Below are 143,673 nucleotides of genomic sequence, written 5' to 3'. Positions count from 1 at the left end.
AGGAAACCCCATACCATTTCAGGCATATGCTTGTCTCTTCTGAAAAGCCTTCAGTGATGGAGCACTCACAGCTTCTGGAGGCAGCTCATTCCACTGACTAGAACAATTGATCAACCTACCTCCAGAGGTTGTGGGTACTCCAAAACTGGAGGTTAATCAATAATCAAGACTTTTTTCAGGGTTCATGAAACAGCAAGTTTCAGCCTCCGCCTTTACTGCTTGGCTGCCATGGTAATGGGGGCAGGGGGAGCTAGCATGGGGAAGAGTGTGCTGGAGAGAAACAAAAGTGAGACTTAAGCTACTGGGCTGCATCTTTGAAGCTGCTATCAGCTCAACAGTCGTGGCATTCCTGATTGATGATGCTGCCAGACGTTTGCTCCCACCTGACCTCTGGGAGACCTTTGGATTGGATGATTTACGATGGACAGTGGTAGGGAATGCTTTCTATCTGTAATTTTTGCGCTTTTGCCTCAGATTCTGCTTTTCCTTGGTTGCGATCATTCCAATTTTCATTAAAAGTACCTTTTTCTATAAACCATGGAGTTAGGGTCATTCTTTCTTGAACTTTAAAGGAAGCACACCTGACAGCAAGGGCTGATAGGACTCCCCCAATATTGAGAGAGGCTCAAGAAAAGGATGGTCTCATATTTCAGTTATCATACATCAAAGAAAGGCAGGAGAGGCTAATGCATAAGCAACAGACAAGATAAGCACAGATATTCATAGGGAAAGGATCTCAAGTTACTGTAAGTAATGGAGCTCAGCCTATTTCCTGTGCAGATTTTCCTTCGGAAACCAAAAAGGAGGAATAAAGCAATAAATAGGACAGTGGGGGGAAACCTCTGTCATAAATCAAGAGAAGGAGCCAGAATGCCAGACACCAAAAGAGAAAAAATTAATTTTTAATGTTATAAACCATCCGGAGTCACCAATATGTAAATTGGATAGCAATATAACTATGTTTCATAAATAAATAATAAAATCAGAGACTCTTGTGCCTCATTATATTCTCTCTACAATTCAGATTGGGCCTAAATAAAATAATGTAACATTTGGGGAAAAAGATACAGGCCAAGAGACCAGTCCCAGAGGCCAAAATGGAGAAGATCTCCACGGCCATCATGGACTTCCCTTTGGTGCTCAGGTAGGTGGGGAGGAATGAGATCCAAACACTGCAAAAGACCAGCATGCTAAAAGTGATGAACTTGGCTTCATTAAAGCTGTCTGGCAATTTTCTAGCTGAAAAAGCCACTGTAAAACTGATGAGAGCCAGGAAACCCAGATAGGCAAGGACAACATAAAACATCGAAGTTGAGCCTTCATTACATTCCAAGATGGCCTCTCCTACCAAGGAATGGAAGTCCAAGTTGGGAAATGGGGGAGAGGTTACCAGCCAGGTGGCACAAAGAAGTGCTTGGACCAGGGGACAGGCTAAGACAATGGAATTGGTCAGTGGTTTTCCTAAGAGTTTCTTAGTCCTGTTCCCTGGCTTGGTGGCCATGAAGGCCAGAACCACCATGACAGTTTTTGCCAAGACAGAGGAAATTGCAAGGGAAAAGAGAATGGCAAAGGCAGTTTGTCGGAAGAGACAGGTGAGCTTCCTGGGTTGACCAATGAAAAGAAAGGAGCAGAGGAAGCAGAGCAGGAGGGAGACCAGGAGGATGTAGGTGAGATCTCGGTTGTTGGCCTTGACAATCGGTGTATCATGATGCGTAAGGAAAATCACCAGAACTGCAGATGTGGTCACAGAGAGAAAAAGAATGAGAGATGTTAAGGAGTAGCCCAGGGGGTCTTGATAGGAAAGGAAGTGGATCTTCTTGGCAATGCAGTGGTCCTTGTCCTTGTTGGGATATTGGTCTTCTGGGCAAGGATCACAGAGAGCTGCATCTGAAATCAAGAGTCGGTGTGAATTTCATGGTGAATCAACAAAGGCAAATCATCCATCCATATTGACGATGCTGGGAATAAATTAGCCAGAAAAACAGATCTGTTCTCTGGCTCAACTTCTCTGCTTTATTCTTCAAATCCAGTCATTCAATCTTTTTCTTTAGTAGGAAACCTATAAATTTTGCCGTGAAAAAACCTGATAATAAATTGTTGAAGAGCAAGAAAAGTGGCCTTTGGGGTAGCACAGCTTAGATTCATGAATTGAGAGGGTCTGGTGAAAACTACGAATATATTGAATCATATTGTGGTGTACCAACTTCCACAATTCCTGGAGGAAACGGATTACCTAGACCCATACCAATCGGGTTTCAGGCGCGGCCACAGCACGGAAACGGCATTGGCTGCCCTGGTGAATGTTCTCTGGTGGGCCCGGGATGGAGGTTGTTCCTCCATTCTGGTGCTACTTGACCTCTCAGCAGCTTTTGATACCATCGACCATGGTATCCTACTGCGGCGGCTCTGGGGGTTGGGAGTGGGGGGCACTGTTTTACAATGGTTCTCCTCCTACCTCTCGGGCTGTATGCAGTTTGTGTGGGCGGGAGGGGTCAGAGATCCTCCCCAAGACCCCTCACTTGTGGGGTTCCACAGGGGTCGGTTCTCTCCCCCCTGCTCTTTAACATCTATAGGAAGCCGCTGGGTGAGATCATTCATAGTTTCGGGGTGAGGTATCATCAGTATGCTGATGATACCCAATTATATATCTCCCCCCGGACTAGCCCAGGGATGCCCTTTCTGTGATGTGTAAGTGCCTGGAGGCAGTGCGGGTCTGGATGGGTAGAAACAGGCACAGACTCAACCCCTCCAAGACCGAGTGGCTGTGGATTCCGGCATCTCCTGCTCTAGCTACCCCATCACTTTTGATGGGAGGGGAGTTGCTTTCTCCCTCGGAAAGGGCACGCAATCTTGGCATCCTCCTTGATTCACGGCTGTCCTTGGTGGATCATCTGATGGCCGTAACAAGGGGGGCTTTTCCACAGTTGCGACCTTTTCTAGACAGGGATGCCCTCCGTACAGTCACTCAAGCTCTCATTATCTCTTGGTTGGATTACTGCAATGCCCTCTACATGGGGCTGCCCTTGGGGTGCACCCGGAGGCTCCAGCTGGTCCAGAATGCGGCCGCGCAGGTTGTCATGGGAGCTTCTCGTTACTCCCGGGTAACACCTCTCATGTGCGAGCTGCACTGGCTGCCGGTGGCCTTCTGGATCCGTTTCAAGGTGCTGGTTCTTACTTATAAAGCCCTTCATGGCATGGGCCCGGGGTACATGCAGGACCACCTCCTACCAGCCTCCCACCGCCCAGTGCATTCACATAGAGCTGCCCTCCTCCAGGTGCCGCCGGCCAGACAATGTCGGCTGGTGACCCCCAGGATGAGGGCGTTTCCTGTGGCCGCACCGACCCTCTGGAATGGGTTACCCACCGAGCTCCGGACGGCTCCCGATCTCCGCACTTTCCACACTGGTCTGAAGACATGGCTTTTTCAGCAAATTCCCTGATCGGTTACGAGGCTTTTAATTTTGGGGATTTTAATTGGATTGGTTTTAGTATTTATTGACGATTGATGTTGTTTTTATTGTGTGAGCCACCCCGAATCCCACGGGAGAAGGACGGCATATAAATTCTAAAAATAAATAAATAAATAAATAAATAAATAAATAAATAAATAAATAAATAAATAAATAAATATAAAGCCTCCTACCAAAACTGATGCCAAAATTAATATTTTCCCATTGAATGACTTCCTTGAAGATCTACACTTGACGTGTGCTGTACCTGTCTGATTAGAAATGGTCCCTTCTGGACAAGGGTCACATTGGTAGCAGCAAACTTCCTTGCCTTCTGGAACGCTCTTCCTCTCTCCTGCATGGCACCTCTTCATGCCACACCTGGCAAAGGGCACCTTCTGGAAGAGAAATATTTGAGATGACCTAAGTAATAAACATGCTTCATTTGTCTATTTCTGCATTTCTGTCTCCATCTTTAGAGTGTCTTCAAAAGAAACGGTTTACCAGGGCCTACGAGAGGGATAAGCTCCAGGGGGAGTCAGGCCAGTGGCAATCCTGACCCTCCAGAATGGATGCTGGAGATTGGAACTGAGACCTCAAAATGAAAGGAAGGCTTATGACATGGAGCTACAGCTTTTCTAAAAGAAAGAATTGTGGGGATCCAACTGAATGGTCCATGGAAATCTTTTTTGCTTTAATGGGCTCCTGGGTTCCAAGCAGGAGTTCTTCCCAATCTTACCCCATCTTGGACTTTTCAGAAGTCAAACTGTAAATGTGTTAAACTCAAAAGCAGGTTTTTCATCAAATTCCTGAATTTTTTTCTGACTGAATAGACCCATTTCCCAATTAAAAGGAGGTTATGCTTCTCCTGGAGTGAATTAATCCTTTGCTGAATTTATAACATTTCCTTCCAACTCACCTTTGTGGCCCAGATGATCGCATCAGACTTAATGGTGAAATCTTGTCCTGGGGAAGCCGTGGAATCTATTTGTCCAACTTTCGTGGGGACAAAAGATTGATTGGGGAGGAAAAGCCAGTTGAGAAGATCAAAACGAGAAGAAACCAATCCACTTTCTGAGAAGGAGACTTCCTCTCCAGCACTGTTGTTGAACTTGATGTTCCTCAGATAGGGAAGAAGCTGAAAGGAAAGACAGCCGGATTAATTGGCTGAACACCACACATGAGACACCCTGGTTTCTATCATAATGTGATGGCCATCAGCCTAGGAGATGGGTCTATACCTGAGAAGCTAAATGAGTTCCCTTGATTTGAGATCTAAGCAATCAGAAGTAACATCAGATATTCAACTCCCTCCTTAAAATGATGACACATTCTCTTTATCATTGGACATTTGTATCATGGCTTCTTCAATTCCAATCTTACAAGGATGAGAGCTACAGACAAATATTCCAAATTACATTGTGTAGTTTTTCCTCTGTGATACTTGGCAAGCTACGTTTTTAATTTTATTTGGCCCCCCATTCTTGTAAATGACAAATGCATTTTAAGAATGATTAATTATTTGTCCTTGGTTCTCTCTGAGCCTCGTTGTTTTCTTGCAGATGTTTCATGACCTAAACTACATATATATATGTAGGTCTTTGGTTACGTAGGGAAAACCTGGCTAGAAGAAAAACACACATAAACCCTACGAAAAAGTAAGAAAATTGATACTGTACCTTTACAGGGAGGATACATAAGATATGGGTGTGGCCTACTGATGAAAACAATCGAGCTAGAAATGGATCTATTTAGGTCTCCCACCTAGCAGTTAGAGCTTGCTAGCTGTTAGAAAGGAAAAAAGCCCAGTCATTGTAAATAAGTTGGTTAAAATATTTAAAATTCTGGTTAAAATCTCAGCTTAAAATCTTCCAAAAATCCTTACAGAGCACTCTGCAAGGTCTTTAAAACCTCAGCTAAAATCCTACCAGTGACTTTAAAAGTTTTTCTTATAGCAACGTTTCGACAGGCTCACAACCCTGTCATCTTCAGGCTCTTGTTTCATTTAGAAGCGAAGGGATCTCTGTTGCGAGGTCGGAGCTGTCGCTTATCTATAGTTGCTGCTGCTGACGTATGCTGGTTAGCCTGTAACTCTGTGTGGACAGCAGTTTTTCTTCCTGCTTCCTCATCCTAGCTGTTTGGCTGCGTGTTACCGGCCCAGTTTTCTCAGATTCTCTATTATTATCTGTCTGCTGTAGAGGAGAAAGGATTCTGGTAGGCATCACAGCACCCTTGATTGTTAGTTGAGATCTCAGCCTGTCTTCTTGCTCGATCCTCTCTCTCTCCTTATTGCTAGCTACCCTCTGCAGAGCGGGAAGAATTCTGGCAGGCCTTGCAACACTGGCTGCTGGTTGCTTGTTGGAATCTCTGCCTCTCTTCTGATGTTAACACATCGAATTTCTCTCAGTGCAGGTCCCCAAATACTTGATAACCTAGAGGCGTCGTCTCATCTGTTCATATTCTGCGGCCTCTTTTCAATTTCGATGGCCTCCCTGATTATTCTTTTGTTGGGATGTTCCTCTTTCGCCACTGTTCTGATTTTATTAAAATCAATATTGTGTCCCGTGGCTTTCATGTGTTCTACCAAAGAAGAAGTTTGCTCTTCTTTCCTCACTGCATTTTTATGTTCTTCTAAACGCACACTTATTGGTCTATTTGTCTGTCCAATATAAGATTAACTGTACACACATATATACCCATGAAAATATATATATATATATATTCAGTGAGAGACTTACTAGGCAGCATAGGGCAGCATAGGGCCTGCTGGCTGCCAGAAGAAAAAAGCCCAGAATCGAGTGGATGTGACTCCACTGAGCTAGGGCTGTAGAAAGAAAAATCTTGGTTACGTAGGAGAAACCTGGCTAAAAGAAAAATATATATATATATATATATATATATATATATATATATATATATGTTTTCTGAGGTTTTCGCGGGTGTTTGTATGTAGGCCTTTGGTTATTCGGGTTTTCTCCCACGTAAGATTGGAGGTGTCTTGGCAACGTTTCGACGAAGTCTCATTCGTCATCTTCAGGCTGGTGTTTTCGGCTTCGTGCTTCTAGGAGCAATGCAATGACTTCGTCAAAACGTTGCCAAGACACCTCCAATCTTACGCGGGAGAAAACCCGAATAACCAAAGACCTACACACACACACACACACACACACACACACACACACACACACACACACATATATATATATATATGTCTTCTTAAGTTTTCGCGGGTGTGCATATGCAAAAAATTAAAATCTCGGGTGTTTTCCCGCATCATTATAAATAAGTTGGTTAAAATATTTAAAATCCTGGTTAAAATCCCAGCTTAAAATCTTCTAAATCTTCTTAAAGCAAGTGTCGAAACCTTGCTTTAAGAAAAACTTTTAAAGTCACTGGTAGGATTTTAGCTGAGGTTTTAAAGGACCTTGCAGAGTGCTCTGTAAGGAATTTTAGAAGATTTTAAGCTGGGATTTTAACCAGGATTTTAAATATTTTAACCAACTTATTTATAATGACGTGGGAAAACACCCGAGATTTTAATTTTTTGCATATATATATATATATATATGCATATTCTTTCTAGCCAGGTTTTACCTACGTAAGCTAAGTTGTTCTACAGCCCTGGTTCTGTGAAATCTCATTCACAAATTTCTGGGCCTTTTTTCTGCTGACAAACAGCAATTCTGTGTTGCTCTCTGGGAGACTCAGATAGCTATTTCTGCCTTTTAAGGCGTCATCAGTGAGCCACACCCTCTTCTCAGATATCCTCCCTGTAAAGGTACAATGTGTCTTTTTCTTTTTTGTAGGCTTTTATGTGCATATTCTTTCTAGCCAGGTTTTACCTACGTAAACTAAGTTGTTCTACAGCCCTGGTTCTGTGAAATCTCATTCACAAGTTTCTGGGCCTTTTTTCTGCTGACAAACAGCAACTCTGTGTTGCTCTCTGGGAGACTCAGATAGCTATTTCTGCCTTTTAAGGCGTCATCAGTGAGCCACACCCTCTTCTCAGATATCCTCCCTGTAAAGGTACAATGTATCCATCATTGGATGTTGGCAATCATGTTGGCAATCCAATTTTCATCAACAGCCACATGAAAAAGTGCTGCGGAGTTTTGCCCAAACTGGTCCCTTAGATTTTGAAGCCATGATGTTCTTCTTCTGCCAGGACCTCATTTGCCTTCAATCTTTCCTTGGCAGATTAAGTGAAGGATGCTGTATTTTTCTGGGTGTTGCATCACATGTCCAAAATATTCTAACTTTCGCTTTTTTAGGGTTTTGATGATTTCCCTTGGCTTTCCCAGGTGCCTTATCACCTCCTCGTTTTGTAAATTGTAAATATAAAAGACAATCATTGCTTAAAACCATTATACACTAATAATAGAGTCCCTGAGTCTGTTGTGATGAGACCAACCAATGCAGCTCAGCAAGCAAAGCGATAATGTGCCTTACCAGAAACATTCATAACTTTTCTTGCTACTACAATTTGCACCAGTTGTTTCTCGATACTCTTCAAGGGAAGGTCTCTACACGGGGCTTCCCTTGAGGAGCACCCGGAGGCTCCAACTGGTGCAGAATGCGGCCGCGTGGGGGATTATGGGAGCGAGGGGGCGCTCCCATGTGACACCTCTCCTGCGTGAGCTGCATTGGCTTCCAGTGGTCTTCTGGGTGTGCTTCAAGGTGTTGGTCACCACCTTTAAAGCGCTCCATGGCATAGGACCTGGGTATTTGTGGGACCGCCTTCTGCCGCCGATAGCCTCCCACCGACCAGTACGCTCCCACAGAGAGGGACTCCTCAGGGTGCCGTCAGCCAGGCAATGTCGGCTGGCAGCCCCCAGGGGGAGGGCCTTCTCTGTGGCAGCTCCTGCCCTCTGAAACGATTTGCCCCTGGAGATACGAAGGATATTGGATCTCCGGGTTTTTTGCCATGCCCTAAAAACTTTTCTTTTCCATCAAGCAGGGCTGGCTTGACCCCCCCTCCCTTTTAAGCCTTTTTTAGCCTTTTAAATTGTCAATTGGGTTTTAGTTTGAATGTTTTAAATTTTGGGCCACGGTTATATAATTCTTTTAAAAATTTTAATTTTTTGTATTGGTATGTGTTTTAGTTCCGGCTGTGCACCACCCTGAGTCCACTAGGAGAAGGGCGGGATATAAATTGAATAAAATAAATAAATAAATAAATAAATAAATAAATAAATAAATAAATAAATAAATAAATAAATAAATAAATATGGAACATATTGCAATAGTCCAACCAGGAGGTCTTTTGCCCAGGTATGGGTACAACTCGCACATAATCAAAGTTGTGAAAAGGCCATTCTAGCCATAACTGCCCCTGGATCTTCAAGCAGGAGTTGTGAACCCAGGAGGACCCCAAATTTCTCACAGGGTCTGTTTGGGGCAATGCAGCCGAACCCAGCACCATAGATGGTGTAGTCCTTGAACTTGAGGACTCCAAAACCCTAAGCCACTCAGCCTTGCTGGGGTTCAATTGAAATCTGATTTTCCCCATGCAGACAATCATAGCCTCCAGGCAGGAGGACATATGTTTAATATGTTATTCTAATTACTTAACCATATCACATCACAATACTGAGAAGTATGGAGAAATATTTTAATACTTTAAATTGTATTGCACCAAATCTGAAATGCAAATAGAAGGACTTTCAAACATGAACTAAAAATGATATGTCTTTGGACAGAGATGATTATAAAATAGCAATAGGAATACCACTTAGACTTATATACCACTTCACAGTGCTTTGCAGCCCTTTTTAAGCAGTTTACATAGTCAGCCTATTGCCTTGAGCCACTGAGGATCAAACCCTGGCAATCAGCAGAATTAGTTTATAACACTGTATTCTAACACTGCACCACTAAATATTTCCATGATTTCCAACTATTTGAAGGACAAGCCACTCTCTTATTTCATCATTGTTAAGAAAAACATCAAATTAAAAGAGGGGCCAAAGCCAAAATAAATGTTACTACTTTACATATAAATCAGAGATTTTTGTGTCCCATTATACTTTTTCTCTGATTCAGATTGGGCCTAAATAAAATAATGTAGCATTTGGGGAAAAAGATACAAGCCAAGAGACCAGCCCCAGAGGCCAAGATGGAGAAGATCTCCACGGCCACCATGGACTTCCCTTTGGTGCTCAGGTAGGTGGGGAGGAAGCTGATCCAAACACTGCAAAAGACCAGCATGCTAAAAGTGATGAACTTGGCTTCATTAAAGCTGTCAGGCAATTTCCTAGCCAGAAAGGCCACCGTGAAAGTGACAAAGGCCAGGAAACCCAAGTAGGCGAGGACAGCATAAAACATGGAAGCTGAGCCTTCATTACATTCCAAGATTGTCTCTCCTACCAAGGAGTGGAAGTCCAAGTTGGGAAATGGGGGAGAGGTTACCAGCCATGTGGCACAAAGAATTGCTTGGACCAAGGGACAAGCTAAGACAATGGAGTTAGTGAGTGGTTTTCCTAAGAATTTCCTTGCCCTGTTCCCAGGCTTGGTAGCCATGAAGGCCAGAACCACCATGACAGTTTTTGCCAACACAGAGGAAACTGCAAGGGAAAAGAGAATGGCAAAGGCAGTTTGTCGGAAGAGACAGGTGAACTTCCCAGGTCGACCAATGAAGAGGAAGGAGCAGAGGAAGCAGAGCAGGAGGGAGACCAGGAGGATGTAGGTGAGATCTCGGTTGTTGGCCTTGACAATCGGTGTGTCATGATGCTTACGGAAAATCACCAGGATAGCAGTTGTGAGCAGAGAAAAGAAAAGACCTAAAGAGGATAAAGCATATCCCAGGATGTCTTGATAGGAGAGGAAGTGGATCTTCTTGGCAATGCAGTGGTCCTTGTCCTTGTTGGGGTATTGGTCTTCTGGGCAGGGATCACAGAGGGCTGCGTCTGAAATCAAATCTTTGCCTGAGGAGTCCAGGGACATCTGCCATAAGCCTTATTCCCCCTTCATTATTCCTCCATCCCTCTGCTGTGGCATGAGTTCCCCTTTCTGCTATGGCCAGTCCACAAAGGAAGTGATGGAATGACCCTTTGTAAATTTCATGGTGGAGGAAACAAGTTCATTCTTTGTGTATTATTGATGATGGTTTGGCTAAATTGGTCTCAGACAAGGAGGTCTTCAGTTCCAGCTGATCTGGTTTGTTTGCTCTTTAAGAAAAGGCTGTCTCCAGTCACTGGCTTCTTCCATGACTATTGTGGCTTCAAGTGGGAGAGAGGTTGCCATTTCTTCCCTGCTTTTTACTGGAATCGCAAAAAGACTGAGAGATCTGTAGCTAGAAATCCTACTCTTTTGAGTGTTCCTGCATTATTTTTTGTGTTTGTGCTGAAGAGATCTTAACTGCAACTGCAAGGGAAGGTCATGAAAATATCTACTTAACTTTGGGAGAGGGAAAGGTCTCTTTTCCTGATCCAAAATGGTTTATGGAGAAATTGATTACAAGAGGGAAAAAAGGAAAGTTTGATTCAGAAGCACCACAGCACTGAGAATTCTTTGGCTCAGGTTCTCCACTATATATTTAAAATATATTGGTTTGTATTTTTTATTGTTGTTGCAGCTGAGTGTTAGCAGACATGGATAGCTGTATCTCCTCTTCCTCTGACATGTCTATCAACTGATCCTGGAAGATCTGCTTTCGACATTTGCTCTACCTGTCTGATTAGAGATGGTCCCTTCTGGACAAGGGACACATTGGTAGCAGCAGACCTCCTCGCCCTCTGGAACTCTTCTCCTCTCTCCTGCCTGGCACCTCTTCATGCCACACTTGGAAAAGGGCACCTTCTAAAAGAGAAAAGAGAAATGTTTGAGATGGCATAAGCAAAGACTCGGGTTAATGTCAGAGTTCCAGAAAAATCCCAACTCCAAGTAACAACTCTGAAGCAAGCATTTTTCCAAAGTTCTGTTTACTAGAATAGGCAAACTGGCACACCTAGGAAAACTCAAATCTGAGAGGTCCAGGTTTTCCCTCAGTAAATCAAATCCCCCAAAACCATCCCCTCACTCTTATTATTATTATTATTATTATTATTATTATTATTATTATTATTATTATTATTATTATTATTATTATTATTATTATTATTATTATTATTATTAGATTTCTATACCGCCTTTCTCCCGAAGGACTCAGGGCGGTGAACAGCCAAAGGATAAAACACAAGAATACAAAAATTTAAAATAAATTAAAACAGATTAAACAATTTGGCTCAATTTTAAAAATATCCCATAATTAAACAAATTAAAATTAGTATTTAAAATTTAAATTTTAAAATTTTAAAAAGGAGAAGTTGATCACATGCTCCAATCACCACCCATCCCATTTCGAGACAGCACTCCTACCACTCCTTCTCCAGATGCAGGATCACCCTGACCTTGACTGACAGAAAGAATGCTATTATGTCTACAGACAATCCCTCTACTAAATCCCCCCTCCTACTTCCCCACCCATGAGAAGAAGGTGGCAGCATGGAAGCTTCCGGCCTAATGGCTTCCAATGCTTCATTTATTCTTCTCCACATTCCTATTTCAATTGAAAGAAAGTCTTCAAAAGAAATGGTTCCCCTGGGCTTCACAGAAACCAAAAACACCTCCTAGGTGAATCAGGCAAGCACCATTCCTGTCCCTTCAATGGATGCTGGAAATGGGAGCTGGGACCTTGGCATTCAAAGGAGGGCTGGTGACATTGAGCTACAGCTTTGATGAAACAGTAAATGATGAGGATTCAACTGAAGAGGTTGGGAGGGAAGGAGTTCTTGGAGGAGTGGGAGGAGGTGAGCAAAGTAGAAACAGGAGAAATGGGTTCTAATTCTAAGGCAATTATTCTTTCTTGAGGTTAGTAACAGTAGAAACAGAGAGAGGTATCTTGAAGCTTGCTAATTATGAATATCCATGGTTACATCATCAATGACCTATGTATACATATGGTATGAATTAAGTGTAGTGTTTGATTGAAAAGGGGGCAGATGGGGAAAATAGAAATAAATCTATTTAAATAAAGCAGCCATCCTTAAGATCCATAGGGGAAACATTTTCATAGAAGGTTCCTAAAGATCTTCAATGGTTGCCTGAGTTTCAGGAGGTGACCATCTCATGGAGGAGGAATCAGTCTAGAGCAAGATGACAATCTGGGTTTGTTTGACTGTATCACTTTCTTCCCCTTTCCTGAAATATATGACTTGGTTCCTTTTGTCTGTAAGAATCCTTCCCATTGTTTACTTTAGTGCATACTGATAAATCCTGCATGAGATTTAATTCTTGGTTTTGGGGTCCTTCATTTGATTCCACAGTGGGAATAGTCCATAGAATTCACTGTTGCCCACCCAAATGGCATCCCGGCCTTCAAGAAGTTCTTCCCAATCTCAACCCTTTCTAGACCTGCCAAAATCAGACCTGAAAAGTGTTAAATGCAAACCAGGTTTTGCACCAAATAGCTGCCATATTTTATGATTCAACAGACCGTTTTTCCAATTCTGAATTAATCTTTCCCTGAATTTACATCAGTGCCTTTCAACTCACCTCTGTGGGCCAGATGATTGCATCAGAGTTAATGGTGAAATCCTGACCTGGGGGAGCCCCGGGATCGATTTGCCCGACTTCCACAAGGACAATTGATTCATTGAGGAGGAAAACCCAGTTCAGAAGATCATAACGAACAGATCTCAGTCTATTTTCTGAGAAGGAGATTTCATCTCCAGCACTGTTGTTGAACTTGACATTCCTCAAATAGGGAAGAATCTGAGAAAAAAAAAGACTTTCAAAATTGGAGCAATTGGATGAAAGCCAGAAACGAGACATCATGGCTCCTTCCATTCTATCATGGAACTCATTGTAGGAGACCAGTTTATGTCTGAGAAGTTCTACAGCACCACTGGTGGAGATTTGAGCAATCAGGGATAACACCAAGCGCTACTTCCCCAGCACAACAAAATGTTGCCTTTGTGCCTGGGCATTTGTATCATGGCTTCTTCAACTCTAGTTTTAACAAATAATACCTACATATAAAGATTTTAATGCCGCATTCAAAATATCAATGTTTCATTTTCTCATGCTTTATGTGGCTACATACATTTAAAAATCTTTACCTGTAAATTTGTCTTGTAAATGGCAAATGCATCATTGAAACAGTTACACAATTTCTTTCAAAATGGTGTACAATTCCACTGACTTTCTTTAGCTGATAGACAAAGAGAGCAGAAGGCAGGAACCAGCTGTGGCTAAGTGGGGCCATACAGAAGGAAGTGCCTGCCCAGTGTTGTCCCTTCAGTGTCCACAGAGGTCCAACATTTATCCTTTGATGCAGAAAATCTGGATGAATTTTAGACCAGGAACAACTTGGATTCAGGCTACATACAGAGAGAAACTGAGGTGGTTCTGGAAATGTTCCCACAAGGACATCAACTGCCCAATTGAAACACACCCAGATTGTCATCTTATTCTTGGGCTGACACCTGCTCTATGAAACGGTCACCTCCTGAAATTCAGGCAACCGTTGAAGATCTTTCAGGACTTTCTATCAAGATGTTTCCTGTATGGACTTTATGGAAAACTGATTTGGTTTATTTCTGTTCCCCCCTTCCTTTTTCAATTAAACACTACAGTTAAGTCATGTCACTGATTATAATAATTGCTGTTTTAACCTGTTCTGGTATTCACTGATATTTCATGAGTAATTCAAGAAATACATAGAGAAACTTCCTCTCTAAATGATCTGTGAACTGAAGAAAAAGCCACAGAGATTACCTGCCACGACTGGACATTTGAGATCCTCCTTCCAAGCCTTATCATGGCTGGTCGTCCTCCAGATCCATTCATTGCATGTAAAACATGTGCCAGAGCATGAATGGCATTGTAGATGTTGAAACCTTCACCAGTCATTCTTCTTTCAAACAAGGAAGATGAGACATCTTGTAATTTTTCCTTCCCTGTACAGTTTTTCATCCCTGTTGGATGAAATTTTCCTGGTTTGCGGAACCGGCAATCAAATACCTGTTCCCACCAGGACAGGAGAAACATATCGCCTTGTGGGTTCAAAGGGTCCAAAGACCGGAGGAAGTGGCTGAATTCTGAGATATCAACACTGTGGTCCCTCAAATGCAAAGCCCCATGCAAGGGCATAAGAGCTTCCCAGATATCTATACGATACATTACAGTAAGTTTCCAAGAGGAAGTTAGGATCCAAACATTCTGAAGTGATCCAGTTTTATAATTTACATACAAATAAAGACCCAACTGAAGAGCTGCAACAGTTCCAATGTCTCCAAAGAAAACAATGATGTCAGCTTTAAGCCAAATTTTGGAATGTAAAAGCAACTGGACCATATTATGTACAGAATCATCTTTCACCATTTCAGTTAAGGCCACACAGATCTCCTTCTCCTGGAGCATTGGCCTCAGAGTTGAGATGAAATGTTCCCCACTGTCACTTCCAGTGGCCAGAAGCCCAACCCAGTTCCACTGGAAATACAGGAGCAGCTGGACTAAAGCCACAAACTGAGCAGATTCCTTGGGATTAATCCGGAAGAAGGAAGGATAAACTCTTCTGTCTCCCTGAGTGACCTCAAAGCCAACACTGAGCAGGAGAAAGTGAAAATCTTCTTTAAAAGATAAAGCAAAATTGGATGGTCCCCATTGTGTGGTTTAGTGATCCCATCAGTCAAGTTGAATCATTCTAAGATATAAGTTTCTTCCTTTCTTAGGAAGAACCACCAATTAACATATTTGCAGAGTTGGGACATGTCAGAATCCAAGGGAAGAAACCATCAACCAATGACTTATATCATATGAAACGTATCACTGAGCTGTGGTGATGCAGTGGTTAAAGTGCAGTACTGAAGGCTGTAAAGCACTGTAAAGCAGTACATAACTCTAAGTGCTATTTCTATTGCTATCTTTACACATAAAATATTTAAATGAATCCCCTCCCCAGAACCTTTGGGGTAATCTTGCGCTTCTGTGAGTTTGTCTGTTGTTTGTCTATCCCGTCACTGTATCTCAAGGAGCCCCCTTACCTGTGGGACCTTGTAGATGCTGAAGATGGAGGCCATCAGCCTTGAGGATTTCGCATTGTCACCCCCAATGACAGAGAGCAGAGGGTCCTGCCTGTCACATTTATAACCTGGAATCATTCGGTCACGTGTGGAGAGCAGCATGAGACTGATTGAAGAAATATACCATTCCCACTGGCTATGGTCATACATGTGGAAGCCCAGGGAGATGTTGGGCAGGAGAACCGGATCCTTGTTGATCTCTGTCACTGCAAACACCAAGGCCTGGAACTGGTGGAAGTTGTTGGGTGTGGGTCTATAGCGACAGAAAGATTGTGAGGTATTTAGTGAAAGTTTTGTGTGCTGGTGGAGTTTGCTTTGTCTTTGATCGTGGTGGGGTTTTCTTTGGAGCAGGATGTCCCAAATATTAATAGGTTTTTTTAAAAAATATTTTTTATCAACCTTGGTAGATTTGTGAGAAAGGAGAAGTAGGTTTGTGTCCCTATCACACACCATTTTATACCCTTCTATCCTCCCTCCCTTCTTCACTTTTCTCCAGTGTTTTTAATCCTACTCAATTTCTCCTCTAGAACCCTAATCAATTTTATTCTCTCTTGTTCTCTCTTCTTCAGTCTGGTGACCGTTGTTGAATGTTCCTTCTTGACTTTCCAAATTAACAATCTTGCAAGTCATCTGCTTAACTAGGGCACTAAGATTCCTAATAAGTTGTCCCTCATCCCTCTGTACGTGGTTTATCATCTCCCTGATGAAGAATTCTGGAAAGATTGGGAATTTAGCCTGTTGTAGGAGCTTGGCTCTTTATTGAGAAAAACACAGAGAGTGGAACTACACTAGAACACTGAAACATCATTACAAGGAATAGTTTTGAGCAAACAACGCAGACAATCATGTAAATCTTCCTCCTCCAGATGAAACTTACACAAGTTTGAAAGAAAAGTCTAATGGATCTCTTTTAAAGTGGTCGATGGCACCGCCATAATAGGTGCCAAGGGGCAAATTCCCACCAATAATGAGATCACCAGGCCTGTAATAATATTCCTGAATACTGAAACGTTTTGGCAGAAGACATCTGGTTTGCATCCTCCGAGCAGATGTTGGAGATGTTGGAGGAAGGAGCCAGAAGAGCAGCAGCAGCAGGGGAGGCAACCCGGTCATTCTTGTCACCTTCCCTCCTGCGTAAAAAATAAAAATCAAGGTTTGTGCAGAAGCTGATTTACAGGTATCGCTTGAAATCTCCACAGAGTCTTAGCCCATAGTCTGCTCATTCCACCTGGATGGCCACAATGCAAATTTATATGAAACGTTTTTCCCCTTACCTGTGTTTGGGCTGCAGCCAAAGAGAAAATGGATTCAGCTGAGTCTCATCAGAGCTAGAAGTTGGATCTTTGCAAGATACAAAAAGGTCTCCCTCCCTCAACTAGGAAGAGTCATAGAATATTTGCAAGAAGAAGAGGAATATTCAGGTTTTATCTTGGAAGGTTTTCGTAGGTGGAAATTCATAGGGGATACATTCAAAATTACTGTTCTTCTGGTAATTGCAAGGAAAAGCAATTGTCCTACCCACTTGGCACTAGACTTTGTTTGTGCACCAGAAAAGGAGAAACATGTTTATGTCTCTTGTTGCTATTCCACAGGGCAGATGGACTTGAGAGTCAAGAGAAAGTTGGGTGTTTGACTACATGAAGCATCTCATGGAAACAAGATGGAGTTTGACTTTTGCCATAGCTTGTTCAGATAGGATGAGTGCTAATGGGACAGAGTGGCACATGGCAATCAGTTATACACTAATAACTGTGAGCATTAATACCAATGCAGGTTGCAATAACTGATTTATTGATACTCAAGAGGAATGGGGCAATTCTTCTCCCATAGATCTTTAACATAGGCAAATTGTCAGGCTAATTTAAACTCTACAGCAGGTTGTCTAAGAACTTGTTGGAGCCATAAATGTTGTCTGCTGTATTTGTCTTATGACGTAGGTCATCTGAATCCTCAGCTGGGGTGGAAAGGTTACCACCATTCATAGTCCATGTCTGGACCAGCTGGGGTAGTAAGAATGGGTCCATGGTGTTATGTGACTCTCCCCTTTCTCTGAAGCTGGTTCCAGCCAGTGTTGGTTGGAGGGGAGACATTCAGCTCAACCCCTTACCTTCAAGTTGTTTCAGTGAGGTCTTCTCAGTTCAAGGTCAGGTATCATCCATATGATGGAGATATTCAATTCCACAAGCAGTGAAGGACCAAACAATGTCATCAAGGTTTTCTCCTGGTTCTTTACAGCTGTTGGATGGGAAGGAAGAGTCTCAGTTTTAGTGCTACCCAAATTGAGCAGCCATGGATGATTGGAACCCCCCCTCCAACATTGGGTCCTGCATGGCATTGCTCTGCCATGTTTGGGACTCTTGTACAATCTTGGGGTGGACACTCCTCTCCTGCGCAAAGAACAGATCATAGCTGTAGCCAGGAAGGTCTTTGTAAAGCTTCATTTTGTGAAACACAAGGATCTTGAACTTTGGTGAATCTGAACATCCACAAGAGGGACAGAGCAATGGCCTTCACCATATCCTGGGTGGATTATTTAGGCCTCTTTCAGTCAAGATTCAGACCTGGGTTATGGGACAGAAAAGGCATTGGTTGAACTTCCAGATAAGTTTGATAGCAATGGGATGGTGGTAGCACATCCATCCTTGCTCTTCTTGACCTCTTGGTGGCCTTCAACATCAGCTCCTATATCAGGTCCTTGTTAGGGAGTGGGCAAGACTGCATTTTGCAAGTTCTTTTCACTTCTACAGGACAGATATCAGTCTGTGTTGATCGAGAGTGAAGGTCCCACAACTGACTATGTGGGTGCCGTAGTGTTTGGTGCTTTCTCCTCTCCTCTTTAAAATATACATGAAGATACTGGGTGAGGTCATCCATCTATGTAGGGTGAGGTATTATCAGTGTGCTGAAAATGCTCTACTCTACATCTCTGGCCCTGGTGACCCAAGCAGCGCTATTGATATCCTGACTGAGGATTTAGTGGCTTTGGGATTCTGGAGGGGAGAATCTGGCTTCAACGCAATCCTGGAAAAATTAAGTGGATTTGGGTTTTAAGCTCTACTGGATATGAGATTTTACCACCTTTGCCCCAAACAGGCCCAGTGCATAATCCGAGGTCCTTCATAACTCCTGACTCCTGCCCAAAGTGTGAAGTTTCAGAAAGATGCCCTAATTAATTCATGAGCCATGAGCCAAACTTCAAAAGAAATACAATCATTTATTAGGAGCACCATTTTGGCAATATTCGGATACCAGTTAGAACTAATCCCACGTAGATTTACATTCCCCTATGACCCTGTCTCTCCCCTCCTCCCTGGCCATGTCATAAATCACATTCTCCAATTAACCACTTTGGCTGGCTGTGAAACCCAACACCCTCCTACTGATTGCGGTAAGAAAGCATCTATGGAATGTAGCTTCAATTAGGGAAATCAATCAGCTCCATCAGTTCTCCCTCCTTCCTGCTCATGGCAACTTGAAAGCTTTGCAAGTTGACACAAAGAGTAGTTGGCAGTAGTAGCTAGCAGAGCCTTTGCAGAGGTGTGTTTTGTGTGCCAGTTGCACCCGTTCCTGGTTCATGATGGTCTGTTCACAGCTATTCATCCCCTGGTCACCTTCTGAATGGACTGTTGTAAGGCATATTCTACATGTGACTGACCTTGAACAATATTTAGATGTTTGAATTTGTGCAAAATGCAGCACTGTGGGAAGCTATGTTTGCTCCCAGAACAGGACATCATACTTCTGCCTTATGAAGTGCATAAACTACTGGATTTTGTCCAGATGGAATTAAAGATACAGTTTTGACCTTTAAGGTCCTATATGGATGGGACCAGGTTCTTTGGAGGGACCTCCTCTCTCTGGTTTCATCTACCTGCCCCATCAGGTCAGCAGGAGGGGAAATGACAGGTCCCATCTGCCAAAGAACTTCCATCTGTTGAGGCCCAGGAGACAGGACACTTCTGCTATGGAACCCACCCGTTGGAACCTTTATTTGATTGATGAAATGCTAAATAGCCCTTCTCACTCACAGAGGGACTCTGGGTGGTATACAAATCAAACATTAAAAACGTACTTTTTCTGCTGATGTGGATTGGGAGATGTTAATGTCATGGGATGAAGATGGTTCCATAGGTAACCTGGACCAATGCCATGTAGGACTTTAAAGGTCATAACCGACACCTTGAATTGGACCCTGAAGCAGATTGGCACTCAGTGAAGCTTGTGCCGCAGAGGTGTCACATGTGCCATTCATCCGCTGCCCAAAATTGCCAGACGGCTGCATTCGGTACCAGCTGAAGCTTCCAGATACTCTCTAAGGGTAGCCCCATGTGGAATATTCCAAACAGAAGATGACCACCGCATGAGTGATTGAGTGCAGAGCCTCATCCAGGAAGGGACAAAACTGGTTAACTCTATCAAGTTGAGCAAAGGCCCTCTTAGCCATGGCTGCTGTGATTCTGGGAGGACCCCCTGATTTCGCACTGGGTCTGCCTTGGGTAGGGCAACCCAATTATGCCCCCCTTAGATGAGATTAGCCCTGACCCTATGGGCCGTTATTTTATTCATTTAAAACTTTTATATTGCTGGACCTCTGGTGAACATGGCTGACTAACCACTCTAGGGGGAGTTTCCTCTGGACAGAAGCTTCTTCAACCCAACAAGGAACTTTTTATGACTTTCCTGGGTTAGGGAGGGTCCCAGAATCACCCCAGGAGATCCTCTGAAGGGCAGTGGTCTGCAGAGCTGTGCTTTGGAGTGAGCTGGGGAGCCATTCAGCTGGAGGTGGGGCTGCCATCACTTCGCTGTTGAAAAAGCAGCCATTTTGGAATCCATTTTTCAAACAGACAATAAATCAGGCCTTTTGTTTTTTAACCACCTTATGGGATTATTATTAGCTAAAAGAGACTTTTTTTAGTCACAGCCTGTTATATTTTTGAAGAACTGCGACATTTTTGAGATTCCTTTATCGTTAAATGACAAAGAAGGAAGAGGGTTGCTGGAGGCAAGCTAAAATAAGGAAATGTGGAGTGTCTTTGATGGTGAAATATAAGGACAGAAAGTTGTGGCTCTATTTTATTACTTTTAAGGAATCTATAGCTTTGGATTGTTTTGTTGTGGGTGGTTGAAACTTTCTGATTTTTATGAATTCTCATTGGCCAGGAAGCATTCACTGATTGATTTAAAAAATCTACTGTTTCTTCATAAGAGGGAGCCAAGAAGATGGAGACTGAGGGATGCCTTTGTTTTGCAAAAGAGCTTCTGGAGAGATATCCAAGTAAATCTATTCAGTTCATAGATCAATTAACTTCCAAAGATGTTATGAAAACTACTCCAATAATTGGAAGAAAGATGTATAATTCAGAGATGCAATTATGTTTAGAAAGTTATCAAATCACTGAGGCAATTTCACAGGTATCTGACAATGCAAAGGAATTAGCTGCAATTTTGGTATATAAATCTGGCCCCAACCTTTATGACGATGACTGTTTAAATATAAACCTCCCAGCGCAATTGAAACAAGATTTCCAAGTTAATTTTCAGCTCTTAAAGAGGATAAATTTGGGACCTTTTCTTCATGGATACTAAAAAGGTGGAGAATTCTTTGAGAAAAAGAGAACTTTATATTTATTTAATAGACATTCCAGAGAGGAAAAAGATTTTATTCTGTGTGGATAAATTGGAGGGAGTGACTTAAATTTAATGAGGCAATTGGAGTTAGGTGGATTTTTATTGGTCTGATAGATGTAATTGAAAGAAAGCTTTAATATAGTTTTTGCTGTTTGTAAAGTGGGTTTGAAAATGGGTTTTTCTCTTTCAATATAATGCTTGAATAATTTTTTAAGTTTGTAAAATATAATTGAAAATGACTCTTAAAATATATTTTAAGAGGAAGTTTAAGATGTACTAGAACTTATTGATTATAGAAATGCTTTTAAAGAAAAGTTTCGTGTTTTAAAATGAATGTAAAAAAAATGTTTGTTCCCTTTAAGGTTAAAAAATCTGAAGTAATAGCATGAATTTTGTTAACATGAATGTCAAAAATCGACAAAGATTAATAAGTGGAAATAGAAATATATATTATATATCTAATTTTGTTTTTATTTGGAAATCGCTTCTGGATTTTGTGCTTTTGAGGGGGGAAAATAAAACTTTGATTTTGGTTTTGCTGATTAGATAGGTTTATTGTTAGAGAAATGGCTACTATTTATTACTGTGTAAAAGAAAAAAAACGAAGATAATAAGATGTTATTATCTTCTACTCTGATAAAAAAAGTCGGCAGTCAACTCTTTTTTCACCTCTCTATCCCACACTTTTTCTTTTTCCCCTTTTCCCTCATCTAGTTTCCACTACTTTCATTTTCCTTTGTATTTTATGTTCTGATAAATTAATAAAAAAACCAGAGAAAAACATTGCATTGCCAACAATCTTACAACCAACTCTGGACAATTCCAGATCTAAAATCAAAATACTAAAAAGGTCAGATTAAACTGTGAAATTAAATGCATTAAAAATATTAAGGGAGGAAAGTTTCTCTACCTTTCTCACATTGACCTGGTACCTGTATGGGGGCACCCTTTAAAAACCCTCCCCAACACTCCCCCCTCTTTGCATCTGATCCACCTGCAGCCCACAACCAGTTAGAAGCTTTGGGGAAAGTCACTTGGCCACATAATTGATGACATCAGGTCATGTCACCTTCCCGACTTTTGATGGGATATTCAGAACAGAGGGATGATAAAGCTCTCCAATCTGCTGATATTAGATACAAAACCTTCATGCCTTTCAAAGTCATAGTTTTAAACTTTAAACACTTATAAATAATACATCTTTTCTTCCAAGGTATACTTCCCAGTTGATCACTGGAGCCTCACTGAGGACAACAAGGGTGAATGAAAAATGAAAGACGATTAACTGATATTTTATGATCAGGCAAACCATTTGATTACCAATTACTTAATATTCATTATTTTTAACAAATGAGATTTTTTAAAAAATAAAAGTTTATAATCCCTGCATAAATCAGAGATCCTTGTGCTTCATTATATTTTCCCTACAATTCAGATTGGGTTTAAGTAGGATAATGTAGCATTTTGGGAAAAAGATGCAAGCCAAGAGACCAGCCCCAGAAGCCGAGATGGAGAAGATCTCCACGGCCACCATGAACTTCCCTCTGGTGCTCAGGTAGGTGGGGAGGAAGCTCAACCAAACACTGCAAAAGACCAGCATGCTAAAAGTAATGAACTTGGCTTCATTAAAGCTGTCAGGCAATTTCCTAGCTAAAAAGGCCACAGTGAAACTCATGAGGGCCAGAAACCCTAGATAGGCAAGGACAGTATAAAACATCAAAGCTGAGCCTTCGTTACATTCCAAGATGGCCTCACCTACCAAGGAATGAAAGTCCAAGTTGGGAAATGGGGGAGAGGTTACCAGCCATGTGGCACAAAGAATTGCTTGGACCAAGGGACAAGCTAAGACAATGGAGTTAGTGAGTGGTTTTCCTAAGAATTTCCTTGCCCTGTTCCCAGGCTTGGTAGCCATGAAGGCCAGAACCACCATGACAGTTTTTGCCAAGACAGAGGAAACCGCGAGGGAAAAGAGAATGGCAAAGGCAGATTGTCGGAAGAGGCAGAGGAGCTTCCCAGGTTGACCAATGAAGAGGAAGGAGCAGAGGAAGCAGAGCAGGAGGGAGACCAGGAGGATGTAGGAGAGATCTCGGTTGTTGGCCTTGACAATCGATGTGTCACGATGTTTAAGGAAAATTGCTAGAACTCCCAATGTGATCATAGAAAGAAAAAGTGAGAGCAAAGCTAAAGTGTATCCCAGGGGGTCTTGATAGGAGAGGAAATGGATCTTCTTGGCAATGCAGTGGTCCTTGTCTTTGTTGGGATATTGGTCTTCTGGGCAGGGGAGACAGTGAGCTGCATCTGAAATCAAGAGTCACTTTGCATTACACGAAATATCGAAAAAGGTAAATCATCCTTCAATATTGATTATGCTGGGGACAGGTTAGCCTAAGACAAGATTGTTTTCACGTTTATGACTCAAATTCTCTGCTTTGCATCAAGTCATTGAGACTATTTTTTTTCTTTTGCAGGGAGTGGCATGCATACATAGTTAGACGAATCTCCCCTGTCATGGACCAGAGTAATCAGAAGATACAGGCAGTTCAAAAGGTTGTTAATATTTTTTGCAATATTAAGTTCGCTACCAGAATCTGAACGTTCAATGGTCCAAGCAAATTAGCAATAATCAAAGGAATTCAAGCTGGGCTGGACTTAAATCTCTTGTGGGCACAAAGAGATTCATGACTGATAATTCATTTGACTCCTCCCTTGTGCTCAGCCTGGTCATCTCCTACAGACCCTTTCTCCAACATGTCTATCACTCTCCTGGGAGACTGATAGTCCTGATAGAAGAACCATATCCTAAATAATGAAAAATAAAGATTGAAGCTCACACCCTTCACAAAAAGTTTGGTAGCTGGTTTTTCTGGCTGTAGCCAGATTTGGAATATAAAGTCTAGCATGGTACACATGAATTCTGCCCTGAAACTATTCTGCATTAAACTGCTGAGGAAGAGGGAAGGTGGTCAGGAGGGCAGGACAGTTTAGATCCATCAACTCAGAGGTTCTGCTGAAAAGTGTGAATATTTTGAAAAATGTCAGTCTACCAAAAAATGTTCGTATTTGTTTCTACTGAATGCTTTCCTTGATCCTGGAAGATCTACAATTAAGATGTGCTCTACCTGTCTTATTAGAAGTGGTTCCTTCTGGACAAGGGGCACATTGGTAGCAGCAAACTTGCTCGCCCTCTGGAACGCTTCTCTTCTCTCCTGCCTGGCACCTCTTCATGCCACACCTGGCAAAGGGCACTTTCTAAAAGAGAAAAGAGAGACACTGTAGGTGCCCAAGCATTGAATATGCTTCTTTTATTGTTTTGTATATTTCTATTTCTACCTTCAGAATGTCTTCAAAAGAAATGGTGAACTAGGGTCTATCAGAAACCAGGAAAATCTACAGGGAGATTAAGGGCAGTGCCACTCCAAATCATTCATGGATGCTGGAGATTGGAATAGGACCTTGGCAGGGAAAAGAAGCCTTGTGAATTGAGCTATAGCTCTTCTAAAACAAACAATCATGAAGATCCAGCTGAACAGGAATGATCCACAGAAACCACTGTTGGCTGGCTCTAAGTCTCAACCCTGAAGCTGACCTGACCAAAGCCATCTTGGACGCTTCAACGTTGCCACACTGGAGCTGAGGGATAGGGAGGAGGGATAAGAGATAGCTGGGGTTGTGTAGTCAAAATAAAATACTTTCTCTTGGGAACCAAGGACCTTCTCACACCTGGCCAAAGGAAGGAGGAGCGATGTCGCCAGGCAACTGAGCTGAGCCATGGTTGGACCATGTGACTGATTGTTTGGAGAGATTGACAAACTTTTACTTTTAATTTGGTGAACACTGTGGGAACCCTCAGAGTCGGTTTTCACTAGATGTGTCCCAATATGATATATCCCATAAAGCTATTCTTTGAGGAATCTACCTGCCACGGAGTTTTGCTTGCTATGGGTCTATTACTTAGAATCCTGATTCAAAGTGCATCTTGGATTTCAAGTAGAATTTCTTCATAATCTCAACCCCTTTTGAGCTGTCACTAATCAGACCTCAAATATGTTACATGCAAAACAGGTTCTTCATCAAATGGTTGCCGAGGTTTTGATTCAGTAACTTATTCTCCAGTAAGGAGGATGTTTTGAATCCCTAGAAGACAATGAGCCTTTTGCTGAATTTATTTCACCTTCCAGCTCACCTTTTTTGCCCAGACAATTGCATCGGAGTTAATAGTGAAATCCTGGCCTTGAGGAGCTCCCGGATCTATTTGTCCAACTTTCACAGGGACAAAAGATAGATTGGGGAGGAGAACCCAGTTGAGGAGATCATAACCACCAGATCCCAGGCCATTTTCTGAGAAGAAGACTTCATCTCCTGCACTATTGTTGAAGTGGACATTCCTCAAATAGGACAGAAGCTGAAGGAAGAAATTGGACTAATTGGCTGAAATCCACAAATGAGACATCATGGCCTCTATCATGCTGGAGTAATACCAAGTTTTTAACTACTTCCGCTACAAAAAAAATCTCTTTTCTGCAGTGCCCACAAATTCTGGAGGCAGGCTGTTCCGCTGATTAAACAAAATTCTGGGATGCAACACTAGAGGAATCACCAGCAGGAAAAGGGAGGTCCTAATCCCACTATAAAGGGCTTTGGTTATGCTCCATTCGGAATAGTCGGAATAAATGTTAGAATGTATTCTGTATTGCAACAGAATTAATTACAGAATTATTTAGCCAGTAAATGGCAGCGTTTAGTTTGCATCTATGGTTTCTTTATGTTCTGAGATTTTCCTGTGATAGTCGAAACTGTTAAGGAGCAAGTCCCATTGTGACTCTACACTCTACACTTTATTTGATCTGTATGGCTATGTAGCATCCCCTGCTACCATTTCTATATAATAAAACAGAATTTCTAACATTGGAATGCTGGGTCCAGTTCTGAAGAACTCCCTTAGAAAAAGATATTATAGATTGAGTGAGTCCAACATTTTGGGGCAACAAAAATGGTGCAAGGAGAGATTGGAGGAGCTGAATATATACAGCCTGGAGGACAGAAGAGAAAGGGGGGACATGATTGAAACCTTTACATATATTAAGGGTGGGAATAAGGTTCTAGAAGTCAGTGTTTTCCATACTAAAATTCATACGAAGTACAGGGGAGGGGGTCTTGCCCACAGGAGGGAAGTTCAAAAGTAATGTTGGAAAGTATTACTTCAGAATCTGAATTAGAATCAGAATAGAGCTGGAAGGGACCTTAGAGGTCCTCTAGTCCAGCCCCCTGCTCAAGCAGGAGAACCTATGCCTTTTCAGACAAGTGACTGTCCAGTCTCTTCTTAAAAACCTCCAGTGATGAAGTGGCCACGATTTCTGAATGGAAGCTGTTCCACTGGTTACCGTGTTTCCCCCCAAAATAAGACCCAACCGGAAAATAAGCCATAGCATGATTTTTTCAGGATGCTCGTAATATATAAGGCCTGCCCCCAAAATAAGCCCCAGTTAAAATTGTCAGCCAGGCAGACACATTTAGTACTGTATTTCCCTGAAAATTAAGATCTAGCCAGAAAATAAGCCCTAATGCGTCTTTTGGAGCGAAAATTAATACAAGACCTGGTCTTATTTTCAGGGAAACACGGGTAATTGTTCTCACTGTCAGGAAATTTCTCCTTAATTCCAGATTGCTTCTCTCCTTGATAAGTTTCCTTCCATTGTTTCTTGTCCTGCCTTCTGGTTCTTTGGAAAACCAATTGATCTCCTCTTCTTTGGGGCAGCTCCTGAAATACTGGAATCCTGCTATCATGTCACCATCTAATGCTTCTTTTCTCTAGACTAGCCAAACCCAATTCCTGCAACCGTCCTTCATATGTTTTAGTCTCCAGGCCTTCAATCATCTTAGTTGCTCTTCTCTGAACTTTTCCCAAAGTCTCAGCATCTTTTTTTTTCCCCCAGAGAAAGAGTAGTGGATGCTTGAGACCAACTGCCAGCAGAGGTGGTGGTATAATAATTTGTAATTAGTTTTAAACATGTTTGGGATAAACACATATCCATCATCCAACAGAAATTAAAAGTAAATAAAATAGCATAAAAATAAATAAAATGTAAAATAATAATTAGAATAATAATAAGTAAAAGAGAAAACAAAAACAAATAAATCCAAAGGGCAGACTTGATGGACCACAAGGTGTCAGCCTCCGTTCTTTCGATTCTTGCTTGCTCGGCTGCCATGGAAATGGGGGAGTTGGAGTTAGGGGGATTCTTGCGGGGGAAGCTTGCTGAAGGAAAACGAAAGTGAATCTTTCCTGCAGTTCTTTCTTTGAAGTTGATCAAAGGAAGGTCAACGGTCGTGGCATACCAGGAGGAGGACACTGCCAGACGTGTGCTCCCACATGACCCCGGAGGACCTGTGGATTGGATGATTTACGCTGGACAGTTGGGAAGAGATGCTTTCTATAGGTGATTTTCGCGCCTATGCTTCAGATCTTGCTTTTCTATGGTTGCATTCAGTTCATACTCAGTAAAAGCACCTTTCTCAATGAAAATGGAGTTGGGGTTTTCCTTTCTTGAGTACTGAAAGGAGGCACACCTGAGACAAGGTTTTTTTCTGTTGTCAGCCTCCTATGATTCTGTGTTTCTAATTATTCTCCCTGTCAGGAATTTTCTTCTCTTGCCCTCAGGTGCTTTGGAGTATAGGTGGATTCCCCTCATTACTTTTCTAAAAAATAGTTACTGTTTCAATCTGATTTGATGCAGATTTGATGCAGAGTAATATAATGCCATACAGAGGCTTAATTCAAGGAATCCACATCGGGAGCTTCCTCTCTAAAGAAAATCACAGAAATTACCTGCCACGACTGGACATTTGAGATCCTCTCTCCAAGTCTCAGCATGCCTGGTCGCCCTCTGGATCCATGCATGGCATGTAGTGCGTGTGCCACAGCATAAATGGCATTGTAGATATTGTAACTTTCACCTGTCATGCTTGCTTCAAACACGTAAGATGGCAGATTCTGTAAATTCTCCTTCCCTGTACACAGTTTTCTTCCCTTTGGAAGGATGTCCCCTGGTTCGTGGATGTTGCAGTCAAAGACAGTTTTCCACCACAGTGGGAGAAAGACGTCCCCTCCTGGGTTCAAAGGGTCTAAAGACAGGAGAAAATGGTTGAATTCTGAGATATCCCCGGTCTGGTGCCTAAAATGGAAAGCCCCGTGGAAGGGCTTTATAACTTTCAATGTATATTGAGCGTTCAGCATAATAAGTTTCCAATTGGAAGTAAAGATCCAAACTTTCAGAAATGATGCATTTCTCCATTTTTCATAAAAGTACACAACGGCCTGCACATTTCCAATAGTACTGGAGTCTCCAAACAGAATAATCACTTCACCTTTAGACCAAGTGTTGAAAATATGGTGTAATTTTGAATCAGAAATAGTATAAAAATCAGGTTTCATCGTTTCAGTGAAGGCCAGGCAGATCTCCTTCTCCTTCAGCATTGGCACCAGAGATGAGATGAAATGTTCTCCATTTTCATCTTCAGAGGCAATCAGCCCAACCCAGTTCCACTGGAAATACAGGAGCAGCTGGGCTATACCGACGTACTGAGGAAATTCCTTGGGATTAATCCGGAAGAAGGAAGGATAAACTCTTCTGTCTCCCTGAGAAAACTCAAAACCAATGCCGAGCTGGAGAAAAGGAGAATCCTCTTTAAGAGACAAAGTACATTTTAAGGCTGACATTAAGGGTGCCCATTGTATGGTTGATTGCCCCACCAGTCAGGCTGACTCATAGTGAGTGGCAGCCTTCATCTTCCTCCCTTCCTAGGAAGAGCCACCAGTTCCCTATTTTGCCTGGTTGTGATAGATCAAAGAAACAAACTTCATACACAGAATAAACTGCACTGAAAGGTGTGGAAAGATAATAAACTTTTGTAGAAGTCAGAAATTAATTCCTCTTTCCATATTATATCAATACCTTCTCGCAGGGAGAAGTTCCTGAAGATGGGCTACAGCACGAGTTCAAAAGTTCGGAAGACAAAACCTCTGGAATAAAAATGCATCTTGACGTGTAAAATATACAAATCGATTGAACTATACCACGGATTATCTAAGTCATATGCATCCAATATGTCTCTCCCACCCCCCGTGAACACCTTTTCTTTCATCTTTGACTTCTGTTGCAGTTGTGTTTTTTGTCTACTCCACGGTGTATCGAATGGAACCTCCTGACTTACCTGCAGGACCTTGAAGAGGCTGAAGATGGGGGCCATCTGCCTTGAGAATTTGGGGTTGAGACTTCCAATGACAGAGAGCAGAATGTCCCGCCTGTCACATTTATAACCTGGAACCATTCGGCCTCGTGTGGAGAGCAGGGAGAGGCTGAATAAAGTATTATTGCTCTCCGTCTGGTGATTTTCGTAGATGTGGAAGCCAAGGGTGATGTTGGGGAGGAGAACCAGATCCTTGTTGACTTCTTTCACTGCAAACATCAAGGCCAGGAACTGCTGGTAGTTCTTGGGGATGGCTCTATAGTGGGGGAAGAAAAATATTGGGGAACGTAACAAGGAAGCTAGAGTCTGCTGGCAGAGTTTGCATTGCCATATTTTTGGTTTCGTCTGCAACAGCAAGTCCCAAGTTTCATTGAGTTTTTGAAATAAATATTCCTTGACTAAACTTTTATGGTTTAGTGAGAGAAGAGAAGGGCTCTCTTTATATATCATGGACCATTTTATACGATTCCATCACCCTCCCTTCTACACTTTGCTTTAGTGAGTATAACTGAGTCTCTCTTGGAGCAGCTTCTTCAGGTCTGGTAACCATTGAGGACCACAAGAGTCCAGTGGGTGGATCACAGCGCAGATTTACTGCAGTCCATTATTCATGAGAGAAATGCTGATTCCTAAACTCAGGGATTTTGGCAGTACCCACCACTGGAAAAGGACTGAGCTTTCAGGTTCCTTTAACCATGATTTTAAGTCCACATTTTTATTCTAAGTCAACTTCTTGACTAGGCCAGCAGAGTCTCTAAGGTGTTGCCCCTCCCCAATTTTATATGCATTATCACCATCCTGATGAAGACTTCTGGAAATAATTGAGAATTCCAGCCCATTTCCTGAGCCTTTTTATTGAGAAAAGGACAAAGACCTGAACAAGACTGGAGCGAGCATTTTTTAAAAGAGGCCCTGAATCCAAAACAAAGGAAAAAAAATCAGCTACATCTTTCCCCTCCAGGTGAAACTTACGAGGTTTGATAAGCAAACACTAATGGGTAATTTTGAAAGCTTGGGACAAGGGACAACGCAAGAACTGCCAGGGGAAAATTCGCCCCAATAATCAGATCACCAGGCCTGTAAAATTCCCATGGATTCTGCACGTTTAAGCCTTTTTGCAATGCACACATGCTTTGAATCTCCCCAGCAGCCATTGGGGGAAGGAGCCAGAGGAGCAGCAGCAGCAGGAGGAGAGGCAGCCCAGCCATCCTTCCCACCTTCCCTCCTAGGTCAGAAATCAAGAAATCAAGATTTGTGCAGAGGCTGAATTGCAGGGAGATTCTTGAAATCTCACCAGATTTACATAGCTGAGGCTGCCTTGCCAGCTGGATGGCCTCAGGGAAATTTTGTCTTCTGACTATTTGTATTGACAGATTTGCATTTTATCACTTTATTTCCTCCTCTCTTTCTTATTCTGAAGCCAGACTATGTGCTGTATTTTATTTTAATGATAAGGTTGCAAGATGAATCAATCAATAAACTACAATTATATCAATCATGCTTTCTCTTACCTGTCTTTGTGCTTTGACCTGAAGGGCAGCTGAGCCTCACCAAACCCTGGAGTTAGCTCTTTGGTAGACCAGGCAAGGTCCTTCCAGCCCTGGGAGAACTCGGAGTGTATTTTTACAAATAGGATTAATCTTGGAAGTTGTTTGTGGGTTGAAATCCACAGGGGAGAGATTAAGAATTACGGTTCTTCTGCTAATTGCAGGGGAAAGCAATTGTCCTACCCACTGAGCAATAGGTGTGGTTTGCACATCAGATAGTGAGACAAATGTCTGTGTCTCTTGTGGCTAATGCACAGAGCTGATGGTCTTGAGTGTCAAGGTGAAGTTGAGGTTTTGACCTACCTGGAAGTGAACACCTGCACACAAGATGGAGTTTGTCCTGGGCCATAGTATACTCAGACAGAAAGGGTGTTAGTAGGGCATGGGGGCAGTCAGCTGTAACCTAGGAAGTGTGAGCAGTCATCCCAGTGTTTAGATGAAATAACTGGTTTAGTTATATCCACAAGGCAGGAGATGGAATGGATGGATGGATGGATTGATTGATTGATTGATCAAATTTATATGACCACCCATCTCAACTGCATTGGTCAAAGTCACAGACATTCTCCTGACTGGATGACCAATCCTCACAGCCTGTGATGGGAACTGTTGGCATCATCTGATGTTAAGTGCTAAGACTACCAGCTCAGTTGCTCAAGACAGAAAGTACTGCAAACGATGAAAAGTTAATGCAACATTAGAAAACAGAATAATTAAAGGCTGAGCTTTTGGGGATAAAAGGGAGGGAGGTATAAGGCAAAACAGAGTTCTTTCTAGTTGAAGTATTTGTATGTTTGAATAAAATTGAAAGGCTCCTTGGAGGCCCTTCTAAGTGGGTCTCATAGAGCCAAATAGAGTGAGCAAAAACAAGAAAACCTCAATGAAGAAAACCTGTTCAGGGTGACCCGCTCCCTTCTCCATCTGGGAGCGCGGGAGGACCCCTTGCAGGGCCGAGCTAAGGATTTTGTACAGTATCTGGATGATAAAATAACTCAGATTCGGGAAAACTTGGCCACTGACTGGGTTAGTTCAGACAAGATGACTGAGGCAGGCCTTGAGAATGTTATCTGGGAGGAGTTCGATCCTGTGGCTCCCGAGGACGTGGACAGGATCTTAGGACAGCTGAACACCACCACATGTTTATTGGACCCGTGTCCTTCCTGGTTGGTGCTGGCTTCCCGGGAGGTTACACGAGGCTGGCTCCAGGGAATTATCAACGCTTCTTTGAGTGAGGGTGTCCTGCTGGCTGCCTTGAAAGAGGCGGTGGTGAGGCCTCTCCTCAAGAAGCCATCCCTGGATCCGGCTGTTTTGGCTAACTATCGTCCAGTCTCCAACCTTCGCTTTATTGCGAAGGTTGTTGAGAGTGTGGTGGCGTGACAGCTTCCCCAGTACCTGGATGAAGCTGTCTATTTGGATCCGCTCCAGTCCGGTTTCAGACCTGGGTACAGCACGGAAACGGCATTGGTCGCATTGGTGGATGATCTCTGGAGGGCTCCGGATAGGGGTTACTCCTCTATCCTGGTCCTGTTAGACCTCTCAGCAGCTTTTGATACCATCGACCATGGTATCATGTTGCGCCGGCTGGAGGGACTGGGAGTGGGGGGCACCGTTTTGCGGTGGTTCTCCTCCTATCTCTCCGACCGGTCGCAATCCGTGTTGACAGGGGGGCAGCGGTCGACCCAGAGGCGCCTTGTTTGTGGGGTGCCACAAGGGTCGGTCCTCTCGCCCCTCCTGTTCAACATTTATGTGAAGCCGCTGGGTGAGATCATCTGTGGTTTTGGGGTGGAGTTCCATCAGTACGCTGATGATACTCAGCTGTACATCTCCACCCCAGACCATCCCAACGATGCCTTGGAAGTGATGTCCCAGTGCCTGGAGGCCGTGCGGGTCTGGATGGGGAGAAACAGGCTTCGACTCAACCCTTCCAAGACCGAGTGGCTGTGGCTGCCGGCGTCCCGGTATAGCCAGCTGACGCCATCGCTGGTTATTGGGGGTGAATCATTGGCCCCCACGGAAAGGGCCCGCAACTTGGGCGTCCTCCTGGATGCACGGCTGTCTTTAGAAGGGCATATGATGGCCGTGGCCAGGGGGGCTTTTTATCAGGTTTGCCTGATACGCCAGTTGCGCCCCTTTCTGGATCAGGACTCCCTACGCACAGTCACTCAAGCACTCGTCACTTCTTGTCTGGACTATTGTAACGCTCTCTACATGGGGCTCCCCTTGGGGTACACCCGGAGGCTCCAACTGGTGCAGAATGCGGCCGTGTGGGGGATTATGGGAGCGACTGAGCGCTCCCATGTGACTCCTCTCCTGCGCGAGCTGCATTGGCTTCCGGTGGACTTCCGGGTGCGCTTCAAGGTGTTGGTGATCACCTTTAAAGCGCTCCATGGCCAGGGTACTTACAGGACTGCCTTCTGCCACCAATAGCCTCCCACCAGCCAGTTCGCTCCCACAGAGAGGGCCTCCTCAGGGTGCCGTCGGCTAGACAATGCCGGCTGGCGACCCCCAGGAGGAGAGCCTTCTCTGTGGTGGCACCTACCCTTTGGAACAATCTACCCCCAGAGATACGAGTGATCTCCGACCTCCGGACCTTTCGTCGGGCCCTAAAAACTTTCAGTTAGCCGGTCTCTCTTGATTTTATGATTTTATGGTTGGTTTTAAATTTTGATATGGATTTTAAATTGATAAATTTTAAACTATGGGCCAAATTTAATTATTTTAAATCTATTTTTAATTGTATTTATGTATAAATTTTTTATTTTGGCTGTTCACCGCCCTGAGTCCGAAAGGAGAAGGGCGGTATAGAAATTCGAATAATAAATAAATAAATAAATAAATAAATAAATAAATAAATAAATAAATAAATAAATAAATAAATAAATAAATAAATAAATAAATAAATAAATAAATAAATAAATAAATGTCATTTTAGCTAGCATGGGCTTGTTGTGTTTGGACAAAGTTGGAGTGGAAACTTCTATATCCATCAGCAGATATAGTGTATACCAAATTTGGATGAAAATTATCAGTACTTTTGATCAGTGACGTCATCAAAGTAAATAAACCCACGTGATGATTACATCACCAGATCATGCCCCTAAACAGAAGTGATGTGCTCAGCCCCCACCCCTCCTCCCTGGATGTGATGTGCATAATCCACCCCCACGTGGTGCAGGACTCACCAGGTCATAACCCTAGCCGGATATGACACGTTGACCTAAACCCATCAAGATAAGCATGAGTAAACCTAACAGATAAGGTGTGGTGCAATGTCATAGCCCTATTTTCAGATAAGACATGGTAAACCTCAAAAGAGGGACCCTTATCTTTCAAATGCAGATGGACGGCTGAATCAGTTTGTTTTCCTGTGTTGTGCCATGCATTTGTGAAGTGGCTGTTTTGTTTCCCCAATGTATAGATCTACACATGGCTCACTGCATTGTGTTGCATATATCATATTGCTCAGTTTATGTCTGGGTGTTTTATCCTTGGGATGGACAGGTTTCTGCCTTAATGTATTCTTGGTCTTAAAATGTACAAGTAGGTGATGTCAGTTGAAAATCCTCTTGAGCTTCTAATATATTGCTACCTCCTATGGAATGAGAACGTTGCTTCGTTCGTTACTCTCTTCCTTGTCTGTAGTAAAGGAGGTCATGCTGGGTCACTTTTGGGATTTGATGAAGGTCCAGAAGGATAGCCACAAATTCTGGGGGTTTCCTTGAAATGCTTTAGTTCTTTTTCTCTTCCTTCTTTACTGGTAGGCAAATTTCAGACTGGAGGTGTAGGGTTCTGACCACTCCCAATTTGTGATACGTCTTGTTTTTTTCTCAAAAAATCAGTCCAGTTGCCTTTCCAAAATAAAAACCGCTTTTGATGCCTCCCTTCTTCATTTTGCTTCAGTGACTGGAATCCTCCCCAATTGCTTCTCTTCGACCCTAATCAATTTGAGTCTCTCTTGAGAGAGATTGCAGTACAACAAAAAAGAGGAAATGGAAGAAAGAAAAACCCGAACACACATATGAATATATGAAGATAAAGAAGAAATTGTTAAAAAATAAAAGAGAATAAATGTGAACAAACAGGAAAATTAGAATTTGAGAGCAAATGAAGATGTTGTTTATATAAATAAATATAGAAATATTGAGATATGAATTAAAGAAAAAATAGGGAAAAAAGGAAGATTTTGGCAAAAATTGTAATTGAGTATGAATATGGCTCTTTACTGAGAAAACAACCAAAAATCTGATCTACACAAGGACTTTACAAACGGCACTAGAAAATTATTTCTAAAAGGAGTTTCTGAATCCAAAACAAAGAAAACAATCATCTATATTTTTCCATCCAGGTGAGACTTACGAGAGATTATAAATAAGCACTAATGGGTCATTTTGAAAATCCTGCAGACTGGAGTGCATAAGAGCTGCCAGGGGTAAATTCCCACCAATAACCAGATCACCAGACGTGCAATATTCCCATTGATTCTGAATGTTTAAATCTTTTGGTGATGCACATATGGTTTGAGTCTTCTTAGCAGTCATTGGGGGCAGGAGCCAGAAGAGCAAGAGAGGCAGCCCAATCATTCTGGCCACCTTCCCTGCTAGATCAGAAATCAAGGTTTGTGCAGAAGCTGAATTGCAGGGAGCTCTTGAAATCTCATCAGGTTTACATAGTTGAGACTGCCTTACCAGCTGGATGGCCTCAAGGCATCTGAAGTCCTTTTGCATTAACACATTTGCATTTTATCACTTTATTTGCTCCGACCTAGCCTATTCTGAAATTAGACTATGTGCTGTATTTTATTTTAATTTATTTTAATGATAACCTCACAAAACTAATCAACCAATAAACTACCATTGTATCAATCATGCCTTCTCTTACCTGTGTTTCGGCTTTGACACAAAGGGCAGCTGAGCCTCACCAAAGCTCAGAGTTAGCTCTTTGGAAGACCGGACAAAATTCTCCACCATTGGGAGAACCCAGGGCATATTTTTGGAAGCAGGTTTTACCTTGGAAGGTTTCTGTGCATTGAAATCCACAGGGGATACATTAAGAATTACTGTTCTACTGGTAATTGCAGGGAAAGCAATTGTCCTACCCGCAGAGCAATGGATGTTGTTTGCACATCAGGTGGGGGAAAACATGTTTGTGTCTCTTGTGTCTGATCCACAGATGGACTTGAGAGTTGAGATTTTGACCTACCTGAAAGTGAACACCTGAGCAGAAGTTGGACTTTGCCCTGTGTCATAGCATGTTCAGACAGAATGGGTGCTGATGGGGCATGGTGGCAATCAGGTGTACCCTATTTAACCGCTAAATTTGTTGCCATTTTTATAGCAGCTTGGTTCTCCTCATGTATTATAATTGGATAATCCATCTTTAAACCAATATCCAACATTAATTGTTTGTAATAAATCAAATCGGTACAAACTAGTGACAAACATGAGAATTCTGCCTCCATAGTCGATAGACTAATATGTTTTTGACGAATTGATTTCCAGCCAATCAAACAATTGTCTAACATGATAGCTATACCCGATGTGGACTTTCTGGTGGTCACATCAGTAGCAAAACTGGCATCAGCATATGCACTCCCACCAATGATGAGATCACCTGGTCTATAGTAGCTTTCCTGCAACTGGAAATAATTCCTCAATAGACATACAGTTTGTGTCTTCTTAGCAGCAGTTGGAGGCAGGAGCCAGAGGAGGAGCAGCAGGAGGAGGAGCAGCAGGAGGAGGAGAGGCAGCCCAGTCATTCTTGTCACCTCCCCTCCTAGATTATCAAGGTTTGTGCAGAAGCTGAATTGCAGGGAGCACTTGCAATATCACCAGAGCTTTAGCAAAATATGGATGTCTCCAGGGTAAATGTATATCAAGAATGCTGCCTCTTACCTGTGTTTGGTAAGCTAAACTAGGTATGGAGACATGTTCCATCCCCATTGGGAGAACATTTTTTTTATGAGGAAATTTTTTGTGGGTAGGGATCCGTAGGGGATCCGTACCTTAAAAATTACTGTCCTTCTGATAGTTGCAAGGAAAAGCAACTGCCATACCCACTTAGCAATAGCTTCTCTTTGTACGCCAGAAGGGGAAAAACATGTTTGTGTGTTCTTTGACAAAGTGACTAACTTAGTGAATCAGTGAAATTCTGTAGCCATGGTGTACTTGGACATCAATAAGGCATTTGACAAAGTAGGCTACTACCCAGTGGTGGGATTCAGATATATTAACAACCGGTTCTCTGCTCAAATGACCGGCTGGGTGGGCATGGCCATGGGGGGCATGACCAGGGAGCGTGACAGGCAGCGCTCAGCTTTCTGCACCCCCCTGGAAGCAAAAACGGTTCACGAGGGGATCGCACATCTCCCCGCACCCCATTTTGGGCCTAGTAGGCCTCCCTGCAGCCTCCTGGGAGCAGAAACGGGTTGTACTGTGGCAATCTGGAAAGTGCATCCGCCATGAAATTTTTTCCCCCAGGAAGGTAACGTAAAGTGAAATTGAATCGCTTGAAATGTTGGGCCCAGCGTGCCTGTTTGGGTGATAATTTGCGTGGTGTTTTTAATGCTTCTAGATTCTTATGGTCAGTCCAAACCTCGAAAGGGTGTTTCGCCCCTTCTAAAAATTGTCTCCATGTTAACAGCGCCCATCTAACTGCAAACGCTTCTTTCTCCCATATGGCCCATCTCCTTTCTGTCTCGGATAGTTTACGGAATGTGTAAGCACAGGGTTGTAATATTCCATTCTCATTCTTTTGCAAGAGCATTGCTCCTACGGCGACGTTGCTAGCATCAGCTTGTACTACAAAAGGTTGTTCTATGTCGGGGTGTTTGAGCACAGGTTCAGCTGCAAACAAGCGTTTCAGTTTTTTGAAAGCGGCCTGACAGTCCATAGTCCATTCTAGTGGTTTCGAGGGCTTGGGTTTTACTTCCCCTTTGGTTTTTAGCAAGTTTGTAATTGGCAGTGCGATTTTTGCGAAAGAGGGGATAAATTGTCTATAAAAATTAGCAAACCCTAAGAAACTCTGTAACTGTTTACGGGTGCGTGGTGCGGCCCATTCCATTACTGCTCGGACTTTTTCTGGGTCCATCTCTATTCCCTCATGCGATATCCGATATCCAAGATAGTCGATTTTGTCTTGATGGAATTCACATTCAGAAAGTTTGGCATAGAGTTCAGCTGCTCTGAGTTTATTCAAGACCGCTCGAACCAATCTTACATGGTTGGCCATGTTGTCAGAATAAATTAGAATATCGTCCAAATAGACCAACACCCCCTTATATAGATGCTCATGCAACACTTCGTTGATCAACTGCATGAATACAGCCGGGGCCCCCTGTAGTCCAAAAGGGAGTACTCTAAATTGGAAACATCCCAGTGGGCAATTAAATGCTGTCTTCCATTCATCTCCCTCTTTTATTCTCACTCGGTAGTATGCCTCTCTTAAATCAAGTTTGGTAAAAAAATTTCCCTTTCCTAAATGGGCCAACATGTCCTTCATAAGTGGGAGGGGATAGACATTTTCCACGCAAATGGCGTTCATGTTTCTATAATCAACAACTAATCTGAAGGATCCATCTTTCTTTTCGCGGAACATTACTGGCGCTGCCACCTTGGGTTTGGCTCGTTCGATGAATCCCCGTTCTAAGTTTTTGTCAATAAAATTTCGCAATTCCCCCAATTCTCGAGGTGTCATGGGGTATATTTTTGGTTTGGGAAGCTTCACCCCTGGGAGTATTTCAATGGTGCAGTCAGTGGCCCTGTGGGGAGGCAGAGCATCTGATGCTTTTTCACTAAACACTTCCTTGAGGTCCCAATATTCCTTTGGAATTTTCTCTTCTCCCTCAATATAGTTAATGGCTACTGCTGCCCTTTCTGGTCTTATGTCGTCCCTTAGGGAGGGGTCTTCCTTTTCCAGAGTTGGTTCTGCCGTATGGATGCGCAGGACCCCCATTTTCCAATTTACTCTCGGGTTCCATTTACGAAGCCAGGGCAGTCCTAGAATGAGGGGCCTTTCCATGCCAGGTGCTACGATAAAGCTGAGCTTCTCTACATGATTCCCCAACTGTAGTTCAAGGGGTTCGGTCATAAAACTAGCTGGGCCCCCTCCTGCAATCGACCCGTCTAATTGACAAAATGCAATGGGTCTTTTTAAAGTTTTCAGTCTCAGTCCTATTTCCTCCACTACTTTGGGGCTAATTATGCACCTAGTGCACCCCGAGTCCAACAGGGCTAACAACTCCGTGTGAGTTCCTGTGGAGGGCACCCTCACTTCTACGGGGATGAGTAAGGGTTCTTCCGTGTGACTCACCCGTTCATCGGTGTCAGAGTCGGAGTCCGTCTCGCTGTCGTCATTGTTGGTCGGAGTTCCCAACTCACCCTGGTTCCGGGGAGTGAACTCAACGACTTCTCCTTTCAGGGCGGTGCCGCGGGTTTTGGCGGGTATTTTATCGCCTTTCTTTTGGCTGGCCCCGGTGGCTTTTGGCGGTGGTTTGGAGAAACATTCGGCCGCCCAGTGACCCTCCTTCCCACATTTGAAACAGGTGAAGGGCTTTGACTTGGGTTTGGATTCGGTCTTCCCGCCAGTCATCTTGGGCGCCCCCTTACGGTAGAAAGATCGGGACTCGTTACGCACAGTCACTCATGCCCTTGTCACCTCTCGTCCACCTCTGAGGAAGGCAGTCCCCCATCCGCCTTCCTCGGAGTTCGCTCCGTTTCAGCTCGATCTCCACATCCTCAGCTACTATCTACCATCTATCCAAATCATCGGGGACCCCCATGCTCCTGCAGTCTCGATATATCTCTTCATTCAATCCATCTTTGAAACTCTCCAAAAGAGCCATTTCTGACCAGCCTGTCATATAGGGTGCCAGTTCACGAAACTCTTGGATATACTCTGCCACAGGCCTCCGGCCCTGCTGAATGCTCTTCATTCTGAGTCTCGCCTTTCGTTCAGCTAAATGGTCTTCAAAACGTCTTCTAAGGGCCCTCATGAACTGGTTGTAATTTCTCAGAAAGGGGGAGGTGTTATTGTGGAGAACCACCATCCACTCAGCAGCTACTCCCTCTAGGGCATTCGCGACGCTTCTGACTTTTGCCGCCTCTGTTTCGTAGTCCTCCCCCCAGTCCTGCATGTGGTTCCACACTTGGGTCAGGAAAAATTCCAAGGCTTTAGGATTCCCATCAAACTTCCCAGGAAGGGGGGGGGATTTTTGGTTTTTTACGTCTGGGGGGGGGGCTGCAAGGCTGGGGTTCTCTGGCCGGCTGCATCTCTCCCTCGAGCTGCCGAAGCCTGGGATGTTCCCTCCTCAAAATCTTCTTCTCCCCCGCAGGCTGTCTCTTCGGGCTCCCCCCTGGGGTCTGCTTCCCCCTTCTCCACAGGAATTTCAAAAGACTCATGGTTTTTTCTGCTTTCTTCCACATCACAGATAAGCTGCAAGGCTTGGTCTATCATGAGGCGTTCCTTCTGCTGTTGCATCCACACTGCCTCCTTTTTCCGGGGTCTGGAAATTGTCACTCCCCGGGGTTCCTCTCCCCAGTCTGGCAGTCTCCCCACACCCTTTGACCATCTAGCCTCTTCCGTCTCCAAACGGAGTTTTCCTAACCATTCTGCAGTCTCCTTTTCCGACTGGAGGGCAGTTGAACTGGCTGCCCCCATTTTCTCTTCTCCATCACTCCCCCGATCTGACATATTTTGGATTTACAGTCCCCTCGGTTTTTGTCCGGGATGACTGGTTGTGACTTCCAGCTTAATGTCAGGTATGCTTCCTTCAGTATCCAGGAAAGAAAACCCCAAAGTCAAGCATTTTGAAGAATTTGGTACTTTTACTGAATAAGAAATGATTAATAACCCAGTTAAAGCTGGAAGTGAGCAAAACGCGTGAAATGCATCTACTAAGCTTCTTCCCCCCCTCGTGTTTATAAATCATCAGCCAATCCAAAGGTCTTCCAAAGGTCAGGTGGCAACACGTCTGGCAGCGTCATCCATCAGGAATGTCGAGACAGTTGGTCAGCCGTCCCCTTTTGAAAATACAGTTTCGTTTCTCACGAAGTCCCCTCCTACAAAGACAAAACCAACTCCTGCTCCCTTCCCCCCCTTAGCTCCATACTAATCCCTCCCCCGTTTCTTATGGCAGCTGAAGCAGGCAAGCTGAGGCTGACAGAGGGCCTGTTTTCAACCTCCCCGGGCTCCGGTGGCTCTCTGGAGGCTGGAAATAGGCCCATTTTGTGCTCCATGGGTCTCTGGGAGGCCCATTTTCCATGTCTCCAGGCTCTGGAGGCTCTCTGGAGGCAGGAAATAGGCCCATTTCTGCCCTCCATGAGCATCTGGGAGGCCCATTTTCCACCTTCTTGGTGGAAAGTGGGCCTTCGACATGCCCCCTGCACTTACCTGGGATCCAAAACAGGCCGGGTGGGGACTCCTGGGATGGGAAGGGTGGGGCGGGGCGGGGCGGGGCGGGGCGGGGCTAGCCGGTCATCAGTACTACTGGTTTATCAAACCAGACATAAAATTAACATCCAGTTTACCTGAACCTGTCCGAACCAGCTGAATCCCACCTCTGCTACCACCTACCTCTTGGTAAGATAGGAAAATGTGGGATAGACAGCAACAGCACCAAACAGATTCATAACTGGCTGATCAGCCACACTCAATGCATAGCTCTCAATGGAAACAATGCGCCTAAATGGAGGGAAGCATGTATTGGGGTTCTCTAAAGTTCTGACTTAGGTCCAGCGCTCTTCATAAATGATCTCAATGAGGGGAGAGAAGGGGAATTCATTAATTTTCAGATGATACCCAGCTGGGGAGAGTAGCCAAGAGTTTAGAATATAGGCTCAAAATCCAGAAGGCTCTTGACAGACTTGACAACTAAGATGATCAAAGCCCTGGAGACTAAAACATATGAAGAACCGGTTCATATGGATTTGGGTTTGGCTAGTCTAGAGAAAAGAAGAATTAGAGGGGACATAATAGCAGTATTCCAGTATTTGAGGGGCTGCCAGAAAGAAAAGGGGGTCAACCTATTCTCCAAAGCACCTGAAGCAGTGGAATTAAGGAGAAACTTCCTGACAGTGAGAACAATTAACAGCTTGTTAACAGCAAGGAACAGCTTGTCTTTAGAAGGCCAGGACCTGCTGGAAGTTCTTGGGTGTGACTCTATAATGAGAAAAAAAAACCCATACCATTGGGGAACATTACAAGGAAGCTAGAGTCTGCTGGTAGAGATTCTGTTTCCATATTTTTGGTTTAGTCTGCAACAGCAAGTCCCAAGTTTCATTGAGTCCTTGATTAAACTTCTATGGCTTAGTGAGGAAGAAGAAAGGCTCTTTCTCCATATCATGGACCATTTTATATGATTCCATCACCCTCCCTTTGACACTTTGCTTTAGTGAGTATAACTGAGTCTCTCTTGGAGCAGCTTCTCCAGGTCAGGTAATCATTGCTGACCACAAGAATCCAGTGGGTGGATCACAGCTCAGATTTACTGCAGTCCATTATTCATGAGAGAAATGCTGATTTCTAAAGTGAGGGACCCATCACTGGAAAAGGACTGAGCTTGTACATTTCTTTAACCATGATTTTACGTCCAAATTAGTATTATAAGTCAACTTCTTCACTAGGCCAGCAGAGTCTCTAAGGTGTCATCTCTCCCCCCCCTTTTTTTTATGCATGATAATCATCCGGATGAAGACTTCTGCAAAGACTGGGAATTCTTGAGTTGGGCTCCTTATTGAGAAAAGGACAAAGATCCAAACTACACAAGGACATTGCAAACATCACCGGAACAATTATTTCTGAAAGAAAGAACCCTGAACCCTGAAAAAATGTGGTTGGCATTGATAGAAGTCATAGACATTCTCCTTATTGGATGATCAATCGTCACAGCCTGTGATGGGAACTCTTAGCAGCATCTGACGTTAAGTGGTAAAAATTTCATCTCAGTTGCTCAAGATAAGAAAAACTGCAAATGATTAAAATTTAATGCAACGTTACAAAGCACAATAATTAAAGGCTGAGCTTTTTGGAATAAAAGGGAGGGATGTATAAGGCTAAGCAGAGTTATTTCTGATTAAAATGTATGTTTGAATAAAATTGAAAGGCTTCTTGGAGACCCTTCTAAGAAGGTCACATAGTTAAGTCAGACTCTAACTATGAGACAGAGTCAGGAAAATGAGTCAGGAAAAACAAGAAAACCTCAATGTCACTTTTAGCTAGAATGTGCTTGTTGTGTTTGGATATATTTGGAGTGGAAACTTCTCTATCCATCTGTACAGAAGGGACTATAAGTTTTCTTACTTTCCTACTTAACTTTCCTCATGAGGTGACTTCTATTGTTCAGATCTGGCCTCAGCACTATAACATAGCATTTGGGGAGAAAGATACAACTCAGCAGACCAGCCGCAGAGGCCAAGATGGAGAAGATCTCCACGGCCACCATGGACTTCCCTTTGGTGCTCAGGTAGGTGGGGAGAAAGGAGACCCAAACGCTGCAGAAGACCAGCATGCTAAAAGTAATGAACTTGGCTTCATTAAAGCTGTCAGGCAGCTTCCTGGCCAGAAAAGCCACTATGAAGCTGATGAGACTCAGGAAACCCATGTAGCCCAGGACAGCATAAAACATGGTGGTTGAACCTTCATTGCATTCCATCACAATTTCTCCTATCACAGAATGAAAATCCAAATTACTAAATGGAGGGCAGATTGCCAGCCAGGAGGCACAAAGAGCTGTTTGCACGAGGGGACAGGCCAGGACTACAATCAGTTGCTTCCCCAAGAATTTTCTTGCCCTGTTTCCTGGCTTAGTAGCCATGAAGGCCACAACTACAGTCAGAGTTTTTGCCAACACAGATGAAATAGCAATGGAGAAGACGATGCCGAAAGTGGTTTGTCGGAGGAGACAGGTGAGGTTCCTTGGCTGCCCGATGAAGAGGAAGGAGCAGAGGAAGCAGAGCAGGAGGGAGACCAGGAGAAGGTAGGTGAGATCACAGTTGTTGGCCTTGACGATGGGTGTGTTGCGGTGCTTGATGAAGGCTGCCAACATGAGGATAGTGGTCAAAGCGAAGAAAAGAGCTAGACAAACTAAAGTGAAGCCGAGTATATCCTCATAGGAGAGGAAGTTCATGGTCTTGGGAATGCACAGGTCGTGGTTCTTGTTTGGGTGTTGGTCTTCTGGGCAGGGGATGCACTGAGCAGCATCTGGAAGAACAGGCACCAGCTGACATTAGACAGAGAACCAGGGATTCTCTTTGAGGGGAAATGTTTTCCCAGTGAAGGAAGTGAAATGTCCCATGCTCCCTGTCTCTTTATTTCTGCTCCACACAATGCAGAAGCATCCAGTGGAGTCAATCTCAGAAGATAATAATTGATTTCTTTTATTTAATTATTAAATTTTGAAATTCCCATAGCCCACCACAAGGGACTCTGGGCAGTGTTCAATAAAATATTAAAACATAGAAAAAGTATTTAAAAGTTAAAACTGCTGATAACAACTTAAAGAAGGATGCATTCAATGGACCACTCTTAAAAGTTTTGAATGACTTTCATGTTCATTTGCTCAACAGATTTTCCACCAAATATTCTCTCTCACTCCTCACCAGGCAGCCACGCCAGACCTCCTCATTCCTGCTTGAGGGTCTCACTGAGGAACTTGCCTGTTTGATTAGAAATGGTCCCTTCTGGGCAAGAAACACATCCGTAGCAACAAGAGTGCTTCCCCTCTGCAACTTTCCTTGCTCGTCCTGGACGGCAGCGCTTCACACAACGGGAGAAAGGCTTTGTCTGAAAGGAGAGTGAGATTCGCTTTGAGATGGAGAGGTTAGAAATGTTCAGCTTGGCTTCGGGTCTGTGTCAAAGCAGCCCTTTTTCTTCCTTCCCCTGAATAGAATTTCCATTGCAACATCCTGGAAACAACATCTACTCCCCACCTGATTGGCCCACACAATGGAATCAGCATTGATGCTGAAACCTTCAGCTGAAGGACCCTCTGGATCGACCCATCCAACTTTCTCTCGAAGGATCGTCATATTTGCAAAGACGACCCAGTTGAGGATGTCAAATCCTGCATATTTCATCCCAGTTTCTGAAAAGGAGACTTCCTCCCCACCGGTATTGTTGAAAAGGACCTTTCTCAAGAAGTTGTGCATCTGGAATTGCAAGACAAGCAACAAACAACCAGAAAGTCCATGAAAAGAAGAGAGTTTATATAAAGAGATTTTAAATTGCGATATGCAAAATAAATGTTTTTCTATATCCCAGAGATAAAAGAAAGACAAATGCTATCCATTGTTAATGTTGATGAACAGCATTTCCCTAATAAGTTTTTACATTCAATCTCTTCATTTCTTTTATGTAGTTATTACATTTTTATCCGGTCTTTATTACTTTATAAGTAACTCAATGTGGTGAACATAGGTAATACGTTAGTTTTGCAAGACAATTTTCTTTTTGCTTCTAAATTGCCACATATTTTAGCTGGGGAAGTTGGGAGGGGGTTGTTGTTGGAGCGGTAGAAAGTTAGTCATAACAACATTCCGTATTCAAGGACTTTTGCCTGCATCTGATGGAGACTGCCTGAAGATTGTATCCGGTGGAGTGTGAAGAGTTGATTGGACAATGTGATGAACCTGTGGGGGTGGGGCAGGGCTGTGAACTCTTAGCTGGGTGGAGAAAACCTGGAAGCTTTCAGACTTGGGTTTTCCCAGATGTGCCAACATGACATCTCTAATAAATTGAAACTTTGAGGAACCTCAGGACTCAGAGCTTTATTTTGTTGGGGGTCTTCCTTGGAACCCTGACATAATATTCCTTATTATTCCCTGCTATTCCCCCCCCCCAACATGGTGAGTTTATTATGCACTGTTGCACAGTCACAATTGCAAATGTGCCACTACCTGTTGGAGAGAATCACCTCTGGTGAATAAATGGGCAAACATTAAAAAAAACCCATTAAGTTATAAGTTATTAAGCTGTAAATGGAGGCCACGTTCTATTTCTGGAGCTGCTGGATATTCAGCTTCAAGGATTATAACTATAAATTATTCCCAAGGAAAACTAGGTGCTTGGAAAGATAAATGAGTCAAACTCTGGTTCCAAATGACTTGCCTGCAAAATATTTTTGGTTAAGCTGTTAACCGAAGTCATGAATGAGATGCACCGATATTGCATTTTGCTCCAGTTCTGGTAAGAGGCATTGATGTCCTTCATGGGAACAGAAGGGATTTTCTTGCTCTCAACCCTAATTTCTGACTCTTGTGTTCATCAGCAATCTTACAATAGCAATAGAAATAGCACTTAGACTTATATACTGCTTCACAGTGCTTTACAGCCCTCTCTAAATGGCTTACAGAGTCAGCCTCTTGCCCCCAACAATCTGGGTTCTATTTTACCCACCTCGGAAGGATGGAAGGCTGAGTCAACCTTGAGCCTAGTGAGATTCGAACTGCCGAACTGCAGGTAGCAGTCAGCTGAAGTAGCCTGCAGTACTGCACTCTAACCACTGTGCCACCTCAGCTCATGAAAATATGGTCTGTTTATTTATTTGTTTATTCACATTGACTATTTCAGATGCTTTCTTAACAAGCCCAGTTTTGTCTTGTCATGTACTCACCAAAAATGTAGCAGAAATTAAAAGGTGCCTTTAATACACACTTCAGCCTATTGACTAAAGTGGGTACTGATCCTATTAATCTTTGAGTGCCTTACAGCCAGTGAAAGTTTTATATCAGACAGCTACACTCTTTGACTGATGCTGCTTGTGAAGTTCACACTGACTTCCAAGCGTCTTCCAGATCTCTCTTCTTTTGATTCCAGTTACAAATGTTCAAGAGGAATAGAAAGTACTGAAGTATTGGAAGTTTTCAAAAATAGACTGGACAGCCATTTGTCTGGGAAGATATAAGGTCTTCCTTGAGTAGAGGGTTGGACTAGAAGACCTCTTCCAGCCCTATGATTCTATATTCCAGAACATATCAGGGCTGTTCTGTCATTGGCAAGACATTTCCAAATGGGAAGGTGACTTCAAAATGGAACAAGCTATTAACTGATTTCAACATTTGTGGGACAGCGTTACACAATGGGCAAACATGAACAAGTGTGGAGGATACATGTGAGCCTCAAGAGAACCCAAAAACTTATAATGGAAGAAAAACAGAGTTGGAAGGGACTTTGGAGGTCTTCTTGTCCCACCCCCTGCTCAAGACATACAGTATATCGATATTGTCAGGATAATGAAGATTTAAAACTGACCAGCCGCTGGAAGGCTGTGGACCAGGATGAGTCAGCAGGATTATTGCCACTTTAAGACTGAGGATGAGTCAGCAGGATTATTGCCACTTTAAGACTGAGGATGAGTCAGCAGGGTTATTGCCACTTTAAGACTGAGGATGAGTCAGCAGGGTTATTGCCACTTTAAGAAGATGTCTATATAAGGGAGACCATAAGAGGGTGTCTCTCTCTCCCCGTGAATCAGACTCTTCATTGTGTTCTACCTGCATTGTACTGTAGTTCTCCATGTAGAGTTGAAGATTGCTTGCTTGCCTGGTATGTGCCTACCACATTTATGTCTGTATATAAAAGTCTATAACAGTAAACAGTATATAAATCATTGTTTGTAATGACAAAACCACTGTGTCCTGTATTTTGTTCCTGGGTTGTCTCAAAAATAGTAGTCATGCTGTAAACACTCTGACAGATATTATCAAGATATGTAAGAGTCTACGTAGTAGGATCCAAATTTATAAATTGCTGGAAAAATTATTGAAAATAATGACCAAGGTAAAGATTGAAGATTGATTAACTGGCTACACAAGGTTGGCTGAACAATCGAAATAGAGCAATGAAAATTCCATGGATAACTCAGTCACAGCACCAGCAACTGGCATAATTAGGGGAAAACAGTGTACGACTCTTTTTTCCTTTTCCAGCTATGATTGCTAAAATAAAAATGGCATTAAAAATTTCAAGATTTATATAAGTTTTAAATAGAGGAGGAAAATATTAGGGAAAAGACAAGACAGTGGAGTTCACAGGCAAAAGTAAATGAATCTTAAAAGAGTGTAAATGTCAGATCCCTAATGCGATACTGCCATTCAAATGGAGGGAGGGGGGAGCATGGAGATAAACTGTATTTTACAACCTTTTTCCTGGCACCTAAGTGCCCTGCAATATTCTCACCTTCTGGGAGTGAAATAAGGAGGGAGGGCCATGTGGATTGTGTCAGTTGGTTGAAAGCGGAAGAAGACCATGGGAACGGATCCTTATCTCGTTCTCAGGACGGCTGTTACAATAAACATCTTCACAGCTGTGGATTGGCTGAAATCCACGTTTAGACTGGAGGGATGGATTCTAGACCCCTATTTCTAACTGTGCAATTCGGGAGGAAATTTAGAGTCTGCTTCGCCTGTTCTGCTATCACTTCTTCTCAATAAAAGGTTCCTTTTGAAATACCACGTTTCAAGAGTCTATACTCTCTTGGGAAAGGTGGAGAGGCAGATCCTTACAGTAAATCTGTTTCCTGGATCAGAAGGGAAGACCTGAAGATGAGAATTACCTGCCAGAAGAGGAGAGGAGTTGGGAAGGAGAGGCAAAACAACATCGAGACGAGAAGACCAAATAACCCTATGTGAAGAGAACAATAAGGAGAAAGAAAAAGAGGAAGAGGGGGAAATTCAAGAAGAAGAAGAAGGAGTAATGGCAAGAGCACAAAACCAAGCAAAAAAAAAAGGGACAGGAAGTAAAGAAACAAAAAGAAAGAAGACTAACTTTTAAAAATGGACAGAAATTTGAAAATCATATCAATAAACATAAACGGACTTAACTCTCCTGTTAAAAGAAATCAAACATTTAGAAAATTAATCAAACAAAAAGCAGACATAATATGTGAAATCCACATAAGAAAACAAGAAGAAAAGTATCTACAATGCAAAAAACTAGGGAAATTATATATATCATTAACAGATGAGAAGAAAAAAGGAATAGCAGTTTATGTTAAAGAAGAAATAGAAAGCAAACTTAAATATGCAGATAGAATAGAAAGAACTGTGATGATCGAAATTAATCTTAAAGGTAAAAATGTGTTATTAGTTGTGGTATATGCACCAAATAGTGAACAAAAAGAATTTTACCAAAACCTACATGAAAAAATAATAGAACAAAATATAGAAAATGTATGCCTGCTAGGCGATCTTAATGCCATTGTAGACCCAAAAAAAGACTATAGAAGTAATCAGAATAAAAAAAAATAATAAGAAAAATTTGTTGCCGAAAACATTTTTATCCCTCCTAGAAGAACTAAATTTAGTAGACGTTTGGAGATTATATAACCCCAAAGAGGAAATATATACATACTACTCCAACCCTCACAAATCTTGGTTGAGGATAGACATGGTATAGGCTATGAAGACCTTAACACAGGAGATTCAATCAGTAGAAATAGGGACAAATGATTGGGCTGATCATAACTCATTAATAATAGAATGGAGAGGATGGAGAAAGGGGAAAAGTAGATGGATGATGAATACACAGGTAATGAAAGAAAAAGAATATACTGAAAGAATAGAAGAAGAACTGAAATGGTTCTTCAAGGATAATAATAAAAGCCAGACATCTTTACAAAATTTGTGGGACACAACAAAAACCTACATTAGAGGAATAACATTAGCTTATAATAGTAAAAGGAAAAAGGAGAGGGAAAAGGAATATAACAAAATTTATAGTGAGATTAAAAATTGGGAAGAGAAATTACAAGAAAGACCAGGGGACGAACAAATAAGAGTTAATTGGATGGCAGCCAAACACAAATTGAATATACTTGAACAAGAAAAATATGTCAATACATTGAAATTCATAAGACAAAATCAATTTGAACAGGCAAATAAACCGGGGAGGTGGATGGCTTATAAACTAAGAAAAGAATGGGAAAAACGAATAATCCATCAACTACAGGACAATGAAGGTAAGCTGCATCAGAGCCCAGAAAAAAAAAAAAGAGATAGCAATTCAATTCTTCCAAAACCTATATAAGCAAGATGAGGTGGAAATAGAAGAAAAAGACCAATATTTAAAAAAGGAGGAAATGCCCGTGATAACGGAAGAGGAAAAAAAGATGCTAAATAGGGAGATTACGATGGAGGAATTACAGGAAACAATCAGGAAACAAAAAAATAATAAAACCCCGGGAACAGATGGGCTACCAATAGAACTATACAAAGGACTAGGAACATCACTAAATGGGATATTATTAGAGGTTTACAATGAGGCATTAAAAGAAGCAAAAATACCAGAATCTTGGAAAGAAGCACATATTTCATTAATCGACAAGGAAGGGACAGATACAACACGAATTAGTAATTATAGGCCAATTTCCCTACTAAATACCGATTATAAAATTTTTATGAACTTAATGGCGAATAGATTAAAAATAATAGTAAATAACGGAATACATCCAGATCAGAATGGATTCTTGCCGACAAGACAAATTAAAAATAATTTAAGGATGGTGATTAACATAATAGAATACTATGAGGTGCAACCAGAGAAACAGGCAGCGCTGATTTTTCTGGGTGCACAAAAAGCATTTGATCGGGTAAATTGGAGATTCATGACACAACAGATAAAAAATATGAAATTTGGAGAGAAATTTGAAAAGATAATATCTACAATATACACAACTCAGAAGGCAAGACTATTAGTGAATGGGGAATTAACAGATTTCTTTGAAATAAGTAGAGGAGTACAACAAGGGTGCCCACTCTCACCCCTGCTCTTTATTTTAACCCTGGAGAATCTGCTTAGGAGAATTATTTATTTATTTATTTATTTATTTATTTATTTATTTATTTATTTATTTATTAGATTTTTATACCGCCCCCTCTCCCGAAGGACTCGGGGCGGTGAACAGCCAAAGTTAAAAACATACAATATAAACAATTAAAATACGTTTAAAACAGAATTAAATCTAAAATGGCTCCCTAATTTAAAATGCCTTACCCATACCCCTATAAAAAGACGAATTTAAAATTTAAAAATTTAAAATTTCCACATTTAAAAAGGGGGAAGATTTAGGCCAGGCCAGCTTGATAAAATAGAAAAGTCTTAAGCGCGCGGCGGAAGGTGCGCAGATCCGGGATCCTACGTATCTCCGGGGGGAGCTCGTTCCAAATCGTAGGTGCCCCCACAGAGAAGGCTCTCCCCCTAGGGGCCGACAGCCGACATTGTTTGGCCGACGGCACCCAGAGGAGCCCCTCTCTATGGGAGCGTACTGGCCGGTGGGAGGCTATTGGTGGTAGCAGGCGGTCCCGTAAATAACCAGGTCCTAAGCCATGGAGCGCTTTGAAGGTGATAACCAGAACCTTGAAGCGCACTCGGAAGACCACTAATTGGCACCTGGTCGGAAATTAAACGTAAGCACTATATGAAAGTCCCAGGCTGGATATCTACATTAGAGGCAACAATGCACCCCAATACATCAGCTACTCAAAAAATAATAAGATACAAAGAAATTCTGAACATAAACAGAAGACTTAAATCACGCCAAGAGCTCAGGGACCAGGGTATAGAAATAGACTGGTGGCCATATTTATTAATACAAACCAGATACAAAAAAGACAGTGAAGAAGGAGGAGTTGAAATAAAATCTAACCAATTAGATAAATTATTAGAAACTAAAGAGGTAAAATTAATCTCAAAAATTTACAAATACCTACTAGAGTTCGATTTGGCAGAAAATATAGTTAAAGGTCAAATGATAGCTTGGGCTAGGGACATTGGAAAAAAATATACAATTGGAAGAGTGGGAAATGATATGGGAAAATAATTGTAGAATAATAAAGGCAACAACATATAAAGAGAACCATTACAAGATGTGGTATAGATGGTACCTAGCCCCTGCTAGATTGGCAAAAATGTACGCAAATTGTAATCCAATATGTTGGAAATGCAGACAATCACTGGGAACCTTTTATCATCTTTGGTGGCTCTGCCCAAAAATTAAAAACATTTGGATGAAAATTAGAAATTTTCTTATTAGGCATACTTAAAAAAAGCAGTAGAAAAGAAATAAAATACATCACGCTACATATAATCACGGTGGCTAGATTAATCCTAGCCCAATCCTGGAAATTAGAACAGTTGCCAACAGAACAAGAAATAATCCAAAAGATATTTATATGTGCAGAAATGGATAGATTTAAAATTAAACAATAAGGAAGACTCACAGTATTTCCAAATATGGGACAGGTGGTATGAATGGATTAATCGATGGAAAAAAAACTAAAGTCAAATACAGTAAGAAATTAAAGGTAACCATCATTAAGAAATTAAGGTTAATGGATATATATATTCACATGTTTAAATATTATAGATAGATAATCCTGTTTGTTAGTTTTAGTATATATGTAATTTAGAATTGTATTTTCTTTTTTAGAGTTAAGAACGTCTTGTACAATTTTTTTATCTTTTTATATTGAATAAAGTTTGTTTTTAAAATTAAAAAAAAGAGAGAGAGAGAATTACCTGCCAGGGCTTCACAGAGAGGTGAAGGTGTGGCTTCTTTCTGCCCCTCTTCAATGCCCACTGTGATTCATACATATGTGCAGCATGTAATGCGTGTGCCACAGAATAGGCAGCATTGTAGACGCTGTAGCTGAAACCGGTCATCTTTCCATCAAAGATGGAGGCCGGGAGGGTGTCCAGGTTCTCCTCCCCTGTGCAAACCCTTCGGCCATCAGGTGAGGCCAGACCTGCCTTCAAAACCACACAGTCAAATACAACTTCCCACCATTCAGGGAGAAAGACGTCTCCGTGGGGTTCGTGTGGATTCAGAGCCCAGAGATAATCTTTGAATCCTGGCACCGGTTTTGTGTGAACCGTGAAAGACAAAGCGCCATGGAGGGATTTTAGTTTCACCCAATCGTAGTGATAGCCAATAGCTGAAAATTCCCATTGGGTGGTCAGGATCCAGACCTTCCCAGAAGAAGCATTGCTCTCTTCTTCATAAACATAGAGGGTTAGTATAAGACTTTGCAGAGAATTTGAATCCCCTGAGACAATCACAACATGAGCATCACTGTTCAAAATTGTCCAAAGCATATCTCTTTGATCGCCCTGCAATTCATTGAACACTGAGATTCGAGGCAAGATCTGTTTCACAAATTGTATGCAAATGTCATTCTGGGCGAGGGTGGCATTAAAAATCTGGATGAAATAGTCAGTGCTCTCTGACCTCTGAACCACAATCCCAATCCAGTTCCACTGGAAATAGAGAAGGAGCTGGACAATGGCTTCATTCTGCAGGTGATACTGGGGATCGATCTGGTAGAAGGTGGGGAACTGGCTCTTATCCCTCAAAACAGGGTCACAGAAGCGGTAACCTAGCTGAAGGGAGGGTGGAGATGGAGGAAAAGGAAGAGGTTAAGCAAGGAGAATGGTACATGTATTAATCTCAGACCATCCAGAATAGCAGAGTATCCTATTCTAGACCCTCTTCCTTACAACCTTGCTCCTTCATGATGTCTTTTCTGGTCACAGAATTGGCTCTGTAAGTTGTTGGCAGTAACCACAGAAGGCAGAGTTTACATCATTCCCCCTTTCATCATGTTATGTGTCCAGGTACCTGAGAAATCTTGAAATTGCCAAATATGGTTGCCATCTGGTATGAGGTTCTGGAGTTGAGACCCCCAAGGACAGAGATAAGGTTGTTCTGTGTGTCACACTTATAGTTAGGGAACAATTTTCCATGACTGGAGAGCAGAGACAGGCTGACATCTTGAGTCATGCTTGCATAGTCATTCTCTTCGTAGATACGGAAGCCCAGGGTGATGTTGGGGAGAAGCTGTGGGTCTTTGTTGATCTCCTGGACGGCAAATGCCAAGGCCAGGACGTGTTGGTAGTTCTTGGGAATAGGTCTTTGTTGCAAGTGTTAGAAGACAAAAATTAGTCAGGAGCAGATTTTTGTTAAGAAAGCATTATCAGAATTCTAGGAGTTAATCATAAAATCAATCAATACAATTTCTTTTCCTGCTGTTAGAAAACAAGATTGCTGTCAATCAATTGATTTTGTTACTATTGTCAACAGTGTTATGTAAAAGCTTCCCTTTCTCTGTCTGCAGGACATTTCTGTGAGTTGATACACAAGTTGTAATTTACAGCATGAGCTCAGCTCAAGTTTTCCAAAATGAACTTTTCAATACAGTTAAGGAAATGTGACATATTATCTTGATAAAGCTCTATACTTTATTATATCCAGTCATGGAACTCTTTAAAGGCTGACAATTTCTGCTTTACATTCTCAAGCCCTTTTTTTCCAAACTGGCTATTCACCTATTGTGTCATCAGAGTCATTTTGATCTAGGTGGCTTTCCAATAAAAGCAATGAAATTCAATTGACTTAAATTGAAAGTCTGACCAGGTTGATTTCTGCTGGCTAGCAATGATTAAGCCGATATATCTGGATGGCCCCCAGTTAGAAAAAGCCCCTTCAGTGTCTCAGAATGTGGAACTCTTTGTGCTGGGGATTTTCAAAGAAGCTTGCTCCACTGACCTAGAAGCGCTCAGGATTAACAGGAGATTTGTGGGAATCCAGAGTTGGTGGGACAAAAGGCAGACCTTCTCTACGTTTGATGTAATGAAAGCATGAAGCATGGTGTTACAGATCATCACAATAATGAGATGGGAAGATGAATTCAGTCCAGCAATAAGACAGAGGACCCTAGCATTATTTCTCCCTAAGTTCAGTCCAAATTGGTTTCTTTGCAATGTGCATCCTGCCTTCAGGAACATGGAGAATAGTTTAACTCTCTATTGAGTGTGACAATCTGTTCTTCACCACTGAAGAGTCAGATGGTTTGAGTAGGGGATTAGAGAGAGATTGAATTATTAAGGAGAATCAATGTGTCCTAATTAGGAAGGCTTTACAACAACAAAAAAAGACAATCAAGGAAACTCTTACAGAGAAATGACATCCCAATCACCAAGAGGCTCCTCTAGGGGTGGTAGAACTACCATAATGGAGAGAGGTAGGTTTCCACCGATAATGAGATCTCCAGGTCTATAATATTCTTTTGGCTCAAGGAAAGGTCTCCTCAAGAAGCAGTTTAGTCTCATGTCCATCTGGATGGCTGCAGGCAATGTCGAAAGCAACACTAACAGTGAAATCATTGATCACAGAAAGAGATCTCTTTCCTAGAGCAAGCCAAAGGAGGGTCTTGCAGGAACTGGGATGCTCTGGTGACTTCAGAAGGTTCAGGTGGAGTTTTAAAGCTTCAAGACAAGCGTTCATCTAAGCTCCAGCTGTCAAGGGACCCGGCTGTAGCATTCAGAGCATGTAGATAAACATGTTTTGAGCATAACCTCTTTATGCTCAGGGAGGTTAATCTTGGGAAATCCACAGAGATGAAGTAAGAATTGCTAGTGTTTTATGAATCCCAAGAGAGAAAAATGCCCACAATTTTCCTTTTAACTCTGGAATCTGTGTCATTTTGTCTGGAAGAAGCCCTATTTCTCAAAACACACTTATATCTCTGTCTGTGAATTGGGCAACTCTGATTGCAGGGTGATTCTTGTAGCTTTAGAATTGGAAGAGAACTTTGGGGTCACCTGGTCAAATCCCCTTAATGTAGGATATACATGGGGAAAACTGTTTTAAATCTCTAAAATCATTCTGGGATTGACTATTTTTGCTGCCTCCTCCAAACTCTTTCCAAATGAAGAACTCCCTGGGACTTCCTGGAACAACTCCCTACTATTTGATTGTATCATCAATATGATAGCACCCAATGTTCAAGTCTGTCCAGATCCTTCTGTATCTTGAACCTATCTTCCGGAGAGTTGGCTATTCCTGCCAGCTTGGTGTCATCTGCATATTTGATGAGTTCCCCATCTATCCCCTCGTCCAAGTCATTGATGAAGGTGTTGAAGAGCACTGGGCCTAAAACAGAGCCTTGGGGTACTCCACTGCATACTTCCCTCCATGGAGATGCAGCTCCATTGAGGACTACACGTTGAGTGCAGTTGGTCAGCCAGTTACGAATCCATCTGGTGGTGATGCTGTCTAACCCACATTTTTCTACTTTATCTAGTAGTAGGTTATGGTCTACTTTATCAAATCCTTTATTGAAGTCCAAGTAAATTATATCGACAGCATTTCTCTGGTCCACTAATTTTGTCACTTTGTCAAAGAATGCAATAAGATTAGTCTGGCATGATCTGCTTTTGACAAACCCATGTTGGCTTTTGGTTATTACTTGGTTTGCTTCTAGGTGTTCGGTGATTCATTTTTTGATTATCTTTTCCAGAATAGTCCACATTATTCCTTAGAACTCTGGAGTCTGTGGCATTTTGTCTGGAAGAAGCCCTATTTCTCAAACCACACTTATATCTCTTTGTCTGTGAATTGGGGTTTTAAATCTCTAAAATCATTCTGGGATTGACTATTTTTGCTGCCTCCTCCAAACTCTTTCCAATTGAAGAACTCCCTGGGACTCCCTGGAACAACTCCCTGCTATTTGACTGTATCATCAATATGACATACGGTTTCCGGCCTGAGCAGGGTGTGGGACTAGAAGACCTCTAAGGTCCCTTCTAACTCTATTATTCTATTTCTAAGTTAAAAATTAGATAGATATGACAGACAGACAGACAGACAGACAGACAGACAGACAGACAGACAAAAAGGATTTAAAAAATAGTACCAATAGTAGGAGCAGGAAAATATCCATTAACATCTATTTCACATTATTGTATTTATTAATGAAGCAGGGTCTCTATTAAGTATATAGAGAGTAAAAAAAATGTAGCTCATTTAAACTGCAGAATTAAAAGAACTCTAATAATAATTTGAAGGGACGTGGTGGCTCAGTGGCTAAGATGCTGAGCTTGTCGATCGAAAGGTTGGCAGTTCAGCAATTCAAATCCCTAGTGCCGCGTAATGGGGTGAGCTCCTGTTACTTGTCCCAGCTTCTGCCAACCTAGCAGTTCAAAAGCACGTACAAAATGTTGTTAAAATAGAATAGAATAGAATAGAATAGAATAGAAAAGAAAAGAAAAGAAAAGAAAAGAAAAGAAAAGAAAAGAAAACGGAGTAGAATAGAGTAGAGTAGAGTAGAGTAGAGTAAAAGAGAAGAGAAGAGGAAGAGGATGAATAGAATAGAATAGAATAGAATAGAATAGAATAGAATAGAATAGAATAGAATAGAATAGAATGGAATGGAATGGAATGGAATGGAATGGAATGGAATGGAATGGAATGGAATGGAATGGAGCGCCCATGATTTCTGGTGGCAAGTTGTTCCACTGGTTAATTGGCCCCAGTGGTGAAATGTAAAATGTGTTACTACTGTGGGTGTGGATTGGGGGGGGGGGTAATAGGACTGAGTGGGTATGGCCTGCCTAAGTCACTCACGGTGGTTTACTCAGAAGACCTTGGGAATAAGGTGTAGCTAGCAGCTGCAGGGCTAATCCTAGCATGCATCATCAACAGCAGGAGGTAAAATATGATGAAGGTCAGCAGAGGTGATGGAGAATTGGATGGCAGCAGGTGAAGAGCGGGGCTGCGGATGGGTCTAGGAACCATGCTTCTGGGCTGGAATAGCTGAGGCTTCATGCTGTAATGTTTGGAGCTCCTGGGTGCATTATGGCTTTGGGTCTCCTTGACCTGCTGTGGCTGAGGGGCCTCTTGGCACACTGCGGCAATGACAGTGCTTTCTTTCCCAGTTGCATGGCACAAGGTGGCACTTCTTGATTCCATTAGAAAGCCCAGCATATGGGATGAAGAACACAATAATTTGCCAAGGAGAGCAGGAAGGAAGGTCCATTGTGGCATTAGAACAATGAATCAGTGGAACAAGTTGCGGCCAGGAGCTGTGGGTGCTCCAACACTGGAAGTTTTTAAGAAGAGATTGGAGAACCAGGGTTTCTTGCCTTAGCAGGGAATTGGACTAGAAGATCTCCAAAGTTCCTTTTAGCTCTGTTATTCTGTTAATTTGGACATTAAATGATGCATGATCATTGAATAGACCATCTCAAGCATTTCTCTTTTCTGTCTTAAGGGTGCCCTTTGCCAGGTGTGGTAAGAAGAGGTGCCAGGCAGGAGAGAGAAAAAGTGTCCCAGAAGGCAAAGAGGTTTGCTGCTACCAATGTGTCCCTTGTCCAGAAGGGATCGTTTCTAATCAGACAGGTAGAGTATACATCAAATGTAGATCTTCCAGGATCAAGGAATAAATCCAGATATGAAGATATTCTTGGTCATGCATGGTAGGTATGATCTGCTTCACGATACAGATTTTCTCCCCTTTCTTTTAAATTTTTAAATTGAATTTTTAATTTGTTTTAAATTATTGGGATTTTTAATTGTCCTGGGCTAAATTATTTAATTTGGTTTTAATTATGTTTCTAACTTTTGTATTTATGTATTTTATTTTGTGCCTGTTCACCGCCCTGAGTCCTTCGGGAGTAGGGCGGTATATAAATGTAATAAAACAAACAAACAAACAAACAGATGAAAATTATTCTGATCCCCAGTCTAACTGCCCATTTCTGAGGAATGAGAATAGGCAGAACTGCTCTCCTGAACCAATTTCACACAGGGTGAATTCAAGGCAGAAATTTTCAGTTTTCTTGCAGTTGTTTCCTGTTCTCCTGTCACATACCAGTGGGGAAAAAAAACCTCCGGATTACTTTTCTGAATGAATGACACAGACTGGTGGTTGAATATTCAAATGTTGTTTTAAGAACCCACCTCACACTTGAGATCCTAAGTGGGAGGGATGAAGCTCACTGTGGATGCCCATGAAATACTGAACCAAAGAGTCTTCATTCCAGATGCAGCTCACTGTGACGCTTGCCCAGAATATCCCAACAAGGACAAGGACCAATGCATTGCCAAGAAGATCCACTTCCTTTCCTATCAAGAGCCCCTGGGATACATTTTAGTTTCTCTCACTCTTTTTCTCTCCATGATCACATTAGCAGTTTTGGCAATTTTCCTTAAGCAACGCGATACACCAATTGTCAAGGCCAACAACCAAGATCTCACCTACATCCTCCTGGTCTCCCTCCTGTTCTGCTTCCTCTGCTCCTTCCTCTTCATTGGTCGACCCAGGAAGCTCACCTGTCTCTTCTTACAAACTGTCTTTGCCATCCTCTTTTCCCTTGCAGTTTCCTGTATCTTGGCAAAAACTGTCATGGTGGTTCTGGCCTTCATGGCCACCAAACCAGGGAACAGGGCAAGAAAATTCTTAGGGAAACCTCTGACAAGCTGCATTGTCTTGTCCCCTGATCCAAGCAGTTCTTTGTGCCGCCTGGCTGGCAAAGTCTCCCCCATTTCCCAACTTGGACTTCCACTCCTTGGTAGGAGAGACCATCTTGGAATGTAATGAAGGCTCAGCTTCAATGTTTTATGCTGTCCTCGCCTACTTGGGTTTCCTGGCCAGTGTCAGTTTCACGATGGCCTTTCTGGCCAGGAAATTGCCTGACAGCTTTAATGAAGCCAAATTCATTACTTTTAGCATGCTGGTCTTTTGCAGTGTTCGGATCAGCTTCCTCCCCACCTACCTGAGCACCAAGGGGAAGTCCATGGTGGCCATGGAGATCTTCTCCATCTTGGCCTCTGGGGCTGGTCTCTTGGCTTGCATCTTTTTCCCCAAATGTTACATTATTTTATTTAGGCCCCATCTGAATTGTAGGGAAAATATGATAAGGAACAAAAATCTCTAACTGGTGCATGCATGGAAGACATTTAAATTTATCTTTGAAGCATGTTTAGTATCTGATGACTCTTCTAAAACATGCTGACCATGAAATAGGAACATGTCCATTAAATAATGCTCAAAAATACAGGTTGAACAAATAAATAAATGAATAAATAATTAAACAAACACACAAACAAACAAACCTGCTATCAACAACAATCATGCAGGCATTTTCTTCTAACGCCTCCAATTATCCACATTGAGGCTCAGTTTCCTAGGTAGAAAGAAAACTTGCTGATAAAGATAAATTCATTATTTCAAAAAGTATATTTTTCAATTTTATTCCTTTTAATTAAATAGTTTAGAGTTTTTAAAAGTTAGGTGCCATATCAATGTGTATGTGTATATATATTTGTTTCCATAGTCTTCTGATGCTTTGTATAATTTTCTGCTTGTATCCCATTTTTTATGGTAGAGATTAAATTTCAACGAAGCCAAGTTCATTACTTTTAGCATGCTGGTCTTTTGCAGTGTTCGGATCAGCTTCCTCCCCAAAGTCCATGGTGGCTGTGGAGATCTTCTCCATCTTGGCCTCTGGGGCTGGTCTCTTGGCTTGTATCTTTCTCCCCAAGTGCTTCATTATCCTACTGAGGCCCCCTTCTGAATTGTAGAGAAAATATGATTAGGAACAAAAATCTCTAATGCAGGAATAGGAAACATTTATATTGAGGCATGTTTAGTATAATATTTCTAAAAGATAATGACAGAGGAGGAACATCTTAATTAAATAATTCCTCATCAAATGCTATAACTGATCACGGACTTCCGGTGGCTCCGCATTCCCCGAATGGACACTCCTTTAGGAGCTCCAGCCCCGTGATTCCATTTGCCACTAGAACAGCGAAAATCAGCTGTTCTAGCGGCTTGAAACTCTCCCCCAGGGAAAAAGGGGGAGAGAAGAGCAGAAAAGTCTGGGTAGAGCTCCCCTACACCCCCAGGCTTTTTTTAAAGCCTGGGGTTTGCAGGGTGAGAGCTCCCTGAAAGCCCTTCAGTGCTCCGGATCTGGGACGATTCTGCTTTATGCAGAACAAGTGGTCGCGACCACACCAGCAGAGCAATTTTAAGGATTATGAGAAAATTTGAACCTGGACGCTGGCAGAGCAAAATCAGGAGAACAGAAAATGCAAGTATTAAACTTTAACTCCGTTTAAAAGAAAAAGAAAAAAGATGGCGCTTAAGGGCGTTAAAATGAAATTTACTAGTGAAAGTGATCCTTAAAGTTGCAACATTGTAAAAGCTACTGGATTACGTGGCAAGAAAAAGATTTAAAGTGCTAGTGGAATGAAAAAGACTATGATATTGACCCCAACTACTTTATACTTCTAAATTGTGTGGAAAATTATTGGACTTATTGACCTGACAGCTGAATAAATTTAAAGTGGAAATTGAAATATGGCTGACATCAAGGATGGAGGATCATTATTATATGAGCCAGCAAATTCACAAGTTGTGACTGTAAAGGTTTTACAAGAACTCTTAAATTTTTATACTTCTGTTATATTGGAATCAGTTGAAAGGACTATTCAAAATTATAATCTGGAAAACAACAATGATTTGCTGGTTGGAAAAGAGGAAGAAAATCAAGCTATTTCGACTTTGGAGCAGGAAAAAGAGGCTGTCAGGATCACGATGGAAGCTAGCACACTGAAAACAGAGGTTTTGGCAGAAGCTCCTATGCAGTTAACTGAAAAGCAGCAAATAGACTCTTTCCTGCAGACTGGTAAACTTTATCGTGACAATTTTTGGCTTGATGGACAGAATCAATTTTCAAGGAAGGAAGTGACTGATTATATAAGCAGGAAGAGTTGAAATGGAGGTTTCAAATTGAAGGAGATAACTTTTAGAAGAGAACGATTTCCAAAGATGCATCAGCCTCAAATCTATATTCAAAAATTTTCGAAAATAAAAGTAGGGGGAGGAGCAATGTTGAAGAAGAAAGTACTATTGAAGAAGAAGGACTGGAAAAAATATAGAAAGAAAGGAAGAATTGAAGATTAGTTTCTTTTGGGGAGGATTTTAATAATAAATTTGAAAAGTTTGCCGAAATTAGTATTTTTTAAGTTTAAGTAAAAATGTTTAACTAAAAATGGATAGCTTTTTTAAAAAAAAAAATATTGAGGTATTAAAACGCCTAACTTTAAATTTAATTGATAACTCTCTGAAAGCTTTGAAATTGATATTTTGAAGAATGAACTCAAGAGTTAGAAATAATTTAACTCAATGGATTATTAGTATTTTTAAGATTATATGGATAGCCTTTTGAAGGAGGAAAAAAAAAGAAAAAGAAAAAGTTTTGAAACTTATATCTTGAAGAATGTTTTATTAAAGGTATTAAGAGATCTTAAAAGGTTTAACTTAAAATAATATATTTTTTTCTTTTTTTTTCTTTTAAAAAGATATGCTTTAAAGAAAGTTTTAAAATGTTTAATTTAGAATTTTAAAAGGGGAGGCTGATGAATAATTTTTAAAAGAGGAGTTAAAGAGTCTGAGGGAGTTTTGAATCTTGTAGTAAGTTAGTACATTTTAGCTTATGCTTGTTTAATGTTACACCCTGTTTTTGCTCTGGGAAGTCGGGGATGGGGAAGGGGAGAGGGGGTTGAAGGTTGTTGGGGATAAAACTGTTGTTTAATTTTTAATAAAACTACAAGATAGATAAATGTATTAATAGAGAAGTAAGAAATGTGGGGGAAATGTCATAATAAAGGAAATGATAATATTAAGATATGACAAATATTGGAGGAGTAAAAAGAAGATACAAAAGATGTACTCAGAAGATATATTGAATGATTGATTATGTATTGTTTGTTTGTTTATAAAATAAAAACTTTTAATAAAAAAAATGCTATAACTGATCACAATATATCTGATGTCAGCAGTCATCACCTAACTTCCATCCCTCCCCATGTCTTCCTATTGTCCCCATTGAGACCCAATGCCCTCTGTGGAAATAATGCTTGGTGTTAAACATATGTTTGTTATATTAATGAGGATATTTTATTACTTTATTCATTTAATTTGTATTTTTACTACAGTGCTTTAAAAGGTTAGATTTGGTGTCAGTGGCTTTGAGCATATATATTTGTTTCCATAGTCCCTTGAGGCTTTGAGAATTCTCTGCTAGTGTCTATGGATATTCTCAGCCATTCTGATATTGGTTGTCCCAAAGATGCTTTTTCCAGAGGCAACTGGCCTTTCTTGTTTGACTTTGAAGAGGTTTCGCTTCCCATCAAAGAAGCTTCTTCAGCTCTGACTGGATGGTGGGGAATGGAAGGAAGAGGAAAGGCAAAGGCCATTCTTTTGAAAACAGCAACACCCACGTTTTGGACAGTTAGGACTGCTGGTTTGAAAGAGAAGTCAAAGAGGCATCTATGTCAAAACTGAACATCCCTCTCCCAACAGAGGGGGAGGGATATGACATCATCTATCTCCAGTCTACAACACAGTCCTGTCAGCAGTTCCAAGAAGGCTCCACATCCTCAGGTGACCCTGAGGGGACAAATAAATCTCCAGGTGGTGTTAACAACTCCCTAAAAGAATGCAAATGTCCCCAATTCATCAGAGATCTATGTTGTTTAGACTACAACCCCACATCTACCTCTACCCCCCTTCACTCCAAGCTGTGTCAGCCTGAAGCCTTGTGGTGAGAAATCCCGATAGGAAGACCCACACATACAGAAGAGAAAACAGCCCCCAGCCAGGTCGGCTTCAGGCTTGACAGGAATAATTTGGGCATTTCCTTCTCCTGGGATTCATAAAACAGTAGTGACTCTTACTTCATCTCAGTGGATTTCCAGAGATTAGCCATCCCTAAGCATAAAGAGGTTTGTGTCAGGTCAAAACATGTTTACTTAACATGCTCTGAATAATATTTCTGGGTATCTTTAAAGCTGGAGCTGAGAGGAGTGCTTCTCCTGAAGACCTAAAACTCTACTTGAGCCCTCTGAAGTCATCAGAGCATTGCATTCCCTACATCACCCTTTGTTGACTTGCTCTAGGAAGAAGGTCTATGTCTGTGGACAATGAGTTGGCTTTTAATGTTGCTATGGTCCTTGCCTGCAGCTGTCCAGATGGACCTGAAGCCAAACTGCTTCTGGACGAGACCTTATCAAACACAGAAAGACTATTACAGACCTGGAGATCTTATTATCGGTGGAAATCTGCCTCTCTCCATTTCTGTAGTCCCAATGTTTCCTTTACATGAACCTCCTGGTGATTGGGATGCCTATTCTCTGTAAGTGTTTCCTTGATTGTCTTTTTTTTTCAGGGCAATGCAGAAAGGGCAGTCTTGAAGATGGGGCAGATTTAAATCCCATCCAGTCTCTGTTGGTGTGGAACCTTCCTAATTAGGACACAATGATTCTCCTTGATGACTCAACGTCCCTCTAATCCACTTCTCAAGCCCTCTGACTCTTCAGTGGTGAAGAATAGCTTGTCATACAAGGGAGTCAACCTTTTCTCCATATTCCTGTAGGAAAGGTGCACATTTCAGTGAAGCCAATTTGGGCTGAAGATGGGGAGAAATAATGCTAGGGTCCTCTATCTTCTCATCTCATTATTGAAAATAATAACACCATCCTTCATGCTTTCATTACATTCCAAATAGAGAAAGTCAGTCTTTTGTCACACCAAGTCAGGCTTCCCACCAATCTCCTGTCAATCCTGGGCACTTCTAGGTCAGTGGAGAGAGTTTCTTTGAGAATCCCCAACAGAAAGAGTTTCACGTTCTGAGACACTGAAAGGGCTTTCCAGATATATTGGGTAAATCATTGCTGGCCAGCAAAAGTCAATCTGGTCAGACATTTAATTTACTCTAATTTATTGGATTTATGAAGCCACCTAATTGAAAAGGACTCTGATAACATGATGGGTGAAGGGTGCCAGATTGGGGAAATGATTGAGAATGCAGGGCAGAAGTTGTCAGCCTGTAAAGATTTCCAAGACTGGATATCATAAAGTGTGTAGCTTTAGCAAGATGAACATTTCCTTAACTGGACTGAGAAATTCATTTCAGAAAAGTCAATACTGATTTGAACTGAGCTCATGCTGTAAATGATAATTTCTGCACCAACTCACAGAAACGTGCTGTGGAGTGAGGGAGAGGAGGCTTTACTACAACACTGTTGACAATACAAACAGGATCAGATGATTGACAGAAACCCTGTTTTCTGACAGCAGTAAATTAGATTGACTAATTTGTATTGGTCTGTTTTATGATTAACTCCTAGAATCCTGATAATGTTTTCTTAACCAAATATACAGTACATCTCCCTCCTGCTCCTGTCTAATTTTTGTCCTCTAACACTTGCAACAAAGACCTGTTCCCAAAAACTATCAACACATCCTGGCCTTGGCATTTGCCATCTGGGAGATCAACAGAGACCCACATCTTCTCCCCAACATCACCCTGGGCTTCCGCATCTACGAAGAGAACCAGTATGCAAGCATGAGTGAAGATGTCAGCCTGTCTCTGCTCTCCAGCCGGGGAAAAGCTTTCCCTAACTATAAGTGTGACACACAGGACAACCTTCTCTCTGTCCTTGGGGGTCTCAGCTCCAGAACTTCATACCAGATGGCAACCTTATTTGGCAATTTCAAGGTTTCTCAGGTACTTGGACACGTAGCATGATGAAAGGGGGAATGCAGATGTAACGCTGTAGGTTCTGCCTTGTGTGGTTACTTCCAACAACCTGCAGAATCAATTCTGTGACCAGAAGAAAACATCTCATGAAGATACAAGGTTGTGGGGATAGGGGTCTAGAATAGGATACCCTGCTAATCTAGAAGGTCTGAGGTTAGTAACAAAAAATACATGTACCATTTTCCTTGCTCAACCTCTTCCTTTTCCTCCATCTCCACCCTCAGCTAGGTTATCGCTTCTCTGACCCTGTGTTGAAAGATAAGATTCAGTTCCCCACCTTCTACCAGATCGATCCCCAATATCATCTACAGAATGCAGCCATTGTCCAGCTCCTTCTCTATTTCCAGTGGAACTGGATTGGGATGGTTGTTCAGAAGTCAGAGAACAGTGTTCTTTTCATCCAGATTTTTGAGGCCACCCTCGCCCAGAATGACATTTGCATGCAATTTGTAGAACAGATCTTGCCCCAAATCTCAATATTCAATGTATTGGGCGGTAAACTAAAAGAAGTGATTTGGACCATTTTGAACAGTGATGCTCAGGTTGTGATTATCTCTGGAGATTCAAATGCTCTGCAAAGCCTGATAGGATCCCTCTACATTTATGAAGAAGAGAGCAATGCTTCTTCTGGGAAGGTCTGGATCCTGACCACCCAATGGGAATTTTCAGCTATTGGCTACCACTACGATTGGGTGAAATTAAAATCCCTCCATGGCGCTTTGTCTTTCACGGTTCACACAAAACCGGTGCCAGGATTCAAAGATTATCTCTGGGCTCTGAATCCACAGGAACCCCACGGAGATGTTTTTCTCCCCGAATGGTGGGAAGTTGCATTTGACTGTGTGGTTTTGAAGGCAGGCCTGGCCTCACCTGATGGCCGAAGGGTTTGCACAGGAGAGGAGAACCTGGACACCCTCCCGGCCTCCATCTTTGATGGAAAGATGACCGGTTTCAGCTACAGCATCTACAATGCTGCCTATTCTGTGGCACACGCATTACATGCTGCACATATGTGTGAATCACAGTGGGCATTGAAGAGGGGCAGAAAGAAGCCACACCTTCACCTCTCTGTGAAGCCCTGGCAGGTAACTCTTGAAGTCTTCCCTTCTGGTCAATGAATCCTCCCTTCTCTTGGTTACCTTCACTTTGCACTAAGTGTTTTTTTGTCAGGGCAACTTGGTTTACCCAATTATGGGATGGCGCATACTGCCATCCTATAATTGGGATGCCTTTTGCCTTTCATTCGCAATCAGTCCCAATCCAGGAGCCTTCGAAGGCAAACTATTTTTTTGTTGAATTTTTATTCCTTTATTTCGTTGGTAAAACATGCATTTTTCACTTTTCACTCTTTTCGGATTTATAAACATTTGCCTTTGATCTCCATTGTCTTGTCTAACTACCTTTTCCCTCTTTTTTAAAAATCGCATATCTTGACATTTACAGAAATTTCTCCTGCTGTCTGCAGACGATTCGTAAGGGAAACAATCAAGTAAATAAGAATGAGAAAATTTTGAGAAACTTCCAAGCTGCAACATGTGTCTCATTCATTGCTTGGATTAACTGCTTAACCAATTAGATTTGACAGAGGAATCATCTGGCACTGGAGTTTTCTTATTCGTTTATTTTTCCAAGCACTTTTTCCCCCTTCACAGTAGCGTGTAAGGTCCAATCCTTGAAGTGGAAGATCTAGTCGCTCCAGAAATGGAACATTTGTTGTCTTAACTTCCAGTTCAGTTAGGATTCTGGTGTAAAAACAGGTCATGATTTACAAATGGAATTAAGTCTCATTTCACCATAGGTCTCTTTCTCTCCCTCCACATTTTCATTTGGGGGAAAAATAGTTTTCTTTTCTACCTTAAAGTGAAATATATTTGCCCTCTTATTCACCAAAGCTTATTTTCTCTATCAGCTAAGAACATGCTTGCTACTCTAGTTCTTCAGTGGGGTATAATAAACTAAAAGGAATAACAGATTGTGTGTTAAAGGCCTATCTGGGAAATGCTGGCTAACTCCATCTCTGTTTCATGTCCTGCATTCAGAATAATATTCCTTCCACATATTGCAATTTGAAAAGAAATCTCTGTCAGTTAACCTGCTGTTTGCTGCCATAGAAAGAGGTGTGGGGCTGTACAGTTTCTTTCAAGTTGCTGTTTTCGTGCCCTTTGCCTCAGAGCTTGCCTGGAAATTCTTGCTTTCCTTTTGTTCCTAGCAAAAGTACTTTTCTCTAAATTGATGGAGCTGAGGATTTTTCTTTCCTAGGGCATGGACAGAGGCAGCCCTGACAATCTCTTTACATGGACTCTCTTTCCTTTTATGGACAAGTTGTTTGTTTGTTTGCTTGTCTCGCGATTCCAGATGCACAACTTCTTGAGAAACGTCCTTTTCAACAACACCGCTGGGGAGGAAGTCTCCTTTTCAGAAACTGGGATGGAATATGCAGGATTTGATATCCTGAACTGGGTCGTCTTTGAAAATATGACGATCCTTCGAGAGAAAGTCGGATGGGTCGATCCGGAGGCTCCGTCAGCTGCATTTTTCAGCATCGACCCCGATGCCATTGTGTGGGCCAACCAGGTGGGTACCAGATGCTCTTTCCAGGATTAAGGAAAACTTTGAGAAGGGGAAGGGGCTGTTGAGATGGAAACTCTGATCAGAATGGAGCAAGAAGGGGCCACTTTTATACAGATTATGCAGCCAAGTTGACTGTTTCTCATCTCTCAACGCTAAAAATCTCTTGTTTCAGACAAAGCCTTTCTCCCGTTGTGTGAAGCGCTGCCTTCCAGGACAAGCCAGGAAAGTGGCAGAGGGGAAGCGCTCTTGTTGCTACGGATGTGTTTCTTGCCCAGAAGGGACCATCTCTAATCAAACAGGCAAGTTGCTCAAGAAGTCCCTCAAGCAGGAATGAGGAGGTCTGGCATGGCTGGATGGAGAGGGTTGAAGGAGAACCCGAGGGAGAAAATCAGTTGAGAAATTCAAGATGATGAAATGTAAAGAGTGGCTCATTGAACTCAGCCTTCTTTAAAGATCTTCTGCTTGAGCGGGGGTTGGACTAGAAGACATCCAAGGTCCCTTCCAATTCTGTTATTCTGTAAGTTATTAGCAGCAGTTTTTCAGGATCATGGAGGCAGAGTTTCCAATCTTTTAGGACAGTGGGAATGGCCAGCCTTAGCCCCAAATGAAGGACTGACTGAATGAAGGAACCAACAATCACATATGACCCCAAAATCAAAGGAAGTTGACTCTACAAATCAGAAGAATTGCATTGCCCTTCTGCATCTTCTGCCTTACAAGCTTTCTTTGCCAAGAAAAAAGAAAGAACTATGACCATCTAGCATAAAGAGAAGAGAGGGGAAAGGTTTTAAACAGCTTTTTATAGTTTCTAGGGTTTGCACAGTAGGTGTTGGAAAGAACCCATAATGACTTTGATCGAGCTTAATCAAACTAGTTAATCTACTTATTCAAACTTTATCACCCTCAATCAACCTATTCGTAGGTCTCAGCAGAACTTTTAGTTTATGGCTCTGACCCGTCTTAACCCCATGGGCCATCTTCCCCACCTCTCAGCTATTTATGTGGGGTAGTTTCATGGCACAATTGATAGTTTCCCTACTAGAATTCTCACTCCTGCTGTCACATCACATTGAAAAATTAAACTACCTATCTTTTCCTGAAGGGGTGCGGTTCAAGCTTTATTTTTTGGGGGGTGGGGGTTGCTGGTTTTTTCAGCATTATCAAACTGCCAGGAAATTAATATAATTTTTAGGGAATATCGAAGGTTCCACTATCTATCCCTATCTCAAAACAATGATATAGAGCACTGCACACCAGAACAACTAGACACAAGAACAGTTTTTTTCCCGAATGCCATCACTCTGCTAAACAAATAATTCCCTCAACACTGTCAAATTATTTACTAAGTCTGCACTACTATTAATCTTCTCATCGTTCCCATCACCCATCTCCTCCCACTTATGAGTGTATGACTGTAACTTTGTTTCTTATATCCTTATGATTTATATTGATATTGTTTCCTGGTTGCTCATTTGTTCTCTATGACTATCATTAAGTGTTGTACCTTATGATTCTTGATGAACCTATCTTTTCTTTTATGTACACCGAGAGCCTATGCACCAAGACAAATTCCTTGTGTGTCCAATCACACTTGGCCAATAAAGAATTCTATTCTATTCTATTCTATTCTTTCTATGTCTGCTAAACTTCCCTGCAAAAAAGTCTGAATGACCAGACTTGAATTGCAAATCAGAGAAGGTGAACCAAATAATACACATATAAACCAATTAGCAGGATTGCTGTCTTACAGAACTATCGCTCTTTTGTGGGTTCCAGTACAAACTGGGGAAAGCAACAGTTGGAAATCTGTCACACAGTAAAAGCCACAGTAATCATGGAAGTCCCTAAAGACTGGAAGGAGCTTTTGTCTTTCCTCCACCAAATTGACCAGCCCTGCTGGAGCTGAATAGATCCTTGTCTCTGCCCAGCCCAACCCCAGGGTCATCCTGAATGAAGTCTAATTTGCCCTTTATAATGCAGTGCACTTGGCACAGTCAGTCATTCCATCATTATCTTTGTGGGTTGGCCATTTCAGAGAGGGGGAAATCATGTTAGATTATGTGTGTGTGTGTGTGTGTGTGTGTGTGTGTGTGTGTGTGTGTGTGTGTGTGTGTATAGTTAATATCTCGGGTTTCTTCCCGTGTAATTGTAAACATATCCTTAAAAGGGTAGTAGCGACGTTTCGATGAAATCACATTTGTCATCTTCTGGCTGAAGTTCTCGGTTTGGTGCTTATGGGCAAACTGTGTGATCGTAACTGACGTTTTTCTATAAAAAGAGGCAAAGGTGTATTCTGATTGGTCGACAGTGTTGTATTCTGATTGGCTGATGACATAGCTGTATTTTGATTGGGTGGAAGCGCTGTTGCTTGGTTTTGACCCAATCAAAATACAGCTACGTCATCAGCCAATCAGAATACAACAACACTGTCGACCAATCAGAATACACCTTTGCCTCTTTTCATAAAAAAACGTCAGTTACGATCACACAGTTTGCCCATAAGAACCAAACCGAGAACTTCAGCCAGAAGATGACAAATGTGATTTCATCGAAACGTCGCTACTACCCTTTTAAGGATATGTTTACAATTACACGGGAAGAAACCCGAGATATTAACTGTACACACATATATACCCGTGAAAACTTACATAAACAAATATATATATATATATAGTTTTTTGTTTTTTCCAATATAAACATACATGTTTCGTGGACAGTACATTGATTGGGTCAGGTCTTTTTTATACAACGTTAACAAAAATAGTATGTAGAATTCTAATCTTTCAACTTCAAACAATATTAGTCTCATTTCATATTCCTTTTGCATTTTCCCTTTAATTCATTTAAGCATAAATAACATTTTTTCGCACCCTGTGTTTGTTATTCCTTAGTAAATGTTGTCATTCAATCTTTTAAAAACCACTCATTATTCCACCATAACATCAATATTCCAAATGTATAGGATTACAAATAACACAAATTATTAACAATGTTCAATCCATCACGGGAGTATATCTCAAAGTCCCCACCATTTCTAATCCTTAATATTTTAAATTCACAATATCTTTTAACACACTGTTAATATTCAGTTAGATTGTCTAGCCTTAAATTACCATCTACTAACCGAAAACTTATTGGGTTTTGGGGTTTTCCCGTTTTATTCATATGTTTTCTCATTATTCATCATCTCTTAGTCTTTCTAAAATTCCATTGTTGATTGATTTTTTGGTCAGTCTTTTGTCTCTCGAAATCGTGTTAGATGCTACTGAACTGCTCAGAAAAAGACTTTTGATTTTAGATGCAGCTCTCTGTGACCCTTGCCCAGAAGATGAATACCCAAACAAGGAGAAGAATCGCTGCATTGTGAAGAAGATGCACTTCCTTGGCTATCACGATAACTTGGGATACGCTTTAGTTTCCCTCACTCTTTTTCTCTTTATGACCACATCTACAGTCCTGGTGATTTTCCTTAAGCATCGTGACACACCAATTGTCAAGGCCAACAACCGAGATCTCACCTACATCCTCCTGGTGTCCCTCCTGCTCTGCTTCCTCTGCTCCTTCCTCTTCATCGGTCAACCCAGGAAGCTCACTTGTCTCTTCCGACAAACTGCCTTTGCCATTCTCTTTTCCCTTGCAGTTTCCTCTGTCTTGGCAAAAACTGTCATGGTGGTTCTGGCCTTCATGGCCACCAAACCTGGAAACAAGACAAGGAAACTCTTAGGAAAGCCATTGACAAACTCCATTGTCTTAGCTTGTCCCCTGATACAAGCAGTTCTTTGTGCCACCTGGCTGGTAACCTCACCCCCATTTCCCAACTTGGACTTCCACTCCTTGGTAGGAGAGGCCATCTTGGAATGTAATGAAGGCTCAGCTTCCATGTTTTATGCTGTCCTCGCCTACCTGGGTTTCCTGGCCAGTGTCAGTTTCACAATGGCCTTTCTGGCTAGGAAATTGCCCGACAGCTTTAACGAAGCCAAATTCATTACTTTTAGCATGCTGGTCTTTTGCAGTGTGTGGATCACCTTCCTCCCCACTTACCTGAGCACCAAAGGGAAGTCCATGGTGGCCGTGGAGATCTTCTCCATCTTGGCCTCTGGGGCTGGGCTCTTGGCTTGTATCTTTTTCCCCAAATGTTACATTATCCTACTGAGACCCCATCTTAATTGTAAAGAAAATATAATGGGACACAAAAATCTCTGATTTATGCAGAGATTTGAACGTTTTAATTTGACTTTAGGGCATTTTTGTATTTGATCTGATTTCTAAAAAAAAATTGTGACATGAGGGAGAGTATAGTTCATTAAATAATTGTAAATGAAGTGATGTAAATAATCACAGACCATTTATTAATCTCCCACATTTTTATTTTTTATGAATGTCAGTTCACCCCAGTGAGGCCCCATGAACAACTTGGAAATATGCTTTGATGTTAAAGGTCTATTATCATCCAAAGTAAGTTTAAAAATATGTTGGGTTGGTTTCACTATGTTGGGTTGTTCTGAAGCATATTTTGCCAAGTTCCCTAACAATTTTTTCATTCAAGTGATTATTAGACTTCTTACAATTCTGCAGTTTAAATGAGCTACATTTTTTTGCTCTCTATATACTTAATAGAGAACATATTTTATTAATAAACATGATCATGTGAAATAGATATTAATAGATATTTTCCTGCTCCCGCTATTTGTACTGTTTTTTATTCTTTTCAAATATTGTGAAGAAGAAAGATGGTTGGATGGAAGGAAGGAAGGAAGGAAGGATGAGGTGGGGAGAATAAATGGAATATATTCTGACTTGTTCATATTCAGGGAGGAAGACACAATTGCATGAAATTCTATTGCTTGTTTAATGAACCAATAGATAAGAATAGAGGAAATGTCTAGAAACTGCTTATTTGGGAAGGCAGAAGTCTGTGTACTATTATATATAGACAGCAGGATGTTGTCTAAAATCTCAAATGATTTGCAACAAATGTTCCATAGAATTAATATATATACTTGTGAGTACGTGTCTGAAAATTTCTGTTTGCTTAGCTATCATCTATCTGTCTGACCATCTATGATATAATCACAAATCAAACTTCAAGGTAGTTGATAGTTTGAAAGAGAAATGAACAATTCACATGAAGACCTTGTCAGAGAGCTGCAGAACTTCTGTTTCCAGTCTGGAATAACTGAGGCCTTAAAAGGTGGACAAATGCAGAGGATGCTGTAAAGTTGGGAAAAGGGGTGGCACAATGAAGAGGCATGCAAGTGGACGTAGAGACATAGTGGACAACCTTCTATGAGGAATAAATGTTGATGAACAATCAAACATGTTTAAGGAGATACTGAGAAAGTCATGGATGGAAGGAGCTGATGAGAGTCCCTCAAAAGAATCTGAAAATGGGAAAGGGAACTATTTTTTGGCACACGGGTTTGGTGGAAGAAACAACTGTCTGCAAGGAAGGAAAGATATGGAGAACTGTACTGAATTTTAATTGCACTTCCTTTCTTCATTTGTAATACAAATCAGTCTTCGGTTCCTGTATCAATAATTTAGAGGACTCAATAAAATTGAGAGGAAGAGTTCACCAAATGTGTTCCAGAATATTTATTTATAAATAGCTTGGGGAACATGGAGCAGATCCAATTTCTGAGGGGAAGCTGCTCCAGACAAAACAGGGCCAGCCACAGAAGAGCAGGGCCTGAGCTCCTTCATAGGCTTCAGTTTTGGACAAAAGAGTTTGGAGAAGATGGAGCTTCTGGTTCCTCTGTGCCAGATCATTCAGGGCTTTCAAGGATAAAACTAACGTTTTGAAAAGCGTTAGTTCAGATGTTGTATTTCTAAGTAGATTTGAGATCTTGGTCATTTCTGGGTCCTGGAAATCCCATCCTTTTATTAATAGGTTATTTATTTATGTGTTTGTTTTTCTACATCCCAATATTATTATTATTATTTTTTAGAAATAACTCAAGGTGCTAAGATATCCAACACGTCTTCTTCCTATCTTCCCCACAGCAACAACCCTGTGAGGTGGGCATTTTGCACCTGTTCAAAAGTCCAAATGCTGTTCAAGGTCAACGCTAGAAAGCCAGCATTACAACGGCCCATTCAGGAAGTGTCCAGGGCATGAATAACTGTGAATAACAGACCCTCATGAACCAGGAATGGGTGCAACTGGCACACAAAACATGGCTCTACAAAAGATCTCCTGGCTACAACTGCCATCTATTCTTTGGGCAGGAGTTATGAAGGATCCTAGACAGTGGTGAAATCCACATTTTTTTTAACTACTGGTTCTGTGGGCGTGGTTTGGTGGGCGTGGTGTAGCTTGGTGGGCATGGCTTGGAGGATGTGGCAGGGGAAGGATACTGCAAAATCTCCATTCCCTCCCCACTCCTGGGGGAAGGATATTGCAAAATCTCCATTCCCACCCCACTCTGGGGCCAGCCAGAGGTGGCATTTGCTGGTTCTCCAAACTACTCCAAACTTCTGCTACCGGTTCTCCAGAATCTGTCAGAACCTGCTGGATTTCACCCCTGATCCCAGATTATGTACTGAGCATGTTTGCGGCAGTGAAAGCTCATCCGATACCATAGATGGTTAAACCCCAAATCCACTTAGTATTTCAGGGTTGAGTTGAAGCCTGATTCTCCCCTCCAGAACCCCAAAGCCATCAGGTCCTGAGTCAGGATTTCAACAGTGCTGCTTGGGTCACCAGGGCCAGAGATGTAGAGTAGAACATCTTCAACACACTAATAACACTTCACCCCACATAGGTGGATGATCTCACCCGGTAGCTTCTTTTACATGTTAAAGAGGAGAGGAGAGGACCCGGCCCCCAACCCAAGGCGAAGGGCGAGCGGGTGGCGAGTGGGCGGTGAGTGGCGGCAGCTCCAGGGCAAGGCCGGAGTCGAGGAATGGTGCATTCCTTGACCCGGTTGAGGCAGGCGGCGAGCAGGCGGTGGCTCCGGGGCTTTGGTGAATAGTGCATCCCTGGGCCCTGGGCCCTGGGCCCCGGCCCCTGACCCAAGGTGAAGGGTGAGTGGGTGGCGAGTGGGCAGTGAGCAGGCAGTGAGTGGGTGGGGCTCTGGGGCAAGGCCAAAGTCTCTTTCTGGGCACGTCACTTCTGCCTGTTGGGCCATTTCCTGAAGCTGGCAGCTCCACAGCCAGCCGCTTTGCTTTTTCCCTCCTTTTCCTCACGGGAGGGTTGCGTGGGGGCACCAGCAGAAGTGCTGCAGGGAAGTGGCCCAACAAGCAGAAATGCTGCACCCAGAAAGAGAAGGGCAAGAGGGGCCAGTGGACTGCAGAGGCAAAGGCAAGCTCTGGGGTGGCAGTGGTGCTCCGGAAGAGAGGGCGGATGTCCCGGGACTGTGCGTGCAGTGCAGCCACCACCGCCTCTCTTGGCCCCAGCACATGCAGAGAGGCTCAAAAAACCAGGTTACTTCCTGGTTAAAACCAGGAAGTAATGACTTCTGGGTGGATGGGCGGAGCCTCCAGCTGCCATCGCTACTGGTTCGCCAAACTACCGGCCATCATCGCTACTGGATCGGCTGATCCGGTCTGAACTGGGAGCATTTCATCCCTGCTTTAGAGCCAAGCAAAACACGAGGAAAACCAAACAATGAAATTTGTAGTTTGGCATTAAAACCTTTATACATACAATTTGTTAAAAGTGGAGTTGAAGAAGCCATGATACAAATTCCCAGTCCCCTGTTTTGTTGGGGAAGTAGCTAAGCACTTGGTGTTACCCCTGATTGCTCAAATCTCCACCAATGGTGCCATAGAACTTCTCAGACATAAACCGGTCTGCTAAAATGGGGGCTATGATAGAACGGTAGGAGCCATGAGAACTCATGTGTGGCTTTCAACCAATTGCTCCAATTTCTGAAGTTCTCTTTTCTTTCAGCTTCTTCCCTATTTGAGGAAAGTCCAGTTCAACAACAGTGCTGGAGATGAAATCTCCTTCTCAGGAATTGGACTGGACTCTTCTCATTATGAACTTGTCAACTGGGTTTCCGTTCACAATAAATCAATGGCTCTGGTAAAAGTTGGGCAAATCGATCCTGGGGCTCCCCAGGTCAGGATTTCACCATTAACTCTGATACGATCATCTGGCCCACAAAAGTGAGTTCAAAGGCATTGATGTAAATTCCAGGAAAGATTTGTTCTCTTCTGGAGATGCAGAACCTCCTTCTAACTGGAAAATCGGCTCTATTGGATCATAAAATATGGCAGCCATTTGGTGAAAAACCTGATCTGCACGTAACGCATTTCTGGTCTGATTTGTGGCTGGTCCAGAAAGGGTTGAGATTGGGAAGAATTTTTTGAAGGTCAGGATGCCATCCGGGCAGGCAACAATGATTTCTATGGACTATTCCCATTGTGGAATCAAATGCAGGAGCCCAAAACCATGAATCAAATCTCACTGCAGGATTTATCAGTATGCACTAAAGTAAACAATGGGAGGGATTCCTACTGACAAAAGGGATCAAGTTACTTCTGTACCTTTCTGCTGTTACTGTCCTCAAGAAAGAATTGATGTCTTAATAAAAAAGAAGCATATCACCTACGTTGCCATAGAAATTTTGATAAAGTGTGCTGAGAATGAAATACTTCAATGTTGTCTCAATTAGCACACACTCCTCCTGTTTCTATTTTGCTCACCTCGCACTCCTCCAATGACTTGTTTCCCTCACACTGTTCCGTTGGGTCCTCATCATTTCCTCTTTCACCAAAGCTGTAGTTAATGTCACAAACCCTCCTTTACATGCAGAAGTCCCAGCTCCAATCTCCAGCACCCACTGATGGGTCAGAATGCTGCTGCCCTAAATCACACAGGAGCTGATTTTTTATTTTATTTTTTTGTTTCAGGGGAATAATTTCCTTTGAATTCATACTTTTGATTGAAATAAAAACATGGAATTGAACAAATGAAGCATGTTTATTGCTTAGGCTATCTCAACCATTTCTCTTTTTCTCTTTTAGAAGGTGCCCTTTGCCAGGTGTGGCATGAAACGGTGCCATGCAGGAGAGAGGAGGAGAGTCCCAGAGGGGAAGCAGGTTTGCTGCTACCAATGTGACCCTTGTCCAGAAGGGACCATCTCTAATCAAACAGGTAGAGCAAATGTCAAAAGCAGACCTTCCAGGATAAAGGAAGTCAATAGTTAAATCACAATTTTAATTTTGTTGTCATTTTTATTAGGATCAACATCTATCAAATCATTCATAATGTACAGCCGAATCCCTCAATTTATGGATATAATTTGTCCTAAACCCACAGGCCACCCTTCTCACTACTCAAGAATTTCTTTCTTTTTTTTTTTTATTGCAAAAGTTTTACAATTACATTTTCACCCCTTCCCCCCCACCCTCAACCCACCCCAAACTTCCCAACCTCATCCTCCCTAACCCTCCCCTCCCCCCGGACTTCCCCACAATATACTCACATCAGAAAAAAAAAACCTTTATATAAAACTTGAACCCCTCCATCCCCCTTGTAATTTTTCATCTTCACTAAATTAAAATATTTCTATCTTAATATAACATTTTCAAATAAAAGCTATTTGATACTTCCTAGTTTGGTATTTGTTCTGCACATAATCTATTCACTTTTTCCATTCCCATTCATAAGTCTCTTGTGAACAATCTTTTAAGTATGCTGAAATCTTTGCCATCTCTGCAAAACTGGCCATCTTCAAAGTCCATTCCTCGATAGTGGGCAAAGCTTCATTTTTCCAGTATTTACCTATCAATAATCTCGCTGCTGTTATCATGTACAATATCAACTTTGTTTCACCCAGTGTAAAACCCTTAACTATACCCAGTAAGAACAATTGTGGAGAAAATTGAATTTTTTTCTTCAAAACATTCTGCATAACCCACCAAATTTTTATCCAAAAAACTTTAACTTCCTTGCAAGTCCACCAGACATGATAATATGTAGCATCTAAACAATCACATCTCCAACATTTTGGCTGAACATTAGGGTACATGCATGACAATTTCTTTTTTTTTTTTTTTTAATGAAATTTTATTGAATTAAGAATATATTACAATTCAAACTATATGGTTCGGCAACGTGTAGTCATATTGTATATTTACAAGTGCGGTGTCTAATCAATTATCTAATTAATTATACAGTTTGTACAAAAATTCTTATATATGAAATTAATTACTGTTTAATTAAGATATAATAATATATAGGATTAACTAATAGTTGGGTATTATTCCTCATGAGTATTAACTTTTGCATTTAATTTCCAACCACCTATACCACAAATCCCAGATCATATAAAATTCTGAATCCTCCTTTCCATTTAATACATACGTTAATCTGCACATTTCTGCGCAGTCAAGTATCTTATTGACTATCTGTTCCTCGGTTGGTCCTTTTTTCTCTTTCCAATATCTAGCATAGGAGAGTCTAGCAGCTGTGACAATATGAATAATCAAATATTTCTTGTCCTTACCAAATGTTCGTTTTAGCACTCCCAGGAGATAGATTTCCGGCAGAAAATTAATATCCTCATGTAATATTTCTTGGATCCTACTCAAGAATTTCATGCAGGGTAGTCATACATCCCATTGAGAAAGCTAGCTGCCACAATTTTCCTGAAAAACTTGCATTTCAGTTTTCAGTTTATTTTTTAACTGTTAGGGTGTGCTATGCTTCCTCTGTCAGTCAACTATGAAATCGATAGATCTGTCAGAGGAATAGGAGATACATCTATCCATGTCTGTTAGCATTCTCCTGTAACAACAACAACAACAACAAATCAGAACCAACAGAGTTGAAGTACAAAGCACACAACTTGAGTCAAAGAACTCTCAGTGCTGTGGTGCTTCTGGATCATTCTTTCCTCTCTCCCAGCTGCGATCAATTCCTCTGTAAACCACTTTGGATCAGCATATGAGAACTTCCCCTACCACAAAACACAGTAGACATTTTTATGTCTTTCTCTGTTACATTGTAGATCTTCTCAGCACAAACACAAAAAGAATGCACAAACACACGAAAGAGTGGGATTTCTGGCTGACATATCTGTCAGTCTTTTTGTGATTCCAGTAAAAATTGGGAAAGAAATGGCAATCTCTTTCACACTGAAAACCACAATAATCATGGAAGAGCCCAATAACTGGAGATGCCCTTTTTTTGCACAGGAAACAGACCAGATTAGCTGGAGCGGAAGACATCCTTGTCTCAGGCTAAGATAGCCAAAGTATCATCAATAATATAGAAAGAATTGCCTTCTTTCATCCACCATGAAATGCCCAGTGGGTCGTTCCATCACTTCCTTTGTGGATCTGCCATAGCAGAAAAGGAACAGTCATGCCATAGTAGAGGGAGGGAGGAATAAGGAGGGTGAAATAATGCTCAAAGGTTTGATTTCTTGACTTCAGATGCAGCTCACTGTGACCCCTGCCCAGAAGACCAATATCCCAACAAGGAAAAGGACCACTGCATTGCCAAGAAGTTCCACTTCCTCTCCTATCAAGAGACCCTGGGATACATATTAGTGTCTCTCGCTCTTTCTCTCTCCACAATCTCATTGGCAGTTCTGGCAATTTTCCTTAAACATCATGACACACCAATTGTCAAGGCCAACAACTGACATGTCACCTACCTCCTCCTGGCCTCCCTCCTCTTCTGCTTCCTCCGCTCCTTCCTCTTCATCGGTTGACCCAGGAAGTTCACCTGTCTCATCTGACAAATTACTTTTGCTATTCTCTTTTCCTTCGTGGTTTCCTCTGTGTTGGCAAAAACTGTCATGGTGGTTCTGGCTTTCATGGGAACAGAACAAGGAAGCCCCTAGGAAAACCACTTACTAACTCCATTGTCTTAGCCTGTCTCTTGGTCCAAGCAATTCTTTGTGCCACCTGGCTGGTAACTTCTCCCTCATTTCCCAACATGGACTTCCACTCCTTGGTAGGAGAGACCATCTTGGAATGTAATGAAGGCTCAGCTTCAATGTTTTACACTGTCCTTGTCTACCTAAGTTTTTTGGCCCTTGTGAGTTTTATCATTTATTTATTTATTTAATTAATTAAATTTGTATACCGCCCTACTCCCGAAGGACTCATGGCCTTTCTGGCTAGGAAATTGCCCGACAGCTTTAATGAAGCCAAGTTCATTACTTTTAGCATGCTGGTCATTTGCAGTGTTTGGATCTCCTCCCTCCCCACCTACCTGAGCACCAAAGGGAAATCCATGGTGGCCGTGGAGATCTTGGCCTCTGGGGCTGGTCTCTTGGCTTGCATCTTTTTCCCCAAATGCTACATTATCCTATTCAGGCCTGACCTGAATCAGAGAAAAAGTATAATGAGACAGAAGAATCTCTGATTTATGTGAAATGTAGTAACTTTTCTTTTGACTTTTGGGCTTTTTTAAATTTGATGTGATTTCTTAACAATAATGAAATAAGAGAGGGGCTTGTTCAGTAAAAGATTAGAAATCATATAAATGTTATATAATCATCTCTGTCCAAAGATGTACCATTTTTAATTCCTGTTTGATATTCCTTCTATTTGCATTTGAGATTTGATGCAACACAAAGTATATTATAATATTCCCTTCCTCACAATTTGTTTCATGTTTTTGTTCCTGGCCCAGCAATTTAGAAAGTCCTGCAATGTTTGAAAGTTTGAGTTTTTCGACAAGTCATGTCAAAACAATTTGGACTTTTTTTGGTGGTAGTGGTGAGATAAAATAATCAGTTGACTTGACCATGGGAATGCAATGAACATAGTGTAATTTGACTTCATCAAAGCATTTGGCAATATCTTCCATAAGATCCCAGTAGAGAAGAGAGCAAAACTGAGGCTGAAGTATGAGGCTATGAGCTAGTTGAATAAATGTATTGAAATACAGTATACTTGTAGCTAGAAGAAGACTTCAATGCTGAAGGCTTCCTCCTAATCCCTGTGCTTTTCAACATATTAAAAATGACTAGGACAATAAATTAAAATATGTCTTTATTAGAATTGCAGTTAGCAAAAAATCATGGAAGGAAAATAACACCAGAAAGAACTATTTCTCAGTTTGGCAACATTAACAATTGTGGACTTCAACTCCCAGAATTCCCCATCCAGATTGCTGACTAGGAAGATCTGGGAGTTGAAGTTCACATATCTTCAAGTTCCCATGGTTGAGAAACACTGTCACAGAGGATTGGATCAGGATTGAAAGAAGATCTCAATGAGCTGGATTAATAGTCAGAATCCAACTAGATCAATTAAGCATGGACATATTCCAATCCTTCTTTTGTGTAGGAAAAAAATAAAAGGAACTTGTTTAGGATAGAAAAGAGCAGCAGCACACGTGAGAAGGTTCTCTATGTCTTCATGGAGCACAAGCTGACCATGAGCCAACATGAGAATCTTGTTTCTGACCCTCTGTGTCTGTTGATGCAGCTGAAAGCCCCCCGTAAATCTTGCTATGTCAACAGACATAGAATGCTAAGAATAAGAGGAATCATGGTTCTTCCATATTCTACATTGGTTTGACCACACTTGAATATTGCATCCAGCCTCAGAGACAGACCAGCACATAGTGGCAGGGTGTAAGATGCAGGCAGGGACAGCATGCACTGAATGACTCCACCAAGTAGTTGGAACAGGAACATATGCACAGTGCATGGGCTAAACCTTCCAAAGTACACATGTGATATTTCACACAAAGTTGTGGCGAATAACAGTGCTAAGATCCTCTGGGACTTCCAGATCAAGGCAGACAGGCAGGTCCTGGCCAATCAACCAGACATAGAGGTCATAGAAGAGAAGGCAGTGGTGATGATAGATGCAGCAGTGTCAAATGACAGCAAGATCAGGAAGAAGGAGGATGGGACACTGGTCCAGGATCTAAAGGATGAACTGGAGAGGATGTGGAAAGTCAAGGCCAAAGTGGTCCTAGTAGTAGGGACATTTGGGGCTGTGACACTTTAACTGTTAGAGGGACTCCAACAGATCCCAGGAATAACACAGAACTCTGGGACCAGGAGAGTGAAATGCCAGGAACAGCTAAATTACTGTGTCCATCCTTGTCTTACTTGTCTCAGTGGTGACTTTGGAGGAGAGACCCCATCTTGGACCTTCTTTATGTGAGGTGCCACAGGGGTCAGTGCAGTCCCCTCTCCTATTCCACATCTGCATGAGACTCCAGGGTAAGCTCATCCACCTCCATGTGGTGAGGTATTCTCAACATGTCAATGAAATCCAACTGTACATCTTTGCTTCTGGCAAATTAAGCAGGGCTGTGCATGTCCTGTCCTGCTCTCTGGAGGCTACGAGTGTCTGCATGAGGGAAAACAGGCTTCTAAGGAACCCCAGCAAGACTGAATGGGTTTGGGTTTTGGGGTCTCTAGTTCTAGAACTACACCATCTATGGTGCTGGGTGGGGCTGCATTGCCCCAAACAGACCCTGCAAGAAATTTGGGGTCCTCCTGGACTCACAACTCCTGCTTGAGGATCAAGCGGCAGTTATGGCTAGAAGGGCCTTTTCACAACTTTGATTATGTACCACTTGTACCCATTGCTGGACCAAGGATGCCCTGGTCACCTCTCAGTTGGACTATTGCAATGTGTTCCATATGGGCCTTCCCTTGAAGAGTATCCAGAAACTTCAGCTGGCGCAAAATGCATTAGCAAGAGCAGTTATGTTTCTGGTAGGTCTCATTATACCTTTGCTCGCTGAGCTGCATTGGTTGGCCTCATCACTCCTGAGCTTCAGACGTTCCATCAGATCTGGTCATGCCGGCAGACTTGGGGACCCCAATAATTCTAATTCATTTTAATAAAGGTTGTATAAAGGTTTAAGCAATGATTGTCTTCCTTATTTACAGTTTTTACTGGACTGTTGTATGCTGCTCAGAATCACTTTGCTTGAGATGGGTGGCCATATAAATCGGATCAATCAATCCATTCCATCCCTTGTCATGTGGATATAACTAAACCAGTCATTCCTTACAAAGACTGGGAGGATTGCTCACACCTCCTAGGGTACAGCTGATGGCCACCGCACCCCATTAGCACCCATTCTGTCTGAACATACTAGGACACAGGCCAAACTCCATCTTCTGCGCAGGTGTTCACTTTCATGTAGTTCAAAAACTTCACTTCACTTTGACTCTCAAGACCATCTGCTCTGTGGATTAGCTACAAGGGACACAAACATGTTTTTCCCCACCTGATGTGCAAACAACACGTATTGCTCAGTGGGTAGGACAGTAGCTTTTCCTTGCAATTACCAGAAGAACAGTAATTCTTAATGTGTCCCCTGAGGATTTCGACCCACAAACATCTTCAAAGGTTAAAAAAAACCTGCTTCTCCCAGTGGTGGAGAGCTTTACTTTGTCTTCCAAAGAGCTAACTCCAGGGTTCAGTGAGATTCAGTTGCTTTTTGTCTCAGAGCCAAACACAAGCAAGAGAAAGCATGATCGATTTTACAGTACTTTATTGATTGATTCGTCTTGCAGCCTTATCATTAAAATAAAATAATATAAAATGCATAGTCTAATTTCTGAGTAAGCTAGATAGGATAAAGTGATAAAATCCAAATGTGTTATTACAAAGAGATATCATATAAATGTGACCTGAGGTCATCCAGCTGGCAAGGCAGCCTCAACTGTGTAAATCTGGTGAGATTTCAGGTGTTTCCTGCAATTCAGCTTCTGCACAAACCTTGATTTCTGGTCTAGGAGGAAAGGTGAGAGAAGAAGAATGTCTGGGCTGCCTCACTTCCTCCTCCTCCTGCTCTTCTGGCTCCTGCCCTCAATTGCTGCTGAGAAGATTCAAAGCACGTGTGCATCGCAAAAATATTTAAAGTTTCACAATCCATGGGAATTTTACAGGCCTGGCGATCTGAACGTTGGGGGGAATTTGCCCCTGGCAACTTCTCTGCAGTTCAGCATCCCTGATTTTCAAAAGGACCCATTGCATCTTAATAATAAAATCACGTAAGTTTCACCTGGAGGGGAAAAATGTCGGGGATTGTTTTCTTTCCTTTAGATTCGGGGCCTCTTTTAAGAAATACTCGTTCTTAATGGGCACAAAGTATCTTCTGGGGGCTATTAAGAAAGACTGACTCTGCTTTCTGTCTTTAAGGGCGTGTTTCTCTGTTTCTCCCTTTGGGGAAATATAATATTCTGCCTCTTTTAATATTCCCCAAAATATTGCATTCTTGGGGGGGGGCTTTCCACAGCCTCTTTTAAGAAATACTCATTCTAGGGATCTTCAGATCTTTTTGTCTCCATAAAGAGGCAAATTCAAGAAATAGGCTAGAATTTCCTAACTTTCCAGAACTCTTCATGAGGAAGATGAGATCTTTAGCTGCCCTAGGGAAGAAGTTGCCTTATAATATTAATTTGGACCTAAAGTCGTAGTAAAAATTACTCAAAGAAAAGTTCAAACTTTCCAATGTGGATATTGCAAAAAGAACAAAACAAAACCCTCCTCAGTTTAGGAATCAGCAGAGCTGGGGATTAATGGCCCTTGGTGAGCCTGAGCTGTGACCCTCACTGGAGTCTTTCGCTCAGACTTGAAGAAGCTGCTCCGAGAGAGGAAGAAAATGATTAGGGAGGAAGAGGAGCAGCTGGGGAGGATTTCAGCCACTGGAGGAAAGTGAAGAAGGGAGAGAGGATAGAGGAGTCTAAAATGATCTGGGATAAGGACGGCCAGGCTTTTCTCCTTTCTCAGAAATCCATCCAAGTTGAATCAAGAAACATCCTTAAAAATGCCAAAACAGCTCAGTGGAACTTGTGACTTTCTGTTCCAAGGACACACAAAAAAAGGCAAAGCCAACTTCAACAGCACACAAAATATAATGCTCCCCAATATTTTTCTCACTATAGACTCACACCCCCAAACTACCAGTACTTCCTAGCCTTGGTGTTTACTGTCACGGAGGTCAACAAGGATCTGGTTCTCCTGCCCAACATCACCCTTGGCTTCCACATCTACGAGAACAGCCAGATTCAGAGGGAGATTTCCTTATACAGCCTCTTCCTGCTCTCCACACGAGGCCAAATGGTTCCAGGTTATAAATGTGACAGGCGGGACCCTCTGCTCTCTGTCATTGGGGGTGAGAGCCCCAAATCCTCAAGGCTGATGGCCTCCATCTTCAGCATCTACAAGGTCCCACAGGTAAGTGGCCTCAATGGATACAGTATGGAGTAAACAAACACACAGAAGCCAAGGATGAAAGCAAAGTTGTTGTTGGGGGGGGGCGGGGAAGGAATATCAGGGTTATGTGACTTAAATAATCCATCCTATATTTGAACTGATTTCTGGATTTTATATGTCAACATATATTTTATATGACCACAAAGCGATAAATATAATTCTGAAAAAGGCATTACTTCCTGACTTTCATAGAAGTTTGTCATCTTTCTGCACCTTTCAGTGAAGTTTATTCCCTGGATCAGGTGGATGTTTTGTTCCTTTGACTTCTGATCTATCACAACCAGGCAAAATAGGGAACTGGGGGCTGCTCCTAAGAAGGGAGGAAGGTGAAGCTTTCCACTCACAATGAGTCAGCCCGACTGGTGGGACTAGAAACCACACAATGGGGACCCAGAAAATCAAGCATTAAAATGTACTTTGTCTTTTAAAGAAGATTCTCATTTTCTCCAGCTCGGAGTTGGCTCTGAGTTCACTCAGGGAGGCAGAAGAGTTTATCCTTCCTTCTTCCGGATTAATCCCAAGGAATTTCCTCAGTACGTCGGTATAGCCCAGCTGCTCCTGTATTTCCAGTGGAACTGGGTTGGGCTAGTGGCCCCTGAAAATGACAGTGGAGAACATTTCGTCTCATCTCTGGTGCCAATGCTGAAGGAGAAGGAGATCTGCCTGGCCTTCACTGAAATTATGAAATCTGATTTTTATGCTGCTCCAGGGCCGAAATTACTTTACATTTTCAACACTTGGTCTAAAAGTGAAGTGATTATTTTGTTTGCAGATTCCAGTACTATTACAAATGTACAGGCGGTTATGTTTGTTTATGAAAAACAGAGAAATGCATCATTTCTGAAAGTCTGGATCTTTACATCCACTTGGAAACTTAATGTGATGAACTCTCAATATCTATTGAAAGCAGTAAAGCCCTTCCACGGGGCTTTGCATTTTAGGGACCACACTGGGGATGTCTCAGAATTCAGCCGTTTCCTCCTGTCTTTAGACCCTTTGAACCCACGAGGGGACATTTTTCTCCCACTGTGGTGGGAAAAGGTCTTTGGCTGCAAGATCTACAAACCAGGCAGGACCCCTCAAAAGGGGAGAAAACCGTGCACAGGAAAGGAGGATTTATGGAGTCTGCCATCTTATGTGTTTGAAGCAAGCATGACAGGAGAAAGTTACAATATCTACAATGCTATTTATGCTGTGGCACACGCACTACATGCCATGCATGGATCCAGAGGCCCTCCAGCCATGCTGAGACTTGGAAAGAGGATTTCAAATGTCCAATCATGGCAGGTAAATTCTGTGACTTTTTTTTAATCCATTCCATTCCCTGGACTGGATGAAGGTTTTTAATACAGTACACAGATGCTTAGACAGGAAGCTCCCCATGTGTATTTCTTGAATTAAACAATTCTATGGCATCATATCACTGCATCAAATCTGCATCAAACCAGATTAAAACAGTAATTATTAACAAAAACACAAATGAGGGGTCAACCTATTTTCCAAAGTAACAAATGGAAGATTACTAAAGGGTGATCCAATGTCCAGTCATGGAAGGTAATTTCTGCAAATCATCATCATCATCATCATCATCATCATCTTAAATAGGAAGCTCCCATTGTGTATTTCTTTCATTAAATATATGTAGGGCATCATATCACTGCATCAAACCAGATTGAAACAGCATTTAAAGAAAAAACAACAGTAAAGTGAATTAAGCAAAATATTTTGTTGAAAGAGGTAGAGGAGGAGAAGAGAAATAAACCAAACCGGTTGTCCATGACATTCATGTAGGAAAGACCTTCCTAAAAGTTCTTCAGAGCTTGTTTGAGTATCATAAAGTGGTCCTTCCATGGAGGAAGCATCACCCCAGGGCAACAGAGAACATAGAACAAGAGGGCAATTCTGCCTGAAGCGTCAACAGTCCTAGTGGGCATATTTGCAGAAGCATCTCAGTTCCCCACAGGATGTAGCCTAGATGAGGATGAGGATGATGTTACCCATCATGTCTGACCTTTGGTGATTGTATGGGCCAAGTCTCTCCACATCTTCCAATCTTCCACTACTTTTTAAAAAGATATTAAACTCAGTTGGTTTTAACTTTGGTTTGTGTTTCTATGGCTTAGCATGCTGTGTGACCCTCCTCGTGTCTTTAGTTTGCAATGTGTTGTCCTGAACAGCTTGTTGTGTCCAAGCAACCTCTGTCAACTTTAGCACACAGAACTGGATTCAACCTAGTCCAGTTAAAATTCATCAGATGTTTTTATTTCAAAGGCTAAAGAACGGATCTCTTTGGCCAGTGAAGTCACAAATCAGGGCAGGCCCTGTGTGGAAAAGAAATCCTTAGAGGAGTAGGGGAGTGTTAGCAAAACAGAAACAAAGAAGGAATGTTTGCTAATTGGCATATTAAAAGGAACTTAACCCTTGGAACAAAAGTAAAAAATAACAACAAAAAGGTTATTTCAACATTTAAACAAGAAGAAAAAAGTCAAGGAAACAATTGATCCATTAATGGGAGAAAATGACAAGAAGGGGACAAGCAAACACACAATTTGGCATCAAAGGCTAAACCTTGGACCTCTCCTGGACAGTAGAATAACAAACCAGGACAGGAAATTCCTTCACATGGCCCCACTTGGTCAGATCTTGTTCCCACATTCTGCTTTCCTTGACTTCCAGCTAGAGAAAGTCATTGGGGTCGTACCCTGATGTGGTAGAAATTATTTAATCATTCCTAAAATGCATGACTCATTTTCAAGACTTTGGGCCAAAGTCAACATTTAAAAATAGCCTAGTATCACAAGAGCAAGATCGTACAAGGAAGTTTGAATTTTGAAAAGTGGCAGTGACATATTTGTACGTAGATACCATCCTGATAAAACTCAGCTGAAGAAGCTGTGATACAAATGCCCAATGCAAAAAGAGAAAATTTTGTAGGGGAAGTAGTTAAAATTTTAATGTTATTCTGGATTGCACAGATCTCCAGAAAGGAAACTCTTCTACATTCTCAGATACATACAAATTCCCTAATATGAGGGCCATCACACAACGATAGAAGCCACGGTGTCTCATGTGTGGATTTCAGCCAATTAATCCAATTTCTTCTCATTCAGCTTCTTCCCTTTTTGAGGAAAATCCAGTTCAACAACAGTGCTGGTGATGAAATCTCCTTCTCAGAAAATGGACTGGGATCTGCTCGTTATGATCTTCTCAACTGGGTTTTCCTCCCCAATCTATCTTTTGTCCACATGAAGGTTGGGCAAATAGATCCCAGGTCTCCCCCAGGCCAGGATTTCAACATTAACTCCAAGGCAATTGTCTGGTCAAGAAAGGTGAGCGGGAAGATCAAATAAATTCAACAAAAGACTCATTTTTTTCTGGGGATTCAACATACCCTCCTCCTTACTAGAAAACAGGTTACTGAATCAAAACTTTGGCAACTATTTTGTAACAAAACTACTTTGCATGTAACATATTTTAGGTCTGATTTGTGCCAGATCAAAAAAGGTTGAGATTATTCTCAACTTCTGCTTGAAACCCAGGATGCATTTAAAGCACCCAACAGTGGTTTCCATGGATTATTCCTCTTCAGTTGGATGCCCATAGTGTCTTGCTTTAGAAAAGCTACAGCTCAACTCACAAGCCTTCTTTGCATGCCAAACCCCAGTTCCAATCTCCAGCATCCATTGGTGGTTTGGAATGGAACTGGCCTTACTCTCCCTGTGCCTTTTCCAGGTTTCCGCTAGACCCCAGTTAACCATTACTTTTGAAAACCTTCTGATGATGAATATAGAAATGTACAAATGAATCAATGAAGCATGTCCATTGCTTATGCCATCTCAGCCTTTCCTCTCTTCTCTCGTAGAAGGTGCCCTTTGCCAGGTGTGGCATGAAGAGGTGCCAGGCAGGAGAGAAGAGAAGCGTTCCAAAGGACCAGCAGGTTTGCTGCTACCAATGTGACCTTTGTCCAGAAGGGACCATTTCTAATCAGACAGGTAGAGCACACTTCTAATGTAGATCTTCCAGGATCTAGAAAGCCATTCAGTAGAAACAAATATCAATTTTGTTGTTATTTTTTGTAAATTTACATCCTTCAAAATATTCATGATTTTCAGCAGAACCTGAAAATCTGAACCTGACACTTGATTTCAGATGCAGCTCGCTGTGACCCCTGCCCAGAAGACCAATATCCCAACAAGGACAAGGACCACTGTATTGCCAAGAAGATCCACTTCCTTGCCTATCAAGAGACCCTGGGATACACTTTAGTTTCTCTAGCACTTTCTCTCTCTATGATCACACTGGCAGTTCTGGCAATTTTTTGTAAACATCATGACACACCCATCGTCAAGGCCAACAACCGAGATCTCACCTACATCCTCCTGGTCTCCCTCCTGCTTTGCTTCCTTTGCTCCTTCCTCTTCATCGGTCAACCTGGGAAGTTCACCTGTCTCTTCCGACAAACTGCTTTTGCTATTCTCTTTTCCCTTGCGGTTTCCTCTGTGTTGGCAAAAACTGTCATGGTGGTTCTGGCCTTCATGGCCACCAAACCAGGGAACAGGGCAAGGAAACTTTTAGGAAAACCACTGACCAACTCCATTGTCATAGCCTGTCCCCTGGTCCAAGCAGTTCTTTGTGCCACATGGCTGGTAACTTCTCCCCCATTTCCCAACATGGACTTCCATTCCTTGGTAGGAGAGGCCATCTTGGAATGTAATGAAGGCTCAGCTTGGATGTTTTATGCTGTCCTTGCCTACTTGGGTTTCCTGGCCATTGTCAGTTTCTCTGTGGCCTTTCTGGCTAGGAAATTGCCCGACAGCTTTAATGAAGCCAAGTTCATTACTTTCAGCATGCTGGTCTTTTGCAGTGTTTGGATCTCATTCCTCCCCACCTACCTTAGCATCAAAGGGAAGTCCATGGTGGCCGTGGAGATCTTCTCCATCTTGGCCTCTGGGGCTGGTCTCTTGGCTTGTATCTTTTTCCCCAAATGCTTCATTATCCTATTCAGACCCCACCTCAATTGTAGAGAAAATATGATAAGAAACAAAAATCTCTAATTACTGCAGTTCTTGAGAATTTTTATTTCGATTTTTGGACTTTTTTATTTTATCAGATTTCTCAAAAATATGAAATGAGGGAAGGACTTTTCCATGAAATAATCAACTGAGGTGAACCATTACAAAGCATCCACTAATGTGGAACAATCGCTCACCTTTTCCCATTTCCCACCTGGAACAATTGAGTCTTTAACAGAAGGTAGATGAATGTTGGATCATAATAGAGCAGAGAAATGAGTGAAACAATCACGAGGCGTGCACTGGTTGCAGGAGCACAATGAATAAACTGTTGGGAGGAATGAACATCGATGAACAATTCAGCATAGTTAAGGAGAGCCCTGGAAAGTTATGGATGGAGGAAACTGAGGGGAGCCTCCCAAGAGAACCTGAAAGAAGAAAGAGCAATTATTTTGCGGTGCACAGATTTGGTGGAAGCAATGGTGGCCTGCAGGGAGGGAAAGGTATGCTGAGTAGTTTCTCTAAAACCAATAAAATTGAGAGCAAGGTCTTAAACACCAAATGCATTCCAGAATAATTCTGTTTTTAATAGCTTGCGGGACATGAGAAGCAGATCCAATTTCTCAGGCAAAGCTGACAATGGCCTGAAAGGTGGGGTGGAGGGGGGGACTATATAAATATTTTAAATAAATAGACAAAATAAATGCTCCAGAGAACAGGGGCAGCAGCTTAAAAGGATCCAATCCTTGAGTGGGAGCTGAGAGTCGAAGGGGACCCCCATATCACACACCATAACAGTGCAATCTCATGCAGGGCCAAAGCGGGAAAGTCCCCAGTTCTGAGTGGACCAATCATCCACAATTACTTAGGTTTGATAGGATTCAAACTGAGATTGTTCCTCCCCATCCAACAGCCTTCAAGAGCTAGGACAAAAAATTGGCTGCCTTGCTTCGTCAGTCAATGCTTGTAGAACTGAATATCCTCAACCTACAGTTAACATCTGAGCTAGAACTGAGAAGGCCTCACTGGGCCACCTAAAAAACCAGCAGTTTGGGTTCAATCTCTCCCAACCAACCAACATTGATTGGAACCAACTTCAGAGAAAGGAGAGAAGCACATAACACATTGCTGCCACTCAGCCGCCCTGAGTCTTCGGAGAGGGGCGGCATATAAATTGAATAAATTAAATTAAATTATCCCAGCCAATCAAAGGTTTACCAAGGGTGATAGTATCCTTCCCACACCAGCTGACAATGCTGAACACATATAGTACGGAGGGTGGAGGTCCATTCCCCAAGCTTGTGGGTTGGTTCCCAAATGTTTCATTCCAGTGAAGATGTGAAGATGTTACCTCGCCTGGTAATGAAACATTCGTAAACCAACCCACAAGGTCGGAGAACGAACCTCCACCCCAGGGGTGAAATTCAAAAATTTTCCCTACCGGTTCTGTGGGCGTGGCTTGGTGGGCATGGCAGGGGAAGGATACTGCAAAATCTCCATTCCCACCCCACTCTGGGGCCAACCAGAAGTGGCATTTGCTGGTTCTCCGAACTGCTCAAAATTTTCGCTACTGGTTCTCCAGAACCTACTAGAACCTGCTGGATTTCACCCCTGCTCCACCCTCATCCTATGCCCGAGCTACAGATATTCACCACCTTTGCAAACGCATCTTGTTTCCCAAGACAACACAAAAGACTAACTTTGCTGGCTCCAACTAGTTGCTAGACAACACTCCTGCAAAGTTTAAATGATTGATTGATTGATTGATTGATTGATTGATTGATTGATTGATTGATTTTATACTGCCACCTATTTGCCCATGGCGACTCAAGGTGGCTTATAGAATATAAAACCTCATTTAAAACAATAAAACGAATAAAAAGAATCAAATAAATTAATATAATAAAATAAAATCACCCCCTCCCCCGGTCCTGGTGACAGCATTCACACTAGCCATTTAATGGGCTTCCTCCCGCTCTGGGTTCCCCAGGCCAGTTGGCAGAACCAGGTCTTCAACGCCTTCCAGAAGAGTATTAGAGTGGGGTCCATTCTCTGGGGGGGGGGTTATTTTTCATAGAGAGGGAGCAACCTCGGAGAAGTTATGAGTCTTCAGAGAAGGAGCCTCCCAACTGGTTCCAACTTGGTTCCAAGGCCACCGTGTCCTGAGAATGAAGTGTTATCTGCCTGGCACTTCAGCATTCTCAAACCACTTTCTGGCATCATATTGGCTGCCAGTGGACTGGTCAGGGGGGTTGGGTTTGGGGAAACAGGAGAATTGCTTTGTGTGGGACCTTCAGTTTCCTCCTGACTTTACTGCAACCACTTTCTCTCAGTGAAAGTTCTTTTGAATCAACTCAATGGAGTCAGGAGTTTTGCTTTCCTGAGGGACCAGCTGGGGCAGGTCCTTACAGTGGTATTTGCCCAATGGTTCCCCAATTTCTACACAGAACTACACCAAGTTGACCCTAGGCCTTCTAGGGCTCTCCACCACATGTCATGATCAACACAATTGATGACTTTCCTGCAGATGTGGATATTCTTTTGATATTCTTGATGTTTTCCCATGAGCATCGATTTGCAATAACGTCACAGGTGCCATGACCCATTCTGAAGCCAGCTTGAACATCTGGTAATTCCATTTCAATGGCCAACGCCAGACATTATTTTATGTTCTTAAGGCGCCTCTTGCTAGTGTGAAGGATCAGGATAGGAATTGCAGCAATCCTTGCACCTTTTTTTGGCACTGGAATGGACGCTGATTTGATACTTCAAAGAAAAACAAGAAAGTCCAGTTGCCTCTTGAAAAAAAAAGCTTTCGGAATATCATGTGGACTGAATATTAAGGCGTCTTCCCTTGTCCCTGCAATTCTTTATTCTGTCAGATTATTATGAGGCGAGATAGATGGGTCTTCATTAATGAAATTATTAGAAAAGTTCAATCTTGGGTAGACAGGAAGGAAGACAACATTGTATGACATATGTTTCATGATCTTTCAATAATGCTTAGGGTTAGGGAGAGAACCAAACTTACAACTCCCCACAGAGCCGAGCCCACAGGTCCAACTTCTCATCTCCCACCACCCCAGAGTAAAAGTGCAAGCAGACCAGGGTCTCCTATCCCCAACTTCCCTAGGTGGCCCAGTAAGGTACCCTACTTGATGACAAGAACTCCTCATAGATGAGGAGGAGGATGCTCAATGGGGCATCTATCATCTCGTTGGTCCACTACAAATGCAGGATTTGTCTGGTAGGGTAATGGTTGGATATTATGCTTGTCACTCAAGAAAAGGCAACCCTTCCTGGCTCAAACCACAAAGGGTGAGGATTGAAGAACAGTGTAGAGCAGAATGGAGCATCTGAGAGAAGCTCTGGATCCTGTCTTTAGGAAACCCTCTATCGGTCAAAGTGATTGGATTTGAATTGCATTTAAAATATTGATGACCCACTTAAATAAGAGTTAGTGTCAACATCCAGCTTGAGTATCCAAATGAAAATCCAGGACCATTTCGTTTCTGAAATGCTTACTGTTTATTGAATACATTGCAGAGTAACGTTGAAGCAAAACTAACTCAGCGATCCTCAGACATCAGTTCATAGTATTAAACAAAGATTTTCCCAGCCAAACCCCCTGGCTTCCACTTTGGGAGCCCCAGCCCTGTGGAATGAACTGCCCCCAGAAATGCGTAAGATCTCCGATCTCCGTGTATTTCGCTGTGCCCTCAAAACCTTGTTGTTCCGCCAGGCCGGGCTATCAATGTAAAGATTTTAATTGGTTTTAAATATGGGATTTTAAATTTGGAGGTTTTATAATTGAGCCAATTATTTAATAATTTTAATTATTTTTAAATTTTGTCTGTCTTTGTGCTTTTAATCAGGCTGTACACCGCCCTGAGTCCTTTGGGAGAAGGGCGGTATAGAAATAAAATTAATAAATAAATAATAAATAAATAAACAACACTTGGATGGAATAAGTGGTTTATATATACCAACATAAGATCGCTCAGATTCGAGGGGGGCTGGACTCCGACTGGGCGGGGTCGATCGGGGAGGGGACAAATGGTCTGGTGTTTTGGGAAGAGTTTGATCCTGTTACTCCCGAGGAAGTGGACAGGATCATGGGGAAGCTGAGTGCCACCACATGTGTGCTGGACCTGTGTCCCTCCTGGCTTGTTTATTCAGCCCGGGAGGTTACATGTGGCTGTATCCAGGCAATAATTATGGCTTCTTTGGGTGAGGGGCACTTTCCAGCTGCCTTGAAGGAGGCGGTGGTGAGACCCCTCCTCAAGAAGCCTATCCTGGATCTGGCTACTTTGAACAACTTTCGCCTTGTTTCCAACCTTCGCTTTATGGCGAAGGTTGTTGAGAGTGTGGTGGCACACCAACTCTCGTTGGTCCTAGATGAAACATCATATCTGGACCCATACCAGTCGGGTTTCAGGCCCTGGTACAGCACAGAGATGGCATTGGTCGCACTGGTGGATGATCTCTGGAGGGCTTGGGACAAGGGATATTCCTCTGTCCTGGTCCTATTAGACCTTTCGGCGGCTTTTGATACCATCGACCATGGTATCTTACTGTGGCACCTTGAGGGGTTGGGAGTGGGAGCCACCGTTCTTCAGTGGTTCACCTCCTACCTCTCAGGGTGTGCGCAAGTGGTGTTGGCAGGGGGACAGAGGTCGGCCTCAAGGTCCCTCACATGTGGGGTGCCTCAGGGGTCAGTCCTCTCGCCCCTCTTGTTCAACATCTATATGAAGCCGCTGGGGGAGATCATCCATGGTCTCGGGGTGAGGTATCATCAGTACGCTGATGATACCCAACTTTTTATATCCACCCCAAACCAGCCCAGTGATGCCCTCGACGTGATGTCCCGGTGCCTGGAAGCGGTGCGGCTCTGGATGGGGAGGAACAGGCTTCAACTCAACCCCGCCAAGACTGAGTGGCTGTGAGTACTGGCATCTCGTTTCCAAGGAAATATTCCATCGTTGGTCATAGGGGGTGAGGTGTTGCCCCCTGTTGAAAGGGCGCACAATTTAGGCGTCCTCCTGGATTCACGGTTGACTTTGGAAGATCATGTTGCGAACGTGACCAGGGGGGCATTTGCACAGATTCATCTGGTGCACCAATTGTGCCCCTATCTGGACCGTGATGACCTCCGTACAGTCACTCATACACTTGTGACCTCCCGGATCGACTACTGCAATGCTCTCTACATGGGGCTGCCCCTGAAGACCATTCGGAGGTTTCAGCTGGTGCAGAATGTGGCCGCGTGGGTTGTGATGGGAGTGTCCCAACACTCTCATGTTACACCCCTCCTGCGCAACCTGCATTGGTTACCGGTTGCCCTCCGGGTAAGATTCAAGGTGCTGGTTATCACCTATAAAGCCCTACATAGCTTAGATCCAGGGTACCTGACGGACCATCTGCGGCCAGCGACAGCTCCCCATCGTGTTCCCATGGTGTGTTCCCACAGGGAGGGCCTCCTTGGAGTGCCATCAGCCAGGCAGTGTCGACTGGCGACTCCTAGAGAATGGGCTTTCTCTGTGGGCGCACTTACTTTATGGAATCAACTCCCCCTGGAGCTCCGGGTGGCCCCTGACCTGCACTCCTTCTGCCGTGACCTTAAGACATGGTTATTTCGCCAGGCTGGATGGGACTGAAGGGTTTTTTTAAGGGGAATTTTAAAAGTTTTAACATCTAAATATTGATTTATTTGCTTGTTATTGCTGTGAGCCACCCTGAGTCGTTGTCGGAGAGAGGGCAGCATATAAGCTTAATAAATAAATAAATAAATATGGCAGGTGATGAAATTAGACACTAACTTCTCCCATAGAACTTAAAAGTTGGCAGGAGAATCAAGGTATTGGGCTAATTTAAACTCTATAGGAAGGTCATCTAACAAGGAGTTGGAATCAGGAAAGTTTGTCTGCTGTGTTTGCCTTGGGAAGGAGGTCTTCAGAACTGCGAACTGGTGTCCCACCACCCATGGTAAACCTCTGGACTGGCTGGGGTAACAGGAATGGGTACATGGGTGTTATGTGGTTCTCTCCATTCTCTGAAGCTCTTTCCATTCAGTGTTAGTTGGAGGGGAGACGTTGAGCTCAAACGTTTGATTTTCAAGGTTTCTCAGTGAGTCCTTCTCATTTAGAAGATGTAGAAGATATAGAATAACAGAGTTGGAAGGGACCTTGGAGGTCTTTCAGGGCCAAGTATTCAACCATTGGTTGACCAAGCAATGCTGTCCAGTTTATGTCCTAGTACCTGAAGCCTCTTGAATGGGGAGGAACAGTCTCCATTTTAATCCTAGTAGAATCAAGCAGCTGTGGATGATTGGCCCTCCCAGTGGTGGGGACATTGGATTTTTGGTCTTGCATGACATTGCCCTGGCTTGCTTAGGACTGCTGTGAAATCTGGGTGTCTCCCTGGACTCTAAGCTCCTCCTCCAAAAGCAGATGGTAGTGATGGTAGTTTTTTTGTAAAGCTTTGATTTGTTCAAAAGGACGGAATTGAGCTGCAGAGGCTCTGAATGCCCAAAGATCAACAAAGAAGATGGAGGCAAGAAGAAAGGTTGGAAGCAGGAAGTCTCTATTATTGGGATGAGACCAGGAATGGAACTGGATCCAGCATAAATTCACCCTTGAGAGAGATCTTGTTCCTGCATCTCTCAAGGAGGCTGTGGCTAGCCTTCTCCTCAAGAAACTGATCCCATCATACTGGCCAATTTCACCCAGGATGCATTATGCCTTCTTGTTTTATTTATTAATCAATTTGTTGTACTCCACTGAGTGTCCCTGTTAACTGGGAGTCTTATCAACATTATCAATAAGAATTTCAAAAAGTTGTTATTTCGTCCTTAGAACATTTTTGAATGGTAGGACTGGGAACATGTCTCAGAGCTACACCTCTACCCACACCTTCCCCCCACTCTCTACACCCCCTCCCCAATTTAACGAAGGAGGTGTTTTCTCTTTTGAGTGGCAGTTCTAACATCCAATTCATAAGACTGAATTCTTCTAGACAGCCACTGGAACAGAGGGAAAATGGTTCATTCAATTTCTCTTTGAAACAAAGCTATCTTGGTATTTGATATATTATTTTTCAAATACATACTCGTAACAATGATGTATATCTATCTATGTAACAATTCTTGGAAATATATTCGAGTCCTTAAACAACATACTATCATCTGCATATAGAGGAACAAGACATTTGTCTTCTCAAATAACCAATTTTTAAAGCATTTTCTGATCTCTTATCTGTAATTTCATTAAACAAATCAGGGAGCATCATATAACAATGTCTTCCTCCCTTTAATTAAATATATGAATTATTTAATTATTTCAAGAAAAAACAAGTCATGATGTATTCATCTATCTATCTATCTATCTATCTATCTATCTATCTATCTATCATCTATCTATCTATCTATCTATCTATCTATCTATCTATCTATCTATCTATCTATCTCTATCATCCATCCATCCATCCATTCTTCTCCACAATAGTAAGACAGAATAAACAATGTATGAAAAGCAGGGCAGGAAACTATCAATAATATTACTGATCACATGATTTTATTTATGAAAAGATATTTTTCTCAATTAACAGAAATTAAACAGTGTGGTTCATATAAACTCTATATCTTTGTAGAAATCTATTGAAACAAAAAAGCTTAAAAACACCAGAAGTGAACACAACAAAACACATTTTTACACCCAATCAGATTAAAATAAAAGAGAGGGCAACATCTATGTTGGAAAGGAATAACAACATCTTTACATTATTATTGTTTATTTCCAAGTTGGTCATGGGGTCTCCCTGGGGAGAACTGGCATTAATGAAAAATAAAAGGCTAGGCATTTATTGCTGATTGATAGAAACTTTGTGATTAGTACATCACTTGATTTCCAATTATTTAATGAAAAAGCACTTCCCTCATTTCATCAAACACATTGATTAAAAAAATCAAACACTAAAATGTCAAAATTAAACATACATCCTCACACACATCAAAGATTCTTATGCTTCATTATATTCTCTCTACAATTCAGATTGGGCCTAAATAAAATAATGTAGCATTTGGGGAAAAAGATGCAAGCCAAGAGACCAGCCCCAGAGGCCAAGATGGAGAAGATCTCCACGGCCACCATGGACTTCCCTTTGGTGCTCAGGTAGGTGGGGAGGAAGGAGATCCAAACACTGCAAAAGACCAGCATGCTAAAAGTAATGAACTTGGCTTCATTAAAGCTGTTGGGCAACTTCCTAGCCAGAAAGGCCACCGTGAAACTGATGAGAGCCAGGAAACCCAGATAGGCCAGGACAGCATAAAACATCAAAGCTGAGCCTTCATTACATTCCAAGATGGCCTCTCCTACCAAGGAATGAAAGTCCAAGTTGGGAAATGGGGGAGAGGTTACCAGCCAGATGGTGCAAATAACTGCTTGGACCAGGGGACAGGCTAAGACAATGGAATTGGTCAGTGGTTTTCCTAAGAGGTTCCTTGCCCTGTTCCCAGGCTTGGTGGCCATGAAGGCCAGAACCACCATGACAGTTTTTGCCAAGACAGAGGAAACTGCAAGAGAAAAGAAAACGGCAAAGGCAGATTGTCGAAAAAGACAGGTGAGGTTCCCTGGTTGACCTATGAAGAGGAAGGAGCAGAGGAAGCAGAGCAGGAGGGAGACCAGGAGGATGTACGTGAGATCTCGGTTGTTGGCCTTGACAATCGGTGTATCGTGATGCTTAAGGAAAACCACCAGGACTGCAGATGTGGTCACATAGAAAAAAAGAGTGAGAGATGTTAATGAGTATCCCAGGTCGTCTTGATAGGAAAGGAAGTGGAGCTTCTTGGCAATGCAGTGGTCCTTTTCCTTGTTGGGATATTGATCTTCTGGGCAAGGATCACAGAGAGCTGCATCTGAAATCAAGAGTCAGTGTGAATTTCATGATGAATTAACAAAGACAAATCATCCATCGATATTGACAATGCTGGGAATAAATTAGCCAGAAAAACAGATCTGTTCTCTTGCTCAACTTCTCTGCTTTATTCTGCAAATCCAGACATTCAATCTTTTTCCTTAGTAGGAAACCTATAAATTTTGCCACGAAACAACCTGATAAGGTTGTTGAGAGTGTGGTTGCGCGACAGCTACCCCAGTACCTGGATGAAGTGGCGTATCTAGATCCGTTCCAGTCGGGCTTCAGGCCTGGGTACAGCACGGAAACGGCATTGGTCGCGTTGGTTGATGATCTCTGGAGGGCTCGGGACAGGGGTTGTTCCTCTGTCCTGGTCCTGTTAGACCTCTCAGCGGCTTTTGATACCATCGACCATGGTATCATGCTGCACCGGTTGGAGGGGTTGGGGGTGGGAGGCACCGTTTTACGGTGGTTCTCCTCCTTTCTCTCTGACCGGTCGCAGTCTGTGTTGACAGGGGGGCAGAGATCGACCCCGAGGCCCCTTATATGCGGGGTGCCGCAGGGATCGGTCCTCTCGCCCCTTCTGTTCAACATTTATGTGAAGCCGCTGGGCGAGATCATCCGTGGTTTCGGGGTGAAGTACCATCTGTACGCTGACGACACCCAGCTGTACATCTCCACCCCGAACCACCCCAACGATGCCCTTGAAGTGATGTCCCAGTGCCTGGAGGCCGTACGGATCTGGATGGGGAGAAACGGGCTCAGACTCAACCCATCCAAGACCGAGTGGCTGTGGTTTCCGACGTCCCGATATAGTCAGCTGACGCCATCGCTGGCTATTGGGGGCGAATCACTGGCCCCCACGGAAAGGGCTCGCAACTTGGGCGTCCTCCTGGATTCACGGCTGTCTTTAGAAGAACACCTGACGGCCGTGACCGGGAGGATTTTTCATCAGGTTCGCCTGATTCGCCAGTTGCGTCCCTTTCTAGATCGGGACTCGTTACGCACAGTCACTCATGCCCTCGTCACCTCTCGTCTGGACTATTGTAACGCTCTCTACATGGGGCTCCCCTTGAGGTGCACCCGGAGGCTCCAACTGGCGCAGAGTGCGGCCGCGCGGGTGGTTATGGGAGCAACATGGAGCTCCCATGTAACACCTCTCCTGCGCGAGCTGCACTGGCTCCCGGTGGTCTTCCGGGTGCGCTTCAAGGTGTTGGTTACCACCTTTAAAGCGCTCCATGGCTTAGGACCTGGTTACTTACGGGACCGCCTACTACCATTAACAGCCTCCCACCGACCAGTACGCTCCCACAGAGAGGGGCTCCTCCAGGTGCCGTCGGCCAAACAATGTCGGCTGTCGGCCCCCAGGGGGAGAGCCTTCTCTGTGGGGGCCCCGACGATCTGGAATGAGCTCCCCCCAGAGATACGGAGGATTCCGGATCTGCGCACCTTCCGCCGCGAGTTGAAGACGCTTTTATTTCATCAAGCCGGCCTCGCCTAATTCTTCTCCCTTTAAACTGTAAATTTTAAATTTTTAAATGTATTTTAAAATTATGGGTTTTTAATCAGTATTAATTTCAGCCAAATTTATTTAATTCATTTTACTTGATCTTAAATTTTGTATATTTATGTGTTTTATCTCATGGCTGTGCACCGCCCTGAGTCCTTCGGGAGTAGGGCGGTATAGAAATTCAAATTAAATAAATAAATAAAATAAAATAATAAATTGTTGGGGAGCAGGAAAAGTGGCCTCTGGGTAGCACAGCTTAGATTCATGAACTGAGAGGGTCTGCTGAATATATGAATATATTGAATCATATAAAGCCTCCTATCAAAACTGATGCCAAAATTAATATTGACTTTCTTGAAGATCTACCCTTGACGTGTGCTGTACCTGTCTGATTAGAAATGGTCCCTTCTGGACAAGGGTCACATTGGTAGCAGCAAACTTCCTTGCCTTCTGGAACGCTCTTCCTCTCTCCTGCATGGCACCTCTTCATGCCACACCTGGCAAAGGGCACCTTCTGGAAGAGAAATATTTGAGATGGCCTAAGTAATAAACATGCTTCATTTGTCTATTTCTACATTTCTGTTTCTATTTCCATCTTTCCCGCCGCCTTGAAAGAGGCTGTGTTGAGGCCCCTCCTCAAGAAGCCCTCCTTGGACTGGCTGTTTTAGCAAATTACCATCCAGTCTCCAACCTCCGCTTTGTGGTGAAGGTTGTTGAGAGTGTAGTGGCGCGACAGTTCCCCCAGTTCCTGGATGAAGCGGTCTATCTCGATCCGTTCCAGTCGGGCTTCAGACCTAGGCACAGCACAGAAACGGCATTGGTCGCATTGGTTGATGATCTCTGGAGGGCTCAGGACAGGGGTTGCTCCTCTCTCCTGGTCCTGTTAGATCTCTCAGCGGCTTTTGATACCATCGACCATGGTATCATGCTGCGCCGGTTGGAGGGATTAGGGGTGGGGGGGCACCGTGTTGCAGCAGTTCTCTTCCTTCCTCTCTGCCTGATCGCAGTTTGTGTTCATGGGGGGGGCAGAGGTCGACCCCGAGGTGCCTTGTATGTGGGGTGCTGCAGGGGTCAGTCGTCTCGCCCCTTCTGTTCAACATTTATGTGAAGCCGCTGGGTGAGATCATCTGTGGTTCGGGGTGAAGTACCATCAGTACACTGATGACACTCAGCTGTACATCTCCACCCTGGACCACCCCAACGATGCCCTTGAAGTGATGTCCCAGTGCCTGGAGGCCATACGGATCTGGATGGGGAGAAACAGGCTCAAGCTCAACCCATCCAAGACTGAGTAGCTGTGGCTTCCGGTGTCCCGATATAGTCAGTTGGTGCCATCTCTGACTATTAGGGGCGAGTCGTTGGCCCCCACGGAGAGGGCTCGCAACTTGGGTGTCCTCCTGATGCATGGTTGTCTTTAGAAGAACATGTGATGGCCGTGGTCAGGGGAGCTTTTTATCAGGCTCGCCTGATTCGCCAGTTGCGTTCCTTTCTGGATCGGGACTCCTTGCGCACAGTCACTCATGCCCTCTGGAACGAGCTCCCTCCAGAGATACGGACGATTCCGGATTTATGTACTTTCCGTCGGGCCCTCAAAACCTTTTTATTTCATCAAGCCAGGCTGGCCTAATCTCTCCAATTGTGTAATTTTAATTTGGGTTTTAAATGGGGGATTTTAACTGTCGGGCCAAATTGTTTAATATATTTTTAAACTGTTTTGAAATTTTGTAGTTTGTGTGTTTTATCTTTTTGGCTGTTCACCGCCCTGAGTCCTTCGGGAGAAGGTCAGTATATAACTTTAAATATTAAATTAAATTAAATTTAGAATGTCTTCAAAAGAGATGGTTTACCAGGGCCTACGAGAGGGATAAGCTCCAGGGGGAGTCAGGCCAGTGGCAATCCTGACCCTACAGAATAGATGCTGGAGATTGGAACTGAGACCTCAAAATACAAACGAAGGCTTGTGAGATGGAGCTACAGCTTTTTGAAAAGAAAGAATTGTGGGGATCCAACTGAATGGTCCATGGAAATCATTTTTGCTTTAATGGGCTCCTGGGTTCCAAGCAGGAGTTCTTCCCAATCTTACCCCATCTTGGACTTTTCAGAAGTCAAATTGTAAATGTGTTAAACTCAAAAGCAGGTTTTTCATCAAACCCCTGAATTTTTTTCTGACTGAATAGATCTATTTCCTGGTTAAAAGGGGGGTATGCATCCCCTGGAGTGAATTAATCCTTTGCTGAATTTATAAATTTTCCTTCCAACTCACCTTTGTGGCCCAGATGATCGCATCAGAGTTAATGGTGAAATCTTGTCCTGGGGAAGCCGTGGACTCTATTTGTCCAACTTTGATGGTGACAAAAGATTGATTGGGGAGGAAAAGCCAGTTGAGAAGATCGTAACGAGAAGAAACCAATCCACTTTCTGAGAAGGAGACTTCCTCCCCAGCACTGTTGTTGAACTTGACGTTCCTCAGATAGGGAAGAAGCTGAAAGAAAAGACAGCAGGATTAATTGGCTGAACACCACACATGAGACATCCTGGTTTCTATCATAATGTGATGGCCATCAGCCTAGGAGATGGGTCTATACCTGAGAAGCTAAAAGAATTCCCTCGATGGAGATCTAAGCAATCAGAAGTAACATCAGATATTCATCTCCATCCCCAAAATGATGACACATTCTCTTTATCATTGGACATTTGAATCATGGCTTCTTCAATGGCATAATAAAATAATAATATGACACAAAATGGCATAATAAAAAATGCGGTGGAGTCACAAACAATTCTAAGCCACAGTAACATTGAAATGTATTGATTATCTTTTTATAGAGTGGATTCAGGCTACTGACTGAGAGAAAGTGAGGAGGTTCTACAAAAATTATTTTTAATAATTGCTATCTTAATCTCTTCTTAGATAGATCGATAGCACACAGATATTTAAACAGTAATTCAAGAAACACATATAGATAGTTTCCTATCTAGAGATCTGTTGCCCAGTCACTGAGATTACGATATTTTATATTTAATATGATATATTTAATATTTGATGAGAAGAGTCCTCCATTCCTCTAACCGCAATAAAATACCTTATGCCACCAGATTCCAAATTTTGGGCTTAGACAATTTAGAACTATGCCAACTTCAGTCTGACCTAAGCATAGTACATAAAATTATCTGCCACAATGTCTTTACTGTCAATGACTACTTCAGCTTCAACCACAACAATACATTAGAAAATAATAGATACAAACTCAAGGTAAATCGTTCCAAAGTCGATGGCAGAAAATGTGACTTCAGCAACAGAGTGATCAATGCCAGGAATGCACTACCTGACTCTGTAGTTTCTTCCCCAAACCCCCCAAACTTTAACCTTAGACTGTCTCCTGTTGACCTCACCCCATTCCTAAGTGGTCTCTAAGGGGCGTGCATTAGTGCATCAGCGTGCCTACTGTCCCTGTCCTAATATTCCTTTTTACTTACTCTTTTCATGTCTTCAAATTATGCTTATACTTTTACCTGTTATCTTATATATGCTTGACAAATAAATTTATGATTATGATTACCTGCCATGACTGAATATTTGAGATCCTCTTTCTGAGCCTCATTGTGGTTGGTTGTCCTCCAGATCTATATATTGCACGCAATGCATGTCCCACAGCATAAACAGCATTGTAGATATTGTAACTTTCACCTTCCATGCTTGTTTCAAATAAAAAAGATGGTAGATTCTGTAAATTCTCCTTTCCTGTACATGGTTTTACCCTCTTTGGAAGGATCCTTCCTGGTTTGTCCATCATGCAGCCAAACAACTTTTCCCAACATGGAGGGAGAAAGAGGTCCCCTTGTGGCTTCAAGGGATCTAAAGACAGAAGGAAACGACTGAATTCTGAGACATCCCCACTGTGGGGCCTAAAATGCAGAGCCCCATGGAAGGGCTTTACTGCTTTCATGATGTCTTGATTCCTGGCCACAGTAAGTTTCCAATGAGAAGTTAAGATCCAAACTTTCCAAAATGACATCTTCCTCAAATGTTTATATACACTGATTGCCATCTGTACATTTTTAATACTATCGGGGTCTGCAAATAGAACAATCACTTCAGCTTTAGACCAAGACTCCACAATATGAAGTAATTTCAACATTGAAGTAACAAGAAAATCTGATTTCATTATTTCAGTGAAGGCCAAACACACCTCCTTCTCCTTCAGCATTGGCATCAGAGATGAGACGAAATGTTCTCCACTGTCATCTTCAGGGGCCAGAAGACCAACCCAGTTCCACTGGAAATACAGGAGCAGCTGGACTAAACCCACACACTCAGCAAAGTCACTGGGATTAATCCGGAAGAAGGAAGGATAAATTATTCTGTCTCCTTGAGAGAACTCAAAGCCAACACCGAGCTGGAGAAAGTGAGATTCTTGAGAGAGTAAATTTTAGGAGTCATCATTATGTGGACTATGTCAGAAGCCAAGGGAGCCATACATCAAATCAATTCAGAGAATATATTACACTACACTCTTATAAAGAATAGATTAAAAAGGAATTCCTTTTGGCAAGTACCACATTTCAAAGTTTTCTCACTGATCAGTTTTGGCTTCTATAAAAACATATCATGACACAAAAAATATAAATATACGTCCCCCAAAACTCCTCCTTTGTTTTCCACCTTTGGCTTCTGGGTGTGCTTCAGTTGTTTTTGTACTCTCTACTGTATCCAGTGAAGCCCCCTTACCTGTGGGACCTTGAAGAGGCTGAAGATGGAGGCCATCTGCCTTGAGGATCTGGGATTGAGATCTCCAATGACAGAGAGAAGAGGGTCCTTCATGTCACATTTGTACCCTGGAACCATTTGGCCCCGGGTGGAGAGCAGGGAGAGGCTGTTTGAGCAAATCTCCACCTCAGACTGAGAATTGCTATAGATGTGGAAGCCAAGAGTGATGTTGGGGAGGAGAAGCAGATCCTTGTTGACCTCTCTGACTGCAAACACCAACGCTCTGAACTGCTGGTAGTTCTTGGGTATCATTCTACAGTAAGAAAATCATTGGGGAAATTTTAAGGAAAGCTTGTGGGTGCTGGTGGATTTTTAAAAAATGTTCTTTCTAGCAGGAAGTTTCAAAGTCCATTGGGTTTGATTCATTGTTAAGGCTGTTCCTTGATTAATGGCCATGACAGAAAGGAGAAAATCCTGTTTCTCCATTCCACAAGATCATTTGATACCCCTCCATCAGCCCCCACTCCCTTCCTTCACTTTGCTTCAGTGATGGTCATCCTTCCCTCTTCCACCCCAATTAATTTCTTTCCCTCTTGAAGCAGCTTCTTCAGGTCTGGAAACCATTGTTGAGCATAAGACAGATGGATTTTTCACTCCTTCTCTATACTTTAAATAGGTTTGACCTCATGATTGAGTTTTGCATCAGGAGTTTCTGTCCAAATTAATATTGCAAGTCAACTTCTTCACTAGGCCAGCAGAGTTTCTAAGGTGTTGTCCTTCCTGACTTTTTGGCGGTTTATTTGCTTCCTGATCAAGAGTTCTGGAAAGATGGAGAATTCTAGCCTGTTTTATGAGTTTGGTTCTTTATTGAGAAAAGCACAAAGATCTGAACTATGCAAGGACATGGCAAACATCACTAGAACAAGTATTTCTGAAAAGAGTCCCTGAATATAAAGCAAAGCAAATAATTATTTACATCTTTCCCATGGAAAAAAAGTGGATAAAGTGTTCAAGGGTCATATATTCAGAAATGCATTGTTGAGGGTTTGGAAAAAGTACCAATATAAGCTGAACTATAAGATACCTATATGGGCAAATCCCAGACATGCAATAGAAAATATAAGTATAGAGCAAAAAATAGAGGTGATTACCTATAGAGAGCTTCTTCTTTTGGAAAGGGGTAAGTTACAACTGAAATCTCTAGATGAATTAAAAGAAGAAGGGATAATTTATACTTGGTTTCAGTATGGTCAGCTTCAAGCTAGATGGAGGGAGGATCAAAAAATTGGGGTTATGCAAAATGAGGAAAATTTGGTGAAACAGATTAGAGATCAAAGTCAGATGCATATTAAAAGGTTTTATAATGCATTGCTGGAAATAGACTCAGAAACAGAATTGGTTAAGGATTGTATGATAAAATGGGCACAAAACTTTCAGGAGCCAGTGATGATGGAAATGTGGGAAAAGATTTGGGACAGAAATGTTAAATTTACGCAAGCACAAAATCTGAGAGAGAACTTTTATAAAATGTTTTATAGATGGCACTTAGATCCTAAAAAATTATCATGTATGTATTCGAACTTGCAAGCTAAATGTTGGAGATGTGAATGTAATGATGCAACTTATTATCATATATGGTGGACCTGTAAAAAAATCAAGGCATTTTGGATAAAAATTTGGTGGGTGATGCAGAACATTCTGAAAAGAAGGTTGAAATTTACTCCTCAATTGTTTTTATTGGGTATAATTACGGACTATACAGTATCAGAGACTAAATTGATTTTGAACTTAATATCAGCAGCTAGGCTGCTGGTAGCTCAATATTGGAAGAAGGACTCTGCCTACTATTGAAGAGTGGATATTGAAAGTAACAAACCTAGCAGAAATGGTGAAAATCTCGGCGTATTTGAAGGACCACACGCAAGAAAGATACGTATTGGAATGGAGAAGATGGATTGATTATATTCAAAATAAGTATCAGACAAGAAAATATCAAATAGCTTATGAATGAATGTTAGTATTAGAAGTATTTTTTTTTAAATTTGATTTATATGCCGCCCTTCTCCGAAGACTCAGGGCGGCTTACAATGTGCTCAGCAATAGCCTTCATTCTTTTGTATATTTATACAAAGTCAGCTTATTGCCCCCACAATCTGGGTCCTCATTTCACCTACCTTAGAAAGGATGGAAGGCTGAGTCAACCTTGAGCCTTGGCGAGATTCGAACCCTGCAGTAATTGCAGGCAGCTGGTCTTAATAAGCTTAATAACAGGGTGCCTTAAACCCCTGTAGTACCAAGGCTCTTTCATTTGGTTATCTGTAGTGGAGTTAAGGTTTCAGTGGGGGAGGCAGTACTTTGAGGATAGGTAGATTAATCTAGTTTATGTTTGATTAAACGAAATACCTTGTATTTTGCTCTGGGAAGTCGGGCGGGGGGGAGGGAGGGATGAAGGGGGGGAAAGAGTGGGGGGAACATGGGGGGGGGATTTTGTATTTTTCTTTTGTAAAACTTTTCAATTAAAAAAAAAATTATTTACATCTTTCCCCTCTGGGTGAAACTTACAAAATATTCTTCAGAAGTAGAGATGGGTCTTTTTTAAAGGTTTGGAAGTTGATTTTAATTGCAGTTCCCAGGGCAACATTCCCACCAATGATGAGATCACCAGGCCTGTAAAAGTCTCTCGTAGTGTGTACCGTGTTTGTCAACACACACCCAGTTTGCTTCCTCTTAGTAGACATTAGAGAAGTTGGAGGCAGGAGCCAGAAGAGCAGCAGCAGCAGGAGGAGGAGAGGCAGCCCAGACATTCTTCTCACCTCCACTCCTAGATCAGAAATCAAGGTTTGTGCAGCAATTGAAGTTCAGGTAGCCCTTGAATTCACACCAGAGTTTTGGCACTATAGAGCGAGAGAGAGACGATGCCACCTGGATGGTCCCAGGGCAAATTTACATCATCCGTGCTTCCCCTTACCTATCCTTGGATTCTGACCAAAGAGAAAACCAAGACCAGCTGAGTCTCACCAAAGCCAGGAGTTGCCTTTTCAGGAGGAGGAAACTCAGAGCCTATTTTTAAAAGCTTATTTTACCTCAGAATATTTTTCTGGGTTGAAATCCATGGGGGATACATTTAGAATGACTGTTATTCTGATAATTGCAGGGAAGACCAATATCTTACCCACTTAGCAATAGCTTCTCTTCATACATCAGAAGTCTGTTGTTGATCCAAGGAGGAGATGGACTTGAGGGTCAAGGTTCAGGTGGAATTTGTCCCACCTGAAACTGAGCCCCTGAACCCAAGATGGAGTCTGACCCATAGTTTGTTTGGATAGCATGAATGAAGTAGGAAAGTAGGTGACAATCAGTTTTACCCTAGTAAGTGTGAACAAGCATACCAACATTTGGATAAAATGACTGGTTTATTTAAACCCCCATGGCTGGGGATATAATAAGAAACTAACTTAATTTAAGGCTAATTTAAACTCTGCAGGAGAGCTGTCTAACAACTCCTTGGAGCCAGAAAAGTTTGTTTTGGGTTATAGGAATGGGTGCATGGTGCTATGTTCTTCTCTCCTTCCTCTGAAGGTGCTAACAGTCAGTGTGGGAAAAGAACGAGTTCAGACCATTGGTATATTAGGATGATTAAGGAATTTGGCTAGGACTGCAGATATCCTCCTACAGAGAGAAAAAGTCAGTTTATTACTCACTTACACAACATCCCATAATTCACCAATGGGGCTGGTAAAGTTCCACCTCATTTTCCCTTTCTGTAGTCCCCTTCCCCCAGAACCTCCCAGTTCCAGAAACTGGGTTCAAGCTGACCCACCAGGCTTAAGCACAAGACACACTGCTCCCAAAACCTGAACCCAGAAAACAGAGTCCAAGGTTCCAAAAGTCAAAGCACACTCCAAGATTCCAAAGACAGGAAGGCGAGTCCGAAGTCCACAAGTAAAGTCTGAGGTCCAGAGTCCAAAACAACAGTCCAAGGTTCAAGAAACAGAGTGTCATGGTCGGCTCCCTATGCAAAGCCCGCTCACAAGCCAAAATCAGCAATGGGAGAGGGGGAGGGAAGACATTGGAATGCAGGGGGCGGGGGCATTTGGGAGCATGAAGACTTGAAGCTTGAGACAGATCCAGCACCCCAAGGTCATCAGCTGCAAAAGTCCAAGGTGAAGAGACTGTTATCAAATCAACACAATTATAACTGATTGGCTAGACAAATGGACAAATCAGGAAAAGGGGAAGTTTTCCTATGTTGTTTGCATGCAAAATTGTTAGAATTCGCTTTTCCACTTCTGTACCCACATGGAATTTTCAGTAAAGTTATACTCTTGGCTGTTTTGAAAGGCAGGTTCTTCCATGGTAGATATGCTCTCGATAGCCCCACTGCCAGTCAGAGGCTCACCCAATTACCTAATAGAATGGAATGGAATAGGAATAGGAATAGGAATAGGAATAGGAATAGGAATAGGAATAGGAATAGGAATAGGAATAGGAATAGGAGTGGAAGGGAACTTGGAGGTCTTCTATTCCAGCCCCCAGCTCAAGCAAGAGAACCTACACCATTTCAGATAAGTGACTGTCTCTTCTTAAAAACCTCTAATGATGAAGCCCCTTCCAATTTTGGTGGCAAGCTGTTCCACTGGTTAATTGTCCTTACTTTAGGAAGTTTCTCCTTAATTCCAGGTTGCCTCTCTCCTTGATTAGTTTCCAACCACTGTTTCTTGTCCTGCCTTCCGGTGCTTTGTAGAATAATTTGACTCACTGTTCCTTGGGGCAGCCCTCAAATACTGGAATCCTGCTATCAGATGTTTCCCCTAATTCTTCTTTTCAGTAACTAGACAAACCCAAATTCTGCAGCCGTACTTCATATGTCTTAGTCTCCGGGCCTTTGAACAAGATTGGTTGCAGTATTCAAGTTGTGGTCTTATTGGGTTTTATGAAGCGGTACTAATACTTCATGTGATCTTGTTTCTATGCCTCAGTTTATACAACTCGGGATTGTATTCGCTTTTTTGGCTGCAGCTGCACGCTGCTGGCTCATATTCCAGTGATCATCCGCTAGGACTCCAAGATCTCTCACACAATTACTGTTTTTGAGCCAGGTCATTCCTAATATGTACTTATATCTTTGATTTTTCCTGTCTAAATATAAAACTTTGCTTTTCTCCACGTTAAAATTCATTTTGTTGAATAGGGTCCATTGTTCAAGTTTGTCAAGATCTTTTTGGATCCTGAGCTTGTCTTCAGGGCTGTTGGCTTTTCCTGCCAGTTTAGTGTTATCTGCAAATTCGATGAGTTCCCCATCTATTCCCTCATCTTAATCATTTATGAATATTTCGAAGAGTACAGGGCCTTTGATGGAGCCTTGTGGTACCTCACTGCTTATTTCTCTCCATGTTGATGTAGTACCATAAGGACTACTCCTTGAGTATGGTTTGTCAGCCAGGTACAAATCCATCTGGCGGTGATGTTGTCTATTCCACATTTTTCTAGCTTACCAAGAAGTAGGTTGTGGTCTACATTGTCAAATGCCTCACTGAAATCTAAGTGTACTATGTCCACAGCATTTCTCTGGCCTACTAACTTAGGAGAGTGTCAATTTATTTTCCAAAGCACCAGAAGGCAGGATAAGAAACAATGGATGGAAACTAATCAAGGAGAGAGGCAAACTGGAATTAATGTGAAACTGATCACAATTAACCAGTGGAACAACTTGCCGCCAGAAGTTGTGGGTGCTTCATCGCTGTAGGGTTTTAAGAAAAGACTGGGCAGTCAGTTGTGTCATGGTTCCAAGTAAGGAATTCATGGAAGTCAGGACTCTGATGTTTGTTCGGGTTCAAGGGATCCTTTATTGAGTACACCATATCGGCACTTAGAAAGGTGAAGCTAGCTCTGAATTATTCCCACGCTTAGGGATAGTTAAAAGAATAAGACCTCCCCACCCCCCTTTGTCTCTCAAGTCACATGGTCCTATCAGTCGAGATGTAGGTTCCCGCTCAACTTCAATAGATATCTGTTGAAATGACCTTGGTTCTCATGCCGGCTGGTGGATGTTATGGTTAGCCATCCGAGGCACCACATTCCTGAGTCCCCCCCATACTCTCCCCCCTCCCCCTTGAATGGCAACCAAGAAATGAAACAGAAGTAAGTATGGCCTAGATGAAGAGCTGAGGTGGCACAGTGGTTAGAGTGCAGTACTGCAGGCTACTTCAACTGACTGCTAGCTGCAGTTTGGCAGTTCAAATCTTGCCAGTTCAAGGTTGACTCAGCCTTCCATCCTTCTGAGGTGGATAAAATGAGGACCCAGATTGTTGGGGGCAATATGCTGACTCTGTAAACTGCTTAGAGAGGGCTGTAAAAGTACTTTGAAGCAGTATATAAGTCTAAGTGCTATTGCTATTTCTATGGCTTCAGCTGAAGCTATTTTAGAATAGAGTAACAGAGTTGGAAGGGACCTTCAGGGTCTTCTAGTCCAAACCTCCACCCAGGCAGGAGGTTGACAACTTGTCTGAGATGATGTAGGGTCTCCTGCTTGAGCTCCAAGGTCCCTTCCAGCTTTAGTCTGATTGAAATTGAAAGTTTCTAATTTTCGTATAAATCAGAGATTCTTCTGCCTCATTATATTTTCCCTACAATTCAGATTGGGCCTAAATAAAATAATGTAGCATTTTGGGAAAAAGATGCAAGCCAAGAGACCAGCCCCAGAGGCCAAAATGGAGAAGATCTCCACGGCCACCATGGACTTCCCTTTGGTGCTCAGGTAGGTGGGGAGGAATGAGATCCAAACACTGCAAAATGCCAGCATGCTAAAAGTAATGAACTTGGCTTCATTAAAGCTGTCAGGCAATTTCCTAGCCAGAAAGGCCACTGTGAAACTCATGAGGGCCAAAAAACCTAGATAGGCAAGGACAGTGTAAAACATCAAAGCTGAGCCTTCATTACATTCCAAGATGGCCTCTCCTACCAAGGAATGAAAGTCCATGTTGGGAAATGGTGGGGAGGTTACCAGCCAGGTGGCACAAAGAACTGCTTGGACCAGGGGACAGGCTAAGACAGTGGAGTTGGTCAGTGGTTTTCCTATGAGTTTCCTTGCCCTGTTCCCTGGCTTGGTGGCCATGAAAGCCAGAACCACCATGACAGTTTTTGCCAACACAGAGGAAACTGCAAGGGCAAAGAGAATGGCAAAGGCAGTTTGTCGAAAGAGACAGGTGAGCTTTCCAGGTCGACCAATGAAAAGGAAGGAGCAGAGGAAGCAGAGCAGGAGGGAGATGAGGAGGAGGTAGGTGAGATTTCTGTTGTTGGCCTTGACGATTGGTGTATCATGATGTTGACAAAAAACTGCCAGAACTGCCAGTGTGATCATAGATAGAGATAGAGTGAGAGAAGCCAAAGTGTATCCCAGGGTCTCTTGATAGGAAAGGAAGTGGAGCTTCTTGACAATGCAGTGGTCCTTTTCCATGTTGGAGTATTGGTCTTCTGGGCAGGGATCACAGGAAGCTGCATCTGAAATCAAGAGTCAGTTTTCATTTCATGGTGTGCCAAAAAGGGCTAATCATCCTTTACTACTGATAACCCAGAGGATACATTAAGCCTTTCAGCTCTTGGGCTCAGTTTCTCTGCTTTATATTTTGCATTAACTCATTCAGTCTTTTTTGGCAGAGAAGGGCAGGCAGACATAGCTAGATCCATCTTCTCTTTCTCCAATGAGTCTATCAATTTCCTGGGAGACTGATAATGCTGACAGAAGAAGCAAAATAATGAACATTAAACCTTGAACCTGTAAGAGAAGGAGTAGAATGTCTATTGGGGAATCCATGAATTCTGCCCTGAAGCTACCTTGCATTAAATGGCTGAGGAGCAGGAAAAGTGGCTGAGGAAGGGGGAAGCACAGTTTAGATCCATGAATTCAGAGGTTCTGCTGGAAACCATGAATATTTTGAAAAATGTCAATCAACAAGAATGACAACAGAATTGATATTTGTTCCTACTTAATGGCTTCCTTGATCTTAGAAGTTACTGTATAAATTTGAGATGAGCTTTACCTGTCTGATTAGAAATGGTCCCTTCTGGACAAGGGTCACATTGGTAGCAGCAAACCTCTTCACCCTCTGGAACTCTTCTCCTCTCTCCTGCCTGGCACCTCTTCAGGCCACACCTGGCAAAGGGCACCTTCTAAAAGGGAAAAGAGAAATGCTTGAGATGGCTATTCCCAGGAGAGAATGAATCCTTCTCTGAATTTAGAAGATTTTTTAACAGCTCACCTTTGTGGCCCAGATGATAGCATCGGTGTTAATAGTGAAATCCTGGCCTGGGGGAGCCCCAAGGTCTATTTGCCCAACTTTCATGGGGACAAAAGATTGATTGGGCAGGAGAACCCAGTTGAGAAGATCATAACCACCAGATCCCAGTCCATTTTCTGAGAAGGAGATTTCATCTCCAGCACAATTGTTGAATTGGACTTTTCTCAAATAGGGAAGAATCTGAAAGAAAAGGAACCTTCAGACATTGGAATAGTTGGCTGGAAGCCACAAATGAGACATCAAGAGCTTCTATCATTCTGTGATGGCCATCATCTTAGCAGATGGTTGTATATCTGAGAAGCTAGAAGATTTCCCTTCATGGTGATCTCAGCAATCAAGGATAACACCGAATATTTCATTCATTTCCCAATACCACAAATTCTCTTTATCATTGGGCATGTCTACCGTGGCTTCTTCAACTCCAGTTTTACCAAATGATTCTGTCAGGATTCAGAGTCGTCTCAAATATTAGAGGAATATTTTAATTCCAAATTTAGAATTTCATTATATTGTTTTATAGAATAGAAGAATAGAATAGAATAGAATAGAATAGAATAGAATAGAATAGAGTAGAGTAGAGTAGAGTAGAGTAGAGTAGAGTAGAGTAGAGTAGAGTAGAGTAGAGTAGAGTAGAATAGAATAGAATAGAATAGAATAGAATAGAATAGAATAGAATAGAATAGAATAGAATTCTTTATTGGCCAAGTGTGATTGGACACACAAGGAATTTGTCTTCGGTGCATAAGTTCTCAGTGTACATCAAAAATACATTCATCAAGAATGATAAGATACAACACTTAGTGATAGTCATATGATACTAAATGAGCAATCAAATCATACTAGGAAACTAAATAAAACAATATAAATCATAAAGATACAAGCAGCAAGGTTATAGTCATAAGTAGGAAGAGATAGGTAATAGGAAGGATGAGAAGAATAATAGTAATACAGTCTTAATAAATAGTTTGACAATGTTTTTGGAATTAGTTGTTTAGCAGAGTGATGGCATTCGGGAAAAAACTGTCCTTGTGTCTAGTTGTTCTGGTGTGCAGTGCTCTATAGCATCGTTTTGAGGGTAGAAGTTGAAACAATTTATGTCCAGGATGTGAGGTGTCTGTAGGTATTTTCACAGCCCTCTTTTTGGCTCGTGCAGTATACAGGTCCTCAATGGAAGGCAGGTTGGTAGCAACTGTTTTTTTCTGCAGTTCTAATTATTCGTTGAAGTCTGTGTATGTCTTGTTTGGTTGCAGAGCCAATGATTTATACATTTTTAAATATATACATATTAAAACACTTGCTTTGGCCCAGGGTCTTATAAATGAGAAATGCATTTTAGGAATGATGAAATAATATAATCCCATTGACTTTCTCCAGCTGATTGTTAAGCTAATTGAGAAGAATGCAGGAACCTTGTCTGACCAAGAGGAGCTTTGTGTAAGGAAAACCCAGCTCTGGTTTGTCACCTCACTGTGGAGAGAGGCCCAATGTTTGAAATCCTTTGAAAAGTCTGAGGGATTTCAGGCCAGTCATCCATTATGTCCACTTTGAGTGCTGCTTGATGTGCTGAGGTTGACAGATTCTGCAGAGCAATTGAAGAAATGGCAAATTAAACAAGTGGCAGAGAGTCACACAGAATGCTAAGCCACAGAAATATGTACCAAGGAAGTTAAAAGGAATTTGGGTTGATGATGACTGACTTTTTACAGGTTGGATTCAGGCTACATACTGAGGGAAACTGAGGTGGTTCTGCAAATGGGCCCACTAGGACATCTGACCTGTTGAAGCATCCAGATTTTCATCTTGCTCAGAGCTGACACCTCCTGCATGGATTTGTCACCCTCTCAAACTCAGGTAACCATTGAAGAACATTTGGGACCTTATAGGAACATTTTTCCTCTAGAGAGCTTATGGATAACTGGTTTTGTTTACTTTTCTCCTTCCCTCCTTTACCCCTTTCCAATAAAATCTCACACTTTATTGATATTATTTTTTTAACAATTGCTCTCTAAAACTGTTCTGAAATGCATGCATATGGAAGCAAACACATCACAATTGCAAATACAAATTCAATTACATATTACAATTACAAATCAGTAATTCAGGAGATGCACGTGGGAAGTTTCCACTCTAAGGATGTGTAGATTGGATTAAGAGTCCTATAGATTACCTGCCATGATTGGACATTTGAGATCCTGTTTCCAAGCCTCAACTTAGTTGGTCACCCTCCTGATCCATCCATTGCATGTAACGCATGTGCCACAGCATAAGCAGCATTGTGGATGTTGTAACTTTCACCTGTCATGCTTGTTTCAAAGATGTAAATTGGCACCTTTTGTAAATTCTCCTTTCCTGTACATTGTTTTTCCTGTACGTTCTTATTCTGAGGTACCTGGTGGAAGCTGCAGCCAAAGACCCATTGCCACCATAGTGGGAGAAAGGGGTCCCCTTGTGGGTTCAATGGGTCTAAAGACAGGAGGAAATGGCTGAATTCTGGGACATCAGCCGTGCGGTCCCTAAAATGCAGAGATCCATGGAAGCGCTTGATATCTTTCAGTATCCCCTGAGAACCTATCACATTAACTTTCCAATGAGAGGTTAAGATCCAAACTTTCAAAAATGGTTTCTTTGTCAATTCTTCATGACAATACAATGCCACCAGTACATTTGAAATACTATGGGAGTCTCCAAATAGAATAATCACTTCAGTGCTAGACAAAGCTTTGAAAAGACGAAGCATTTTCAATTCTGTAAAAGCATTAACATCAAACTTGTACTTGTCATTGAAGGCCAGGCAGATCTCCTTCTCCTTCAGCATTGGCAAGATAGATGAGACGAAATGTTCTCCATCATCATTTTCAGGGGCCAGAAGTCCAACCCAGTTCCACTGGAAATACAGAAGGAGCTGGACTAAACCCTCATACTCAGGAAATTCACTGGGATTAATCCGGAAGAAGGAAGGATGAACTGCTCTTTCTCCTTGAGTGAACTCAAAGCCAACACCAAGCTGGAGAAAGTGAGATTCTTCTTTCAAAAACAAAGTTAAGTTTTATGGTGACTGTAGGGGTCACCACTTTGTGATTGATTGCCCTACAACCAACTGACTTACTTTAAGGGACAAGCTGAAGCTTCTTCCCTTCTTAGGAGGAGCTGTAATTTCATATTTTGCCTGGTTGTAAGAGGTGAGAGGCCAAGGGAACAAACTATCAACCTGATACAGAGACTAAAGTACACAGAAAGGTTTGCTAAACTTCAATGAAGAGTAACTTAGGAAGGAATTCCTCTTGGCAAATACAGCATTTCAGAATTATCTCGTTATCTCTTTGGAGCTATATAAATCAAAACATAAAATATAAAAATGAATTCAACTTATCATGAATTCTCTAAATCATAGACTCACTGACTCCTCCCCAAAGACACCTCTGGTTCCATCTTTGGCTTCAGTTGTGCTTCTGTTATTTTACTCCATCAGTCTATCTAAAGAAGCCTCCTTACCTGTGGGACCTTGTAGATGCTGAAGATGGAGGCCATGTGCCTTGAGGATTTGGGGTTGTCACCTCCAATGACAGAGAGAAGAGGGTCCTTCCAGTCCCATTTGTAACCTGGAACCAATCGGCCTTTTCTGGAGAGTAGGGAGAGGCAGATTATGGAAATCTTCACCTCAATCTGGAAATTGTCGTGGATATGGAAGCCAAGGGTGATGTTGGGCAGGAGATCCAGATCCTTGTTGATCTCTTTGACCGCAAACACCAAGGCCTGGAACTGCTGGTAATTCTTGGGTATGGGTCTAGAGTGAGAAAAACATTGGGAACATTACAGAAAAGATGGGGTGTGTCTGAGATAGGATTTGATTTCCTTCCCATTTTTGTATTTTGTGTGGAGCAGCAAGTCCGAAGAACAAATGAAGGTTGTTATTTTTTAAGTTGTCCTTTCATTAAATTTGAAGGCCTTTATCAGAAAGGAGAAATGCCTGTCTCTCCATTTCATGGACCATTTTTATACCCTTCTATTGTTCTGTCCTTCTACACTTTGCTCAAGTGAATGTCATCCTTCTTAACTCTTCCTCCAGCACCAGAATTAATTTCAGTCTCTCTGAGCATCTTGAAGGTTTCTAGAAGGCCATCAGTCCTGAGCACTGATGATTCCAAAACTGAGTTCAGTTTTTTTTTTCCAGTATCCCATACTAGAAAAGGATAGACCTTTTATCTGAGTTTTCCACTACAATTTTCTGTTCAAATTAATATTATAAATTAACCAAATAGGAAACCACAAGCAATATATCTTACTTTAAGATTCAGAGGTCTATTTCAGGAACAATTTGGAACATGAAAAGCCATCATAGCAATGCAATTTCGTGACAAAACATACATTATTAAACCATTGCAATGGGGTCCAAGGACACACATAGCAAGTCCTACAAGGACTGCTATTGGGCAAAGGACCCCGTTCTCATCTCAAGTCACATTTCTTCTACCTTCTTTTTTTTTTTATACTGACATACACATTCCATAGTTTCCCTTCCCTGTTCTTTCTTACATTCTTACTGACCATCACTCTCTGCAACCCCCCCCCCCCGGTCCATCTCAAACCTCTATCCATCAGCTACTTTCAGTTCCCTATTTCTCACAGTTTCAGTGTTCCGATTCCAAATATATCTCAAAACCATGTACTTTGCAAGAAATGCAGCACACAAGTCAGCGTACTAGAAATATGTCTGGTACATTTTGCAATTATGTTAATTTAAAACTTTGGTTCAATGAGGCCTGCAAGCCCACTCCTGGCCCTTATTACCTGCAACTTCCCAATGGATATACCTGTATTTCTCTTCTCACATAGAGTACCAATAAAGGAGAATATTTGTAGCTAAAGGGTGCTTGATGCTCTCAGAGTTTGGTTGTTTTCTTGCTGATGTTTCATTACCCAAATTAGTTCACATTATTCGGGTGTTACCTAGTTTTGGTGATGAAAAATTTGCAAGGAAACAAGCAAGCTCAGAGAACACCAAGGATGCCTCAGTTTCCAAGGTGTAGTTCCTCTTTACATTTTATGTTGTTTATCATCTTCCTGATGAAGAGTTGTAGAAAGACAGAGAAGTTTGCCTCTTCATTGAGAAAAGGAAAAAGTAGGAGATTAAAATTATCACTAGAACAAATATTTCTAAAATTAGACTCTGAACCAAAAACAAACCAAAGAATTCTTTACATCTTTCCCAATAGGAGAAACTTACGAAATCCTGAAAGGAAGCTGATATGGGTTTTTTTGAAAGTCTGGGAGACTGGATGAAACAATAGTTACCAGGAGTAAATTCCCACCAATAATGAGGTCACCAGACGTGCTATAATCCCATTGTCTCTGATTCTGATAAGGATCTGCGAACACACATTTGATTGGCATCCTCTTAGCAGAAGTTGGAGGCAGGAGCCAGAAGAGCAGTAGCAGGAGGAGAGGCAGTCCAGCCATTCTTCTCACCTTTCCTCCTCGATCAGAAATCAAGGTTTGTTCAGCAGTTGAAGTGCAGGTAGCCCTTGAAATCACACCAGAGTTTCGGCACTAGAGAGAGAGAGAGAGAGAGACGATGCCACCTGGATGGTCCCAGGGCAAATTTACATCATCCGTGCTTCCCCTTACCTATCCTTGGTCTGTGACCAAAGAGAAAACCAAGACCAGCTGAGTCTCACCAAAGCCAGGAGTTGCCTTTTCAGGAGGAGGAAACTCAGAGCCTATTTTTAAAAGCTTATTTTACCTCAGAATATTTTTCTGGGTTGAAATCCATGGGGGATACATTTAGAATGACTGTTATTCTGATAATTGCAGGGAAGACGAATATCTTACCCACTTAGCAATAGCTTCTCTTCATACATCAGAAGTCTGTTTTTGATCCAAGGAGCAGATGGACTTGAGGGTCAAGGTTCAGGTGGAATTTGGCCTACCTGCAACTGAGCCCCTGAACCCAAGATGGAGTCTGACCCATAGTTTGTTTGGATAGTATGAATGAAGTAGGGTGGCACAAGACAATCAGTTGTCCCCTAGTAAGTGTGAACAATTGTAACAACATCTGGATAAAATGGATGGTTTATTTAAAACCCCATGGCAGGGAATGAAATAAGAAACTAACTTCTGCCATAGATTTTAAAAAATAGATGTCGTAGGTATTAGGCTAATTTAACCTCTGCAGGAGTGTTGTCTAACAACTCCTTGGAGCCAGAAAATTTTGTTTGGTATGTAGCTAGCACCAATCCCTTCAACCCCCCCTCCCTCCCCCCGGAGGACCTTTCGGTTTGTCAGGAAATTTGTCATGAAACTGTTTCACGAGTGCATCAGCCTTCACATCCCAACTTTTAACCCAAGTAGCTTCAGCCAAAGGGTAGCCTTTCCAGTGCACCAAATATTGTAATCGCCCCCTGTAGAGTCCAGGATTTTCTTCACCTCATAAGGAGTCTTCCCTTGTACTACTAAAGGGGGGGGGGTGCGGAGCAGCTGGCAAAGGTCAGAGGGTGGATTCTCTAACCGGTTTCAATAAGCTACTGTGGAAAACGGGGTGTATTTTCCCTAATATGCGAGGGAGTCTAAGTTGGACAGTCACCGGATTAATCACTTTCACTGTGGGAAAGGGACCAATGAATTTGGGTCCAAACTTCTTGCTAGGCAACCTCAATCTCAGGTACTTGGTTGACAAATCCACCTTATCACCTATTCCGAAAGGTGGTTGGAGACCCCGGTGTTTGTCGGCCTGGGCCTTATACTTTTCTGCTGACACCGCTAAAGCTTTTTTTTTGTATTCTCCCAACCCTTTTTCAACAAGGTCATCCACTCCATTAGGGACATAGAAGTAGGCGGCTCTCGAGGCAACTCAGGCATCGGCACAAAATCCATGCCCGTAGTTATCTGAAAAGGAGTCAACCCAGTACTGCTGTGTACTGCATTATTATAAGCAACTTCTGCAAACAGTAGCAAGTCCACCCAGTTCTCTTGTTGATAATTGACATAACACCTAATGTAATGCTCCACCATTGAGTTCAATTTTTCAGCCGATCCATTAGTCGATGGGTGAAAAGCCGAGCTAAGTCCCTGGGATGACCCAATGGATTGTAGGAACTCCCTCCAGAACGTAGTGGTAAACTGGACCCCGCGGTCCGATATTATTCTTTTTGGGACTCCATGTAGCCTGTAGATGTGTTTCACAAACAGCTTTGCCAGTTTTTTGGCTGAGGGTAGTCCGCTGCACGCAGTGAAGTGAGTTTGCTTGGAAAATAAATCAATGACAGTCCAAATGAAATGGTTGCCCTCACTGTCAGGGAGCTCAACTATGAAGTCCATCGCAATCTCCTCCCAGGGCTTTGTGGGTTCGGCTACAGCCTGGAAAAGTCCAGGGGGCTTCCCTGGTCTGGATTTCATGGTGGCGCAGGTGGCACAGCTCCTCACGTAGTCTTCTACATCAGCTTTCATCTTTGGCCACCAGAATTGCCTCCTAGTCAAATGGAGGGTTTTTAAAAACCCAAAGTGACCCCCTAGGCAAGAATCATGACTTCTCTTTAGTACCAGGAGTACTAATACGTGTCAGCACTTCAAGCTGCATTTACTCTAGTGCTGACATAAGAAGGAGAGGCGGAGGCATCTGGAAAGGGACGTTTGACTTTTCACCTACTTATTTTCCCTGGAGATAATATCCCCTAGGAGATGGGATGGGAGGGGGGAAATTCCTTTGAGCTGGAACGGGAGATTAGGGGTAGAATGACTTGGAAGATGGCCAATGAGTGCAGAGGAGTGGGGAAAGGAAAGGGAGGGTTTTGGGTCTGGAAGTCAGTATTGGCTTCGATGGAGTCAGGTGTGGAATGTCGTGCTTAATAAATAGGAGTTTTCCTTCAAAGACTTTGTTTGAAATGCAATTTATTTGAGACGACCTCGAAGCTTGACAATACCATTATCATTTCAGATAACTGACTGTCCAGTCTCTTCTTAAAAGCATCCAGTGACAGAGTTCCCATGATTTCTGAAGGGAAGCTGTTCCACTGGTTAATTGTCCCCACTGTTATTTCTCCTTAATTCCAGGTTGCTTCTCTCTTTTTTCCAATCATTGTTTCTTGTCCTGACCTCTGGTGCTTTGGAGAATAATTTCACCCCCTCTTCTTTGGGGCAGCCCCTCAAATACTGGGATATTGCTATCATGTCACCCCTAATTCTTCTTTTCTCTAGACTAGCCAGACCCAAATCCTAGAGCTGTTCTTCATATGTTTTAGTCTCCAGGCCTTTGATCATCTTAGTTGCTCTTCTCTGCACTTTTTCCAAAGTCTCAACCTCTTTCTTGTAGTATGGTTACCAAAATTGGTTGCAGTATTCCAGGTGTGGCCTTACTAAGGATTTTATAAAGCGGCATTTATACGTCATGTGATTTTGATTCTGTGCCTCTGTTTATACAACCCAGGATTGTATTAGGTTTTTTGGCTGCTGCTGCACACGGCTGGCTCATATTCAAGTGGTCATCCATTAGGACTCCAAGGTCCCTCTCACAGTTACTGTTTTTGAGCCAGATATCACCTAATCTGTACTTCGATAATTTTCTGGGCATGTCCGGACAGCAAGGACCACAACCATTACAGAATAATGTCCCTAGGTGTGTATCTGTGATTTTTGATGTTTTTCTCCAGACATCCCTCCTCACATGGAGCCCTGGTAGAACTTCAGGGTTCCCAGAGGAGAAGTTGCTTCACAGTGTAATTATCGCCATCCTGTTCTCTGTGACCTCTTCTGTCAATTCTCCAGCGACTGCCTTGATGTAAACATCAGACTGAAGCAGCATGGAAGGGATCTTGCATCAGAAAAGGATAAATGCTTCAGGTCAGGCTCTTTGATGGCACACATTTTGAGACAGGCAGGAGCTCTGCTCTTGAATGTACTTTCTCTCCTTTCCAGATGAAGTTCGGCTTGTCTCTGTCTGAATATGGAGAACCACTGGCATTTCCATCTTGTGGGAAGCCTGGAATTCTTCCGTATCTTCTTGGTGTCCTTGTTTAGAAAGGGATTGATTCAGCCCAAGGAATGATGGACCTCCTGATTCTGCTCCTGATGCTTCTGATGCTGCCGTTGTTCCAGCCAGTCTCTGGAAAGCTTAGGAGGAAGTGCCCGATGAATTTGGAGCACCGGGATGGAAAAAATCCACCAAGCTATTACAGGCCAGGAGACCATCTCATTAGCATGGTCACCACAGCAACATTAAGCTCAAATATAACGTTGCCTTTCAACATGGCTCCTTCTACTCAGTCTGACTCGTAAGTCATTCAGGATGATGGATTTGCACTCCTTCCATTTTCAGATGTAATATTCTCCTTTTTTCCCCTCCTTATTTCACTTACTCCTATATGGAAGGACCCACCTAATTTCCTGGAAGAGACTCAAATCCAAAGATGGAGAAACAGCTAAAAGAACTCCAGATTATTTCTTCCTCCCCATCCAGCCCTGAGTTCCTCTGTTTGAAAACTGACTTTTGTTTAAAGTAACTATTGAAAAGGTTGCAATTTCCTATGTCAAGCCCATCCCTGGAAGTTTTCAAGAAGAGACTGAACTGCCATCTGTTAGGAATGGTTCAGGGTCTGCTTGGGTGAGGGTGAGGGGTTTGGACTAGATGATTTACAAGGTCCCTTCCAACTCTCTTAATCTGTATCTATCTATAAATGCTCATTGAATGGTTTAATTTTTGCCTCTAGTTTTGGATCAGTATTGGCTTAAAATTCAATAGGCTTGTGTGACAAAGAGAAAATACATTAAACAATATCCTGTTATTGCTTTCGATGGTGGTGTTGATAATATGAATATTTTTCCACAGGTGGGCAGCTTCAGGTAGGTTATCTTCTGATAAGTTTAGAATTGTCCGGTTCATTTTTGCCATTCACATGGCTAACAAGAATCCACAGCTCCTGCACAATCTCACACTTGGCTACAACATCCATGACAACTCGCTGAGCTCACTTGCCACTTCAGATGCTTTGCTGGACATGCTCTCTACTGGAGAAGCCAATGTTCCCAACTACAGCTGTGGGAAGAAGGACAGTCTTTTGACTCTTCTCGATGCAGCAAGAAGGGACATCTCCATCCAGATGTCAACTTTAGGAGGCACCTACAAAGCCTCACAGGTGTGTGTGTGTGTGTGTGTGTGTTTGTGTATCTGGTAAAGTGAGAGCAGAGTTGGTGGGTGATCAATATCCCCACTTGCATCTTCTCCATGGAATTCAGGAGCTGTTTTTCACCATAGCCATTTGAGGTCTCATGGCTGGTGATTGGGATCCATATTGAGAAGGAGGCAGCCATCAAAGTAGCCATATCTTCTCATGACACCATCTTCATGGCTTGGGTGGATTCTGCTGGACACTTGTAGCCAATAGGACCAAAGCTCACGAAGGGTGCATACTTGTACCATTATTATTCAGTCTAGACACGAATGACTTACCAGGACTCATAAAGGACCCTCCGGTTCACATGCCTAAAACACTAGATACATCTATTATCATCTTGTTATAAACTGAGAATGGTATTATTATTCTTATTATACCCGTAATAAAGGAGAATATTTGTAGCTCGGGGTTGACATGAGGCGTCCTTGGTGATCTCTGAACTTGCTTGTTTTCTTGCAGATGTTTCTTTACCCAAACTAGGAAACATCATCAGTGCTAGTGATGATGATGATGATGATAGTTAGCACTGATGATGTTAGCCAGTTTGGGTCATGAAACGTCTGGAAGAAAACAAGCAATCTCAGAGAGCACCAAGGACTCCCTCAAGTTGGGTTCCATACGCTGTAAAGAAGACTTGGCTCCAACTCCCATAATAAGTATCTGATTCTTAATAAATCAAAGTGAAAAGTTATGAATTTTAAAAATGACATCATACCCATAGAGGGCTATTCAGTGGTGAGCCATAGAGCAAGTAACACCTTTCCTTATCTAGAGGTAGCTTTCTTGGAGACTGGATCTTTGCTCACTCCACATCAAAAGAGCCCAGAGCATGGACATAAGTGAATCTACTACTTAAATTTAAGATATCCAATTTCCTTAGCCCCATTTATTAAAGTATATAATGCCGAGATTAGAACACAATAGAATAACAGAGTTGGAGGGACCTTGAAGGTCTTCTAGTCCAACCCCCTGCTTAGGCACGAAACCCTATAGCATTTCAGGCAAACGGTTATCCAACCTCTTCTTAGAAACTTCCAGTGTTGGAGCATTCACAACTTCTGGAGGGAAGTGGTTCCACTGATTAATCGTTCTAACTGTCAGGAAATTTCTCCTTAGTTCTAGGTTGCTTCTCTCCCTTAGATTACCCCTAAACTCTTATATGGAGCTCTGATTTGAAGCTTTAAGACATATATCATCACTAAAATAATCACATCGTCTAAGAAGGATTTTGTGGGTGGATAAAAGTTCTTCCACCCTCAGGGCTTAATTGGGAATTTATACAACTTTTCCCCTGTCTAAAATTGGGATATACAATTTTTGATATAAAATTAAGCTGTAGAAACTGAGATTTCTAAAATTCTGTCATTTTTAACAGACAAAAGTTCCATTAAAAGGCAAGTATTTAAATGCAAAAGTGCCTTCAGGAGATATTTATTTTAGTGAGAATGTGCTGGAAATATAGAAGTCCCAATGAACTTGTCTTTCTGGAGCTCCAGAGAGAGACTAACATGTTCATCCTTTCAATCTCAATTATATAAGAAAGAAAACTTTCAAAAGCTTGGACTGCACATTATAAAAACAATGTATTGTGACCCTTATATTAAAACAACTCATTTCCTATGCTATGAGAATTCAAAAATTATATATAATACGGCACTTTAGTGGAACAAAAGAGTTCACCTAAAATCTGTGTATCTGCGTCTGATTGTGGGAAATTATAAAGGTGATACAGAAGTATGATTTTCATTCTTTATTTGTGTTCTTGTTTCCTTAATTTTTTTATTCTATGTTTATATATTGTGTTCTTAATGTTCTGTGTTTTATATTCTGTATTTTTGTAGACCTCATGACTAATCAACAATAAACTATTCTAACAAGTTCAAGAGAATGAAGTTGGAAGTATTAAAAGCTAATGTTTTGGACTTGATCCGAACCCAAATATAAGCATTCTTCATTGTCTTTTCAGATCAGTTATCAAACTGCTTCGGAGGCTCTGAGTGATAAAAGTCAATTCCCTTTTTACCACCGGATGCTCCCCAAAGGAAGGTTCCAGTACCCAGCAATTATCCAATTGCTCCTCCATTTCAGATGGACCTTGATTGGCCTTTTTGCTTCAGACACAGAGAACGGAGAGAATTTCATGAGGATTTTGACTCCTATGCTTGTCAGGAATGGAATTTGTGTGGTTATATCACAACGAATCTCAATGACTAGACAACCGACACTCCTCAGAGAGGCCCTCTCTAAGTGGAGACAAGTCAATGTCTTTGTTCACTTCTTAGAATATGTTTCCATTGCAGACGGAATCCTTCCTTTCCATGAAACTCTTGAAGGTTTGCCAGGACCCATTGAAGGGAAAGTCTGGATCACCACAAATTTGGGAACATATTCATTGAAAAAACACAGATGTCTCAAACATGTCCATAGTATTTGGTCTTTTACTTTTCAGAGGAAACAATGGCCAAAAGAGGATGCGTTTGAACCCTACTTCTTTGTAGATGTCCAGTATGAAGATCAGTATTTTCACTGTTCTTTTTCAAACCGTGTCTCTTCTGTCAATGGTCGGAGAAGATGCACCCAGAAAACATCAATGGAGACCCAACAGGGAAGGAACACTTTATGGATCAAAAATAACAAACATATTTACAGTATCGTTAAGAGTCTGGTGCATGCCTTGAATGTTGCATATTCCTCCAGATACAGAAGGAGAAGGAAGGAGGGCGAAGAGAGTTTGGGAGCTCCAAGGCTGCAACCATGGCAGGTATGGGACTCTGCCAAGTGTCCATTAATTAGATTAGATTAACTGAGTTGGAAGGGACCTTGTAAGTCATCTAGTCCAACCCCCTGCCCAAGCAGGAGTTCATGCCCCATTTCTGACAGATGGTAGTCCAGTCTCTTCTTAAAAACCTCCAGTGTTGAAGCTCCAACTATTTCTGAAGGCAACTTCTGTTTCATTAGTTGATTGTTCTCCTTATTTCCAGGTTGAATCTCACCTTGTTCAATTTCCATCCATTATTCCTTGTCTGGCCTTCAGGTGTTTTGGAAAATGGCTTGATCCCCTCCTCTCTGTGGTAGCCCCTCAAATATTGGAAGATGTTATCATGTCTCCCCTGTCCTTCTCCTCACTAAACCAGTTATGCCCAGTTCCTGCAACGGTTCATTGTATGTTCTAGCCTCCAGTCCCCAAATCTCAGTTCTGTTTGAGAAGTCCAATGGAAAAGAACAAGAACCATCTCAATCTAATTATGCTACAAAAGTCCAACACTTTTGGCCAATCTAATTGAACAGGAGTTAATATTCCAAAGAAGCTACACCATGGTAGATAAATATTAATATTTATTAATATTTGGTATTAAACACTGCTAATTTGAAAAGGATGCATGCAGTTTTAAATAAATCCCTGTAGGTATATGGTTTGTGATTAGCATCATAGAATTTTACCTTTATATATTTAATGGAGACCTTGAGGCCATCTAGCCTAACCACTCCTTTCTGCATGAATCCCAGCTGAAATTTCTTTGGCCTATATTTGCTCAGTCTTTGCATTAAGACAAGAGGAGACTGAATTTCTCAGGTTCACTGGCTCCTCCTTTTATGACATTTTTCTTCTTATTCAGCCAGAATCTCCTCATCTTATGACTGAGTTCATTTTTCCATATCTATAAACTATGGAATATAGTGCTTAATCTTCTGTGTAACATTTTTTTAGTAATTGGAAGAGTGCGCTATCCTTTCCAACAAAGAGATTGTGTTATTTGAACATGGTGCTTCTAGAAGCATCTTCTGATTTTCAGCTGCCATAAAAATATAGTTCTTTCCCTTGTCTTTCTTCATGGCTAGAGCAGCTCCTTTCATCTCAAGACAGTTTTTCTCCACTTAATTATCACAATTCAGATCTTACGTAAGTAGCTTCCTAATCATAACCCCATGAAGTAATTTGTTAGTACTTTGCTAAATCAAGTTTTATTACTGCCATCCCTACATTTCATTAAGAAGCAGAATGACATGTCAGAATGATCTTGAGGAATGATGGGGAAGATTTCCTGGGAGCAACCAGGTAAGAGGGGCAGCCAACAGCCGAATAACAGGCAAAAAAAAGGAATTCAGAAATGATCATCCCTAACTTTTCAGGCTTGCGGTGGCTCAGTGGCTAAGACGCTGAACTTGTCAACCGAAAGGTTGGCAGTTCAGTGGTTCGAATGCGTAGTGCTGCGTAATGGGGTGAGCTCCTGTTCCTTGTCCCAGCTTCTGCCAACCTAGCAGTTTGAAAGCATGTAAAAAATGCAAGTAGAAAAATAGGGACCACCTTTGGTGGGATGGTAAAAGCATTCCGTGCGCCTTTGGCATTTAGTCATGCCGGCCATATGAACATGGAGACGTCTTCGGACAGCGCTGGCTCTTTGGCTTTGAAATAGAGATGAGCACTGACCCCTAGAGTCGGGAATGACTAGCATGTCTGTGCAAGGGGAACCTTTACCTTTACCTTTTCAGCCAATCAAAACTGATGGTGGGAGATTTGTACTTTCAGACTTGCAAAGTTCTGTTGATGTGGCTTTACAATAAGGTAGAATTAGCTCATTAGGATGTGTTTTTCCTGTCAACTATCAGAGAGAAAATTAAATTGGCAACTTTCTTCTTGACAAATCCCTGCTTTCTTGTACTCACCCTGTTGTTTTCCGGGAGTGTATACATAATCTCTTTGTTTGTTAATTTATTTGTGAGCTGTTCAAGAATGTTCCATATAATTGACAAAGTTTGTCAATATTTATTTTCTCAATCTATATTTTCTCAATATGTGGTTGACAAATGTTGCTGAACCTTTTTTAACTTTTGAAGATAGTGGTAACACTCCCCCACCCCCCGAACCAAGCATATTTGCAATTTAGACAAGTGTTGAAGAAAGATTCAAATGTTAAAAGACCACATGGGATTAAAAAAAAAGAAAGAAGGGTTCTACTTTTAAAATATGGGAATGAATTCATTCCAGTTCCACCCCTTCCTTGAGAAGAATGAATTTTGGAATTTTTCCCACTTTAAACTTTACTTGGACCAAAATGGAGACATAACAGCAGATCTGGACTTTGTATGTATTTTGATTGTCTCCGAGGAGGATCCCATCCAACTGAAACTTGGGAGTGTTGAAAGACAGAGAGTAATTATCAACCAAGATGGTCTGTCAAGGCTAAAGTCGCTTAACAAGGTAGGGAAAATATTGGAGACTTTTCTCCGGCTTCCAAAGCCCTAGAACCCATTTCAAGTGGGCTAAGCCTGGTCACCAAGATGGAGAATTGAATGTGGGGAGTGGTACTCTTCTAATTTTGTTAGGTGGCTTAGAAAGCTTCAGTGCTATTGACCAAGGTCTCCTTCAGATGCTCTAGTATGGAACACTGTTTTCTGCTGATCCAGCCATCTCCAACATGGGACGCTGGGTGACTAAACTTTATGACATAGATCATGGCCCTTTTGTCTCCCCTCTGCAATTTAGTATCCTGCTGAACAGAACTTTCCTTCTTCATCACTGCATTGTTCTACTTATTTTTTTAAAAATCTAATAAAAGAAAAATTAATAAACCATCTAGAATAAATTTTATTATAGAATTTAATGGTTAGACCATCATCCTTGAAAATCATGGCTATAGGAAGAACGGAGGAATCCATATTAATAGGGCCATAGAATGAAATAGAATTATGGAATGGAATGGAATTTAGAATAGAATAAAGAATGGGATGGGATGGAATAGAATAGAAAAGAAAAGAAAATAGAATGGAATATAGAATAGAATAGAATGGAATGGAATGGAATGGAATGGAATGGAATGGAATTTAGAATAGAATAAAAAATGGGATGGGATGGAATAGAATAGAAAAGAAAATGGAATGGAATATAGAATGGAATGGAATGGAATGGAATGGAATGGAATGGAATGGAATGGAATGGAATAGAAAATGGAATGGAATGAAATGGAATATAGAATAGAATAGAAGAAATAGGAATGGAATAGAATTATGGAATGGAATGGAATAGGTTGTCTGTCAATGATGGGAAGTCAGGTGATATTTCATATTTATTTAACCAAAACCTAGTTACTTCCCTAAGGCTTATGTCTACCTCCGTTTTCCATGGATGGTGAGTTCTGAGGTTTTACTTTTGGCATCCCTTCTTTTCTGCTCAGTCTCTGCCTCAGTCCAAATGTGTGGAAAACTGTCATCCTGGATTTGTCAAGAGGGCTCGAGAAGGAGAGCCAGTTTGCTGCTACGACTGCGTTCCTTGTCCAGAGGGGACCTTCTCCACTCAGGAAGGTGGGTGACACCAAAGAAAAAAACAGAGAATGGATTCATCCAGACTAGAGCATTTTCATGGAAGTCCAAGTTAAAAGTTTGAAGCTTGTTTATTTTCAAACTGCACAATTTCTTATCTAAGGGATGACAAACATGAAGGAGTGGCTGGGAACAGAGAGGAGGATGTGACAGATTGCGTCTCCAGTCTCCAAGAATCGTCTCAATGACGGTTATCCTGAAAGGTGCTTTTTTTTTTTCAAAAGGCAATTAGTTTTTCTTGTTTTCTTTTCTTTGAAAATGTTTCACTTCTCATCCAAGAAGCTTCTTCGGTTTTAAAGGAAACTTCTTCAAGGAAGAAAAAAACAAGATAGTCCAGTTGCCTTTTGAAAAAACGTCTTTGGGACACAACAGAATAGCAGAGTTGGAAGGGACCTTGTATTGTTTCAGAGTTTGAGCATCAAGATAAAGTTGACTGTATTTAACGTACATGAAACTGAGCAGCTGCACACAAGATGGAGTTTGGTCTGAGCCACAGTTTGTTCACATAGTTTGAGTGCTAAATGGGCCACGTGACAATCTCTTGAACCTGCTAAGTGTGAGAAGTCCTACCAATGTTTAAATGGAAGAAATTAGAATAGAATAACAGAGTTGGAAGGGACCTTGGAGGTCTTCTAGTCCAACCCCCTGCTTAGGCAGGAAACCCTACAACCACTTCAGACAAATGGTTATCCAATCTCTTCTTAAAAACTTCCAGTGTTGGAACATTTACAACTTCTGGAGGCACTGATGAATTGTTCTAACTGTCAGGAAATTTCTCCTTAGTTCTAGGTTGCTTCTCTCCTTGATTAGTTTCATGGTTTGACAACTATGACCTGGATGATTGAAGATCTCCATAGACATCATGGATGAGAAACTAAATGTTTTCAAAGAAAAAAACACACAAAAAAAGTCCAGTTGCCTTTTGGAAAAAACATCTTTGGGATTGCAATGCATTCTATATGGCTCCCCCGTTGAGGATCACCGAGAAGATTTTGCTGGTCCACAATGAGGTGGTGAGGACAGTTAGGGGTCCACCTCATGACGAATAAATTATCACTGCTCCCAGGAGTCATTCTTGATTATTTGCAGGACTAGCTTTCCCTGCCAGCAAACTAGATTCCGAAAGTTAGCCTCTCCTGAGTCCTGTATATTAAGAAGTGCCATGTGGAGGACTCAGGAAGTGTGTCCAGAAAGAGTAACTGATTTATTATTTACCTGTAATAATGTAGGTTCCTATGAAGATTCTCCACATTACACAGGAAATCATCCTAGGACATCCCCCAATTTAATAAACAATTAGAAATATTATTTTTTTTAGAAAATGGTATTCTTTTTATGACCTTTCTATGGAGATGGTAAGAAATGTATCTTGTCCCATGAATGTATTTCTTTGAAGGTGAAAGGATAATATGTTAAATAATTTTTTTTGGTTTATTTGTTTTCTCAGATACAGAAAAATGCACCAAGTGTCCGGATGATAAATATCCAAATGGGGATCAAGTCCAATGTATCCCCAAATTTATAACTTTCCTGTCTTATGAAGAACATCTGGGCAACATCCTGGTGTCATTTGCTCTATTCTTTTCCCTAACCACAGGCTTTGTCTTACTCATCTTCATTAAATACCGAGAAACTCCCCTTGTCAAAGCCAACAACCGGGACCTCTCCTACATCCTCCTGGTCTCCCTCCTGCTTTGCTTCTTGTCTAATTTTCTCTTCATTGGCCAACCAAGGAAAGCCACCTGCCTTCTCCGACAGACGGTTTTCAGCATCATCTTCTCAGTGGCCATTTCTTCTCTCTTGGCCAAAACCATCACGGTGGTGCTGGCTTTCCTGGCCACAAAACCAGGAAACCGAGTGAAGAGATGGTTGGGGAAGAGCTTGGCCAACTCCATCATCCTTTCTTCTTCTGCTGTCCAAATTATCATCTGCTCCATCTGGTTGGGAGTTTCTCCCCCATTCCCTGACTCTGACCTCCACTCCCAGCCTGGAGAGATCGTCCTGCAATGCCACGAAGGGGCCGTTGTCATGTTCTACGTCACCCTCAGCTACATGGGCTTCCTGGCTGCCATCTGCTTCACGGTGGCTTTCCTGGCCAGGAATCTGCCTGGGGCCTTCAATGAAGCCAAGCTGATCACCTTCAGCATGCTGGTCTTCTGCAGTGTCTGGGTGACTTTTGTGCCCACCTACCTGAGCACCAAAGGGAAATACATGGTGGCTGTGCAGGTCTTCTCCATCTTGGCCTCCAGTGCTGGTCTGCTTGGTTGCGTCTTCATCCCCAAGTGCTACATTATTATTCTGAGGCCAGACCTGAACACAAAGGAGCAACTAACGACCAAAAGAAATTAGCTATGTGAGTCAGAAGTATTTTGACTCTTAACATGTTCCAAAAGACCAAACCAAGAAAATGGTGCGAAATGATGATCATACGTATAAAAAATACAATAGATGTTGTAAGCACAAATATCCATAAATAATAATCCTCAGGTTACTTTCCCACCCATCTGCTGTTAGTAGCCTCGAGAGTTATTGCCTTAATAAAAAGAAACACAATCAGTTGTTTTGCAGTAGCAATTTTGATAAAATGTACTGAGAAGCAAGGAGTTCAGGGTCCCAAAAGCAGAACTTTCTCTTCTATGCTTCTGTCTTGCTAAGAGGCTCTCACTCCTCCAACAACTTGCTTTTCTCACAGCTCTTCTCCCTTTTCACCTCTTGGGGGGCAAAATCCTGAAAGGACTGGATTTATCCGCTCACTCTTCTGGAAACAATGTTTGAAAAGACCTTAATGCCAGGCAGAAGAGCTAGGCAATCTAGAGCCAAGTTTTGCAACCAGCCTGTCCCAGGTACCCACAAGGAAAGCCAATTGCATAGAACACTGAGGCTTGTTCTGTAGCTCCTTGTTCCTGATCCTTTACATCTTGCATACTGCTTTTCTTGTTGTTTAATGACCCCATAATTTCTTGTGGGGTGGAGTCAGGGCAACTGAATGGAGCTGAGTGTTTACTGGCCCTTCCTGTTGCCAATGCAGAGTTCACAGCAGATACATTCTCATTGTTATCTGGGCAGAATGTTATCTGGGAAGAGTTTGACTCTGTGACTCCTGATGACGTGGACAGGATTCTGGGGAGACTTGGTGCGGCCACATGTTTACTGGACCCATGTCCCTCCTGGTTAGTACTGGCTTCCCAGGAGGGACACGAGGCTGGCTCCATGGAAATATCAACGCTTCGCTGAGTGAGGGTTACTTCCCCGCTGCCTTGAAAGAGGCGGTGGTGAGGCCTCTCCTCAAGAAGCCTTCCCTGGACCCGGCAGTATTAGCCAGCTACCGTCTTGTCTCCAACCTTCGCTTCATGGCGAAGGTTGTTGAGAGTGTGGTCACGCGACAGTTTCCAGAATTCCTGGAGGAAACGTCTTATCTAGATCTGTTCCAGTCGGGTTTCAGGCCTGGGCACAGCACGGAAACGGCATTGGTCGCATTGGTAGATGATCTCTGGAGGGCACGGGACAGGGGTTGCTCCTCTGTTCTAGCCCTGTTAGATCTCTCAGCAGCTTTTGATACCATCGACCATGGTATCATGCTGCACCGTTTGGAGGAGTTGGGGGTGGGGGGCACCGTGTTATGGTGGTTCTCCTCCTTTCTCTCAGACCGGTCGCAGTTTGTGTTGGCAGGGGGGCAATTGTCGACCTCGAGGCCTCTCATTTGTGGAGTGCCGCAGGGATCGGTCCTCTCACCCCTTCTGTTCAACATTTATGTGAAGCCGCTGGGCGAGATCATCCGTGGCTTTGGGGTGGAGTTCCATCAGTACACTTACGACACTCAGCTGTACATCTACACCCCAGGCCACCCCAATGATGCCCTTGAAGTGATGTCCCAGTGCCTGGAGGCTGTGCAGATCTGGATGGGGAGGAACAGGCTCAAGCTCAACCCTTCCAAGACTGAGTGGCTGTGGCTCCCGGCATCCCGATATAGTCAGTTGACTCCATCACTGACTATTGGGGGTGAGTCTTTGGCCCCCACGGAGATCTTTTGTCAGGTTCACCTGATCCGCCAGTTGCGGCCCTTTCTTGATCAGGATTCCCTGTGCACAGTCACTCATGCCCTTGTTACCTCGCGCCTGGACTATTGCAACGCTCTTTACATGGGGCTCCTTTTGAGGAGCACCTGGAGGCTCCAGCTGGTCCAGAATGCGGCCGCGCAGGTAATTATGGGAGCTGCCTGGCGTTCCCACATAACACCGCTCCTGTGTGAGCTGCACTGGCTCCCAGTGGTCTTCCGGGTGCACTTCAAGGTGTTGGTCACCACCTTTAAAGCACTCCATGGCATAGGACCTAGTTATCTTCGAGACCGCCTGCTGCTACCGACTGCCTCCCACCGACCTGTGCGCTCCCACAGAGAGGGCGTCCTCGGGGTGCCATCAGCCAAACAATGTAGGCTGGTGACCCCCAGGGGGAGGGCCTTCTCTGTGGGGGCACCTACCCTCTGGAATCAGTTGCCCCCTGAGATAAGGAGAATCCATGATCTCGGTGCCTTCTGCCGTGCCCTTAAAACTTTCTTTTTCCAGCAAGCCGGGCTGACTTAACATAACATTTTTAAAAAACATTTTTAACTGGTTTGTCATTTTAAATTGGGGCCAAATTAATATATATCCTTTTAATTGTTTTTAATGTTTGTGTTGTATGTTTTTAGCTGGCTGTACACCGCCCTGAGTCCCTCAGGAGAAGGTGCAGTATATAAATTTGAAATAAAATAAAATAAAATAATAAATAAATTGTGCCCAGAGAGAGAAATATCTGCCTCTACCTAGGATTGAACTCATAGCCTTCTGATTGCTCCACCTATAGGCCATCACAAACTGCTTTTACTTGCAAGGAATTGTCAGTGAGGTTGAAGCAACCCAAACCAGGAAATCCCTCACATCCATGGGCCATTTTGAGCAGCATCAAGTCCATGATCTGCCTGTTTTGCAAGATTGCTGTTCTTAGCTATTCCTGCTTCTCACTGAGGAGAGCTTTACCAAGCCTTATTTATATGTTTTGTAACTGTTGAAGACATTTAAACGTACAGGAGGGCTGTCTAACCAGTTAGAGCCAGAAAAGTCTATCTGCAGTGTTTTCTTCTGAAGAATGTCACCACCATTGTAAGCTGGTGTGGGAAGGAGAGCCTCACTCCCATAAATCTCTGTTCTGGGAGGGATGACAATCAAACAGGGTGGAATCAAACAGAGGACCTGAAGGAAATAACAGAATAAGAGAGCTGGAAGGGACCTCGGAGGTCTTCTAGCCCAACCCCCTGCTCAGGCAGGAAACCCCATACCATTTCAGGCATATGCTTGTCTCTTCTGAAAAGCCTTCAGTGATGGAGCACTCACAGCTTCTGGAGGCAGCTCATTCCACTGACTAGAACAATTGATCAACCTACCTCCAGAGGTTGTGGGTACTCCAAAACTGGAGGTTAATCAATAATCAAGACTTTTTTCAGGGTTCATGAAACAGCAAGTTTCAGCCTCCGCCTTTACTGCTTGGCTGCCATGGTAATGGGGGCAGGGGGAGCTAGCATGGGGAAGAGTGTGCTGGAGAGAAACAAAAGTGAGACTTAAGCTACTGGGCTGCATCTTTGAAGCTGCTATCAGCTCAACAGTCGTGGCATTCCTGATTGATGATGCTGCCAGACGTTTGCTCCCACCTGACCTCTGGGAGACCTTTGGATTGGATGATTTACGATGGACAGTGGTAGGGAATGCTTTCTATCTGTAATTTTTGCGCTTTTGCCTCAGATTCTGCTTTTCCTTGGTTGCGATCATTCCAATTTTCATTAAAAGTACCTTTTTCTATAAACCATGGAGTTAGGGTCATTCTTTCTTGAACTTTAAAGGAAGCACACCTGACAGCAAGGGCTGATAGGACTCCCCCAATATTGAGAGAGGCTCAAGAAAAGGATGGTCTCATATTTCAGTTATCATACATCAAAGAAAGGCAGGAGAGGCTAATGCATAAGCAACAGACAAGATAAGCACAGATATTCATAGGGAAAGGATCTCAAGTTACTGTAAGTAATGGAGCTCAGCCTATTTCCTGTGCAGATTTTCCTTCGGAAACCAAAAAGGAGGAATAAAGCAATAAATAGGACAGTGGGGGGAAACCTCTGTCATAAATCAAGAGAAGGAGCCAGAATGCCAGACACCAAAAGAGAAAAAATTAATTTTTAATGTTATAAACCATCCGGAGTCACCAATATGTAAATTGGATAGCAATATAACTATGTTTCATAAATAAATAATAAAATCAGAGACTCTTGTGCCTCATTATATTCTCTCTACAATTCAGATTGGGCCTAAATAAAATAATGTAACATTTGGGGAAAAAGATACAGGCCAAGAGACCAGTCCCAGAGGCCAAAATGGAGAAGATCTCCACGGCCATCATGGACTTCCCTTTGGTGCTCAGGTAGGTGGGGAGGAATGAGATCCAAACACTGCAAAAGACCAGCATGCTAAAAGTGATGAACTTGGCTTCATTAAAGCTGTCTGGCAATTTTCTAGCTGAAAAAGCCACTGTAAAACTGATGAGAGCCAGGAAACCCAGATAGGCAAGGACAACATAAAACATCGAAGTTGAGCCTTCATTACATTCCAAGATGGCCTCTCCTACCAAGGAATGGAAGTCCAAGTTGGGAAATGGGGGAGAGGTTACCAGCCAGGTGGCACAAAGAAGTGCTTGGACCAGGGGACAGGCTAAGACAATGGAATTGGTCAGTGGTTTTCCTAAGAGTTTCTTAGTCCTGTTCCCTGGCTTGGTGGCCATGAAGGCCAGAACCACCATGACAGTTTTTGCCAAGACAGAGGAAATTGCAAGGGAAAAGAGAATGGCAAAGGCAGTTTGTCGGAAGAGACAGGTGAGCTTCCTGGGTTGACCAATGAAAAGAAAGGAGCAGAGGAAGCAGAGCAGGAGGGAGACCAGGAGGATGTAGGTGAGATCTCGGTTGTTGGCCTTGACAATCGGTGTATCATGATGCGTAAGGAAAATCACCAGAACTGCAGATGTGGTCACAGAGAGAAAAAGAATGAGAGATGTTAAGGAGTAGCCCAGGGGGTCTTGATAGGAAAGGAAGTGGATCTTCTTGGCAATGCAGTGGTCCTTGTCCTTGTTGGGATATTGGTCTTCTGGGCAAGGATCACAGAGAGCTGCATCTGAAATCAAGAGTCGGTGTGAATTTCATGGTGAATCAACAAAGGCAAATCATCCATCCATATTGACGATGCTGGGAATAAATTAGCCAGAAAAACAGATCTGTTCTCTGGCTCAACTTCTCTGCTTTATTCTTCAAATCCAGTCATTCAATCTTTTTCTTTAGTAGGAAACCTATAAATTTTGCCGTGAAAAAACCTGATAATAAATTGTTGAAGAGCAAGAAAAGTGGCCTTTGGGGTAGCACAGCTTAGATTCATGAATTGAGAGGGTCTGGTGAAAACTACGAATATATTGAATCATATTGTGGTGTACCAACTTCCACAATTCCTGGAGGAAACGGATTACCTAGACCCATACCAATCGGGTTTCAGGCGCGGCCACAGCACGGAAACGGCATTGGCTGCCCTGGTGAATGTTCTCTGGTGGGCCCGGGATGGAGGTTGTTCCTCCATTCTGGTGCTACTTGACCTCTCAGCAGCTTTTGATACCATCGACCATGGTATCCTACTGCGGCGGCTCTGGGGGTTGGGAGTGGGGGGCACTGTTTTACAATGGTTCTCCTCCTACCTCTCGGGCTGTATGCAGTTTGTGTGGGCGGGAGGGGTCAGAGATCCTCCCCAAGACCCCTCACTTGTGGGGTTCCACAGGGGTCGGTTCTCTCCCCCCTGCTCTTTAACATCTATAGGAAGCCGCTGGGTGAGATCATTCATAGTTTCGGGGTGAGGTATCATCAGTATGCTGATGATACCCAATTATATATCTCCCCCCGGACTAGCCCAGGGATGCCCTTTCTGTGATGTGTAAGTGCCTGGAGGCAGTGCGGGTCTGGATGGGTAGAAACAGGCACAGACTCAACCCCTCCAAGACCGAGTGGCTGTGGATTCCGGCATCTCCTGCTCTAGCTACCCCATCACTTTTGATGGGAGGGGAGTTGCTTTCTCCCTCGGAAAGGGCACGCAATCTTGGCATCCTCCTTGATTCACGGCTGTCCTTGGTGGATCATCTGATGGCCGTAACAAGGGGGGCTTTTCCACAGTTGCGACCTTTTCTAGACAGGGATGCCCTCCGTACAGTCACTCAAGCTCTCATTATCTCTCGGTTGGATTACTGCAATGCCCTCTACATGGGGCTGCCCTTGGGGTGCACCCGGAGGCTCCAGCTGGTCCAGAATGCGGCCGCGCAGGTTGTCATGGGAGCTTCTCGTTACTCCCGGGTAACACCTCTCATGTGCGAGCTGCACTGGCTGCCGGTGGCCTTCTGGATCCGTTTCAAGGTGCTGGTTCTTACTTATAAAGCCCTTCATGGCATGGGCCCGGGGTACATGCAGGACCACCTCCTACCAGCCTCCCACCGCCCAGTGCATTCACATAGAGCTGCCCTCCTCCAGGTGCCGCCGGCCAGACAATGTCGGCTGGTGACCCCCAGGATGAGGGCGTTTCCTGTGGCCGCACCGACCCTCTGGAATGGGTTACCCACCGAGCTCCGGACGGCTCCCGATCTCCGCACTTTCCACACTGGTCTGAAGACATGGCTTTTTCAGCAAATTCCCTGATCGGTTACGAGGCTTTTAATTTTGGGGATTTTAATTGGATTGGTTTTAGTATTTATTGACGATTGATGTTGTTTTTATTGTGTGAGCCACCCCGAATCCCACGGGAGAAGGACGGCATATAAATTCTAAAAATAAATAAATAAATAAATAAATAAATAAATAAATAAATAAATAAATAAATATAAAGCCTCCTACCAAAACTGATGCCAAAATTAATATTTTCCCATTGAATGACTTCCTTGAAGATCTACACTTGACGTGTGCTGTACCTGTCTGATTAGAAATGGTCCCTTCTGGACAAGGGTCACATTGGTAGCAGCAAACTTCCTTGCCTTCTGGAACGCTCTTCCTCTCTCCTGCATGGCACCTCTTCATGCCACACCTGGCAAAGGGCACCTTCTGGAAGAGAAATATTTGAGATGACCTAAGTAATAAACATGCTTCATTTGTCTATTTCTGCATTTCTGTCTCCATCTTTAGAGTGTCTTCAAAAGAAACGGTTTACCAGGGCCTACGAGAGGGATAAGCTCCAGGGGGAGTCAGGCCAGTGGCAATCCTGACCCTCCAGAATGGATGCTGGAGATTGGAACTGAGACCTCAAAATGAAAGGAAGGCTTATGACATGGAGCTACAGCTTTTCTAAAAGAAAGAATTGTGGGGATCCAACTGAATGGTCCATGGAAATCTTTTTTGCTTTAATGGGCTCCTGGGTTCCAAGCAGGAGTTCTTCCCAATCTTACCCCATCTTGGACTTTTCAGAAGTCAAACTGTAAATGTGTTAAACTCAAAAGCAGGTTTTTCATCAAATTCCTGAATTTTTTTCTGACTGAATAGACCCATTTCCCAATTAAAAGGAGGTTATGCTTCTCCTGGAGTGAATTAATCCTTTGCTGAATTTATAACATTTCCTTCCAACTCACCTTTGTGGCCCAGATGATCGCATCAGACTTAATGGTGAAATCTTGTCCTGGGGAAGCCGTGGAATCTATTTGTCCAACTTTCGTGGGGACAAAAGATTGATTGGGGAGGAAAAGCCAGTTGAGAAGATCAAAACGAGAAGAAACCAATCCACTTTCTGAGAAGGAGACTTCCTCTCCAGCACTGTTGTTGAACTTGATGTTCCTCAGATAGGGAAGAAGCTGAAAGGAAAGACAGCCGGATTAATTGGCTGAACACCACACATGAGACACCCTGGTTTCTATCATAATGTGATGGCCATCAGCCTAGGAGATGGGTCTATACCTGAGAAGCTAAATGAGTTCCCTTGATTTGAGATCTAAGCAATCAGAAGTAACATCAGATATTCAACTCCCTCCTTAAAATGATGACACATTCTCTTTATCATTGGACATTTGTATCATGGCTTCTTCAATTCCAATCTTACAAGGATGAGAGCTACAGACAAATATTCCAAATTACATTGTGTAGTTTTTCCTCTGTGATACTTGGCAAGCTACGTTTTTAATTTTATTTGGGCCAACATTCTTATAAATGACAAATGCATTTTAAGAATGATTAATTATTTGTCCTTGGTTCTCTCTGAGCCTCGTTGTTTTCTTGCAGATGTTTCATGACCTAAACTACATATATATATGTAGGTCTTTGGTTACGTAGGGAAAACCTGGCTAGAAGAAAAACACACATAAACCCTACGAAAAAGTAAGAAAATTGATACTGTACCTTTACAGGGAGGATACATAAGATATGGGTGTGGCCTACTGATGAAAACAATCGAGCTAGAAATGGATCTATTTAGGTCTCCCACCTAGCAGTTAGAGCTTGCTAGCTGTTAGAAAGGAAAAAAGCCCAGTCATTGTAAATAAGTTGGTTAAAATATTTAAAATTCTGGTTAAAATCTCAGCTTAAAATCTTCCAAAAATCCTTACAGAGCACTCTGCAAGGTCTTTAAAACCTCAGCTAAAATCCTACCAGTGACTTTAAAAGTTTTTCTTATAGCAACGTTTCGACAGGCTCACAACCCTGTCATCTTCAGGCTCTTGTTTCATTTAGAAGCGAAGGGATCTCTGTTGCGAGGTCGGAGCTGTCGCTTATCTATAGTTGCTGCTGCTGACGTATGCTGGTTAGCCTGTAACTCTGTGTGGACAGCAGTTTTTCTTCCTGCTTCCTCATCCTAGCTGTTTGGCTGCGTGTTACCGGCCCAGTTTTCTCAGATTCTCTATTATTATCTGTCTGCTGTAGAGGAGAAAGGATTCTGGTAGGCATCACAGCACCCTTGATTGTTAGTTGAGATCTCAGCCTGTCTTCTTGCTCGATCCTCTCTCTCTCCTTATTGCTAGCTACCCTCTGCAGAGCGGGAAGAATTCTGGCAGGCCTTGCAACACTGGCTGCTGGTTGCTTGTTGGAATCTCTGTCTCTCTTCTGATGTTAACACATCGAATTTCTCTCAGTGCAGGTCCCCAAATACTTGATAACCTAGAGGCGTCGTCTCATCTGTTCATATTCTGCGGCCTCTTTTCAATTTCGATGGCCTCCCTGATTATTCTTTTGTTGGGATGTTCCTCTTTCGCCACTGTTCTGATTTTATTAAAATCAATATTGTGTCCCGTGGCTTTCATGTGTTCTACCAAAGAAGAAGTTTGCTCTTCTTTCCTCACTGCATTTTTATGTTCTTCTAAACGCACACTTATTGGTCTATTTGTCTGTCCAATATAAGATTAACTGTACACACATATATACCCATGAAAATATATATATATATATTCAGTGAGAGACTTACTAGGCAGCATAGGGCAGCATAGGGCCTGCTGGCTGCCAGAAGAAAAAAGCCCAGAATCGAGTGGATGTGACTCCACTGAGCTAGGTCTCATTCGTCATCTTCAGGCTGGTGTTTTCGGCTTCGTGCTTCTAGGAGCAATGCAATGACTTCGTCAAAACGTTGCCAAGACACCTCCAATCTTACGCGGGAGAAAACCCGAATAACCAAAGACCTACACACACACACACACACACACACACACACACACACACACACACACATATATATATATATATGTCTTCTTAAGTTTTCGCGGGTGTGCATATGCAAAAAATTAAAATCTCGGGTGTTTTCCCGCATCATTATAAATAAGTTGGTTAAAATATTTAAAATCCTGGTTAAAATCCCAGCTTAAAATCTTCTAAATCTTCTTAAAGCAAGTGTCGAAACCTTGCTTTAAGAAAAACTTTTAAAGTCACTGGTAGGATTTTAGCTGAGGTTTTAAAGGACCTTGCAGAGTGCTCTGTAAGGAATTTTAGAAGATTTAAAGCTGGGATTTTAACCAGGATTTTAAATATTTTAACCAACTTATTTATAATGACATCTCATTCACAAATTTCTGGGCCTTTTTTCTGCTGACAAACAGCAATTCTGTGTTGCTCTCTGGGAGACTCAGATAGCTATTTCTGCCTTTTAAGGCGTCATCAGTGAGCCACACCCTCTTCTCAGATATCCTCCCTGTAAAGGTACAATGTGTCTTTTTCTTTTTTGTAGGCTTTTATGTGCATATTCTTTCTAGCCAGGTTTTACCTACGTAAACTAAGTTGTTCTACAGCCCTGGTTCTGTGAAATCTCATTCACAAGTTTCTGGGCCTTTTTTCTGCTGACAAACAGCAACTCTGTGTTGCTCTCTGGGAGACTCAGATAGCTATTTCTGCCTTTTAAGGCGTCATCAGTGAGCCACACCCTCTTCTCAGATATCCTCCCTGTAAAGGTACAATGTATCCATCATTGGATGTTGGCAATCATGTTGGCAATCCAATTTTCATCAACAGCCACATGAAAAAGTGCTGCGGAGTTTTGCCCAAACTGGTCCCTTAGATTTTGAAGCCATGATGTTCTTCTTCTGCCAGGACCTCATTTGCCTTCAATCTTTCCTTGGCAGATTAAGTGAAGGATGCCGTATTTTTCTGGGTGTTGCATCACATGTCCAAAATATTCTAACTTTCGCTTTTTTAGGGTTTTGATGATTTCCCTTGGCTTTCCCAGGTGCCTTATCACCTCCTCGTTTTGTAAATTGTAAATATAAAAGACAATCATTGCTTAAAACCATTATACACTAATAATAGAGTCCCTGAGTCTGTTGTGATGAGACCAACCAATGCAGCTCAGCAAGCAAAGCGATAATGTGCCTTACCAGAAACATTCATAACTTTTCTTGCTACTACAATTTGCACCAGTTGTTTCTCGATACTCTTCAAGGGAAGGTCTCTACACGGGGCTCCCCTTGAGGAGCACCCGGAGGCTCCAACTGGTGCAGAATGCGGCCGCGTGGGGGATTATGGGAGCGAGGGGGCGCTCCCATGTGACACCTCTCCTGCGTGAGCTGCATTGGCTTCCAGTGGTCTTCTGGGTGTGCTTCAAGGTGTTGGTCACCACCTTTAAAGCGCTCCATGGCATAGGACCTGGGTATTTGTGGGACCACCTTCTGCCGCCGATAACCTCCCACCGACCAGTACGCTCCCACAGAGAGGGACTCCTCAGGGTGCCGTCAGCCAGGCAATGTCGGCTGGCAACCCCCGGGGGAGGGCCTTCTCTGTGGCAGCTCCTGCCCTCTGAAACGATTTGCCCCTGGAGATACGAAGGATACCAGATCTCCGGGTTTTTTGCCATGCCCTAAAAACTTTTCTTTTCCATCAAGCAGGGCTGGTGTGACCCCCCCTCCCTTTTAAGCCTTTTTTAGCCTTTTAAATTGTCAATTGGGTTTTAGTTTGAATGTTTTAAATTTTGGGCCACGGTTATATAATTCTTTTAAAAATTTTAATTTTTTGTATTGGTATGTGTTTTAGTTCCAGCTGTGCACCACCCTGAGTCCACTAGGAGAAGGGCGGGATATAAATCGAATAAAATAAATAAATAAATAAATAAATAAATAAATAAGTAAATAAACAAATAAATAAATAAATAAATAAATAAATAAATAAATAAATAAATAAATATGGAACATATTGCAATAGTCCAACCAGGAGGTCTTT

The 143,673-nt window shown here is 42.4% G+C and overlaps 6 protein-coding genes across 6 annotated transcripts; 2 read left to right on the top strand and 4 right to left on the bottom strand.

The window, feature by feature from the left end:
- Nucleotides 1–9,449: 9,449 nt before the first annotated feature.
- On the bottom strand, nucleotides 9,450–29,467 carry LOC148116227 (vomeronasal type-2 receptor 26-like). The gene is made up of 9 exons (XM_087883515.1): nucleotides 29,351–29,467; nucleotides 28,693–28,802; nucleotides 28,094–28,311; nucleotides 17,828–17,987; nucleotides 16,516–16,641; nucleotides 15,636–15,764; nucleotides 14,451–14,550; nucleotides 11,117–11,246; nucleotides 9,450–10,354 (listed from the first exon to the last, which is right to left on the bottom strand). The coding sequence occupies exons 1-9, from the start codon at nucleotides 29,465–29,467 to the stop codon at nucleotides 9,450–9,452; spliced, it is 1,995 nt and encodes a 664-aa protein (XP_087739641.1).
- Nucleotides 29,468–42,899: 13,432 nt separating this feature from the next.
- LOC132711878 (vomeronasal type-2 receptor 26-like) lies at nucleotides 42,900–57,685 on the bottom strand. The gene is made up of 6 exons (XM_087883514.1): nucleotides 57,336–57,685; nucleotides 53,540–53,831; nucleotides 52,441–53,301; nucleotides 44,856–45,074; nucleotides 44,583–44,709; nucleotides 42,900–44,127 (listed from the first exon to the last, which is right to left on the bottom strand). Exons 1-6 carry the CDS (start codon nucleotides 57,683–57,685, stop codon nucleotides 43,232–43,234), a joined length of 2,745 nt encoding a protein of 914 aa, XP_087739640.1. The 3' UTR covers nucleotides 42,900–43,231.
- A 6,054-nt stretch (nucleotides 57,686–63,739) lies between these two features.
- LOC148116226 (vomeronasal type-2 receptor 26-like) lies at nucleotides 63,740–81,810 on the top strand. The gene is made up of 7 exons (XM_087883513.1): nucleotides 63,740–63,903; nucleotides 64,986–65,277; nucleotides 65,535–66,395; nucleotides 67,666–67,884; nucleotides 68,054–68,180; nucleotides 71,141–71,340; nucleotides 81,589–81,810. The coding sequence occupies exons 1-7, from the start codon at nucleotides 63,740–63,742 to the stop codon at nucleotides 81,808–81,810; spliced, it is 2,085 nt and encodes a 694-aa protein (XP_087739639.1).
- A 16,252-nt stretch (nucleotides 81,811–98,062) lies between these two features.
- LOC148116225 (vomeronasal type-2 receptor 26-like) lies at nucleotides 98,063–104,171 on the bottom strand. The gene is made up of 2 exons (XM_087883512.1): nucleotides 104,165–104,171; nucleotides 98,063–98,967 (listed from the first exon to the last, which is right to left on the bottom strand). The coding sequence occupies exons 1-2, from the start codon at nucleotides 104,169–104,171 to the stop codon at nucleotides 98,063–98,065; spliced, it is 912 nt and encodes a 303-aa protein (XP_087739638.1).
- Nucleotides 104,172–111,779: 7,608 nt separating this feature from the next.
- LOC148116224 (vomeronasal type-2 receptor 26-like) lies at nucleotides 111,780–120,924 on the bottom strand. Its single transcript, XM_087883511.1, has 5 exons — nucleotides 120,768–120,924; nucleotides 118,706–118,847; nucleotides 116,974–117,265; nucleotides 115,777–116,365; nucleotides 111,780–112,684 (listed from the first exon to the last, which is right to left on the bottom strand). The coding sequence occupies exons 1-5, from the start codon at nucleotides 120,922–120,924 to the stop codon at nucleotides 111,780–111,782; spliced, it is 2,085 nt and encodes a 694-aa protein (XP_087739637.1).
- Nucleotides 120,925–122,517: 1,593 nt separating this feature from the next.
- On the top strand, nucleotides 122,518–132,504 carry LOC148116223 (vomeronasal type-2 receptor 26-like). Its single transcript, XM_087883510.1, has 3 exons — nucleotides 122,518–122,744; nucleotides 123,299–123,312; nucleotides 131,506–132,504. Exons 1-3 carry the CDS (start codon nucleotides 122,518–122,520, stop codon nucleotides 132,309–132,311), a joined length of 1,047 nt encoding a protein of 348 aa, XP_087739636.1. The 3' UTR covers nucleotides 132,312–132,504.
- The last annotated feature ends 11,169 nt before the right edge of the window (nucleotides 132,505–143,673 follow it).

Source organism: Pantherophis guttatus, chromosome 1 (genome assembly GCF_059756535.1).
Source record: "Pantherophis guttatus breed Tessera chromosome 1, ASM5975653v1, whole genome shotgun sequence".
NCBI lineage: Eukaryota > Metazoa > Chordata > Lepidosauria > Squamata > Colubridae > Pantherophis > Pantherophis guttatus.
This window is presented reverse-complemented; position numbering and strand designations above follow the sequence as displayed.

What these genes read in the sequence shown, in the direction of transcription:
- LOC148116227 (XM_087883515.1), bottom strand. Translation starts at nt 29,467, where the DNA reads ATGGTTCCAGGTTATAAATGTGACAGGCGGGACATTCTGCTCTCTGTC. An exon ending in TCCTGTCCTGGTGGGAACAG is followed by an intron (nt 11,247 to 14,450) that starts GTATTTGATTGC and finishes TTTCTCTTTTAG; the next exon opens with AAGGTGCCCTTTTCCAAGTG. An exon ending in GACCATCTCTAATCAGACAG is followed by an intron (nt 10,355 to 11,116) that starts GTAGAGCAAATG and finishes ATTTGATTTCAG; the next exon opens with ACGCAGCCCTCTGTGATCCC.
- LOC132711878 (XM_087883514.1), bottom strand. Translation starts at nt 57,685, where the DNA reads ATGCTGGGCTTTCTAATGGAATCAAGAAGTGCCACCTTGTGCCATGCA. An exon ending in TCTCTGTGAAGCCCTGGCAG is followed by an intron (nt 45,075 to 52,440) that starts GTAATTCTCTCT and finishes TTGCAATTCCAG; the next exon opens with ATGCACAACTTCTTGAGAAA. An exon ending in CCATTGTGTGGGCCAATCAG is followed by an intron (nt 44,710 to 44,855) that starts GTGGGGAGTAGA and finishes CTCTCCTTTCAG; the next exon opens with ACAAAGCCTTTCTCCCGTTG.
- LOC148116226 (XM_087883513.1), top strand. Translation starts at nt 63,740, where the DNA reads ATGGACCTGAAGCCAAACTGCTTCTGGACGAGACCTTATCAAACACAG. An exon ending in CCATTGTGTGGGCCAACCAG is followed by an intron (nt 67,885 to 68,053) that starts GTGGGTACCAGA and finishes CTCTTGTTTCAG; the next exon opens with ACAAAGCCTTTCTCCCGTTG. An exon ending in TGACCACATCTACAGTCCTG is followed by an intron (nt 71,341 to 81,588) that starts GTGATTTTCCTT and finishes TGGGACTTCCAG; the next exon opens with ATCAAGGCAGACAGGCAGGT.
- LOC148116224 (XM_087883511.1), bottom strand. Translation starts at nt 120,924, where the DNA reads ATGAAAGCTGATGTAGAAGACTACGTGAGGAGCTGTGCCACCTGCGCC. An exon ending in CATAGTTGAGCTCCCTGACA is followed by an intron (nt 118,848 to 120,767) that starts GTGAGGGCAACC and finishes GTGTGTTCGCAG; the next exon opens with ATCCTTATCAGAATCAGAGA. An exon ending in CAGCTTCCTTTCAGGATTTC is followed by an intron (nt 117,266 to 118,705) that starts GTAAGTTTCTCC and finishes TTCTCACTCTAG; the next exon opens with ACCCATACCCAAGAATTACC.
- LOC148116223 (XM_087883510.1), top strand. Translation starts at nt 122,518, where the DNA reads ATGGACCTCCTGATTCTGCTCCTGATGCTTCTGATGCTGCCGTTGTTC.